Below are 138,369 nucleotides of genomic sequence, written 5' to 3'. Positions count from 1 at the left end.
TGCCTAACAGATACAGAAATGATGTGCGTAACAGATATAGAAATGAAGAAGGCATAAAGCAGAGAACAGAAGATAAGACCTAAAAATAATCATAGTACCCAACTAGAAGCAGTGAGTGACACAAGAAATCAGAGAAATCTGATGGGAAATATAGCTACACATTGGAATCACTCAGAAACATTTTAAAAAACTGATGCTCAAGCTCAAGCCTCAACCATAAATTCTGATTTACTATTCTGGGGACCCAGGCATTGCTAATTTTTAAGTCTCCCCAGATGCTACTATTGTATAGTCAGGATGGAGAACCCCTGTTCTAATAGGAAGGACTGGGGGATAAACCCATGGTTTTTAGCTAGGAGTATTAGAATTGCCTCTGGAGCTTTTTCTTTTCTTTTCTTTTTTTTTTTTTTTTCCCCCATGAGACAGAGTTTCGCTCTTGTTACCCAGGCTGGAGTGCAATGGCGATCTTGGCTCACCGCAACCTCCGCCTCCTGGGTTCAGGCAATTCTCCTGCCTCAGCCTCCTGAGTAGCTGAGATTACAGGCATGCGCCACCATGCCCAGCTCATGTTTTGTATTTTTAGTAGAGACGGGGTTTCACCATGTTGACCAGGCTGGTCTTGAACTCCTGACCTCGTGATCCACCCATCTCGGCCTCCCAAAGTGCTGGGATTACAGGCATGAGCCACGGCACCCGGCCCAGAACTTTTTCAACATGTGTAGTCCTGTATTTTGTTGGCCTTATTCATTAATGGGCTCCACCAAGAACTCAGTAATCTAATTGAGAAACAGAAACTGAATGGAAAAGATCTTGTTTGATATGTTAAATTATATGGAAGCATTGTCAAATGATAAGTGATGCTGAACCTTCTCTAAGTTACATTTATGGGTATGTTATTGATGTCAGTGTTCCAAAAATTATATGAAATTCCCAGAAATCTAACAGGTTATCAACCATAATACCATATGCCACAGAAGTAGCTAAGTATCTATGTGAGTTGCATTCTTGTCATAATGAACTCTACCCAGGTTTGTAACCATACTCATTTTCAATCTCTTTGTCATTCACAGACAATTGGTTTGATTCTTCTTTAAAGCATCTGCAATCAGCCACCATCCAAAACTGCTTCTTCATCGAGGATATTTACAGAAAAGATTCTGACATGTACTCTTGAATACAATTTTCTAATAGCATTAAAATCGTACCATTGGACCACTTAAGAATTTCCAAAATTTTAACAAACTGATAGCTTCATGAAACTGCCAACCAAGAGCAAGCAGAGAAAATAATTAATTTCATGGGACTCAGTGATAACAATGAAAATAATATTTTTAAGATTTTTTTATATGAAATCTTGAGGATTCTTTAAGTGTTTTGTTTCCCAGATTTCAGGAAAAACATTTTTTCTTTTAAGCTATCTAGAGTTTACAGTAATTTAGTAAAGTATACTTTTGTGAACAAAAATTGAAACATTTACATTTTCTCCTTACCTGACTGCTCCAGAATTCGGAAACTATTCATGAATATTTATATCTTTATAATAATATAGTTATTTCCACAATCAATATAGTTGTTAATATTATCATAAAATAATTACTTATATATTTATTTTTGCAGTTTGTGATAAATAATTATAATATAATTCTAATAATATTTAACAATTATTTGTTATTAATATTCTAATTAATTTCATTAATGATTATTAATGGTTATAATTATTAATATAATAAAATAATATAGTTATTTGCTCAATAAAAATCTGCTCCCTTCATAACAAGGATACATTTGAAATATTGGTTATATTACCCAGGCTTTGACTGGGATGTTATATTTGAGAATATGCATAGATGAACCCATAGGCACTGAAGCAAATTCTGAAGTCGGCCTTGGCTCGGCTTTCTCATGTTGAGAGGTTTCTAAAAGTTTAATCTGAGATTCCTTATAAAAAATTCCAGAAAAGCAAACTTAAAAAGACTCTATGTGGTCAACTGCTACTCTCGCTGCACTTAAATAAGAACAAGGCCAAGTTTGGTGAGACCAAACTTATTCAGAAAACAAATATGTCTCACCGGGATTATCTTTGGTAGAAACAGAGATGCCTGTGGAGAGAAAAATTATGCTGAAAATAACTCTAGTGCACCTGTTATGACATCACAGCTCTGCTTGTTGCTTTTTAGTTTTCGTTATTCACCTGTAGACTGGACTGGACCCTGAATTATTCTAGCTCCTCTGTGGGAAATAGAAAAGTTTCTCTTCGGCTGGGCACGGTGGCTCACGCCTATAATCCCAGCACTTTGGGAGGCCGAGGTGGGTGGATCGCGAGGTCAAGAGATCGAGACCATCCTGGTCAACATGGTGAAACCCCGTCTCTGCTGAAAATACAAATAAAATTAGCTGGGCATGGTGGCGCGTGCCTGTAGTCCCAGCTACTCAGGAGGCTGAGGCAGGAGAATTGCCTGAACCCAGGAGGCGGAGGTTGCGGTGAGCCGAGATCGCGCCATTGCACTCCAGCCTGGGTAACAAGAGCGAAACTCTGTCTCAAAAAAAAAAAAAGAAAAGTTTCTCTTCAAAGTTTCCTTCCTTGTTAAAGAACGAATCATAAGTGTTAGAAATAATAGTTTGTTTTAAACACTTTCTTCAAAGCCTTTTTACTTTTTGCTGGTAACTCTTTGTTAAGCCCGTCGTACGCAGCTGTTAGGCATGCTCACAGGCACACAGTACATTCTATGTCCTTGGGCTTTAACCGAGATACCTGCGCTGGACGTGCTCACAGGCATGTCCCAGCTCACAGCCTATGCCCCTTCCTTATTTAGACTTCCTTTCTGTTCTCCATTGCTTTTGCCTGTTTAGAAAAGTTTTAAGTTGTTAGCTAATCGAGTTTGGTTTAGAATGTGAGGTCTGGCTCCCACCAACGGAGATCAGACACAGCAGTAAAGATGACCCCAAATATGTAAAGGGTAAATATGTCTGCCTTTCCTTTGTTCATTGTACTCTCCCGGCAAGATGGCTAATGGGAACACCTTTCCTACAGAAAGTAAAGATTGCCTTGCTCAGAGAACCTTTGTCTCAGTGCTGATTTTTCTCAGCAGCACCAAGCATCTGTTTCCAAAGTCCTCCAATCCCATTCTATCCCATGGAATCACTAAGAACAAGGTCTGCTCTGTTCCTGAAGCTCTGTAAGCTGGAGGTGGGGAAAACCCTCACGCAGGCCGAGTGCAGTGGCTCACGTTTGTAATTCCAGAAGGTAGGCAAAGCAATTTTTTGTTGTGGGTGAAGTTGACAAAAGGTACCTGTATTAGGCACCCACAACAAAAATTTGCTTTGCCTTCCTTCTGTGTCTCACTTTCCTGTCTGAATCACAGACAAGAGCACAAACTTTGAGGTGAAACACATGAGCTCTGCGATGAACTGGCTGGATGACCCTGGACCACTCACTTCACCTCCGACAGGCTTTTCTCATCTGCAGCACAAGGATGACTCTGACTGCATCAGAAAATGACAGTGAAAGAGAAACTTATGATGTGTAAGGCCTTAGAAACAGACTGGCACCGGATGAGCCCTTCATAAACATTCCCTTTTCCTTTCACCCTCACCCATCTGCTCCTTCGACTTCTTTCTCTTCAGCAACTTAGGCAGTCTACTGTAGCAGTTAGCAAAGAAGCCAACTATCCATTCTCTCATGATTCTGCTGGAATGTTCTTGTGATGGAGTCTACTACCCACTCAAGCCCAAATTATTTATAAGAAGAGATCTGTTTAAAACAAGAGGTCCTTTTTATGTTCACATAAAAGGTATACATACAGCCAGGCACAGTGGCTCATGCCTGTAATCCCAGCACTTTGGGAGGTCAAGGTGGGTGGATCACCTGAGGTCAGGAGTTCAAGACCAGCCTGGCCAACATGGTGAAACCCCTTCTCTACTAAAAATACAAAAACTAGCCAGGCATGGTGACAGGCACCTGTAATCCCAGCTACTCAGGAGGCTGAGGCAGGAGAATCACTTGAACCCGGGAAGTGGAAGTTGCAGTGATCCAAGATCACACCACTGAACTCCAGCCTGGGCAACAAAGAGCAAAAGAGCAAAACTCCGTCTCAAAAAAAAAAAAAAAAAGTAGACATATGTCCCCTTAACTTACACATACCCGTCCCAATTCTGTCCTGTTAACTTATCTGTGCAATTCCTCATTCACTCTTCTTTAGTCTTTCTCTTTATAAAGTAGGATAGCACAGAGATGAAAGTAATGTTTTAAGCCACAAGAGGGATTTTCTTTGGCAAAACAAATGCTTTCCATTAGAAAGATCGATGTGTTGTTGTTGTTGTTTTTGGCAAAAGGTATGCTAATTTGCAAGGCACCCCTGAAACCTGTTTTCAGGCTTGGCTTTTAGAAAAATTATTTGAGCCTACAACACAGTCTTAGATGCTCCCCGCTCCCACCAGGAGACAATACTTACCACAGAAGTCACATTCACCCCGTGTATTCCTGCTGTTGGATAAAGGTATTTTCACAGAATGTTGTGCATGAGATACTCCTCCCAGTCCTTCCACTCCTGGAAGTTAAGCTTCCTCCTTAACCATCTTCATATCCAGCTGGCCTGCCAGGACTCTGGCTGGAAAATACCTCCCACCTGGATGGTTAGCGTGGCACCTTTGCCTATTCCCGTAATTATAATAGCTCACACTGATGCAGCACTCACTACCCACCAGGCATTATCCTAAGAGTTTTCTGGGTATCTCCAGTCCTCAAAAAAATCCTGAGTGGGCTGAGCATGGTGGCTCACACCTATAATCCCAGCACTTTGGGAGGCGAGGCAGGCGGATCACAAGGTCGAGAGATCAAGATCATCTTGACCAACATGATGAAACCCCGTTTCCAATTTTAGTATATGTGCTGCCGAAGCGAGCACGAAACCCCGTTTCTACTAAAAATCCAAAAAAAAAATTAGCCAGGCGGGAGGCTGAGGCAGAGAATTGCTAAGGAGGTAGAGGTTGCAGTGAGCCAAGATTGCACCACTGCATTCCAGCCTGGGAGACAGAGCGACACCCTGTCTCAAAAAAAAAAAAAAAAAAAAAAAAACTGAGGCAAAGAAGTGAAGTAGTGTACCCATTGTCACCCAACTCAATCATTTAACCTCATCCCCCACCCATCTGCGCAGAGGGTACCTTAAGATGTCCAATGTCTCCTGAATGACATCCACCTTCCAGAATGATTTTTGTGCTCTCTACTCTCAGGATTTGACAAATAGCCAGCATTTTGTCTCACCCTTCACTTACGCAGCTATTCCCTAACACCACACTCACAACTGCACAGCCCTGAATAAAAGCTGGCGTTTACGAACTTCAGTCTCTTTTGGAAGAAAACAGGGCCAGGTTCCCAGTCACATAAAAAGTCTCTTTTACTCGACTGTCAACTATTTGCACAGCCATTTCCTGGCCACAAATGAGGTACACTAGAGACAGAAAGCATATTGAGACGGAAGCAGGAGGGTGAGTCCCTGGAATAGTCACAAAGGGGAGAAGATTCCAAACCCAGAGGCAGTCATAAAACACACCCAGAGTGTATGGCCTCTGAGCAATGACAGCCCCACCTGCCTCTTTCCATGCCTTCTTGGCCTGTTCCTCCTGGCCTTGCTTTCTTAGGTGAGTACTAATGGCCTGGGAGCTGGGGCCAGACCACAGCACACAGCACTGAGCGGTCGGGTGGAGGAGCTGAAGGCAAGAGGAGTGTTGGACTCATGGGACCTGACTCACCTAGGTACATATCACCTGGGCAGGGAGTGGATTAGTGCAGGGCTCACGGTGGTTACTCATAATGAGGGACTGAGGCAAGGGTCTGAATCAATTGAGATTTATTAAGTCTGAGCTTGAGGGCACGCCCTGGATAAACATGAGTCCTAGAAAACCTCTGTGGCTTTCATTCTCTCTGAAGAGGTTTTCAGGAGGCCAGGTATTTGGGGTTTTTTTGTTTATTTGTTTTGGTTTTTTTTTTTTTTCTTTCTTTTTTTGTTTTTGTTTTGTTTTGTTTTGTTTTTTGAGATTGGGTCTAGCTCTGTCACCCAGGCTGGAGTGCAGTGGCCCAATCTTGGCTCACAGCAAGCTCCAACTCCTGGGTTCAAGCAATTTTCCTGCCTCAGCCTCCCTAGTAGCTGGGATTACAGGCACATGCCACCACACCCAGCTAATTTTTGTATTTTTAGTAGAGACAAGGTTTCACCATGTTTGCCAGGCTGGTCTCAAACTCCTCACCTTAAGTGATCCACCCACCTTGGCCTCCTAAATGCTTACAGGTGTGAGCCACTGCACCCTGCTGAAACCAAGTATTTATACATTTCCTTAAAGCAGGGAAGGCAGATAAGAAGAGGTGATGTAGGAAATAAAAAAATAAATCTTACCTTTGTTCTGAAGATAAGCATTATCAGTCTAAATATAGCAGGCTTTAGTCTTAGGAACTAAGATTGCAAAACTGAAGTTACAATCAACAGGTTCTTGTTTTATGGGAGAATATATATCTTAAAAGGTTTTGAGGTCAACAAAGAACAATTTGTGAGGTCAGTCATCCAGAGATGCCTGAGACCTTTTCACCTTCCCATGGGGGTCTGGCTAAGGTACAATGCTGTGACACCAGGTTGTGTAGTAACAGCTATTCATTTTAGGAAATGATAACGGTGTTGCATGATTCAGTCTCCAGGCTGAACTTCCCTCTGGCATAAAGAGTTTGGGAGTTCTGAAATTTTTTTCCCCTTTACATTTATCCCCCGCTTTCTTTTCTTTTTTTTTTTTTTTTTTTTGAGATGGGGTCTTGCTCTGTCACCCACGCAGCTGGAGTGCAGTGGCATAATATCAGCTCACTGTAAACTCCTCTTTTTATTTTTATTTATTTTTTTTTTTTTAAAGCCGGGGTTTCACCATGTTGGTCAGGCTGGTCTTGAACTCCGGACATCAGGTGATCCTCCCGCCTCGGCCTCCAAAGTGTTTGGATTACAGGTGTGAGCCACTATGCCCGGCCTGTAAACTCTACTTCCAAGGCTCAAGCGATCCTCCCACCTCCACCTCCCAAGTAGTTGGGACTACAGGCACATGCCACCACACCTGGCTAAATTTTGTTTATATTTTTTATGGAGATTGGAGTTCACCATGTTGCCCAGGCTGGTCTTGAACTCCTGAGCTCAAGTAGTCAACCCTTCTTGACATCCCAAAGTTCTAGGATTACAGGTATGAGCCACCACACCTCGTCAAAAGTACTCCCCAAAATCTTTCACAGAAAGCATTGTAGAAGACATGAGTTTTACCAGGCATGGTGGCTCATGCCGGTAATCCCAGCATTTTGGGAGGCTGAGGCGGGTGGATCACAAGGTCTGGAGTTCAAACCAGCCTTGCCAAGATGGTGAAAACCCATCTCTACTAGAAATACAAAAATTAGCCCAGCGTGGTGTCGGGTGCCTATAATCCCAGCTACTCGGCAGGCTGAGGCAGAGAATTGCTTGAACCCGGGAGGTGGGGGTTGCAGTGAGCCAAGATGGCGCCACTACACCCCATCCTGGGTAACAGAGCAAGACTCCATCTCAAAAAAAGAAGATAGAAAACATGAGTTTTTGGCTCATGTTTCATCTGATCCTACATTACTAGGAAGTTTCTTTCTTAGGACATTGTGTCCCATGGAGAAGGGCATGAAGTTCATTAGATCATGCCAGCCTAGGTGACAGAGCGAGACTTCATCTCGAAATATATATATATACACACACAAAGACTTCAGAGTTTTGATTTTAGAACTTCAGCCATGGGACTGGTAAAACTCACTAATTTAAAAAGGGCAATTGGATTAAAATTGCACCTTTGGAAAAGCCCTTACCAAGTTTTAAGAAAAAATGGGTAACAAATTTAAATCTCAAGGCACTGAGGGAGAATTTAAGCTTTCTCAAAAAATGTAGGTGTGTTAGAGGAAGATTAAAAATAGGTGCCACCGGAGAGAGATCCAAGATGGCTGATCACTAGCAGCTCGGGATTGTAGCTCCCAGTGTAAGCGCAAAGAATGAGAGGACGCCACACCTTCACATGAATTCTTGTTGCTCACGCACCAGGAGATTCCCAGCGGAGGAGCCCCACGGGTCGCCAGCGCGACTCTTGTGACCGGCGAGGCGGTTTTGCCGGCGCCTTGGAGCGACGGTTCTTGGTGCAGAGTCAGAAAAGCACCATCAATCTTAACGCCGCTGATTTGGTCGGTGCAGTGGGTTGCTCAGATTTCGGCGCTGAGAATCAGTAAGTTGGACGTCCACTCAGAAACCTAATTACAAAGACGGTGAATACAAAGACCACAGATGGATAAATTTATAACGAAGGGAGGAAAACGGCCAAAAAAGGCTGAGAATGCCCAAGATCGGAACGCCTCTCCCTCAGCGGGGGATCACAGTTCCTCATCAGCAACGGAACAAGGCTTGATGGAGAACGAGTGTGTTCCAATTACAGAAGCAGGCTTCAAAATGTGGATAATGAGAAACTTCTGTGAATTAAAAGAACTTGTTTTAACCCAATCTAAAGTAACTAAGAACTTTGAAAAAAGATTTGATGAAATGTTAACAAGAATACACAATTTAGAGAGGAATATAAGTGAATTGATGGAGCTGAAAAACACAATAGGAGAACTTCGTGAAGTATGCACAAGTTTTAACAGCCGAATTGATCAAGCAGAAGAAAGGATATCAGAGGTCGAAGACCAACTCAATGAAATAAAACAAGAAGACAAGATTAGAGAAAAAATGATAAAAAGGAACGAGCAAAGTCTCCAAGAAATATGGGACTATGTGAAAAGACCTAATCTACGCTTGATAGGTGTACCTGAATGTGACGAAGAGAATGAATCCAAGCTGGAAAATACACTTCAGGACATTATTCAGGAAAATTTTCCCAGCCTAGTAAGGCAGGATAATATTCAACTCCAGGTAATACAGAGAACACCACAAAGATATTCCTCAACAAGAGCAACTCCAAGGCACATAATCGTCAGATTCACCAGGGTTGAAATGAAGGAGAAAATACTAAGGGCAGCCAGAGAGAAAGGTCAGGTTACCCACAAAGGGAAGCCTATCAGACTTACAGCAGATCTCTCAGCAGAAACCCTACAAGCCAGAAGAGAGTGGGGGCCAATATTCAACATCCTTAAAGAAAAGAACTTTCTTTGTTTTTTTTTTTTTTTTGAGACGGGGTTTCACTCTTGTTACCCAGGCTGGAGTGCAATGGCACGATCTCGGCTCACCGCAACCTCCGCCCCCTGGGTTCAAGCAATTCTCCTGCCTCAGCCTCCCTAGTAGCTGGGACTACAGGCGTGCGCCACCATACCCAGCTAATTTTTGTATTTTTAGTAGAGACGGGGTTTCACCATGTTGACCAGGATGGTCTCGATCTCTTGACCTCATGATCCACCCACCTCGGCCTCCCAAAGTGCTGGGATTACAGGCTTGAGCCACCGCGCCCGGCCAAGAAAAGAACTTTGAACCCAGAATTTCACATCCAGCCAAACTAAGCTTCAAAAGTGAAGGAAAAATAAAGTTTTTTGTGAATAAGCAAGCAATCAGAGATTTCATCACCACCAGGCCTGCTTTACAAGAGCTTCTGAAAGAACCACTACACATAGAAAGGAACAAACAGTATCAGCCTTTCTAAAAAAATTATCAAAAAGAGCATCAATATAATGAAGAATTTACATCAACTAATGGACAAAATAGCCAGCTAATGGCAGTATTAAACTCACATATATTATTATTAAGGGATAAATTTGAATTGACTGAATCCCTCAATCCAAAGACAGGCAATTTGAATAAAAAACTAAAACCCATCAGTATGCTGCATCCAGACCCATCTCACATTCAAGGATACACAAAGACTCCAAACAAAGGATGGAGAAAGATTTACCAACCAAACAGAGAGCTAAAATAAATAAATAAAAAGCAGAAGTTACAATTAAGCAACAAAGATCAAAGGAAGCAAAGAAGGACGTTGTATAATGATAAAAGGATCAATGCAACAACAAGAGGAGCTAAAGATCCTGGATATATGCACACCCAATACAGGAATACGCAGACATACAAGACTTATAAAGAGACTTAGACTCCCACATAATAATAGTGGGAGACTTCAACATTAATATTGGACAGATCAACGAGACAGAAAATTAACAACGATATCCAGGACTTGAACTCAGATCTGGAACAAGTAAATGTAATTATCATTTATAGAACTCTCCACTTTAAATAAACAAAATATACACTCTTATCAGTACCACATCATATCAACTTAGAAGTTCAAAAGAAATCTTGGTTGGCTCCTTGTTTGTTATTCTCTTCCCTCATTTTCTTTTTTTTTTTTTTTTTTTTTTTTTTTTTGAGACGGAGTTTCGCTCTTGTTACCCAGGCTGGAGTGCAATGGCACGATCTCGGCTCACCGCAACCTCCGCCTCCTGGGTTCAGGCAATTCTCCTGCCTCAGCCTCCTGAGTAACTGGGATTACAGGCACACGCCACCATGCCCAGCTAATTTTTTGTATTTTTAGTAGAGACGGGGTTTCACCATGTTGACCAGGATGGTCTCGATCTCTCGACCTCGTGATCCACCCGCCTCGGCCTCCCAAAGTGCTGGGATTACAGGCTTGAGCCACCGCGCCCGGCCCCTCATTTTCTTTTATATCTCCATTATTGAGGACAATTATAGGCATACCCATATTTAGATTGCATTCTAGCCCGGGCAATAGAGCAATACCCCCATCCTCTCTCCCTCTCCCTCTTTCTTCCTCTTCTTTATTCTTTTTCTTATAAAAAAAAAAAAAAAAACAATTGTTGGCAAAGATGAAGAGGAACTAGAAACCTTGTTCCCTGTGGGCGGGAATGTCAAATGGTCCAGCCGCTGTGGAAAATGCGATGGCAATTCCTCACAAAATAAACATCAAATTAGCATATTACCCAGCAACCCCACTTCTGGGTGTATATGCAAAAGAATCGAAAGCAGGGTCATGAAGAGATATTTGTACAATCCAGCAGCGTTATTCACAATGGTTAAAATGTGGAAGCAATCCAAGTGTCCATCCACAGATCAGTGGATAAACAACAACAACAAAAAAAAATAGATGCCACCTGTGTTAATTCACAAACAATAGATGCCAAGGTAAGACAAAATGACAGAAATTGACCTTAGGATTTTATAAGGAGACCTATTTTATTTAGGTAGGTCACTTTTAATTTAGTGTGTGTCTTCCAGCTGGACCACTGAGCTCAGGATGTGACCCGTGAAGGAAGAAGGACAACAGAGTATTTGCAGTCTGTGGGGCCTAATCATTTAAATATGGGAAAAGCAGGCATAGCTGGAAAGCAGAGCATTTAGACCTTTAAACATTGAGGATTCCACTGAATCCCAGGTCCCCAAAAATAGGAAGACGCCACAAGGACCATCGTGTGCAACACTTCCACAGTGTATTTTGCTACAAAGGCTTTTTTTTTTTTTTTTTTTTTTTTTTGAGATGGAGACTCATTCTGCAGCCAGTCTGGAATGCAGGGTGCAGTGACATGATCTTGGCTCACTGCAATCTCTGCCTCCTGGGTTCAAGCAATTCCCCTGCCTCAGCCTCCCAAGTAGCTGGGATGACAGGACCGCACCACCGCGCCAGCTAATGTTTTTGTATTTTAGTAGAGATAGAGTTTCACCATGTTGGCCAGGATGTCTCAATCTCCTGACCTCATGATCCGCCCGCCTTGGCCTCCCAAAGTGCTAGGATTACAGGCGTGAGCCACTGCGCCCAGACAAAAAGGCATTTTTCTAATTGTTTACACCACATATTTCTTTTTTTTTTTTTTTAAGACAGGGTTTCACCGTGTTGTGTTGGTCAGTCTGGTCTTGAACTCCCGACCTCAGGTGATTTGCCTGCCTTGGCCTCCAAAGTGCTTGGATTACAGGCGTGAGCCACCACGCCTGGCCTAAACCACATATTTCTTATCTAAATATGCAAAGAAATGAGTAGCTCTCTGAAGTAATAACTGTTCATTGTAACTACTGTCAGTCATCTCCAAAACTGTAGCTCTCATCCCTGACCCAGCAGCCGTCACACACACGGGGTCAAGTATTTTCACAGGTGAAGTAATCTCTGATGCTCCCAGAAGCTGAAGGCAGCAGGTAACACAACAGAAAAGAGCAAAGGTTTAGACCTGAGAGGAATCTGTTCATTTACAATTATTGGGTCTTCATGAAAACCTGTGGTCTCTTTTCTGTTTTTCTGAAGAGCTCTCAGGCTGTTAAAAATTGTTTAGGTCCACTCACATGGCATTGAGGGTAGCAACAGGAAGGAGGGCCACAGAAGTCAAGGGAAGATCAATCCTTAAGAAAAAAAGCAAACAGAGAGACCAAACACATGATTCAAAATATTTCTTACCCCCCCCCACCCCCCACCCCACCCCCCGGTATGGAGTTTCGCTCTTGCTGCCCAGGCTGAAGTACAGTGGCACGATCTGGGCTCACCACAACCTCCGCCTCCCGGGTTCAAGCAATTCTAAGCAATTCTCCTGCCTCAACCTCCCAGGTAGCTGGGATTAAAGGCATCCACCACTATACCCGGCTAATTTTGTATTTTTAGTAGAGAAAGGGTTTCTCTGTGTTGGTCAGGATGGTCTCAAACTCCTGACCTCAGGTGATCTGCTCGCCTCAGCCTCCCAAAGTGCTGGGATTACAGGTGTGAGCCACCGTGCCTGGACAAAATATTTCAGTCAACTGAAAACAGAGTTTTTTTAAAAAAATACAAAAGAAGTGGGAAAGCCTTGAGTATCCGTTTTTAATTAAGCTGACTTTTCACCAGAGAACTTGTTTTGATTCCTTGTTATCAGACTTTAGTTGGGACAAACAATTGATATTTCTAATTTTTGAATTTTTTACCAAAGGTTCTCTTCCAACTAAAACTAGTAAGTCTTAACCAGGGCATCTCCACAGAGATGAATGACTACACCCCAAAAAGCCAAAAATTACACAAATATCAAAATAAAATGAGCCAGTTCCCTGACCCAGAATTCAGCCCAGGCTATAACAGTGGAAGCATGGAATTTTAACTACTAGAAGACAAGCTGGAGTGGCTTTTACTCTTATTCTCTCAGGAGAGCTACAGCAAGCAGTTTGAGATTACAAAGGATTTTTAACTTTGTTTTAGGTCAGTTTTTTGCTCTGTAATTTAGTCAAGAGAATGTTTTAACCTAGCCTATAATGTGTCTTTTTTTTTTTTTTTGAGACGGAGTTTCGCTCTTATTATCCAGGCTGGAGTACAATGGCGCGATCTCGGCTCACCGCAACCTCCGCCTCCTGGGCTCAGGCAATTCTCCTGCCTCAGCCTCCTGTATAGCTGGGATTACAGGCACGCGCTGCCATGCCCAGCTAATTTTTTGTATTTTTTTTAGTAGAGACGGGGTTTCACCATGTTGACCAGGATGGTCTCGATCTCTTGACCTCGTGATCCACCCGCCTCGGCCTCCCGAAGTGCTGGGATTACAGGCTTGAGCCACCGTGCCCGGCATGTGTCTTTTTTTAAATTTTATCTTCCCATCAACTATTATCCCTCTATCCCAAGTCCCAATGAGAGATTTCTAAAATCTTTTTTTAATATAGCAGTCCAAGTTAAAGAATCCATCAATGGCCACTGACAATTAGAATTTCCTATGGTGTATTGATCCCAATAATAACTCAGTCCAAAAGTTTCTTCAGCGAAGTAGAAATTCAAAGATCTGTCCCCCGAACAAAATAAAAGATTCACTCCCAGAGATAAAATACGATAGTAAAAGACTCTTGTTGCCATAGCACTAACCAGGCAGCAAGGGTTGGGACAAGAAAAAACCCTTAAAATGGGACTCTTATGACAGATCCTCCTGGGAGCTTGACACATTTGGAACAAACAAAACAAAAAAATCTTGGGTTCCTACTCATCTTCAGGCTGATCACCTGGTGGGACTCAATCATCACACCTTTTTAGATGGTGGGGACCAAGAGCAAGTCCTCCCACTTGGTCACAGATCAAGCCATCAAGGACATAACACAAAATGAGAAGAAACTTTATCTGGTACTCCCCTTAATGAACAACACAGAAAGAAAGAAAGACATGCAGGATAAACTATTTCTGGATGGAAAGGGACTAAACAATATAAATACTGATACACAAAAATGTACCAAGAAGTCCAGCAGAGTCACTGCATCAAGACTAGTCATACACAAATCTTCTCTCATAAACCAAAATTTTCTAGAGGAAATGTTGATTTTTATTGTCTGCTTGAGCAGACTGCACAGAGAAAGCGAAGCCAAGAGCCTCACTGGAAATAAATTCTTACCCTTTTCCCACCTGATCATCTTCTTGGACTCCTTCATGGCCAAAAACAGGTTATGGTCTTACATCAGGTTTTAGTAGCAAGACAGGTTATGGGAGGGAGAAAGGAGGAGGCTTGCCTAGCAAAGATGGTCTTGTTATGTAAATGAAACCTCACAGATAGCACCCCACAGAGAGAAGAGATGGTAAATATTTCAGATCTTTAAGGTATCAGGCTCTGTTCATTTTTCCCAGATCCAGACAAGAGAAAGCCTGGCCGTATTAATGGGGATTCTCTACAGATGCCAATTTTCTCATGAAAGACAGCTTTGCAGGGCCACCTCTGCTTGCTGGCCCTCTGACAGACATCTCAAAGTATGTTAAAAATATATATTAGGCCGGGCGCGGTGGCTCAAGCCTGTAATCCCAGCACTTTGGGAGGCCGAGGCGGGTGGATCACGAGGTCGAAAGATCGAGACCATCCTGGTCAACATGGTGAAACCCCGTCTCTACTAAAAATACAAAAAAAAAAAAAAAACTAGCTGGGCGTGGTGGCGCATGCCTGTAATCCCAGCTACTTAGGAGGCTGAGGCAGGAGAATTGCCTGAGCCCAGGAGGCGGAGGTTGTGGTGAGCCGAGATCGCGCCACTGCACTCCAGCCTGGGTAACGAGAGCGAAACTCCGTCTCAAAAAAAAAAAAAAAAAAATATATATATATATATATATATACATATATATATATATATATTGGGTTAAATATTCTTATTTCCTTCAACTGACAGATGTTTCTAGAGTTGGAACTTGTGTTTTGCAGTTGCTGGGGTTTTAGCCAGTTTTGAGGATGGTTCACCATAATGCAGAGCTCCTGCTGGATTTGACCAAGCTGGAAGGTGTTCTGGACACTGCGCAGGGCCAAGAGTTGGTCAAACCCAAAGGAAGAATGACAAAAATAAAAAACACAACAAGTGATCGCACAAATTACACACTGTTGAACACTCTAAGTGTAAAGAGAGGTTAGAGCCAATTAGCAATAAACCTTCACCTGCAGCTACCAAATTCTAAAATGAAACCCCAACCCAGCTCCTCGCCTGAGAGGAAACCAAGCTGAAGGCTGCTCTCCACTGGCACAGGAGAAGGAAACTCGCCTTCCTTAAAGGAAGTAAGCAAAACTCCAAGAGTAAAGGAGTTCCATGGCGAAACAAAACTCGGATCTCAATCAACTGGGAGAGCAAGAACCTCAAGAGGGAGTAGGGTCCAGTCTTTAGAAAGTCACACAGTCAGTCAAAGCTCAAGCTCTGTAGTTGGTACTGAGCATGAACAGGAGAATCGCTGCAGGCCTAAGGGGCTGAGCTCCACTCAGAGGGTACCTTCATGGACACCAACATGTTAACCAAAATGAGTAACTGAGGCAAGTGTCTGAGTCCATCGGGGTTTATTAAGCCAGAGCTTGAGGGCACACCCTGGAAAACCGTAAGTCATAGAGATCCTCCACAGCTTGTCTTGTCTTTGAAGAGGTTTTCAGGAGGCCTGGTATGTATACATCTGCTTAAAGTGGAAAAGGGGGCTAGGAAGAGACAAGTAGAGGGAAGAATGATTGGTCTCACCTAGTCTTTCTTCTGTGCTTGGAAATGTAAACATTATCACTGCGAAATCTAACAGGCTTTCGTTTTAGAAGCTAGATTTAGTTTGCACACCTGAAGTTACAATTGCTTTGTCCTTGTTTTACGGGAGGATGTACCTCTTGAAAAGTTTCAAGGCCAGCAAAGAGCAATTTGTGAGCGTCGTCATCCAGAGATGTCTGAGGCCTTTTCGCCTTCCTGTGCGGGTCTGGCTAACGTACACAAGTTGTGGAATAACGCTGGTTCATCTGAAGAAAAGATGGTAGAGTCACATGACTCAGCCTCCAGACTGAACTAGCCCTTTGGTGTAATGAGTTTGACAGTCCTGAGACAAAAAGGAAAGTTTATTTTCCTTTACATGATTTTAAGAGTCGTGGGGCCGAGTGTGGTGGCTCATGCCTGTAATCCCAACACTTTGGGAGGCTGAGGCAGGCGGATCACAAGGTCAGGAGTTTCAGACCAGCCTGGTCAATATGCTGAAACCCCGTGTCTACTAAAAATGCACGTTAGCCCGGCATGATGGCAGGTGCCTGTAGTCCCAGCTACTCAGGAGGCTGAGGCAGGAGAATTGCTTGAACCCGAGAGGTGGAGGTTGCAGTGAGCCAAGATCGTGCCATTGCACTCCAACCTGGATGACAGAGCAAGATGCAATCTAAAAAAAAAAAGCAGAGTCGTACTTCCTCAGTGTTGTTCAGCTGAGGTCAAAGGGATAGGTGTGGACAGCATTACAGCTTTTTCCTATTTAGAAACGCATTGAACCTTCCTTCTCCCTCTATTGGGTTACATTCCTCTGTCCATAGATCATGTATTTACTGAGTTGTTTTTCAGGGGGGAAAAAAAAAATCTCACTTGAAGTCCTTAAAGTCCCAAGCATTCAGTCCAGTTCAAGAATGTCTCTCATTTTAATGATGACCAGGCACAAATATTTTTAAAAGGCTCTCAAGAAAATTTTGATAAGAGCTTCTGCACAACCCACAATACCTTTGGGTGTCACCAAGCTGCAAAAGGAATGAGGAAGGAACCTTTATGTTTCCTTATCTAATTCGCCCAATGACGCTTTAAGTAGGAACTATTATCCCTCTATCCCAAGACGTCAATTAACTTGTCCTTTTTCTCACAATTGGTCAAAGGTGAAGCCAGGATTCAGACTCACGTATTTCTGAATCTAAAGGTCATGTTTCTCTCCATGCCATTGAGCTTATATGAATTCAAAGAAAGGAAGGATGACTGCTCCTAACAGAAATAACCATACAGGCTTCAATAAACAGACAGGGTCTGAAACGGGCCTTAGGACAAAGAACAACTCAGGAGGCTGAGAAGGTATGCGAGGGTATTGTGGGAAGGCGTGAAAGAATTGAATAAGTTCAGACATGAAAACATAAAATGTGGGTCAGGTCTTTCTATGGAGAACCAGGGTGAGACAGGGGCTGTGTGATGGGGGCTTTGAGTGGCAGTCTGAGGAACTGGAACCTCATTCAATGGATGACAGCAGTCACTGGAAAACTTTGAGAAGGTCAGAAACACGGCAAACAGCATTTACAGGAAGATCACTCTGACAGTGTAACCAAAAACCAGTGAAACGAAAACCAGGTTAGTCGCATGCAGCGTGTAGAGTCTCATCAACATGAGTGAGATCCGATACGAAAACAGTGAATTTGTTCTAAAGCTAGGTTGGGGGAAGGGGCACAAAGCATTCTGCTTTTTTTTTTTTTTTTTTTTTTTTTTTGAGATGGAGTCTTGCTTTGTCGCCCAGGCTGGAGTACAGTGGTGAAATCTCTGCTCACTGCAAACTCCGCCTCCCTGGTTCAAGTGATTCTCCTGCCTCAGCCTCCCGAGTAGCGGGATTACAGGTGCCCACCACCATGCCCAGCTAATTTTTGTATGTTTAGTAGAGACAGGGTTCCACCATCTTGGCCAGGCTGGTCTCAAACTCCTGACCTTGTGATCCACCTGCCTCAGCCTGCCAGAGTGCTGAGATTACAGGCATAGCCACCGTGCCCGGTGCATTCTGTTTTTAAATCTGCTGTTTCAACTTTGGAGCAGAAAGCAGGCATTTTTTATAAGGTAAAGGAGAAAATGAGAAAGAACAAGGGTACCCCTGCTCCTGGGCAGTCATCTACCAGGCAGTTGAGATGATGCCTTCCCGGACAGAAGTAAGTTGTAAAAATGGCCAAGTTGGGCGTGCTTCTGACATGTCCTCCTAGTTGGCATAAGTCCTGAGGTGACCCAGGATGGAAGCTCTGAGGCAACTCTCTGGAGGTGAAAGTTCCATGGCAGGTATTATTTGGTCTGCTAATTAACTGTCAACTCTTGAGAGATTAATCATGGAGCACAGAGCTAGAGGAACTTGCCTTGTAGGGAATGCCTGGTGATGGGGGAGGTGGAAGGTTATACACACATTTCTGAAGGGCTAAGTAGAAAATGAGTAGCCAGGAAAATGAGAAAAGAGACAGAGGGAGGAAAAAGGTAATTAAACCACCTCTAGAAAAATGGGTGTACTGGCTGCCTGCAGTGGCTCATGCCCGTAATCCCAGCACTTTGGAAGGCCAAAGCAGGTGCATCATGAGATCAAGAGATCTAGACCATCCTGGCCAACGTGGTGAAACACGGTCTCTACTAAAAATACAAAAACTAGCTGGGTGTGGTGGCGCACACCTGTAGTCCCAGCTACCTGGGAGGCTGGGGCAGGAGAATCGGTTGAACCCAGGAGGTAGAGGTTGCAGTGACCCAAAATCACGCCACTGCACTCCAGTCTGGTGACAGAGCGAGACTCCATCAAGCAAGAAAGCAAGAGAGAGAGAGAGAGAGAGAGAGAGAGAGAGAGGAAGAAAGGAAAGAAGGAAGGAAAGGAGGAAGGAAGGAAAAGAGGGAGGGAGGGAGATGGGGGTAGTCAGTTACAATTTTCCACTACCAAGTTTTATTTTACCTTCATGGCATCTGGGTGCCATATTTTTTCTACCTACTTTTTGCCAAAAGGGGTTGTAGTCATCGGGCATCAGAATGAAACTGATCTACCTGTAGTTGGAAGTATTTATGAGTAGATTATATTGGTTGGAGCATTACGGTGTGAGGTCTAGAAGGTCTCTGGGAAAGCATGCCTTGTGTTTTTATATACAGGTTGTATATAAAAACATCAGGAAGCTCCACGACAGAGGGGTATGCCTATCCCTGCAAGCAGGGCCCATGTTACAAGCAGCCTTTGCCACTAGGATGGTCCTGAACCAAATCAGGATGCTAACATTGGTCAGCAACAAGGTGGGGCTATGAGAAATAAAATAATTATTTCTGTTAAAACAATAAAAAAAAATTAAGCCACCTCTAGAAAAATAGGGGTACTTGGTCACAACAGTATTAAGCAAAATAACTTAGAGAAGTGGTTCTGAACTCTGGCAACTTCACAGAATTATCTGGAAGCTTTCTTCTTTTTTCAAACTTTCATTTTGAAACAATTTCACACTTTCAAAAATGTTCCAAAAATAGTCAGAGTTCCCATATAATTTACCCAAATAGTATTTTAGATAATCACAGTGCAATCATTAAAAAACAATAAATGATCACTGATATTGTACAATGAATGAATCTGCAGACCACATTAAAATCTCCTCCGTCTTCCCACTAATATCCTGTTTCTGGACCAGGATCCAATCTAGGATCACACATTGCATCTCACTGCTCTGTCCTCCCAGTCTCCTTTAATCTGGGACAGTTCCTCAGAATTTATTTTGCCTTCATGAGCTTTACATTTTTGAAGAGTATTAGTGAGTTATTTTGTAGAATGACCCTTGGCTTGGGCTTTTCTAGTTATTTCTCATGATGAAACTCAAGTTATACACATTGGACAAAAATACCAGAGAGGCGATGCTGCGCCTTCTCCACCCATCATATTAGGATGCCCTGAGATGTCAGTATCTCTGATTACTGGAGATGTTAACTTGAGCCCTGGGCTAGAGTTCCTCCACTGTAAAACGGCTATTTTCTTTGGAAGTATTTGTAAGTGACCAATACTTGGGCCACATGATGAACCAATTAGATCAGGCTCTCTTGGGGGAAGACACAGGCATTTGTAGGTTTTAAATGCCCTACAGCTGACTCTAACCAGCATCCAGGAGTGGGAACCCACAGCACACACAGTGAAGGTTGGAATCCTGGAAATCAGCTAGGAAGCCATTCCTTGGGCCTAACATCCAGTTCCAGACACAGTATTTGGCATGGACCCATGGTAGGGGAATGGGAAGACCGAAAATCTCCTAACTGGGAAATGATGGGTGAGTAGACTGCTGTCCAATAAAAAGAGAAGGCAGGGCCGGGTGCAGCGCTCATGCCCATAATCCCAGCACTTTGGGAGGTCAAGGCAGGCAGATAACCTGAGCCCAGGTGTTCAAGACCAGCCTGGGCAACATAGTGAAACCCTATCTCCACCCCTCACCCCCCAAAAAAATGGCCAAGTGTGGTAGTACGTGCTTGTACCCCCAGCTACTTGGGAGGCCAGGATGGGACGATCACCCGAACCCAGGAGGTTGAGGCTGCAGTGAGCCATGACTGTGCCATTATGCTCCAGCCTGGGTGACAGAGAAAGACCATGTCTCAAAAATAAATAAATAAAAAAGAGACAAAGCGGCAGGACACCAAGTAAAGCGTCCAGCGCTCTGGACTACTTTCTCTCCAGACCTCAGAGAAGTCTGTATTGTAGTGAAAGCACACACCATATAATTTGACTACCATAAGCCCGATTGTGAGTTCCTGATTGCCACTGACAGAAACGGAATTATGAATTATGTCATAAAAATATATGACCACATATGCAGAGATGCACATTTCCAGGTATAACTGAATGAAAAATTCACAGAATCCACATCAGAGATACATGACCTCCCCTAAACCACCCTGTCCTCCCCACTTGGTCCTTTGTCCTTAATCTCTTTTGAAGAGAATAGACTGTTGTAAATTTCACAAAATAGGAAGTGTACACATCTCCTGTCACCTGGCTGTTTAAGCAAGAGGACACTGTGCTCAACTTCCTTGGAGTTATTACCTTGAGGTTTTTATAAAGAGGTACCAACAGTCCCCTCCTCAGAGGAACCATCTGATAACATGCAAAAAAAAGGTCCGTGTAACCAAAACCCAGAGGCAGGAAGGACCATGACAAGGGCAGCCCCTAAGGCATCCACATGCCTGCCAGGGTCTGGTTGCTGCTGGTGCAGGAGGAACTGCTGCTGGCAATAGCTGGGAAAAAAAAGAGACGGCAGGGTTGGGCACGGTGGCTCATGCCTATAATCCCAGCACTTTGGGAGGTGCAGGCAGGTGGATCACCTGAGGTCAGGAGTTCAAGACCAACCTGGCCAACGTGGTGAAACCCCATCTCTATGAGAAATATAAAAATTACCCAGGCATTGTGGCAGGCCCCTGTAATCCCAGCTACTCAGGAGGCTGAGGCAGGAGAATTGCTTGAACCCAGGAGGCAGAGGTTGCAGTGAGCCCAGATCACACCACTGCACTCCAGATTGGGCGACAGAGTGACACCTTGTCTCAAAAAAAAAAAAAAAAAAAAAAAAAAAAAAAAAAAAAAGAGGGCGGCTCTAACACTCAGGGAGCTCTAACAAAAGAACTCACTCAACCTTCAGTTTTCACACAGTCAATACCCTTCCAGACTCTCTATGGGGTCTCACTGGGAGGACTGGCACATAATTAAATTCCAGTACATGGGTGAAGTAATTTACAGAAGGATGGGATCAACTGGGACAGGAATGGTTGAAGATTTCACAAAACAGGAAAATTTTGGGTTAGGCCCTGAAAGTCTCAGGCTTAGGAAAGCAGAGACAAGGGGAAACAGAAGCCAAGGGGACCTAAGGAAAACATCCAGCCCTCCTGGCCAATTTTCTCCTCAGACCTGAGAGAGGCCTTTATTGTAGTGTAAACACTTGCCATATAAATTTACTGTCCTAAGCCTGACATGAGCTCCTAATTGCCACTGACTAGAAGGAAATTATGAATCATGTGATGGACACATTCAATGATGCAAGCAAAGATGCACACTTTGTACCACTATAGATGCACAAATATGCACACACGCCCCACCGTAGACGCTGGTTTTGAAGAGGGTCTCAGGAGTACGAGTGGGTTTGCAGATGTTATTACTTACCCTTCTCAAACACCATATGGGGATATTTCACAGGAGGAGCTCATCCTCAGAAAGGTGAAGTAACTTGCCCAGGTTGTTGGTGGATGTGGGATTAGAACCTGAGTCTTCACCAAATCCCGTGCCACCCCCACTGCCACTGAGAGACATCTGAACAGGGTATGGCAGGGAACAGGAAGGAGCAGGGAGTCCTATAGCAGAAAGAAGCCCTTTTAAAACTTGCTAAAGGAGGATCACATGTTGCAGAGTCGTGAGCTCTACACACAGATGTTTGAACTTGATCTTCTGATTACAGCAAAGCCCCTGAAGGTTTTGAGTAAGGGCAGAACCAGTCAAAGTGAAATCTTGAGCCAAGACCAAAGAGGGAGGTGAAAGTGGGGTTCTGGGTTCCTAAGATAAAGAGACACCACCAGCAACAGTGACGCGGCCATGAGATGCTGGAGCGAGAACTGGACGGGGAAGCAGAAGCCCCGAGTTTAAATGCAAAAAGTCACGCAGCAAGGGCATGGCTAGCGGGGGCAAGTTATCGTCTCTCTCTGCAGTTCGGTCTCTCTCCATCTATAAATCACACCGAGTGAGAGTTAATTTCTAAATGACTCTCAAGCCTTGCTACTCAAACTGTGGCACAGCAACGGCATATCCAAAAGCTCCTTAGAAATGCAGAATCTTGGCCAGGCGCAGTGGCTCAAGCCTGTAATCCCAGCACTTTGGGAGGCCGAGGTGGGTGGATCACGAGGTCAAGAGATCGAGACCATCCTGGTCAACAAGGTGAAACCCCGTCTCTACTAAAAATACAAAAATTAGCTGGGCATGGTGATGCGCGTTTGTAGTCCCGGCTACTCGGGAGGCTGAGGCAGGAGAATTGCTTGAACCCAGGAGATGGAGGTTGCAGTGAGCAGAGATCGTGCCATTGCACTCCAGCCTGGGTAACAAGAGTGAAACTCCATCTCAAAAAAAAAAAAAAAGAAAGAAAGAAAGAAAGAAATGCAGAATCTTGGCTGGTCGCAGTGTCTCACGCTTGTAATCCCAGCACTTCAGAAGGCCGAGGCGGGCAGATCATAAGGTCAAGAGATCGAGACCATCCTGGCCAACATGGTGAAACTCCGTCTCTACAAAAAATACAAAAATTATCTGGGCATGGTGGTGGGCACCTGTAATCCCAGCTAGTCAGGAGGCTGAGGCAGGAGACTTGCTTGAACCTGGGAGGCGGAGATTGCAGTGAGCCAAGATCGCAGCACTGCAATCTTGGCTAACAGAGCCAGACTCCGTCTCAGAAAAAAAAGAAAGAAAGAAAGAATTGCAGAATCTCAGACTCCACCAGAATCTTTATTTAAACAAGCTCTTTGGGGGATCTGTGAACACATTAAAGATCATGAAGCACTTCTCTGAAGTGTCTTCCAGTTCTAAAATGCAATGATTTCACATTCATCTGAACTCCGTTATCTCACAGCAGAAAGAAGGAAACATTTACTTTTCGCCTCCTTCGTGACCCTTTCTTAAAATAGCCTCTTAGACGCCCACATTCAGGTAGAGGATTTAGAAAAGACACGAAAGGCCGTGCTGCCACCTTGCGACCATCATCAGTAAATGCACTTAACTCTTACCGGTCTCACCAGTCGTGGAGGGGATTGGGCTGGAGCCGGCAGGGTGTAGGCGGTGAAGTCCAAGTCACAGATGAGATAAGAGAATCGGCCGGGCGCGGTGGCTCATGCCTGTAATCCCAGCACTTTGGAAGGCCGAGGCGGGTGGATCACGAGGTCAAGAGATCGAGGCCATCCTGGTTAACATGGTGAAACCCTGTCTCTACTAAAAACAAAAAAATTAGCTGGCGCGTGCCTGTAATCCCAGCTACTCAGGAGGCTGAGGCAGGAGAATTGCCTGAACCCAGGAGGTGGAGGTTGCCGTGAGCCGAGATTGCGCCATTGCATTCCAGCCTGGGTAACAAGAGCGAAACTCTGTCTCAAAAAAAAAAAAAAAAAGAGAGATAAGAGAATCATAGCCACCCATAAAGACTGGAAGTTGGACCAGGCACGGTGGCTCACGCCTGTAATCCAAGCACTTTGGAGGCCAAGGTGGGCGGATCACCTCAGGTCGGGAGTTCAAGACCAGCCTGACCAACATGGTGAAACCCCATCTTTAAAAAAAAATAAAATAAAATAAGACTGGAAGTAAATGTCAGAGAGAGCACAGCCTGCATCACAGAGCAACAGCCTATTGCAAAAAAAAAACAGTTCTTGTAACAATTATGTGATCAGTTCTTGTAACACTTAATATGTGAGAAACGGTTCTGAGCCAACTGTAATGGGTATTTTCTTTTTGTTTTTTGTTTGTTTGTTTTGAGACGGAGTCTGGCTCTGTCACCCAGGCTGGAGCGCAGTGGTTCCATCTCGGCTCACTGAAACTTTTGCCTCCTGGGTTAAGCGATTCTCCTGCCTCAGCCTCCCGAGTAGCTTGAATTACAGGCGCCTGCCACCACATCCAGCTAATTTTTGTATTTTCAGTCTTTTCACCATGTTGGCCAGGCTGGTCTTGAACTCCTGACCTCAAGTGATCCGCCTGCCTCGGCCTCCCAAAATGCAGGGATTACAGGTGAGAGCCACCGCGCCCAGCCACTGTAATGAGTATTTTCAACATCAGCCTCAGCCTGAACACCAGTAAACTGGTAATTTCCCAAGGAAACATACTCTAATTTGACAGTTCTTTTTCATCCTGAACCAAAATATGTCTGAGTCTTACTCATCAATGCTTGTCCTATTCTCCATAGGCTGAAATAAGTCTAATAACACTTCTTTCTACAGCCCACCTTCAAATATTGGTGCTTTTTGTTTGTTTGTTTGTTTGTTTGTTTGTTTGAGACAGAGTTTCACTCTTGTTACCCAGGCTGGAGTGCAATGGCGCGATCTTGGCTCACCGAAACCTCCGCCTCCTGGGTTCAGGCAATTCTCCTGCCTCAGCCTCCTGAGTAGCTGGGATTACAGGCATGCGCCACCATGCCCAGCTAATGTTTTGTATTTTTAGTAGAGACGGGGTTTCCCCATGTTGACCAGGATGGTCTCGATCTCTTGACCTTGTGATCCACCCGCCTCGGCCTCCCAAAGTGCTGGGATTACAGGCGTGAGCCACTGCGCCCGGCCAAATATTGGTTTTTTAAAAACCCATGTGCCGCCCATCCCAAATACCCTTGGCGGTTCCCCATGTGGGGTCACCTGGAGCCCCACACCCACACACCCCAGTCACTTTCCCATGGGCGAGTGAAGTGCAGCAACCACAGCAGACACTCCAAATCCTAGGGGTGTCCCCAGAGCAGCAGAGCAACAGGACCCCCGTCCCCATCCTGGCACCTCATCCCTATCTAGCAGCTAAACGCCACACCAGCTGACCTGGGGACGCTGACTTTTCCTGCTTGTGTCACTGCTCAGCCATCCCACACCTGTGCAGGTGTCTACTTTTTAACTCAGTTTTATTTTGTAAGAAATATTTATCAGAGTTTGCTGTGCACTGTCACTGGTGAGACAAAGGTGAATCACACCAGGTCCCTGCCTTGCAGAGCTCCAGGCTACAGACGGAACCCACTCAAAGCCAGACCATTATCCAGTGAGAAACGCCGTGACAGACATCAGAAAAGCATTTTCTGACCTATAATAATTTGAAACATGAAGAAAAAAGAACGGTCAAACAAAACTCAAAGGGCTCTGACTCATGCCTTGCCTCTTCCCTCCTGTCAGGGAAACAAAGTCACACCCCCTGCTCTCACTCCTGCCTGGAGGCTTCCAAGGAGGGCTCCCTTGCTAACCTTCCCTTCGGCCCCCACGAAAATCACCCAGCATTCAGGCCCAGCCTCTTCTCTTCCTTTGAGCATATTTCCTAAAGTCTCAAATAAATGTCAAGTTTGGTAAGTCCTGATATTCCATGACCCTTCATGTTTACTTCAAGTATTATTACCTTTCTTCTTTTGCCTGGGGCCATTTCCAAACAAGGGCCGGAGCCAGGCGCCCCAGCAGCTGGGCAAACACACTTCCAGGGCTCCTTCCCTCCTGTGGCTCCTGTTTCTCAAACCTGCAGCTCTGGGGGTCTTCCCCCAACCCAGTTCCCTCTTCTTTACGCTGGAACAATGAAGCTAGGCAATGGGAAGGAATTACGAACAGACCCAGAACAAGGCAACTTTCCAGGCATCGACACTACTGTTGCCAATATTCTGTCAAGGATGGGAACCGGAGCACAGAGGGCAAACAGACCTTGTCAACGTCTCTTCTACCAACACTTAGCACCTGCTTTCCTGCCAAATACTCAGCTAGAGTCGGTCATCGAAAGGTATAAGGTGGGGCCAGGTGCAGTGGCTCATGCCTATAATCCTAGCACTTTGGGAGGCTGAGGTGGGTGGATCACGAGGTCAGGAGTTCAAGACCAGCCTGGCCAACATGGTGAAACCCCGTGTCTACTAAAAATACAAAAATTAGCCGGGGGGGTGGCACGCACCTGTAATCTCAGCTACTCGGGAGGCTGAGGCAGGAGAATTGCTTGAACCCAGAAGGCAGAGGTTACAGCGAGCTGAGATGGTACCACGGCATTCCAGCCTGGGTGACAGAGCAAGACTCTGTCTCTAAAAAAAAAAAAAAAGAAAGAGAAAGAAGGAAAAGAAAGATATAAAGAAATCCAAATGAGAAAAAAGACTTGAAGAAATCATGAGGCATTGGGGTGTGGGAGGCGGGAAGGAGTACGGGAGAGAACGGGCACAGCTGCCAAGTTATCAGTCACCTTCTTATACTCCTAAGAATGCTGCGTTTCTGGCTAGGTGCAGTGGCTCATGCCTGTCATCCCAGCATTTTGGGAGGCCGAGGCGGTTGGATCACCTGAAGTCAGGAGTTCGAGACCAGTCTGACCAACATGGAGAAACCCTGTCTCTACTAAAAATACAAAATTAGCTGGGTGTGGTGGCGCATGCCTGTAATCCCAGCTACTCAGGAGGCTGAGGCAGGAGAATCACATGAACCTGGGAGGTGGAGGCTGCGGTGAGTCGAGATCGTGCCATTGCACTCCAACCTGGGCAACAGGAGTGAAACTGTCTCAAAAAAAAGAAAAAATGCTGCTGCATTTCTTTTGTTTAACAAGTTTCATCTCCCAAATTTTCATAAAGTTCATGGTCTAATCTGTTACCCAACAGCAAGACGGTGTCACTTCACTGCTTTTGCCCTCAGATGAAAAGTGTTGTGGGTCTAAAACACAGACTGTCAGGCCATGTACCCTGGCCCCAGCCATCCCCAGAGATCAGGCACCTCCAACTGGGAACTTTCCATACACACTCCAGGCGATGTACAGCTGCACCAACAGTCACAATGAGAGCTCTAATCTCTGGCCAGGCACGGTGGCTCAAGCCTGTAATCCCAGCACTTTGGAAGGCCTAGGCGGGTGGATCACAAGGTCAAGAGATTGAGACCATCCTGGTAAACATGGTGAAACCCCGTCTCTACTAAAAATACAAAATATTAGCTGAGCATGGTGGTGCATGCCTGTAATCCCAGCTACTCAGGAGGCTGAGGCAGGAGAATTGCCTGAACCCAGGAGGTGGAGGTTGCGGTGAGCCGAGATCGAGCCATTGCACTCCAGCCTGGGTAACAAAAGCGAAACTCCATCTAAAAAAAAAAAAAAAGTTCTAATCTCTCCCCTCCTCCTGTTGCTGCCACTAATGCTGGTGTCCATGGTCTACAGAAGCCTGAATCCAGGTAAATAAGACTGTCTGTGAGGGAGAAACAGGAGGGAGGAGGAGAAAATGTGGCAAAACAGGCCACATGTGCATCAAAATGTAGCCCTTTCAGCCTTTCAGCTACAGAAATCGGGAGCAAGTGAGCCCTTCTCAGTGCCAGTGTCCTCATTTACTAAAAGAAGCAACCTGTACTTACCCAGTGTTGCGAGAGTTAAATGAGATACTGTATATGAAAGTGTCTGAAATTACAGCTGGCAAATATATATATGTACATGCTGGTTCAACAAAGATTTGCTTCCTTGTCTTCTCCCCCAAGCTTTTCCCAGTAGAGTAATGCACTTCCCCAGGGCCAAATTTGGTGGCAGTTGTGGAGGGATGTTAAATGTAACTGTACATTCATAAAGGATAAGGAACTCAGCCAGGTGCAGTGGCTCACGCCTGTAATCCCAGCGCTTCAGGAGACCGAGGTGGGCAGATCACCTGGGGTCAGGAGTTCAAATCCAGCCTGACCAACACTGAGAAACACCGTCTCTACTAAAAATACAAAAAAATTAGCCAGGTGTGGTGGCGCATGCCTGTAACCCCAGCTACTCCGGAGGCTGAGGCAGGAGAATCGCTTGAACCTGAGAGGCAGAGGTTTTGGTGAGCCGTGATTGCACCATTGCATTCCAGCCTGGGCAATAAGAGTGAAACTCCTTCTCAAAAAAAAAAAAAAAAAAAAGATAAGGAACTCTTTGCTTATATTCCCTTTTTGTAAAGACAAGATCTCAGTCCATCGCCCAGGCAGGAATACAATGGTGCCATCACAGCTCACTACAGCCTCGAACTCCTGAACTCAAGCAGTCATCCTGCCTCAGTCTCCCAAGTAAGTATAATTAGAAGTGTACACCACCATGCCTGGCTATTTTTTTTTTTTTCTTCTGTAGAGACAGGTTCTCTCTATGTTGCTCAGGCAGATCTCAAAGTTTGCTTGTATTTTTTTTTTTTTTTTTTTTTTTTGAGACACAGTCTCAATCTGTTACCCAGGCTGGAGTGCAGTGGTGTGATCTTGGCTCACTGCAACCTCTGTCTCCTGGGTTCAAGCAATTCTCCTGCCTCAGCCTCCTGAGTAGCTGGAATTACAGGCGCACGCTACCACAACTGGCTACTTTTTGTATTTTTAGTAGAAATGGGGTTTCACTATGCTGGTCAGGCTGGTCTTGAACTCCTGACCTCATGATCTGCCTGCCTTGGCCTCCCAAACTGCTGGGATCACAGGCGTGAGCCACTGTACCCAGCCCACTTGTATTCTTTAGAGGGTACCAAGTATGCACAGATTTTAATGCTATTTACTGGTAATGTAATAAACTGAAGAAAATCCTATCACCAGGTAATGTCCATATTTGAAATTTTAGCCACACCAAGCCCTGCTGAAACAGCACATCCTTTGGGAAGCAGACCTTTGGTTAAGGGTTTTGAATCTACTCCAGTTTTCGCGACAAACAAAGCGCTCCAACCCTTTGCAGAGAAACCACCTAGAAGAGAGCTCACCTCGCCAGGCACAGTGGTTCACACCTGTAATCCCAGCATTTTGGGAGACCAACACAGGCAGATCATTTGAGGTCAGGAGTTTCAGACCAGCCTGACCAACATGGTGAAACACCATCTCTACTAAAAATACAAAAAAAATTAGCCAGGCATGATGACACATGCTTGTAGTCCCAGCTACTCGGGAGGCTGAGTCAGGGGAATAGCTTGAACCCAGGAGGCAGAGGTTGCACTGAGCCAAGATCGCACACCACTGCATTTCAGCCTGGGCGACAGAGCAAGACTGCATCTCAAAAACAAAAGAGAGAAAGACAGTGCGCACTCACGCACTCCATGCATATTTCCTCTTGGGAGCACCATCTCCCCAAGGGCCACTTTGAGGTGAAACAGCTTTGTTACATACTCAGCATCAACTTGGTCCTAAAATCAGGAGACAGTCTCCCTTCTCCACCCCAATTTCCAACATTCACTCCTGTGTAGAGCGGGCACTCTGGAAGCTGCTGAGCGCCAGAGCCCTAGGGCCTAGCCCACTATTCCGAAAGGGAGGACTTTCCATCACTATGACAGACACCCAGGCTAGAGTCCTCAGCCTGGACTCAAAGCTCTAGCCCCAACCTGCCTTTCCAGTGCAACCCCCTCCACTGACTAAAAATTACTCTCTCGCTCCACCCAAATTAGCCTGTCTGCTCTTCCCTGAACAGGCATTTTTTTCCCCACCGGCTCAACTTTGTTTACACATCCAGCTCAAAACCACCTTCCCACAGCTTCCCTCAGTTCCTCCCATAGTCAGAGGTGCACTCTTCCTCCTGAAAGCCGGCTCAGCCCTACCAGAGGCTCTCTTCTTGCACTGATCATCTGCTGCCTTATCCGGAAGGCCTTCATGTGCCTCTCCTGCCTCCACGCCCTGCCCTTCTAGGCTGCAGCCTCCTTGGTGGCACAGACTGGTGCCCTGTTTCCATATCCCTCACGCTGTCCAGTTCAGCACTCAGCAAACATTAGCTAAGTGCAAGACGCATCCTCAGGTTTCTAAGTCAGACCAGGACTTCATAGCAGCTCTACTGGCATTTGGGCTGAACAGTTCCTTGTGGTGGGAGCTGTTCTGTGCACTGTGAGACGTTCAGCAGCATCCACATGGCCTCTCTTCACTTGATGCCAATACCAACCTTCCCCCTCTCCCATCCCCACCCAGGTATGAAAGCCAAAACTAACTCCAGACATTGCCAAATGTCCCCTGGGGGGGAACCGCCCTCAGTCAACAACCACTGCTCTACACCAATAGTTCTCCACCTGTCCACCCATTTAGACTCGCCTAAACATTTGCCTTCAGCCTGGACATGAGGGGGACCTAGATCAAATTCTGGCTCTGCCACTCCCTTTGCGACCCTGGACAATTCGCTTCACTTTTTTTAGCCTGTTTTATCATCTTAAGATGAGTAAATACCACTTCTCACACACATTTGTTGTGAGGATTAAATGATACACGGTGTGCCCTAGAAAGGGTTTAACAAATGGGCTGAGTGGAATTTCTAAAGTCGCTCCTTAGGCACGAGAGTGAGGAACTGGAGAAAGCTCGCTGCTGCCGCCAGGGGGCGCCAAATAAATCACGTCGGGTGGGTGGCAGCCGCACTCAATCCTTGTTTCCCGGCCAAGCAAAGTTTCCAATGGGGGCCTGAGTCTGAGCTACTTAGTGGCTAGAGGAAATGACCCTCCTCCTCATCCCCCAGAATAATTCTGAAAATAAAATCGAATCTTATTTTATCTCTTCATCACATACATGCTCAATATGCTTTTCACAGGGGCAAGAGAAAAAATAAATGGGTGATACTATATGAGGATATTATGAAATAAATCAAATTTTATATGATTTTTATATATTAAATAAAGTTTATATATATATAATTTTGGGCCAGGCATGGTGGCTCACACCTGTAATCCCAGCACTTTGGGAGGCCCAGGCAGGTGGATCACCTGAGGTCAGGAGTTCGAGACCAGCCTGGCCAACATGGTGAAACCCCAACTCTACTAAAAATACAAAAATTAGCCAGGCGTGGTGGCACACACCTGTAATCCCAGCTACTTGGGAGGCTGAGGCAGCAGAATCTCTTGAACCCAGGAGGCGGAGGTTACAGTGAGCTCTGCATGACAGAGCAAGACTCCATCTCAAAAAAAAAAAAAAAAGAAAGAAAGAAATATCAAAATTTCAAAATATCAAAAGAAAGAAATTTCAAAATATCAAAATTTTGCTAATCGTTCCAGTCATATCCTTCTGCTCCAGAATCCAACCCAGGATCCCACACTAAATAACATTATCACATCTCCTAGGTCACATCCAACCTGGGGGAGTTTCTCACTCTTTCCTCTCTCAGGACCTTGACACTGTTGAGGAGGTCTGGTCAGATGTTTTGTAGAGTGCCCCTCAATTTGGGTTTATCTCACATGTTTCCTTGGGGTGTTTCCGGTTATGCATTTTGGGCAAGATCAGCACAGAAGTAAGGTATCCTTCTCAGGACATTCCAGCCAGAGACCCAGGATGTTCATATCTCTCATCACTGATGAGGTTCATTTTAAGCACCTGGTTCAGGTGGTGTCCGCAGGTTTCTCTACTGTGACTTTACTATTTGTCTCATTGTAATGAGTAAGTATCTTGTGGAGAGATACTTTGGAAATATGCAAATAGTCTGTTTGTTCTCAGCATACTTTTACCAATTAATTTCTAGAATCCAGGGATGGTTCTAGCCTATAAATAGTTCTTACTGTGGTGTTATCCAGTGATTTTCTATCTCCATCATTACTTCTAAATTAATTAACTGGAATGCTGCTATAAGAAAGAGCTATTTCTTCTTCCTCATTTATTTATGTATTTGCTTATTTATAAATATCAGCACAGACTCATGGGTATTTATTGGTTGGAATACATTACTATCATTATTGATTATGTTTCTGATTTGTCCCCAGATTGGCCATTGGGAGCTTCTTCTGATTGGCATTTGTGATATTTTCCACACATCCTCATCATTTTTCTATTTTATTTTATTGGTTTTTTTAGATGGAGTCTTGCTTTGTCTCCCAGGCTGGAGTGCAGTGGCATGATCTTGGCTCACTGCAACCTCTCCCTCCCGGGTTCAAGCGATTCTCCTGCCTCAGCTTCCTGAATAGTTGGGATTACAGGCACACGCCACCACACCTGACTAATTTTTTGGTATTTTTGGTAGAAATGGTGTTTCACCATGTTGGCCAGGCTGGACTCAAACTCCTGACCTCAAGTGATCTGCTCGCCTCAGCATCCCAGAGTGCTGGGATTACAGGCATGAGCCACCACTCCCGGCCAAAATTCTGTATTTTTTAGTCTCAACTTCATTTATTTCTGTTCTGATCTTTATTATTCATTTCCTTCTACTAATTTTGGGTTTGGTTTGTTCTGCTTTTCTAATTCTTTGAGGTACATCATAGGCTGTCTATTTAAAGTCTTTCTACCCTTTTGATATAGGTGTTCATTGCTATAAACTTCCGCCTTAGTACTGCTTTTACTGTATCCTATACATTTGGGCATGTTGTATTTCCATTCCCATTTGTTTCAAGAAATGTTTTTATTTCCTTATTAATTTCTTCATTTACCCATTGGTGGCTCAGTAGTATGTTGTTTAATTTCCATGTGCTGGTGTGTTTTCTGGGATTTCTTTAATTATTAATTTCTAGTTTTATGCCCTCGTGGTCAAATATACTTACACCAGACATGGTTGCTCACGCCTGTTAAAATACTTTGGGGCCGGGCGCGGTGGCTCAAGCCTGTAATCCCAGCACTTTGGGAGGCCGAGGTGGGTGGATCACAAGGTTGAGAGATCGAGACCAACCTGGTCAACATGGTGAAACCCCGTCTCTACTAAAAATACAAAAAATTAGCTGGGCATGGTGGCACGTGCCTGTAGTCCCAGCTACTCAGGAGGCTGAGGCAGAATTGCCTGAACCCAGGAGGCGGAGGTTGCGGTGAGCCAAGATCACGCCATTGCACTCCAGCCTGGGTAACAAGAGCGAAACTCCGTCTCAAAAAAAAAAAAAAAAAAATTACTTTGGGAAGCCAAGATGGGAACATCACTTGAGGCCAGGAGTTCAAGACCAGCCTGTATAACATAGTGAGATCCCATCTCCACAAAAGTAAAAAAAAAAAAAAAGTAGCTAGGCCTGGTGGGGCATGCCTATAATCCCAGCTATCTAGGAGGCTGGTGGGGGAGGATCATTTCAGTCCAGGAGCTGGAGGCTGCAGTGAACTATGATCTCACCACTGCACTCCAGCCTGAGCAACGGAATAAGAACATATCTCTTAAAAAACAAACAAACAAAAAACAGACTTAATATGATTTCTACTTTTTTTAATTTATTGAGACTTGGTTTGTGGTCTAAGTTTAGTCTACTCTGGAGAATGTTCCATGTGCTGATGGAAAGAATATGTATTCTGCAGCAGCTGGGTGAAATGTTCTGTAAATATCAGTTAGGCCTATTTGGTCTAATATGTAGTTTAACTCCGATGTTTCTTTGTTGATTTTCTGTCTGGATGATCTGTCCATTATTGAGAGGGTAATGTTAAAGTCCCAACTATTATTGTATTGTATTGCAGTCTATCTCTCTTTAGAGCTATTAAAGTTTGCTTTATATACTTTGGTGCTCCAGTGTTGACTGCATAAATGTTTATAATTTTTATATCCTCTCACTACATTGACCCCCTTTATCATTATATAGTGACCTTCTTTCTCTCTTTTGATAGTCTTTGGCTTGTAGTCTATTTTATCTGATATAAGTACAGTTTCTTATCATCTAGTAATCCCAGTACTGGGCATTTATCCAAAAGAAAGGAAATTATACTGAGGAGACATCTACACCGTCATGTTTATTGCAGCACTATTCACAATAGCTAAGATATAAAATCAGGCCAGGTGTGGTGGCTCACGCCTGTAATCCAAGCACTTTGGGAGACAGCCCAGACAGGCCAATCACCTGAGGTCGGGAGTTTGACTAACCAACATGGAGAAACCCTGTCTCTACTAAAAATACAAAATTAACTGGGCGTGGTGGTGCATGTCTATAATCCCAGCTACTCGGGAGACTGAGGCAGGAGAATCAATTGAATCCAGGAGGCAGAGGTTGCAGTGAGCCAAGATCGTGCCATTGCACTTCAGCCTGGGCAACAAGAGTGAAACTCCATCTCAAAAAAATATATTTATATAAAATCAACCTAGGTATCCAACAACAGATAAATGGATAAAGAAAATGTGGTATGTGGCCAGGCACGGTGGCTCATGCCTGTAGTCCTAGCACTTTGGGAGGCAAAGGCAGGCGGATCACAAGGTCAGGAGTTCAAGACCAGACTGGCCAACATGGTGAAACCTCGTCTCTACTAAAAAATACAAAAATTAGCTGGGCATGGTGGCTCGTGCCTGTATCCTGATTGCCCCGATCTGATCACTGTAAACTGTATGTATCAAAACAACACTATAAAATAAAATGGGCCAGGTGTGGTGGCTCATGCCTATTATCCTAGCACTTTGGGAGGCCAAGGTGGGCGGATCATGAGGTCAGGAGAGTGAGACCATCCTGGCTAACACGGTGAAACCCCATCCGCACTAAGAATCAAACAATTAGCTGGGTGTGGTGGCATGCATCTGTAGTCCCAGCTACTCGGGAGGCTGAGGCAGGAGAATCACTTGAACCTGGGAGGCGGAGGTTGCAGTGGGCCAAGATTGTGCTATTGCACACCAGCCTGGGTGACACAGCAAGACTCCATCTCAAAAATAAATAAATAAATAAATATTAGGGGGTGGGGGCTAGGGGAGGGATAGCAGGAGGTGGGGAGACTGGGGAGGGATAACTTTAGGAAAAATACCTAATGTAGGTGACGGGGGTTGGGGGTGGGTGGCGGCAGCAAACCACCATGGCATGTAACAATCCTGCAAGATCTGCACATGTACCCCAGAATTTAAATAAATAAAATGTTTAAAAATTAAAAATAAATATAGCTACTCCTGCTTCTTTTTCGTTTCCACTTGCATGGAATTTTTTTTCCATCCCTTCACTTTTAGTCTATGTGTGTCTTTATAAGTGAAGTGGGCGTGTTGCAGACAGTATGTAGTTGGGTCTCGTTTCTTTATCCCTTTGGCCACTCTGTGTCTTTTAAATGGAGAATTATATCCATTAACATTCATATGATTACTGACTACCACTGCAGTTTTGTTGCTTGTTTTCTGGTCGTTTTGTAACTCCTCTCTTCTTTTTCTTTCCTATTGTCTTCCTTTGTAGTAAAGTGATTTTCTCTCTTAGCATGTTTTAATTCATTTATTTTTAAGTGAATATATTATAGGTTTTGGCATTATGATTACCTTGAGCTTTACAAAAAACATCTTATGGAGATTATAACAAGCTGGCTTAAGGAGATGACAGTTTATCTTAGATCATAAAGAATAGAAACAAAGAAACTTGGAAAAAACTCTGCACCTTAACTCCTTCCCCCACCTACTGCATTTTGACTTTATGTTGTCTCAATTTACATTTTTTTTTTTTTTTTTGAGGATGGAGTTTCACTTGTTCAAGCAATTCTCCTGCCTCAGCCTCCTGAGTAGCTAGGATTACAGGCACGCGCCACCATGCCCAGCTAATGTTTTGTACTTTTAGTAGAGATGGGGTTTCACCATGCTGACCAGGATGGTCTCGATCTCTTGATCTTGTGATTCACCCGCCTCGGCCTCCCAAAGTGCTGGGATTACAGGCTTGAGCCACCGCGCCCGGGCCCAATTTACATATTTTTATATTGCCTATCTCTTAACAGGTTGCTGTAGCTATTACTGTTCTTGATATTTTTGTCTTTTGGGCTTCATACTGGAGTTATTAGTGGACTTTACACCACAGTTATAGCTTAGAGTACACATTCATGTACTGAATTTTATCAGTGATTTTTAAACCTTGGTTTTCTTCTTACCTGTTAAGTGTTTTTTCTTTCCAGCTGAAGAACCTCCTCAGCATTTCTTGTAAGACGAGTCTGCTGGTGGTGAATTTTCTCAGTGTTGTTTGTCTGGAAGAAACTTTCTCTCTCCTTCATATTTAAAGGATGGCTTTGCTGGATACAGCATTCTTGAAGAGCAGAGATTTTTTTCCTTCAGCATTTTGAAAACACCATCCCACTCCCACCTGGCCTGGATAATTTCCATTAAGAAGTCTGTTGCTTGGCTGGGCCCAGTGGCTCACATCTATAATTCCAGCACTTTGGGAGGCCAAGACGGGTGGATTGCCTGAGGTCAGGAGTTTGAGACAATCCTGACTAACGTGGTGAAACCAAGTTTCTACTAAAAATACAAAAAATTAGCTGGGCATGGTGGTGTGCACCTGTAATCCCAGCTACTCAGGAGGCTGAGGCAGAAAAATTGCTTGAACCCGGGAGGCGGAGGTTGCAGTGAGCTGAGATGGTGCCATTGCACTCCACCCTAGGCAACAAGAGTGAAACTCCATGACAAAAAAAAAAAAAAGAAGTCTGTTACCAAACAAATTGGAACTCCTTTATATATTATTTGCTTATTTTCTCTTCCTGCTTTTAGGATCCTCTTTGTCCTTGAACTCTGCAAGTTTATTAAATGCCTTAGGGTAGTCAGATTTGTGTCAAATCTGTTTGGTGTTCTCTGACCTTCTTGTATCTGGATATTTATCTTTTTCTAGTTTTGAAAGTTTTTTTTATCTCTTTGAATAAGCTTTCTACCCCTTGCTCTTCCCCAACTCCCTCTTAGACACCAATAATTTTTAAATTGGGGTTTTTTTGTTTTCTGAGACAGAGTCTCACTCTGTCACCCAGGCTGCAGTGCAGTGGCGTGATCTCTGCTCACTGCAACTAATTTTTTTTGTATTTTTAGTAGAGACAGGGTTTCATCATTTTGGCCAGGCTAGTCTCGAAGTCCTTATCTCAAATGATCTATAGCATGGTGCTGCTGAAAAGCCACTCATATTTGGTGTCTCCTTTAGCCATATTGTAGGGCAGAGTTTCCAGAACTGGAGATGGTACTGCAGACTCCAGACCCCTGTCTCTGCCTATCCACAGGGATATTTCTCCCTCCAAGCACTCTCTATGCTTCCTGTGGGTTGAGATTTTTCTGCATCTATTGAGACAGTCATGAGTTTTCCCTTTATTCTCTTAATATGGCAGTAATATACAATTTAAAATACTTTAAAAATTGATACATTACTTGCATATAGAAAAGTGCATGAATTATAAATGTATTGTTTTGATGCCTTTTCAAAAATTGAACACACGCCGGGCGCGGTGGCTCAAGCCTGTAATCCCAGCACTTTGGGAGGCTGAGGCGGGTGGATCACGAGGTCGAGAGATCGAGACCATCCTGGTCAACACGGTGAAACCCCGTCTCTACTAAAGATACAAAAAATTAGCTGGGCATGGTGGCACGTGCCTGTAATCCCAGCTACTCAGGAGGCTGAGGCAGGAGAATTGCCTGAGCCCAGGAGGCGGAGGTTGCGGTGAGCCGAGATCGCGCCATTGCACTCCAGCCTGGGTAGCAAGAGCGAAACTCCGTCTCAAAAAAAAAAAAAAAAAAAAAAAATTGAACACACTCATGTAAATAGTAGCTAGATCACTAAACAAAACCTTCCTAGCACCCTAGAAGCTCCCTCATGCCCCCTTACACTTACAAATTTCTAGTGTAAATCACCTTTGCTTTTCCTGGAACAAACAAAACCTAGTCCTAGTGTTTCATTTTTTTAATATACTGTTGATTTGGTTTGCTAATGCCGTGTTTACAGTTTTTATGCACCTCTGTTCACGAATGTGATTGGCCTGATAATTTCCTCCTTTGTATCCTTTTTTTATTCTCATCTCAACGTCAAATTTATACTAACCTAACAGAATGAGGTGGGGAAATATTCCTTCTTTTTCTTCCCTATGGAAGAGTTTGTATAAGATTGAGATGATCAATCACGAAAGTTCTGCAGAAATCACTGATAAAACTTCTGGGCTGTACTAGGGAAGTCAAAAGGCTACAGTGAGACGTGATCGTGCCACTGCACTTGAACCCGGACAAAAGAGTGAGACCCTGTCTCAAAAACACAAAACCAAAACCATGGGCTCTTTCCTCTGTCTTCCTTATTTGCCAGCTTACCAAAAAAAAAAAACTACTGAGCAGATAAAATAAGCTCAGGTCTCCAAATTTCTCAGTGAAATTCCCTCAACAGGCCGGGCGCGGTGGCTCAAGCTTGTAATCTCAGCACTTTGGGAGGCCGAGGCGGGCGGATCACGAGGTCAAGAGATCTAGACCATCCTGGTCAACATGGTGAAACCCCGTCTCTACTAAAAATACAAAAAATTAGCTGGGCATGGTGGTGCGTGCCTGTAATCCCAGCTACTCAGGAGGCTGAGGCAGGAGAATTGCCTGAACCCAGGAGGCGGAGGTTGCGGTGAGCCGAGATCGCGCCATTGCACTCCAGCCTGGGTAACAAGAGCAAAAACTCCGTCTCAAAAAAAAAAAAGAAAAAAAGAAAAGAAATTCCCTCAACTGGGACAGAAATCTGCAGAAGAGGTAAGGAAGATGCTAGTTTGAGCAGGTTTCACTTCCTAGAGCCAGTTTCTTCTTTGCAAAATTGAGACAAAAGTTGCCTCACTGAGGTCTTGTGAGGATTAAATGATACCGTGTGTGTAAAACACTAGCACAGATGCTAGCACAGTATCTGACATACATAGTAGATACTCAGTAAGTAATCCCAGATAATAATCACCCTGGTGGCCAAACGCAGTAGCTCCCATGTGAAATCCCAGCTACTAGGGAGGCTGAGGCAGGAGGATCACTTGAGGCCAAGGTTTGATACCAAACTGGGTAACATAGTGAGACCCCCCCCCATCTCAAAAAAAGGAAAAAAAAGAATTGCCCTGAGGAGACTATGCTCTAACTCATAAGACCCTTCCTTTTAGAGAGGAGGAAACTAAGGCCCAGAAAAAGGAAGAGATTTCGCCAGGGTCTCAGAAGTCAGACCCTGATCAGTAGCTGAACCCAGGCTAGAGCTGAAGCCTCCAGAGGAAGGGGAAGGAGAAAAGGAGTATCTCAGCTCCCCCAGCTGCTGGGCAGGACACTATCACTTTGCCAGGATCCTCTTCCCCTGGGTCCCCACTTCCCTGGACATGCTTGGCCCTCCTCACACCTTCCTCACCTCTGCACTCTCATGGACCACAGGACAAAGCCAAAAGAGAACTCTGCTATTTTATTTGTTATGTGAAAGGGTCTGGGTGTTTGTCTGGGGCAGCTAGATGGTCAGTCCCTGAAGACAAACAGGAGGCCTAAGAGGACACCCCAAGCAGGACCTTGCCTGGAGGATCCTGCACCAACAATCTGAGACTTCTCTAAGATGTTGAGGACCTCAGTCACTTTGATGCTCCCAATATGATGAAAATCTGCTAAGAGCTGGTTATATTCACGAGCACAGCCCATGAGGAGGAAGGTGGTATTGAGAAACCCTATAAGGAAGAGAGCGAGAAGTCAGAAACACTTTCAAGGCTCAAGAGCCCTGCCTTCAGCCAGGCGCAGTGGCTCACATCTGTAATCCCAGCACTTTGGGAGGCTGAGGTAGGTGGATCACTTGAGGGCTTTAGGCCAGGAGTTCAAGACCAGCCTGGCCAACATGGTAAAATCCCATCTCCATTAAAAATACAAAAATTAAGACAGGCATAATGATACATGCCTATAATCCCAGCTACTTGGGAGGCTGAGGTATGAGAATCACTTCAACCCAGGAGGAAAGGTTGCAGTGAGCTGAGATTGCATCACTGTACTCCAGCCTGGGCAATAGAGCAAGACTCTGTCTCAAAAGAAGAAAAAAAAAAAGCCCTCCCCTCTTCCCAGATGTCCCTCACAAAGCAGAACACCTGCTTTCCTGTCAGAGACTTAGCCACCAGGCATCTTCCCCATCCTCTTTGGAATTCATGGTGCCCAGTCCCTTGCAGCAACCCCAATCCTATCTCCAGATCCCACCAGCCTCTCTGAGATGTGAAGGCGCTGGACAGTGCCTGGCATAGAGCAGGCATTTGATAAACAAAATTCGTCTCCTCTCACCTGCCTGAAGTTTTAAGGTGGAACTGTAACACGTAGAGGCAGCCAAGGGGCAAGAACTGGTGGTGACAAAATTAGGGAGGCAATCCTTCAAGTGCTCGCCCACACAAGTTGGGCAACTATGTGATGCAGATGTGACAGACTTAGGAGCGCTGGCCTTGAGTTTCACAAAAGGCTCCAAATTGGTGAGGTTGTTGCAGAGATAAGACCGGCAGACGCGACTGTAGGAGGCAATGGACACTCCGGGTGGGGAGACAAGGTAGGAGACTTGTGCAGGATAAGACGGAGATGGGCTGCAGCCTTTAAAACCCACGACTCCCCTTGAGGTCCCTAAGGAGCAGAGGAGGAGAGAGCTCTGATCAGTGTCACTGGCCTCACCCAGAGTCCCCCTTCCCCCAGCTCTTTTGGCACCCACCCTGCCTCTCACCATCTTTGCCTCCCTCCCCAACCCGTGTCCACTCAGTGCAGCTGCACAGGACTCAGATCCTGAGGTCTCCATTCAAATCTCCTCATTCTTCCCCTGTAGGACCCCCCACAGAGCTCCTCTTTCTTTTATGCCCCTCCTCCAGGGATCTGCCCACCTCCATTCTACCCACTTATCCAGCCCACACCACTCTCCTGCTAGTGTCCTGACATTCAAAACATGTAATGATGGCCAGGTACGGTGTCTCACGCCTGTAGTCCGAGTACTTTGGGAGGCCAAGGCGGGCAGTTCACTTGAGCTCGGGAGTTCAAGACCAGCCTGGGCAACATAGTGAGACCCCCCCATCTCAAAAAATTTTTTAATATATGTGTGTATGTATGTATGTGTGTGTGTGTGTATATATATGTGCATACACACACACACACACACACACACACACACACACACAAAGGTAACTATCTGGAATTCCAATCTAGAGTCCCTGGGTGCTGGGAGTGGAGCTGGGGGTCAGAAGAGCAAGCAAAAGAAAATGGATCAAACCCAGCCTGCTTCACCTGTCTCAATGAACACTAGCGTCTCCTCGCAGCCCTCTTTCAGCTTACACACCATGTTCCTCATCAGAAGCCACTTCCAGTTATAGAAAGCAATAGCTCTGAACCTTGACGATGTTGCTTCATAGCACAAAAGAGCTCCAGCCCCTAAAAAGAAAATGCTCTCCCAGTCATTGGCCCCTCACATCACCTTCTGAGCCTTTGAACTGCCAACCAAGAGTTCAGCCCCCACAGATCCTGTCCCCTACGAAACCTACATACCCAGCCCTCCTTCTACTAGTGACATGAATTCAGCCTCCCACCTTTCTGGGTCTTATAGCATCCAGCCCCACAGGACATACGAGGCAGAGTAGAGATGGCCCCTAGGAGCCAGAACAGCTGCATGGGTCTCAAATGCTGGGGTCCCATGGTCCTGGGTCTGGGTCCTGAGTGCTAGAGGTTAGTCTGGAACCAGTTTCAGTCTGTATCCCAAGCCCAGTTTCTGTCAGTCCCCGAATTCTTTGTCCACCTGTCTCTGGGTCACTGTTTCTGGAACAGAAAGTTGATTGTGTCAGTTTCTGGGACATAGGCTCCCTCAGACCTTCTGGGTCACAGGTCTTCCCATCTCTACTATCTGCCCTCCAGTTTAACCTCCACCACCCACCATGTTAGCTTCTCAAAGCAGGACTCTCACTCTCTCACTTAGGTCTTCCCATTAGACAAGGTGCTGAGCAGAGAATCCTGGCTTATCCAGAGGTTCATTGATATGCAGGCTGTTCTCCAGCCAGAGGCAATGAGATCAGAGCAGCAAACGGATGCTTAAAAAACCAGTGTGTGTGTGTGTGTGTGTGTGTGTGTGTGTGTGTGTAAAAAACTAGTGTGTGTGTGTGTGTGTGTGTGTAAGTTAACATATCACTAAATAACCGTTGGTTTGATAAGGAAATTTAAAAGTATTTAAAGACTGGGAGTGGTGGCTCATGCCTGTAATCCCATCACTTTGGGAGGCTAAGGTAGGTGGATCACCTGAGGTCAGGAGTCCAAGATCAGCCTGACCAACATGATAAAACCCATCTCTACTAAAAATATAAATTAGCCAGAGATGGTGGCATGAGCCTGCAGTCCCAGCTACTTGGGAGGCTGAGGCACGAATCACTTGAACCCAGGAGGTAGAGGTTGCAGTGAACCGAGATCACACCACTGCACTCCAGCCTAGGCAGCAGAGAGAGATTCCATCTCAAGAAAAAAAAAAAAGTATTTAGAACTGAAAAATAATAAACATAACTACATAACACACACATTCACACACAGACACAGACATACACACATAAGTGCATGTAAAATCTACTGAAAACTGAATAAGGGCTGAAGTCTAGGTAATAGTATTATATACCAGCCCAGGCATCATGACAAAAAATAGAAAAATTGGCCAGGCATGGTGGCATGCACCATGGAGGACCGCTTGAGTCCCAGAGATAGAGGTTACAGTGAGCCATGACTGTACAAAGAGTATTGTACAAATGTCAACTTCTTGCTCATATACTATGGTGATATAAGATGCCCCCATGGGGAAGCTGGAGGAAGGATTCAAAGGACTCTATATACCACTTTTGCAACTTCCTGTGAGCAAATAATCATTTCAAAATTAGAGTTCTTTAAATCAAATCAAAATTTGAGACACAGCTAAAGCACTATGTAGAAGTAAATTTATACTTTTAAATCCGTGTATCAGGAAATATGAAGCATTAAAAAATAAGTATGTTCAAGATTTAGTTCAAGAAGTTGTATAAGGAACAACAAAGCAAATCTCTCCTATCCCAAAAAAAGAATGGAAATAAGGATAACAGAAATCAATGAAACAGTAAACAACAACAAACATTATTACACAAAAAAGATCCATTCTTTGAAAAGACTGAGTTCGTTCTCTAGCAAATCTGATCAAGGGAGTAAAGGGAGTAGAGGCAGGCTGGCACAGTGGCTCATGCCTGTAATCCCAGTGCTTTGGAAGGCTGAGCCAAGAGGATCGCTCAAGGTCAGCAGTTTGAGAACAGCCTGGGCAACACCCTGTCTATACCAAAAAAAAAAAAAAAAAAAAAAAATAATAATAATAATAATAATAATAATAAAAGGTTTAAAAATAAGCCAAGTGTGCGGGTGCCTGTAATTCCAGCTACTCAGGAGGCTAATATCAGAGGATCACTTGAGCCTAGGAGTTCAAGGTTACAATAAGCCATGACCACACCACTGTACTTCAACCTGAGTAACACAGTAAGACTTTGTCTCTAAAAAAGAGAAGGTGCAATAAAATACAGAATGAAAAACAGGAAGTAACAGACATCAGATGGGTTTTTTGTTCATTTGTTTTGTTTTTGGTTTTGCTGGGGGCATGATCACAGCTGATGGCAGCCTCAAACTCCAGGGCTCAAGTGATCCCCTGCCTGAGCCTCCCGAGTGACTGGGACCACAGGCATAAATCACCATACCCAGCTAAGTTTTTGTATTTTTTTTGTAAAGATGGGTTTTGAAATACTGGCCAGGCTGGTCTCGAACTCCTTAGCACAAGTGATCTGCCTGCCTTGGCCTCTCAAAGTACTGGGATTACAGGCATGAGCTGCTTTGTCCAGCAAATGCAGCATTACTGTGGTGACGGTTAAGTTGAGACAATGGGAGCTTCCCCCTCTGAGACCAACTGAATGCAAAACATGCTGGGGATGTTCACTACAGAATATTACACAGGAGTAGGAAGTAGCTGATTAGATATACACAGGATGGGCCGGGCGCGGTGGCTCAAGCCTGTAATCCCAGCACTTTGGGAGGCCGAGGCGGGTGGATCACGAAGTCAAGAGATCGAGACCATCCTGGTCAACATGGTGAAACCCCGTCTCTACCAAAAATACAAAAAATTAGCTGGGCATGGTGGCGCGTGCCTGTAATCCCAGCTACTCAGGAGGCTGAGGCAGGAGAATTGCCTGAACCCAGGAGGCGGAGGTTGCGGTGAGCCGAGATGGCGCCATTGCACTCCAGCCTGGGTAACAAGAGCAAAAAACGCCCTCTCATAAAAAAATAAAAATAAAAATAAAAATAAAAATAAAAAATAAAAAATAAAAAGATGTACACAGGATGTGAGGCAGGGTGCAGTGGCTCATGCCCCTGTAATCCCAGCACTTCGAGAGGCCAAGGAGGGCAGAACACCTGAGGTCAGGAGTTCGAGACAAGCCTGGTAAACATGGAAAAACCTCATCTCTACTAAAAATACAAAAATTAGCCAAGTGTGGTGGTGGGCGCCTGTAATCCCAGCTACTCAGGAGTCTGAGACAGAAGAAGAATTGTTTGAACCCGGGAGGCAGATGTTGCAGTAAGCCGAGATCGCATCATTGCACTCCAGCCTGGACAGTAAGGGTGAAACTCCGTCTCCCAAAAAAAAAAAAAAAAAAAGATATACACGCAATGACAGGATGTGTACATGGATAGATCATAAAAGCACAGGGCCAATTATTTTAAATAGTAAATAGCATAATATCACTTGCATAAATTAAAAACTCAAACACAGGTCACGCATGGTGGTTCATGCCTGTAATCCCAGCACTTTGGAACTTTGGAGGGCTGAGGCAGGCAGATCATTTGAGGCCAGGAGTTCCAGACCAGACCAGCCTGATCAACATGGCAAAACCCCATCGCTAAAAAAAAAAAAAAAAAAACACGTATTCTGTGAGAATACACACACACAAACCAAAAGATGCATATTAACCACTTTAGAATGAGAACTGCCTATGAGAAGGTTAGGGAATGAAAGTGGGTAATTGGTGGAAACAACAGTGTGGGAGGGGCTATAAAGATCACAGACTTTGGCCTCAGACACCCAGGTTGGAATATTTACGCCTTCGCTTACCAGCTGTCCAACTTGTTGAACTCTGAGCCCACTACCTCATTTATAAAATGGAGTATAGCCGGGCGCGGTGGCTCAAGCCTGTAATCCCAGCACTTTGGGAGGCCGAGGCGGGTGGATCACGAGGTCGAGAGATCAAGACCAACCTGGTCAACATGGTGAAACCCCGTCTCTACCAAAAATACAAAAAATTAGCTGGGCATGGTGGCGCGTGCCTATAATCCCAGCTACTCAGGAGGCTGTGGCAGGAGAATTGCCTGAACCCAGGAGGCGGAGGTTGCGGTGAGCCGAGATCGCGCCATTGCACTCCAGCCTGGGTAACAAGAGTGAAACTCCGTCTCAAAAAAATAAATAAATAAATAAATAAATAAATAAATAAAATGGAGTATAATACATCTCATAAGGTCATTGTGAAGATCAATAAAATTATTACCGTGTTAGACAAAGGCTAAGCTCTTTATAAATGTTAGTTACCCTGTTCCTCCACCACCATCCCTCCCTTCAACTCACACTTCCTCTCACTCTCTCTCTACTACCTAAAGGATCAAATTCAACCTCTTTAACTAGCCTTCAAGCCTCCCCCGACCTGACCTCACCCCACATCAACGCCACCTTTCCAATTTTATCTAGGACAGCTCCCCTGCCCAGCAGTCCAGCTAGAGGTCACGTTGGCCACCCTTTTCTGTCTGCAATGCCCAGACACACATGCTCTGTAACCCAGAAATCTGTGGCCAGCAAAGGTGCTAAGACCCGCAGAAAAGTGGGGACACAGGAAAGAGAAATGAAGTTTGACAAAGGATCTCACGGTGGGGGCGAGGGGGGATTAGGCCAATCAGAGAAGATGGCACACGTCAGCCTGAGATGCAGAACGACAGGACCCAACAAGCTGAGTGTAAGTGGAGACTCAACCAGAAAAGACTGAAATGAAATCCTCAATCCTCAAAGCGGGGGGGTGGTGGGGGGGGAAGCATGGAGCAGTTAGAGGGAAGCCACCCCTCTGGGTGGAATGGAACCTTGCAGGGAGACAGTGGACCAGCAGAGAGAGGGAGGCACAGGAAGATGAGGAGTGGGGCACAAAGGCGGGGCTCTCAGGGAGGAGGAGTCAATCTCAGAGCGGGGAAGAGAAAAGGACACGGAGCGGGGCGACAGAGAAAAAGGGCCACGGCAGAGAAGATGGAGGGGATGGCGCGAGACGAAGGTCACGGAGACACCCAGAGAAGGCGACGATTGCACACAGCCGCCCCTAAAGGGGTGAAATCTTGGGGGATATTAAAGAGAAAGGCGGAGCCAGCCAGAAATTCAGAGAAACTGGAGGTGTCCCGGGTAGCGAAGGAAGGGCGGAAGGGGCCGAGCTATCAGGGAATGAAGAAGCACGGGGAGAAAGTGGGTCCGAAGAGAGAGAGGGTCCGAGAGAAAACGAAAAATCAGAGACTGGGAAAATCACAGCCCGTAGGATGACAGGAAGAGACACAGGGAAACGGGCGCAATCTGAGGAGGAAGGGCCCGGTAAGCAAAAAAGGGAAATCACAGGGCTTAGGGAGAACGCATAAAAGAAGGGGAGCTCGGGAGCTGAGGCACCGGGAGAGAAACAATAGAAAACGCGGGCGTCCACACAGCAACGGCGAAGTCGAAGTAGAAGGCAAAGGCAGGCCGGAAGCGAGGCTGCGCGTGCGCAGACCGTGCTTGGTCAACGCCCCGGGGGCGGAGCCAGGCGGACCGTTCCTGGGGGGCGGGCCCAGCCTCGGTCCAGGAGGCAGTACTCGACGCCCCATTGGCCACTCGCGTCCAAAGGGGAAAGGCAGTCTGGGCAGGCAGGACGCGCGGAGGGAGGGGCAGGGGTGGCACGAGACTCATCTCGAAGCGCGGTTGGCTGGACTGATAGTCTCGCGCACCTAGACGCTAGCAGAAAGGAAGGGGGCAGGACATCAGTGCAGGGCCTCAAACCCCATTGGTCGCCCGCCTCGGCCGAGAGAGACGGTGCTTGAAGCTCATTGGTCCTCGTGACACAGCGCGGGAAAAGCAGCGCGAGCTTGGCCGTTCCTCGGGCCACTTTTCCGCGGTGTCCTTAGGCGTCTTCCTGACTGAATCTGACTTCACTGGAGGCGGTGGTAACCGTGAACTGGCTGCGCGAACACGGCCCCTCCTCCCTGTCCGTCCTCCTTCCCTAAACTCCCTACCCCAGAGCATCCCCTCACCTCCCCCTCGCGCCCCTCGCCTCCCTCGCGCCCCCATCCCCTTCCCTGCCTCGCGGGCCCCTTGGCGTGTTCCCCATGCCCCACTCGCTCCCTGGGGCGCAGGAAGGAAGGAGGGAGGAGAGAATGCATGAAATTAATCGTGGGGAGTGGGCACAGGAGCAGGAAGCACTGGGCACAGCGACTGCTCGGGTTTACACAAAATCCTGAACAACATGTGGGTGCAAGAGAGACATTAGTGCCCCGAGGAGAGGGCTTTTTTTTTTTTTTTTTTTTTTTGCCCAGATCAGGGCTTAGCACATGGCAGGGGCTCAGTAACCACTGTGGAATGAATGAAGGAGTGAAGGAAAATAACTTGAAAGCAGGGCAGGTGGCGGGCACAGTGGCTCACACTTGTGATCCCAGCGCTTTGGGAGGCCGAGGCGGGCAGGTCCCTTGAGGTCAGGAGTTTGAGACCAGCCTGGCTGGCCAACATGGTGAAACCCTGTCTTCTACTAAAAATACAAAAATTAGCTGGGCTTGGTGGCAGGCACCTGTAATCCCAGCTACCCGAAAGGCTGAGGCAGGAGAATCACTTGAACCCAGGAGGCGGAGGTTGCAGTGAGCCAGGATCACGCCACTGCACTCCCGCCTGGGCTGAAGAGCAAGACTCCATGCCAAAAAAGGAAAGAAAGGGCAGGAAGGAAAGAAGAAGGAAGGGAGGGAGGGAGGAAGGGACAAAAGAAAAAGAAAAAAAGTGGGACAGGGAAGCTGAGCGCAGTGGCTGCAGCCTGTGGTCCCAGTTACTCGGAAGGCTGCTGTGGGAAGATTGCTTGAGCTCAGGAGGTGGAGGCTGCAATGAGTCATGATCATGCCACTGCACTCCAGCCTGGGCGACAGAGCGAGACTCTGTCAACAAAAAGAAAGTAGAGCAGGGAATCCATGAGAATAATGTAATTATTGGGGGTACAAGAGAGGATTCTGATTTCAAGGGGTACAAGAACAAAATAATACTGAAGGAATGGAAGGAGACAGTTGCCTTGCAGGGCATAGATGAGACTAAGAATTGAAAGGGGGATAAAAGTATCAGTAGGCATTGGATAAATGCATGAGGGTGGGGTGAGCATTGTTGAACAGGATGCCAGGAAACACTGTTGGGATGGAACAGGGTGCTTGTGAAGGGCCAAGATCACGCCACTGCACTCCAGCCTGGGAGACAGAGCAAGACTCCAACTCCAAAAAAAAGAAAGAAAGAACACAGAAGAGTAAAAGGAGAGGAGTTTCTTAGGAAGGAAGATACCTGAGAAAGCTCATGGGGTAAAGAGGGAAGGAAGCCAGGGAAGAAGGCAGGATTGGGGAAGGGAAGTCTAAAGAGGGGCAAGATGGAATCCTGCAGATGTGGTCCTCAGGGCAGGATGGTTGTTAGGGGCAGGCCCACCTGGTCATGCTGACCCTCCACTCCTGCCCCTAGATCCATGGAACCCAGTGACATGCCTGCTGGCCACCATTGCCCCTCAGACTCTGCCCTTCAGGATGAAACCAGAGACCCCCAGGGCACAGAGCTGATCCCCAGGAAAGCCATCAGTCGCTCTCCAACCTGCGCCCGCTGCCGCAACCACGGCGTCACCGCCCACCTCAAGGGCCACAAGCGCCTCTGCCTCTTCCAGGCTTGCGAGTGTCACAAATGTGTCCTCATCCTGTGAGTATGAGGTCTGGGAGGGGAGGAGGTTGGGCCTCATCCAAAGAATCGCTGACCTTTGACTCACAACTCCCCACTTTTAGGGAGCGCCGCAGGGTCATGGCTGCCCAAGTGGCCTTGCGTAGGCAGCAGGAGGCCCAGCTGAAGAAGCGCCTGATAAGGAGACGGGAAGCCTCTTCCAAAACTCCCAGCCGCATCAGAAAGGTCCCCTGTGAGTGTCTTTGACCAGCGATGGGGCAGGGGTTTTAGTATAGCAAGCAGATGTGGGAAAAAGAGGCCAAGCCCTGCCGCTGAATTGGTGTGCGACCTTGACTAAGGGTTTCTACTCCCTCTGCCTCGGATGTCTCAGTGTTGGGAGAATGCAGCAAATTCTGTGGGTCAAAAGTGAGCTGGAGGGGGAGATGAGAACTGTCTGGGGTTGGGGTAGGATAAGGGTCAGGAGAAAGGGCTGACTAGAGCTATCCCTGGTCCTTCACAGCTGGAAAAGAGAACATAGCACCCCAGCCTCAGATACCCCGTGGGGCAGTCCCGCTGGCACTGACACCCCCTGGGAAGGTAAGGAGAGGCTGGGGCCTGAGAAAGTGCCCCCCACCCTAGTTCCTACCCAGACCCTTTCTTCTGTGCCCTCACCTGGGTTCTAGTCCCAGCCCTGGCTTGCTATATAATCTGGTCAAATTACTGCTCTTCTCTAGGCAAAATGAGGGATGGGACTTTAAGGCCCTCCCAGCTCTAAAGTTTTGGGGTTCTGCCCACATGCCAGAATAAGCTCACTCCTTCTCCAGCCTTGTACCCAACTCCAGTCCTGTGCCCTCTGCCCCTGCAGGAGAACTCCTGTGGGCCTCTGCTACTCAGCCGTCCCTTGGAAGCCTTGCCCTTTTCCTGGACTCCAGTGCCTCCTGGCCCCTGGGTCCCTGGACACTGGCTGCCTCCAGGCCTCTCCATGCCATCACCAGTGGTATGCCGCTTGCTGTACCAAGATCCGGCTGTCTCTCTGCCTGTCTTTCCTGGTACGATGATAATTCAACAGATACATTCGTGTCAATCTGCCACATATTGGGAGAGGAGGAAGAGGGCACAGGTGGGGAGAGGGAGGAAAGAGACTGACCTTGACCCCTATACACTCTGCATTCTCTTATTCTCATTAGGCTTTGACCCTGGCACCTCCCTCCCGCTGCCCACTCATGGGCCCTTCACCACCTGCCCAGGATCTCACCCAGTACTGACAGCTCCTCTTTCTGGAGAGCCCCAAGGGCCCCCTAGCCAGCCCCTCACGTGAGTAGGGAGAGAAGGATGTGTATCATGAGCCTAAGCCTGTGCTGGACACCACAGTGGATAATGAAGAAGAAAAGGTCTCAGACTAATAGGCAAGGCAGAGCTCTCCTAGTACTGCCATTTCCTAGCTGTGATGCTTTGGGAAATTAGCTTTACCTCTCTGAGCCTGTTTTTCTATCAGTAAATTGGAGACACTATTATATTACTTACCTCCCTGGTTGTTGTAGGAATTATCAATAACGTATGGACTAGACGTAGCACAGACTCTTTAACAGTAGCAATTTTATCTGCTTAAACAGATTTAATGGGGTAATCTGATATGGGGGTCAGTGATGGTGAGAGCCTCAGAGACCCCGGAAAGGGGCCAGAGGCCATTAGGGAAAGCTCCCCAAAGCTGAGCCAAGCTCTCCTTCAAGTTCTATGGGAATTGGGGAACTGGAAAGGGAGACCCAGACTCTGGTAGGGCAGGGACAGTAATCCCAGCTAGGTGTTTTTTAAAAACTGACATCAGGCAGGGCCCAGTGTCACCTGTAATCCCAATGCTTTGGGAGGCTGAGGTGGGAGGATCACTTGAGGCCAAGAGTTTGAGACCACTTGAGCAACAGAGTGAGACCCTGTCTCTACAGAAAAGTTAAAACTTAGCCCAGAATGGTGGTGCACACCTGTTTTCCTGGCTACCTAGGAGGCTGAGGTGGGAAGATGGCATAGGCTGAGGAGTTCGAGCTTATGATGAGCTATGATCACACCGCCACTGCACTCCAGCCTGGGTGACAGAGCAAGACCCTGTGTCAAAAAAAAAACAAAAACAAAAACAAAAAACACAGGTGATTTCCTATAATCCTCACAGTAGCCCTGGGAGGAAAGAGTTGGCAGGGATTTTTACTTTACTGAAAATAAAATAAGTCAACACAGGGGATGGGGACTTAGCTGCACAGCTTAATGGGCCAGCAGGCTCTCAGATTCCCACATCAAAATATGGCAAAATCCTGCCCCTCTTTCAATGTGTACATGTCTGTTCATGTGTTTAACCACCCTGGCATCTTCTCTCCTTGTTTCTAGACACTCAACTCTGATACTCCAGCCCTGTGGCACCCCAGACCCTCTTCTGCTACAGCCACAGGTCCTGGGAAAGAAGTGGGATCTAGGACGCTGGGAGGAGGTTGAGCCTGGGGAAGGGAAAAGCAGGAGACTGTGAAGGAACCAGGGGCTGAGGAACACTTAGAGGGTGGGCAGAAGTGGGGGTTCCCAGTCTGCTTCTCTTCCTTTCCCTTGCAGGCCTCTGGAGCCTCTCGCCTGGCTCGGATATCTGCCTCCTCAGAGCGGCAGCTGCAGCAAGAGGCAGCTGAAGCCCTTGTGGGGCTGAAAGATTCATCCCATGCTCCTCGTGTGACCCCTTTTGTGCCCCCGAACCCTGCCTGGATCTCCCTGCTTCACCCCTGTGTCCCACCAGGTAATGTGTTCCATGAAAGAGAGGATGGGATAGGGATGGTTGGGAAATGGAGGTCACTGAAGTACACAGGGACAACCAAGGAGATGAGGGGGTCGGCAGGTTGAACGTCCTCAGGCCCAGGCCCCCAAGCTCCTCAGACTGGCCCGTGGGATTGCAGCTGCGAGTTGTTCAGTGAATCCATTTTATCAGTTTTGTACTCGACAGCAAATTTCTTGATGTCAAGGAAAGTGGGGCCCTGAGAAAGGCAGAGACTTGCCCAAAGGCATATAGTGAGACAGTGACAGAGAACCCGACACTGTGTCTCTGGACCCAGGCTGCCTGCTGAAGTCTGGAGTGGGGTCTGGCCCAGGAGGAGGTCTGATAAGTGCCTTCAAGGAGTTTCTGTTCTAGTTGGGGAACTTGGATGCCTTCACAAGACTTAGTGACAAACCTGGAAAAGACTGGAGGATTGAAGAGTGAGAACAACCTATGGGGACAGACAGGGAAAGCTGCGAAGTCTCCTCTCCAAATAGTGGATTGGACAAACTGGCCTGGAGGAAGTGCTAGAGCAGAGGGAAAGGAGGCTAGAGAGGCTTCTGATGCTGGAGACCCTGCCAGGCTTAGGTGTCTAGACAAGCAACTGTACATGAAGGGGAGCCAGGGAACGTTTCTGAACTAAGCAAGGACAAATTCAGAGACCATGAGCTTTAGAAGGACAAGTAGATGGCTTTGATGGAGGGTTTGGAGGAGGCAAGACTGGAGGTAGGAAAATCAGCAAGGAGGTCTGTGAAACAATCCAGGAGAACAAAGATGAGGCCTGAATTGGATGCGGTAAAAAGAGGGGATTGCTAGGAGGAAAAAAGGATGTGGTCTGATCCTGCCCCTTCCTTCCTGCCTATAGCTCCTGCTGGAGGAAGAGGATTCCAGCCTGTTGGCCCTGCTCTTCGACCCAGCCCAGCCCCTTCTGTTGCTCTACATATTGGCCGTCTGGGGTCCATCTCCCTCCTGAGCTAGAAACCAGAGATGGAGGCTGCCTTGCTGTAGCAGGGAGGTGACAGCCTGCTGGCACTGTGTATTTAGTCTTTTACTTCGGGATTTATGCATGGAATTTAATGTAGTACAAGCTTCGGGCCTTTTTATCTTAAGCTTTCAGGAGCTTCATTAGCTTTCAGTTCCTTTTGTATTGTGGGCATTTCCTTGGCTAAAGGTGGATATTCTTGATATTCTTGTACCCTTCTTGGGTCTTGGGACCTATTGAAATCCCCAATAAAGGGATAATTGTGCTCTTTAAGCTGACCAATATCTATAAATGTGTTTGCATGAGTTTATATCCTGGGATCCCATGATTCCATACATACCTATGCACTCATGTCTGTCTCCATGCCTGTGAAAACAGGAGAGTGCTTTCATTTTGTGTCTAGGTTTGTGTGAGTAAACAAGAAATAAACCTTTGTTGTTGTAAGCCACGGAGATTTGGGGATTGTTTGTTACCACAGCCTAACCCAGTCTATCCTGACTGACAGAAAGGACTTGTTCAGTTCACTTCTCAAAGTGAAAATCAGTTTTCTAGTACCTACCATAGATAAACACAAACTTGGATTTTTTTTTTCCTTTGGCCAAATAAAAATATTATATGGGGAAATACAAGGGGATTCACTGATTAATTGCCCACTCTGTGCCAGGCATAGACGGTTTCCTGCTGTCTAGAGGGGCTACAAATGGAAATGCATACAGGACTGAGCAGATCAAATAAATGAGCAAAGAAGGCCAGGTGGACCCTGGCAAACGTGCCTAAGGAGCAACCTCCTTGTGGCCCTAGCAGATTACTGCCAGGCAGGAACGTGGACTCAGTGTTGATGCATCTTCTAATTTTTTCAAGAAAATCTGGAAAACTAGATTTCCATGCAAAACTTCTTAATTTTCTTTTTCTTTTCCTTTTTTTTTTTTTTTTTTTTTTGAGACAAAGTCTTGCTCTGTCCCAGGCTGGAATGCAGTGGTGCAGTCTCGGCTCACTGCAACCTCCACCTCCCAGGTTCAAGCGATTCTCCTGCCTCAGCCTCCCAAGTAGCTGGGATCACAGGCACATGCCACCATGCCCAGCTAATTTTTATATTTTTAGTAGAAACGTGGTTTCACCATGTTGGCCAGGATGGTCTCGATCTCTTGACTTTGTGATCTGCCTGCCTCAGCCTCCCAAAATGCTGGGATTACAGGGGTGAGCATGTCGTCCAGCCCAAACATCTTAATTTTCAAATGTTCGCTCCGTTTTCTTCTTTACATTCTATATGTGCCAAATAAAACATATCTTCAGGCTAGCTTTGGCCAATTGAATACCAATTTGATACTAATCTAACATGACATTTTCCACATGGGGAAATTGAGGCTAACCAGAATAGGAAGAATCAAGTTAGTCTTCACCACTAAGAGGTGTTTCCTCAACTAGGGAGGTTCGTGTGTCTAAGTTTTTTGTTTGTTTGTTTTTGGGGTTTGAGACAGAGTTTCGCTCTATCACCCAGGCTAAAGTGCAATGGCATGATCTCAGCTCACTGCAACCTCTGCCCCCTGGGCTCAAGTGATTCTCTCACCTCAGCCTCCTAGAAGCTGGAATTACAGGTGCGTGCCACCACACCCAGCTAATTTGTGTATTTTTAGTAGAGACAGGGTTTCACCATGTTGACCAGGCTAGTCTTGAACTCCTGACCTCAAGTGATCCACCCACCTTGGCCTCCCAAAGTGCTGGGATTACAGGTGTTAGCCACCCCGCACTCGGCCTAAGTTTCGAAGGATCCATAAAAGGCTAAGAAACACTCATAGGCCGGGCGCGGTGGCTCAAGCCTGTAATCCCAGCACTTCGGGAGGCCGAGGCGGGTGGATCACGAGGTCGAGAGATCGAGACCATCCTGGTCAACATGGTGAAACCCCGTCTCTACTAAAAATACCAAAAAAATTAGCTGGGCATGGTGGTGCGTGCCTGTAATCCCAGCTACTCAGGAGGCTGAGGCAGGAGAATTGCTTGAACCCAGGAGGCGGAGGTTGCAGTGAGCCGAGATCACGCCATTGCACTCCAGCCTGGGTAACAAGAGCGAAACTTTGTCTCAAAAAAAAAAAAAGAAACACTCATTACCATTTACTGAGTGCCCACTGATTTGACTCCCATATCCTCACAGCAACCCTGTAAGCTATACATGATGGTTCTCATTTTACAAGTGAAGAAACAAGCTTCAGGAGGCAACATGACTGCTCAAGAGTTTCAGGGAAAATTTCTAGACAAAGGTCAGAGAAGGGTTCCTTCTCTTTGCCAGGTTCCAAATTAGTTAATAATGTTTATAAAACATTGTACCGGGTGTGGTGGCTCACGCCTGTAATTCCAGCACTTTGGGAGGCCAAGGCAGGAAGATCATTTGAGCCCAGGAATTTGAGATCAGCCTAAGCAACATGGTGAGACCCTGTCTCTATAAAAAAAATAAAAGCAGAGAGTGAAAGATGTACCAATCCTTTCCCTAATCAGGACTTCAAAAGACAGATACAAGTCAAGAACTTTTCAAAAAAGTTTTTTTTTTTTTCTTTTCTGCTTTACCAGGAACATCAGAGAATTTTTTTTTTTTAGACAGTTTCACTCTTGTTGCCCGTACTGGAGTGCAATGGCATGATCTCAGTTCACTGCAACCTCCGCCTTCTGGGTTTAAGCCATTCTTCTGCCTCAGCCTCCCAAGTAGCTGGGATTACAGGCATGCACCACCAAGCCCAGCTAATTTTGTATTTTTAGTAGAGACAGGGTTTCTCCATGTTGGTCAGGCTGGTCTCAAACCCCTGACCTCAGGTGATCTGCCCGCCTCAGCCTCCCAAAGTGCTGGGATTACAGGCATTAGCCACTGCGCCCAGCCTTTTTATTTTATTTTATTTATTTATTTTTTTTTTTGAGATAGAGTTTTGCTCTTGTTGCTCAGGCTGGAGTGCAATGGCATGATCTTGGCTCACCAAGATCATGGGTTCAAGCGATTCTCCTGTCTCAGTCTCTTGCGGAGCTGGAATTACAGGCATGTGCCACCATGCCCAGCTAATTTTGTATTGTTAGTAGAGATGAGATTTCTCCATGTTGATCAGGCTGGTCTTGAACTTCCGACCTCAGGTGATTTGCCTGCCTCGGCCTCCCAAAGTGCTGCAATTACAGGTGTGAGCCATCATGCCCAGCGAAAGTCTTTTATTTTTGTACTTATGATACCATTAACAATAAGATCTTACTTGCATTTGTTTCTTAGTCCTCTGGTGTCAAGTCCTTGTCCTTGAACCATTCCATACATATGAAAACTTGCTGAGCTCTTCCAAAGATGTGAACACTGGAGACCCCTCTTCCCATTCCCACCTTTAGAAGGGCTCAAAGGATGTGCTTGATCTTAGTCTCCCAAGTAGCTGGAATTACAGGCATGGGCCCATAAAAATTACTGATTCCTTTTCCTGATGTTACCTACACCCCTTGTTTTACTCAAGATGATTGATGGTGATGACATTCAATTACAACTTGTTCTTTCTTGTTTGGAATTTTCAGAAGGTGGGTTTCTTCTCCTCCCTAACAGATTACAGAGTAGTAAAACCTGCAGCACTTCTCAGCAGGTACTGTGAGACATCAAGAGACTAAAGTCGGCTCCATACCCTTCTTTCCTCCCCTTAGCTATTACTTAGATATATGATTGCTCCTTAATAGACCTGCCGAAGACTTGGTGTGCCATGCTTTCCTAGAGACAGATGACCAAGGGCACAAAATCACAGAGAAAGGAAGCACTGCAGCGTGCACCCTGGCTGAGACTCTGCTACTCGGCGCTGACCAAGGGTCCCCTGTACACCAAGGTCACACAGCTGAGAAGGGTAAAAGAGAAAGCATAATTTGGGATTAAAGGACGGTATGAAAAGGGGAGGAAAAGAGGGAGTGATGGAGATTAGGGGAAGGAGTGGAGAGCAGGCCCCTCTTCACAGGCCCTTCTCATTTCTCTGCAGCCCACCTCTCCTTCAGTGCCTGGCCTAGCAAGGCTTTTCACTCCACTGGCCAGGCCAACTTTGTCTTTCAAATCATTAGGGTGCCTCATTAGTGCCTGAGAGAGAGGGCCAGAGCTTCTGCAGATGTATGTCTTAAGGAAAAGAGCAGATTTAAGAATTGCTCATGCTCCTAAGTTGTTGCCTGTTCAAGAGCAGCAGTCTTCCCCTGTGGTTGAGGGGAGCCACAGGCGTGTGCCACCACACTCGGCTGATTTTTGTATTTTGAGGAGAGACAGGGTTTCTCCATGTTGGTCAGGCTGGTCTCTAACTCCTGACCTCAAGTAATCCACCCGCCTTGGCCTCCCAAATCCACCATCTTTTCATGGCTTGATAGCTCATTGAATAATATCCCACTGTTTGTAGGTACTGCAGCCCCAAACCATTTTTAAAACTGTGTTTAAAGAGGTTATTGAAAGAGCTTGAGCATCTTCAGTTGTGGCTTCAAATCCCAGCTCAGGCTTTAGCCTTATGTGACCTTGGACAAATGACTTGACTCTAAGCCTCAGTTGACTGGTCTATAACCACCTCACAGAGTTTTCAATTATGAACCTGTAAAAACTAACATGTACAAAAGTTAACACCAGGCATACAATGCTGAGAAACTGTGTTCTCTAAAATCACAGACTGTCAGAATTTTGCTCTTTAAAATCAATAATATAGTGAGAATGGACATCTCATTCTTACCTGGAAAGTCAAAGTCACTTTGACACAGAGAAGCAGTCATAATCTCCAACTCAGGTGAGAGCTTCAGAGAAGTGGGTTTTAGAGACAACACAAAACATTTATCTAAACTTTCTAATGTCCCAGGAAATAGAATCCTGGGTCTGTTCCTAGCCCAGGCATTCATTACATAAATGCGCACCTGCTTTGCCTTATGTCCATCAAAACTCTGCTTTATATAAATTTTACCTAAGCTTCACTCTTCCCAATATCCTATATTCACCCTGTCTCTTCCTTTGGCCAGGCACTCCAGAGTTTCTCTGGAGAGCTTTAAAAAAAATTAAATTTAGGGCCGGGTGCGGTGACTCAAGCCTGTAATCCCAGCACTTTGGGAGGCCGAGGCGGGTGGATCACGAGGTCAAGAGATCGAGACCATCCTGGTCAACATGGAGAAACCCCGTCTCTACTAAAAATACAAAAAATTAGCTGGGCATGGTGGTGAGTGCCTGTAATCCCAGCTACTCAGGAGGCTGAGGCAGGAGAATTGCCTGAACCCAGGAGGTGGAGGTTGCGGTGAGCCGAGATCGTGCCATTGCACTCCAGCCTGGGTAACAAGAGCGAAACTCCGTCTCAAAAAAAAAAAAATTAAATTTAGTAAATTGACTCAAATGAATTATGTGTAGATGATTCAGAACTGACACTAGAAATTATTAAAAGTGGGGGCCAGGCACAGTGGTTCATGCCTGTAATCCCAGCACTTTGGGAGGTCGATGCAAGTGGATCACCTGAGTTCAGGAGTTCAAGACCAGCCTGGCCAATATGGTGAAACCTCATCTCTACTATAAATACAAAAATTAGCCAGGTGTGGCCGGGCGCGGTGGCTCACGCCTGTAATCCCAGCACTTTGGGAGGCCGAGGCGGGTGGATCACAAGGTCAAGAGATCGAGACCACCCTGGTCAACATGGTGAAACCCCGTCTCTACTAAAAATACAAAAAATTAGCTGGGCATGGTGGCGCATGCCTGTAATCCCAGCTACTCAGGAGGCTGAGGCAGGAGAATTGCCTGAACCCAGGAGGCGGAGGTTGCGGTGAGCCGAGATCGCGCCATTGCACTCCAGGCTGGGTAACAAGAGCGAAACTCCGTCTCAAAAAAAAAAAAAAAAAAAAAAAAAAAAAAAATTAGCCAGGTGTGGTGGCAGGCACCGGTAATCCCAGCTACTCAGAAGCCTGAGGCAGGAGAATCACTTGAACCCAGGAGGTGGAGGTTGCAGTGAACCAAGATCACATCATTGCATTCCAGCCTGGGCAACAGAACGAGACTCTGTCTCAAATAATAATAATAAAGGCCGGGTGCGGTGGCTCAAGCCTGTAATCCCAGCACTTTGGGAGGCCGAGGCGGGTGGATCACGAGGTCAAGAGATCCAGACCATCCTGGTCAACATGGTGAAACCCCGTCTCTACTAAAAATACAAAAAATTAGCTGGGCATGGTGGTGCATGTCTGCAATCCCAGCTACTCAAGAGGCTGAGGCAGGAGAATCGCCTGAACCCAGGGGGCGGAGGTTGCGGTGAGCCAAGATCACACCATTGCACTCCAGCCTGGGTAACAAGAGTGAAACTCCGTCTCAAAAAAAATAAAATAAAAAATAAAAAATAATAATAATAACAATAATTAATTAAATTATAAAAAGTGAACATAAATTACCCAAGTACATGGAAATTTCCAGTTACACATGCATATATTACCTACTTTGAATTAAATGCATATGCAAATACATGTGTTGGTTCTATAAAAATAATTGAGATAATGAAAATATTTTCTCAAGTTTTAGAAACAGTCTAAGTTTCAACAACATTCTACATGAATGTAAAACCCTGATTTAAATATATGATCTTATCCTAGAAGCATGGTTTTAATTTTTCTAACAGATATGGGTATTGGCTTATTAATAATTAACACATTTTGTAGCCACGGTATCAGTGTGAGGAAAAAATAGATTATTATTTGCTCTGATGTTTTAAATTCTCAAAGTCGTTCCAACATAAGAAAATAGCTACACGCTGGCCGGGCGCGGTGGCTCAGGCCTGTAATCCCAGCACTTTGGGAGGCCGAGGCGGGTGGATCACGAGGTCAAGAGATCGAGACCATCCTGGTCAACATGGTGAAACCCCGTCTCTACTAAAAATACAAAAATTAGCTGGGCGTGGTGGCGCCTGCCTGTAGTCCCAGCTACTCGGGAGGCTGAGGCAGGAGACTTCCTGAACCCAGGAGGCGTAGGTTGCGGGGAGCCGAGATCGCACCATTGCACTCCAGCCTGGGTAACAAAAGCGAAACTCCGCCTCAAAAAAAAAGAAAAGAAAAAAAGAAAAAGAAAAAGAAAAGAAAATAGCTACATGCATTTCAGTGTTTCCTTTTTGAAACAAGTTAACATAATTTTATTGGACCACATGTTCTTTCGTTGCTGAGCCTTGTAAGGATTAAATGAGATCATGCATATAACACTACGGGATCAGCCACATGATAAATGTCCAAATAATATTTACCTGGGCCTGGCATTGAGCAGGCACTCAAAAAATATTTGTTGTTAGAGCATGTGACGCGCCATGAACCAGAGCAGCCACTTTAAATGGGCAAATGGGGATCTCAGTTTTGTTTTGTTTTGTTTTTTTCAATTGTGAGACAAGCCCTGAGAGGGCAAATGGACTGCCTAAAGCTACACAGGTCCGCAGGGCAGGTAAATCTAAATGGGCAAAGCCTAACAGCTGAACCAACAGACTCCGACACTAGAGGGCAGAACTGAACTAACTCCTCCGAAGGTCCCGCCTCTGCCGCTTTGTCCCACCCTTAACTCCTCCCTCAGTGCCTCACTCCCCTTTCGCTCGCCCGGGAGGTGCTGAAGCAACTTCCGCCCTGAGAAGAGTGGTACTTCCGTCTCCCGCTCTCGCGACTCCTTGCGGTGAAGGACGGAAGATGGTAGCCACATTTCTTCCTCGCCCTTCCCCTAGCAGTTCCGCCCTTACTACTCCCACTTCCTGCCAAGCAACAGCTACTTCCACCCGGAAAAGGGGTTGTTCCGCTGAGGGCGCCGGCTGCCCACCCAACCTGCCCTGTTATTTTCGCCATCATAGCCTTCTCCACCACTGTTCCTTCCAGCCACGAACGACGCAAACAAAACCAAGTTCCCCCATCTCGGGACAGGAACTCTTATCCTCTGTTACACTCCGGGAGAAGGAAAAGCGGGAGGAAAACCCAGCCTCCATGCCCGACCCCCTCGGCCCTCCCCTTTAGTTCTCCACCCCTCAATACATAACTTCCCCTCTAGGCGGGGACGAAGCCGCATTCGCCCTGAGAGAGGCGGAGCCTCCGCATTTACCCTCGCTCTCGCGAGCTTTCAGAACTCTCGCGAGACCCGAAGCCCGACTTGTGCGCCCGGGAAACCCCGTCGCTCCCTTTCCCCTGGCTGGCAGCGCGGAGGCCGCACGGTAAGTGGGTGCTCCGAATCGGACCTTGCGTGGGGCGTCAGGGCCGGACGCTGCAGCCTCAGAGCGCGTGCCTTAGGGCCCCGAGGCGCCCGGCGCGGGCCCGTCCCGCCCCCTGGAGCCGCGGCCACGTGCGAGCGGCAGGCCCGAACATGCCCGGTCAGCGCCGGCTGGGATCTGAGCGTGGGCCCGGGGGAGCAGCGGCGGGTGTGCGTGGGGCGTCCGGAGTCCCGGGGCTGAGCAGTGGGGTTGCGCAGGATCTTCACACGCGGGAGCTGGGCTGTGTTTGTGCGACCCAGAGAGTCCGTGGGCGTCAGTGAGCTCCTTCGGACCCGCAGGAGCCGGGGCCAGTCGTTGAAGGGGCCTTGGGAAGTAACGGGGTACCCTGGTTTAGGATACCTTGGAGCGAAAGGAGTGGGGTGGGGTCCGGGCCCTTGGCGGTCGTCTCCGCCAGGCCTGTGTTCACATGCGTGACCTTCTCCCGCAGATGCCTGGAGTTACTGTAAAAGACGTGAACCAGCAGGAGTTCGTCAGAGCTCTGGCAGCCTTTCTCAAAAAGTGAGTTTGGGGACTGAGGTTCAAAGCGGGTGGAAGCTGTCGCGTTTGTCTACCCATCTGGGCCCAGTGTTTGCCGGTGCTGGCAGGGGAGACTTGTTTGGGGCTTCTGTGGCTCCTTTCGGCATTAGGCCTGGCTTGGTTGCGGTTCCAGCTTCTCTTTGTGCTCCGGGAACATCAGGCACCTTGTAACCCATGGTTGTGTTGAAGAGAGAGCGTATTTGGGGTGTGGGGTAGTTTGTAGAGATTACTGAGTCGTGGTTTTCTCATTGTTTTGGTCTTAGGTCTGGGAAGCTGAAAGTCCCTGAATGGGTGGACACCGTCAAGCTGGCCAAGCACAAAGAGCTTGCTCCCTACGATGAGAACTGGTTCTACACGCGAGCTGGTGAGGAACTTGGGTCTTTGGCTGGAGAGTGGGAAGCTGGGTGACCCCTGGCACAAACCATACTTACCTGTCTTTGAGCTCTTTCCTGGCCCCTGCCCAAGAGGGGGAGAAACGTTGGGTTGTGTCACCACATGTGTGATAGGACATTCAATAACTTGATAACCAAGTTTTTATGCATTTCTAAGAGCCATGTGAGAGGAGGACTTGTGGTTTGAGCTTCAGGGGAAACCAGACACAGATGAATGTTCATATTTTGTTTATAGGTGGTTTAATCCTTCCTACATACGTGGAGTCATACTCCCTGGGTTTGAATCCATCTTTTACATCTGCTTGTGTCAACTCCGGCAAATTACTTAACCTGCCTGTGCCTCCATTTTCTCGTCCCAAAAATGGGGCTAATTACTGTGCCAGTACTGAGAGAATTGTAAGGATTGAATGAATTTAAATCGGAGTGTTTAGAACATGTCTGTTGCAAAGTAGTTAAGAAAAAGTTAGCTGCCTTTTATAATTGCTCAGGTCAAGTTAGCCTTCTCCATGTCTCTAACAGGTTGTTTCTGACCAAATGGTTGGAGGTGTGGCCAGGTTAGTCCTTGCTTTAAATCTTTACTTCCTGACCTTATGGGCACCCCGTGACCTTCTGCCAGCCCCGTCTCTTTTTTGATCTTACAGTAATAAGTGTATGTACCGCCCCTAACTAGTGTTAGTTCTCATGTGTCTTGGCATTTCAGTACTCAATAAATCTTCACCCTCAGGAAGACCTAACATGGTGGGCAGTAACAGTGCTGTATTGTGTCCAGGCGACAGCCTCAGAGTGGACCTTTGCCAAGGGGCCTTGGCCTCTCTAATCTTAAACCTTATGTTTCATGAAGTTCGGATTCCATCCCCACTACAGCTTGTCTCCAGATAGGAAGTAGTTGGGAAGTGGGGTTTGGAAATCAGCAAAACTTCAGAATGACCCTGAAAAGAGTTGACCTTGGTACAGGTTGCTTGACCCTTTGGAATAAGAAGCATTTTGTAGATTTGTGGTACACTTGTGCCGCAGATGGCCATGGGGCCCACTCTCGGGCCATGGAGTGGACGCACAGGACCAGTGTAACTCAGCTGCGGCCTCTGAGGACTGAGAGATGAACTTGCTAAGGTGGGTGGGTTTGATGGCATATCACCCACTCACCATTCTTTTTAGACAATGTGGGGCTAATGAAGAGAAGCTGACTTCCCTGGGTGCACAGCAGTGACAAGGTCTGGAAGAGACATGTCCCCTCCACACTTCCCCCATCTTGCTTTGGCAGTGCCTCAAGGGTCAGTAGGTCAGGGCAGCTTTGGATCTAGGATTAGGAAAAATAATCTAATAGCTTTTCTCATCTGGGGTGAAGACGCATGCCATGCTATCAGATCCCCAAAATAGGACTGTATATGTCTTTTGTTCATGTGTGTTTTTATTTGTTTCAACATAGGGAGGGATTAACAAGAGATGGGATTAAGCCCTTGGATAATAAACCTAGTGGCACCTGATGGTCATGGTAGACTTGCTGCGGCCCCTTTCAGCCCGCCATGTCCCTTCCTGGAAACCTCAGGCAGAAGGTCCCTCTTCTCTCTGCCTGTTGGCCTTCATCACAGGAAGTACCACAAAGGTCCCTTTTCCACCTCACTTGTCCAGCTGCCCTAGTAGCACAGGATGGTTGTGTGTAGACTAGAGGCCTGTTGTGTATATTTTTGTTGGGGTACAGCCACACTCATATCTACATACACAGGTGCAGAGTTGTAGTTGTGGCAGAAGGTCTAGCTCTGTCACCCAGGTTGGAGTACAGTGGCACAATTACAGCTCACTGCAGCCTGGAACTCCTGGGCTTAAGTGATCCTCCCGTCCCACCCTCCTAAGTGACTACAGGTGCCCACCAGTCACCATGCCTAGCTAACTTTTTTTATTTGTAGAGATGGCGTCTCAGTGTGTTGAACTCCCAAGCTCAAGCAATCCTCCCACCTCAGCCTCCCAAAGCACTGGGATTATAGGCAGTTTACCAGTCTCTGTTTTAGAGTTTTAATATGTTCCACCCAGTTTGGCAGTCCACTTATACTAGTCATGGGAGTGATCTGTTTTACCAAAGAGGAAGCTGATGCGCAGACAGGTGAAGTGACAGCTGAAAGTCTCATAGAGTGGCCTGTATTTGAAGCTCATATTTGAAGCTAAAGTGTGCTGAGGCTGTGGCCCTGCTGAGCAGGGCCAAAATGTGGAGGCATGTAGGAGCCAGTGTGTGGTGGACAGGTCTTAATCTTGGGGTTTGGGAATAAGGAGGTCCATGGCAGAAGATGGGGCCGTCCTAGGGGGTGATTTGGGAATGGAGTGGAGCTGTAGGAGTAAGAAGTCCCAAGGCAGTGGTGTAAGGGACAAGGTAGAGGAAGAACTCAAAGACTTGCTCTCATTGGACATTCAAGGGATGGTCACCATGGTTCTTTATGAAGGGGGTGGTCTCAGCTTACTGCAACCTCTGTCTCTCGGGTTCAAGTGACTCTTATACCTCAGCCTCTCAAGTAGCTGGTATTACAGGCATGCGCTACCACGCCTGGCTAATTTTGTATGGTTAATAGAAAGGGTGTTTTTCCATGTTGGTCAGGCCGATCTTGAACCCCCTCAGCCTCAGGTGATCCGCCTACCCCAGCCTCCCAAGGTGCTGGGATGACAGGCGTGAGCTACTGAACCCGGCTAGGCCTCTATTTTTTTTGAAATGGAGTTTCACTCTTGTCAACGCGGCCAGAGTACCATGGCGTGATCTTGGGTCACTGCAACCTCCCATTTTCCAGGTTCAAGCAATTCTCTTGCCTCAGCCTCCTGAGTAGCTGGGATTATAGGCACGCACCACCATGCCCGGCAAATTTTTACATTTTTAGTAGAGACAGGATTTCAACACATTGGTCAGCCTGGTCTCCAACTCCTGACCTCAGGTGACCTGCCTCAGCCTCCCAAAGTGCTGGGATTACAGGTGTGAGCCACTGTGCTTGGCTGGACAAGCCTCTTGCTGTCTTGATTCTCTGAAAGACCTGCTGAAGATAGCGATGTGGGAGTCCAGTTTGGTGTTTTGGTGGGTGTCTGCAAGCAGCTGCTGAATTGGGGTGTCCAAAAACATTTCTTGTAGGTTGAAGGCCAGTCCATCTTTGGCTCCTGCGTACAGCTGGGCACCCACTTGTGCTGTGATAGTAGAAAGAATTCTTGAGTTAATTTTTGTATAAGGTTAAAAATTTTTTTAAAAAATAGGAGAGCCGGGCGCGGTGGCTCAAGCCTGTAATCCCAGCACTTTGGGAGGCTGAGGCGGGTGGATCACGAGGTCAAGAGATCGAGACCATCCTGGTAAACATGGTGAAACCCCGTCTCTACTAAAAATACAAAAAATTAGCTGGGCATGGTGGCGCGTGCCTGTAATCCCAGCTGCTCAGGAGGCTGAGACAGGAGAATTGCCTGAACCCAGGAGGCAGAGGTTATGGTGAGCAGAGATTGCGCCATTGCACTCCAGCCTGGGTAACAAGAGCAAAATTCCATCTCAAAAAATATATATATATGTATAGTAGAAAGAATGAGATCCTAGGAGGCGTCACAGAAGTGAGTTAAGGGATTAATCAAGGTCAAAAAAGTGGTTTCTTCTTATAAGTTTGGCAGAGAAGGGTCAGCCAGAGTGTACTGGCGGGGAGTTCTTCCCTGTCTTTGACTCAGTAGGTCCGGATGCAACCACCAGTCTAAACTTAGCTGAGCTGTGATGACTCCTGAGAATCTATGCTTGGCTGGCCTGCCCTGTGCTCAAGTGCAGAGGGAACCCCCTCTCGGTCTAACAGGAACACACAGCAGCTCTCCATTGACCATGAACTCAACAGTAGAGTGAAGAGGGGTGGCCTCCTTTGCAGTTCCAGGTAGAGGGTAATTCCTGGACAAGGGGTTCCTGAGAGGAGTGGGTTGCCATCCCAAGAATTCACACAGCAGAAGAGCAAAAGGCTTCTAGTCTGGAGGAACTGCAGAAGAAACCATTTGTGACAGCACCTTGCTTGCAGTTGGCTCTCATAAGTACCAGCTAGGGTGGCCTGGATTTGTGCAACTCCCAATTCAAGAGGTGGGGCTGGAACCTGGGTCTCTAGGGGATGAGGAAAACGGTCAGTGTTTTAATAGAATGTTTCAGCTCTTGCATTTCCAATTTGCAAAGTTAATAACCCTTCCTCTCCCTTCTAGTGGGTCAGAAAAAATAATTAGCATGAACTGGGATGGCAGGGGAGGAGCTTATAATATCTGACCAAGGTTGTTCTTCTAGCCAAAAGGTTTTTATACAGCCATAAGAAACATTTTAAGCCTCCGTTAAAGAACCTAATAGGCTTTATTGAGAGCTTGTTCTTTGCCCGTCACTGTTTGTCTCCTTTGGTACCATAGCATGAACCACCTGAAGGATAGATAGGTGTGTCCTGTGTCCCTCTTGAGGAGGAACAGTGTTGGAATTCAAGCCCCTGTCAATCTGACAGCTCAGAGCTTGGCTGTGTCCACACCAAGACTGGCCTGAGCTCTGGGTGCTGGTCGCAACCCAACAAGACTGAGGATGAGTGCCCATTTCTGGTACACAGCCTCTCTGGGTGTCTCTGCTTAGGAGTGTGAACCTTACTCTTAAAAAGCAAGATAACTACTGCTTCACTCCTTCAAAATAAAAAGAGAGAGAAGCAAGATAACAGGAAAAGCTACCCTGCTTTCCCCAGTCCTGAGTACTGTAGTTCAAGTGGGAGAGCAGGTCTCCACCCAGAGCCAGAGCATAGCCAGATACAGAGCCCAGAGGGACGGCAGCAGCTGCCGGTCTGAAAGGTTGGAGGTTTCCAGTGATGTCACTCTCCTGGCAGAAAAATTGGGGTGGGTGGCTTATACCAAGTGGTCCTGGTTGTGGGTACTTATAAGCCAGCAGTGGGGTAGGGGGTAGGGCGTGGGGTGAGGTGGGGATAGAAGTGAGCAGATGGCACAGATGACAACAGCAGGGCTATGCTCTTAGCCCTCACAGACCATGGTTATACAGTATCAGCCAGGGATTGGTTCCAGGATGAACCCCAATACCTACGTCCACAGAAGCTCCTCTTTTTTTTTTTTTTTTTTTTTTTGAGACGGAGTTTCACTCTTGTTACCCAGGCTGGAGTGCAATGGCGTGATCTCGGCTCACCGCAACCTCCGCCTCCTGGGCTCAGGCAATTCTCCTGCCTCAGCCTCCTGAGTAGCTGGGATTACAGGCAGGCGCCACTATGCCCAGCTAATTTTTTGTATTTTTAGTAGAGACGGGGTTTCACCATGTTGACCAGGATGGTCTCGATCTCTCGACCTCGTGATCCACCCGCCTCAGCCTCCCAAAGTGCTGGGATTACAGGCTTGAGCCACCGCGCCCGGCTAGAAGCTCCTCTTAATATAAAATGCTATAGCATTGGGGCTGGCACAGTGGCACACACCTGTAGTTCCAGCACTTTGGGAGGCCAAGATGGGTGAATCACTTGAGCCCAGAATTTCAAGACCATCCGGGCAACATGGCAAAATGGGTCTCTTCAAAAATTAGCTGGGTGTGGTAGTGTGCGCCTGTAATCCCAGCTATTCAGAAAGTCAAAACTGCCGTGAGTTGTTACCATGCCACTGCACTCCAGCCTGGGTGACAGACTGAGGCCCTGTCTTAAAAAAAAAAGAGTAATATTTGCATGTAGCCTATGCAGATCGTCCCATGTAGTAGTAGTTTTTTTTTAAGACGGTATCACCCTGTCGCCCAGGCTGGAGTGCAGTGGCATGATCTTGGCTAACTGAACCTCCCAGGTTCAAGCGATTCTTCTGCCTCATACTCCCAAGTAGCTGGGATTACAGGTGTGCGCCACCATGCCTGGCTAATTTTTTTGTATTTTTAGTAGAGATGGGGTTTTGCCATGTTGGTCAGGCTGGTCTCAAACTCCTGACCTTAGGTGATTCACCCACCCACCTCAGCCTCCCAAAGTGGTGGGATTACAAGCATGAACCACCATGCCTGGCCGGATCCCATATATAGTAAGTCATCTCCAGATTACTTTTAGATTAATACAGGTCAGACATAGCAGTCCCAGCTACTTGGGAGGCTGAGGCAAGAAAATTGCTTAAGTCTAGGAGTTTGAGGCTGCAGTGAACTGTGATCACACCACTGCCCTCCAGCCTGGGTGACAGAATGAAGCCCTGTCTTGGGGGGTTGGGGGGGGGCGAACTAATACAGTAATTGTCACGCTGCTTTTAATTGTGTGGGTTTTTTTCCTGTGAATATTTTTGATCCACTGTTGGTTGGCTATGGAGGGCTGGCTGTATCTGGACCTGATCTCAGGGCAGGAGGGGGCTGGGAACAAGTGGTGTGCATTTCTGAGCAGGGAGCAGGAGGCCAGGAGCAGCCTACCACCCCACACAAAACACTGCTACCTGGCACTTGGCAACTATGGAAGAATCCCCGAATTCCCTCACTTGATCTTTAGAACTAGAGGAAAGAAGTCACTTGAGCAGACTCTGACCAGTTTGCGGGTCTCTGGGTCCCAGAGACAAATCAGACTGCTCCAGAGCCAGGCAGAACCATGTGATGGCTGAACTCTGGGTACTTCCTGCATCATGGATCACAGTGGCAGGACAGGGCAGTGCCTCCAGAGCTGTGTGACATGGAGCCATTGAGTACCCTCTGGCATCTCAGTTTCACTCTCTGTAAAAGAGAATAGCACTTGACACACTCATGGAGTCCTCACAGTAACCTCCTGATCCTAAGGTGAGGTGCAGGGGAGAGACAGAAAAGCCCTTGGCATGGGGCCTGGCTGATGTGTGCTCCAGTTAGTGGAACCGTGCAAGTGTTTCTGGGGAGGTGGGAGCTTTCCTTGCAGGCAAGGAGGCTGGCTGGGTTGGACCAGTGACTTGCCCAAGCCAGTCTAACAAGAACCCCCGTGTCCACAGAGGGGCTAGTACAGATTCCAAGATGGGGGCATCCACTGCACAGTGTCTGCTCTGCCCTTGTTATCCTGAGCTCTGTCTCCAGACTGGTTGCCCAGAGAGTGGCAATAGATCCTTTGACTCCTGCTTCTCTGGGGCCCATGGAGATGGTCACAGGTAGGCCCCACCTGTACATACCTCAGGTTAAATTCAACAGCAGTGCTGCTGGGACAGTAACCACTAGAGAAGTTGGCCCTGCAGAGCTGGGAGTGCCCACCCAGGGTGCAGGGCTGTTTGGTGAGGAAGAGCTAACTGGGGTTGGGGGCAAAGAGAGGGAGCTGTCAGTTTCCGGGTGTTAGTGTGTGTTTTCAGTTTCCCTTCTTACAAAACGGTGAGAATTGGCTGTTTACACGCGGAATTGTTTACATGAGACCTTGATCAAGACCCTAAATTGCCCTCTCACACTATCCCCAGCTTCCACAGCGCGGCACCTATACCTCCGGGGTGGCGCTGGGGTTGGCTCCATGACCAAGATCTATGGGGGACGTCAGAGAAATGGCGTCATGCCCAGCCACTTCAGCCGAGGCTCCAAGAGCGTGGCCCGCCGGGTCCTCCAAGCCCTGGAGGGGCTGAAAATGGTGGAAAAGGACCAAGATGGGTAAGCAGGGTAGGCAGGGCTGGAATGATGGAGCAGCCTTAGGGCCGGGCCATCAGTGCCTACAACTCATTTCCCCAACAAATGGTCCTGCATAGTCTGCCCAGCCCCTCCAGCCTCTCCTCAGAGGCAGGTAAGAGGGGATTCTGCAGAAAAGTGAACAGCAAGGGGCCTCACCCTGACCTCTCTGGCTGACTAGCCCAGGCTCCAGGAAGGTAATTTAGCGACTGTCCACTTTCATTAGCCTGCTCGTTAACTTTTTCCAATTGATTTTTCGGGGCTTTTGATCTAATGCTTGCACAAACGACACCCCATCAGCTCCCAGGCAGGCTCCCACTACTGCCCCCAGCTCTGTAGAAGGCACCTGACTAGGGCCCTCACTGAGACTTGGCTAGCGGCAGGTGGTCCCACAGCCAGGTGCCTTCTTGAGAAGCCTAGCTCAAAACGAGAAGGGAAGGGGCTGAGAACATGACCTGTGCTCACTGGGGCCTGCATGACCATTCCCTCCCCACAGGGGCCGCAAACTGACACCTCAGGGACAGAGAGATCTGGACAGAATCGCCGGACAGGTGAGGCCTGCATTGGGGCAGGGCCAGAATTATTTCCTCCTGGAGGGCACAGCCCAGGGTGGAGAAAGCTCTTTCAGGCAGAGGGGCTTGGCAGGCACATCATTGCTGGTAGTTGGATGTTGCTTTCTCACATGGCAGTGGGACTCCACCACTCCCTTCTCCCTTCCACGTCTGTGAAATGGGGAAATACCCACAGCAACAATGAGATGAGATGGATGCATTTCATTTAAGACCACACATCAGGCGCCCACCTCTAGTGGATAGGGGGTAGCTGTTACGAAGTGCCCCAGCAGAGGCCCCCCTGACTGACCTTACTCTTCCATCTTTTCCCACAGGTGGCAGCTGCCAACAAGAAGCATTAGAACAAATCATGCTGGGTTAATAAATTGCCTCATTCGTAATCCTGGTCTGGGTCTCTTTAGAGTCTGCTCTGTCACCCAGGCTGGAGTGCAGTGGTACCATCTCAGCCCACTGCAACCTCTGCTTTCCGGGTTCAAGTGATTTTCCTGCCTCAGCCTTCCAAAGTGCTGGGATTACAGGTGTGAGCCACTGCGCCTGGTCTGGTCTGGGTCTCTTGATGGTTGCTCTTTGGGGGCTTGAGGAAGAAGCATTTCCTCCCTTCCCTTGAGTGAGGGTGCCTAGGTGGCTGTGTACCTGGCAGCCAGTAGGGCCTCCCCAGTCAAACAGTTCCTATCTGGGTTTGGAGGAAGGACCTAGGGGCCCTCGTGGCTCACTCTCCCACATCCTGTCTTTGCAATTCTCAGAAAGTAAGAAAGGACGGCTGTGTGAGCTGTAGAGGGCAGTAAGCTGTGCGCTCAGCTGGACATGGGCGGCAGAGGTGGCTTCTGCTGGAGGAAAGCAAGAGGGTCCATGGCTCATGCTTCTCCCTGGAGGGTGGAGCACAGACAGGCCACCAGGAAGCCTCCATCGCAAAGTGGCCTGTGCTGCCTGCACACTAACACTCCTGGACCTGCACATTCTGGATGGTCCTTGAGCCTTCACTCTGCATCTGAGTGGCGGTGGGCCTGCTGAGTGTGGCATTGGCAGGAAGTCGGTGGAAGCAGAGCCTGCTAGGCGCCTGTGCAGAAGTGCAGCTCCCAGGGTGGCCACACGGGGGCTGCATGACCTCAGCAGTCCTCCACAGTGACTGGCTTAAACAGCAAAGTGCGATGGGGTCTTCGCCCATGATTGGGCACCTGATCAGGGCAGGAGATTCCAACACCACCCAGTGGGCAAGACAGGAAAGAAGCTCTTGGGACCTCCTGTGACATGATGTTGTTCCCAGTTGGGAAGATGAAACTGGTTTGGCCAATATCTCCCAGGATTCCCCTGTCCCAAGTTATTCCTGGGATCTGACCCATTTCCTGGAAAGGGCCAAGCCTGGGTTTTGAAGTTTACTTGAGTTTAAATCCCAACTCTTCCTAATCCCATGTGACCATGTGCAGCTTCCTCCCCGAGCCTTCACCTCGTGTGTGACCCTGCTAACTCCTGATTGGGCAACATGCCATGGAGAGCCTTGGCTCTGAGTAGCTCTGCTGGTGGACAGCCAGTTGGCAGTCCCCAAATCTAAGGCATAAGTGTTGAAAATAGGAAGTATCAAAGCCATCAGGTCCTACACCAGGGGAGAATGCAGCTGCCGCCCTTCTCAGCTTGTCAGTGCTGAAGGGTTTGTATTTAAAACACGCTTAGAACCTACTGTGGGCCAGCACTGCACTGTGCCAGGCACTTTCCAAATGCATCATTGTGGCCAGCACGGTGGCCCACACCTATAATCCCAGCACTTTGGGGTAGGGTACTAAGGTGAATCACCTGAGGTAGGGAGTTCCAAGAACAGCCTGGCCAACATGGTGAAACCCCATTCCTACTAAAAATATGAAAAATTAGCTGGGTGTGGTGGTGGGTGCCTGTAATCCCAGCTACTCAGGAGGTTGCAGTGAGCCAAGATTGCACCATTACACTCCAGCCTGGGCAACAAGAGTGAAACTCCATATCAAAAATTAAAATTAAAAATTAGCAAAGCATGGTGGCACATGCCTATAATCCCAGCTACTCGAGAGGCTGAGGCAGGAGAACAGCTTGAATCCAGGAGGTGGAAGTTTCAGTGAGCTGAGATCACGCCACTGCACTGTAGCCTGAGCAGAGCCAGTCCATTTCAAAAAAAAAAATTTTAAAAGCAGCATTGTTTACACTCAGCAACCCTGTGAAGTAGGTGCCAAAAATTGGAAGTAGGGAAAGTAAGCCATAGGTGGGGTAACTTGCCCGATGTCCCCCAGCTACAGCCAATATTTGAACCCAAGCCACCTGGCTGCAGCCCTGGGCCTAGCCACTGGAAGGCTCTATACTTCAGAAGAGAGACCCAAGGTGTTGCACTCTGGCTGCAGGCCAGTCACTCACCGTTCTGGGCCCTAGTTTCCTCTTTTGACCATTAAGGATAAAACATTTCCCAGAGCTGATGACATGAGAAAATGCCAGCCGTCTGTTTTGCCACAGCAGCAGGTAGGTGGGAAGGTGGAAGTGTCTGGAGTGGGTCTGCAGTCCCGCAGTCGTGCCGCTCCAGCCACTGGGGGGCAGTAGAGGGCCTAGAAACAGGTTCCTCCACTGAAGATGAAGTCAGGGCTTCCAGGTCTGGAGCCAAGCTTATTCCTGGGAGGGGGTCTTAAGGAGGAATTGAAGCACAGAGGGTCTACTAACACCTGGGACCCTGGGCCCCAGAGCTAGAGAACTGTGTTCCAGATACTGTGCCAAGTGCACTGCAGAATTTTTTTTTTTTTTAAGACAGGGTTTCACCATGTTGGCCAGGCTGGTCTTGAACCCCTGACCTCAGGTGATCCACCTGCCTCGGCCTCCCAGAGTGCTGAGATTACAGGTGTGAGCCACCACACCTGGCCAGAATATTCTTACAGTCTTACAAATTGGGGGTTTGTGCCCATGTTATATGAGAAGAAACAGGTTCCGGTGACCAGTCAGTTGACAAAACTGAGATGTAAAAGAATCCTGGACTCTTGAGGCCCAGGCTCTTCTGCATGGGTGGCAAATGCACTTTTTAAAAATTTTGCACTGTGGGAGGTGGAGGACCACTTGAGGTCAAGAGTTTGAGACCTTGACTGGGTGCGGTGGCTTCTGCTTGTAATCCCAGCAGTTTGGGAGGCCAAGGTGGGTGGATCGCCTGAGGTCAGGAGTTTGAGACCAGCCTGGTCAACATGGTGAAACCCCATCTCTATTAAAAATACGAAGATTAGCCAGGTGTGGTGGCGTACACCTGTAATCCCAGCTACTTGGGAGGCTGAAGCAGAAGAAACGCTTAAATGCAGGCGGCGGAGGTCGTGGTGAGCAGAGATTGCACCACTGCAATCCAGCCTGGGCAACAAGAGTGAAACTCTCAAAAAAAAAAATTTCAAGACCAGCCTGGCCAACATGTGGAAACCCTGTCTATTAAGAATAAAACAAGCCGGGCGCGGTGGCTCAAGCCTGTAATCCCAGCACTTTGGGAGGCTGAGGCGGGTGGATCACGAGGTCGAGAGATCGAGACCATCCTGGTCAACATGGTGTCTCTACTAAAAATATAAAAAACTAGCTGGGTGTGGTGGCGCATGCCTGTAATCCCAGCTACTCAGGAGGCTGAGACAGGAGAATTGCCTGAACCCAGGAGGCGGAGGTTGCGGTGAGCCGAGTTCGCGCCATTGCACTCCAGCCTGGGTAACAAGAGCGAAACTCCGTCTCAAAAAAAAAAGAATAAAACAAAGGCCAGGCGTTGTGGCTCACACCTGTAATCCCAGTACTTTAGGAGGCCAAGGTGGGCAGATCACCTGAGGTCGGGAGTTTGAGACCAGCTTGACCAACATGTAGAAATCCCATCTCTACCAAAAATACAAAATTAGCCAGGCGTGGTGTAATCCCAGCTATTCGGGTGGCTAAAGCAGAAGAATCTCGAAGCTGGGAGGCAGAGGTTGTGGTGAGCCAAGATTGTGCCACTGCACTCCAGCCTGTATAACGAGTAAAACTCCATCTCAAAAAAAAATACCAAAAAAAATGGCAGGGCATTGTGGTGCACACCTATAATTCCAGTACTTAAAAGGCTGAGATAGGGTAACGTCTTGAACCCAGGAGGCAGAGGTTGCAGTGAGCAGAAACCACACCACTGCACTCCAGCCTAGATAACAGAGCAAAAAAAAAAAAGCTGAAATACATGAGGCATGCAAAACATAATTCGTAATGTTAACAGAAACCTGTGAAGCACCACCCAGCTTAACACAGGCAGGGCAGGGTGCAGTGCCCGTAATCCCAGCACTTTGGGAGGCCGACCTGGGAGGATCACAAGGCCAGGAGTTCCAGGCCAGCCTGGGCAACATAGTGAGACCCCACTTCCACAAAAATTTTAAAAATAGCCAGGTAGGGCGCTGAGCGCGGTGACTCAAGCCTGTAATCCCAGCACTTCGGGAGGCCGAGGCGGGTGGATCACGAGGTCGAGAGATCGAGACCATCCTGGTCAACATGGTGAAACCCCGTCTCTACTAAAAATACCAAAAAAATTAGCTGGGCATGGTGGTGCGTGCCTGTAATCCCAGCTACTCAGGAGGCTGAGGCAGGAGAATTGCCTGAACCCAGGAGGCGGAGGTTGCGATGAGCCAAGATCGCACCATTGCACTCCAGCCCGGGTAACAAGAGCGAAACTCCGCCTTAAAAAAAAAAAAAAATAGCCAGGTAGGGTGGTCTACACCTGTAATCCCGGCTACTTGGGAGGCTGAGGTAAGAGAGTCACTTGAGCCCAGTAGTTTGAGGTTATGATTGTGTCACTGCACTCTAGCCTGGGCTACAGAGAGAGGCTCTATCTCTCAAAAAAAAAAAAAAAACAGGCCAGGCACGGTGGCTCAAGCCTGTAATCCTAGCACTTTGGGAGGCCAAGGCGGGTGGATCACAAGGTCAAGAGATTGAGACCATCCTGGTCAACACCGTGAAACCCCGTCTCTACTAAAAATACAAAACATTAGCTGGGCATAGTGGCACGTGCCTGTAATCCCAGCTACTCAGGAGGCTGAAGCAGCAGAATTGCCTGAACCCAGGAGGCGGAGGTTGCGGTGAGCCGAGATCGCTCCATTGCACTCCAGCCTGGGTAACGAGCAAAACTCCGTCTAAAAAAAAACAACAACAAAACAAAAAGTGGCTGGGTGCAGTGGCTCACGCCTGTAATCCCAGCACTTTAGAAGGCTGAGGCAGGGGGATTACCTGAGGTCAGGAGTTTGAGACAAGCCTGGCCAACATGGTGAAACCCCATCTCTACTAAAAATATAAAAATTAGCTGGGCATGGTGGCAGGTGCCTGTAGTCCCAGCTACTTAGGAGGCTGAGGCAGAAGAATCGCTTGAACCCAAGAGGCAGTGGTTGCAGTGAACCGAGATCACACCACTGCACTGCAGCCTGGGCGACAGAGCAAGGCTTTGTCTCAAAAACAAAAAGTAACACAGGAAATAAAACCAAGGCAAGACAAGCTCTGTGTGTGTCTGTGTGCCCCTCCCCAGACCCAGCCTTGGCTTCCCCAAGAGGTGACCCCTCCCAGGAACTGGGCGTTTGTCACTTTCTGCACAAGTCTGCTGCTCTACTACAAATTTGTTTGTCTAAGCAGTACACGGGCTTGTTCTGCCTTATGAAAACAAGTCAACTCTATCATGCTACGGTATTTTTTCTGACGTTTGTGCTGTTTCTGCGACAGCCTCGACACCTTCCCCTATTCTATAGCATTCTGTTGGCTGACTTTGCCATAGTGTATGCGCCCATTCTCCCATGGATGGACTTTTCATTTGCTTCTCAATGTCTGCTACCAAAAATCTGCCTGTAATGAATTTATTTTATGTATCCCCTTGTATGTGTGTAGGAGGGTCACCTAACTGCTCGAAGATATCTCAGCAACTCTGCCCTCCCCACTCAGACCTCATTTCCCTCCTCCAGACATGCTCAAAGGAGCAACACAGAATCAACCTTGAATCTCTGTCCACACCACCTGCAGTCTGTATGACACCAGCAAGTGACAACATCCCCTATCTGGGCCGCGGTTTCCACTCTGTAAAACAGGAATGACCTACCTTGCCCAGTCATGGCAGATCAATATAAAACAACTTCCGGCTGAGTGGTGGATCATGCCTATAATCCTAGCACTTTGGGAAGCCAAGGCAGGAGGATTCCCTGGGGCCAGGAGTTCAAGACCAGCCTGGGCAATGTAGCAAGATCCCATCTCTCTAAAGAAGAAGAAGAAATTATATATATATATATATATATATATATATATATATATATATATATATAAATTATTAGTGAGATGGACTTTCACTCTTGTAACCCAGGCTGGAGTGCAATGGTGTAATCTCAGCTCACCACAACCTCTACCTCCTGGGTTCAAGCGCTTCTCTTGCCTCAGCCTCCTGAGTAGCTAGGACTACAGACATGCACCACTACACCCAGCTAATTTTTATATTTTTAGTAAAGATGGGGTTTCACCATGTTGGCCAGGCTGGTCTCTAACTCCTGATCTCAGGTGATTCTCCTGCCTTGACCTCCCAAAGTGCTGGGATTACAGGCATGAGCCACAGCTCCCAGCCTGGTTTTCTAAAAAAAGAATTCTGCCAGGCCCAGTGGCTCACACCTGTAATCCCAGCACTTTGGGAGGCCGAGGTGGGCAGATCACAAGGTCAAAAGATCAAGACCATCCTGGCCAACATGGTGAAACCCCATCTCTACTAAAACAAAAAATAGCTGGGTGTGGTGGCGTGCACCTGTGGTCCCAGCTACTCAGGAGGCTGAGGCAGGAGAATTGCTTGAACCCAGGAGGTGGAGGTTTCCATGAGCGGAGATTGCACCACTGCTCTCCAGCCTGGCAACAGAGCGAGATTCCGTCTCAAAAAAAAGAATTCGAATGAAGAGCTGATCATGGTTCTAAATCCTTGAATACCAGGAACATCATGTCATATCACATAATGAGACAGGGAGACATTCTGATCCTCATCTCAAGAGACCAAAAATGCCAAGGCTCGAAAGATCAAACTGCCCACCACATCACATGGGTCGTCAGCCACCAGGGCAGCCTGCCTTACTGATTCTTCATGGGCATTTATAGTGACTAGCATTTACTGAGCACCTATTATGTGCCATTTCTTTGCACCCAACAACCCCTTTAAGTCTTTTTCTTCTTTTCTTTTTTTCTTTTTCTTTTTGAGATGGAGTCTCGCTCTGTTACCCAGGCTGGAGTGCAATGGCACGATCTCAGCTCACTGCAACCTCAGCCTCCCAAGTTCAAGTGATTCTCCTGCCTCAGCCTCCTGAGTAGCTGGGATTACGGGCACCCACCATGCCTGGCTAATTTTTGTGGTTTTTTTGGTGGAGACGGGGGTTTCACCATATTTCTCAGGCTGGTCTTGAACTCCTGAGCTTGTGATCTGCCTGCCTCGGCCACCCAAAGTGTTGGGATTACAGGCGTGAGCCACCGCGCCCAGGCTTAAGTCATTGTTTCTAATCCCAAGAAGCAAGGAAATGGCGTCAGGGAAGGGACAAGGTTTGCCTAAGGTCAAGCAGGGGCAGAGGTCAAGCTCAGAACCCTCACCTACCCACAGCACGTGCCCAGGACTGAAGCTCCCTAGGCTTCCTTCCAAAGGCTGAGCAGTGATGACCCAGCCCTTGAACCAGCCTCTTCCCCCACCCAGGCAGCCACCTCTCAGGGGAATTGTGGCTACCACAGGTGCAGGGAGCAGTTCCTCTCTACTCACGGCCTGAAGCATACCCAGCAGGGGCTGTCCCCAGGCCCAACAAGCAAGGACCCAGCAGCAAGGACCACTGGAGCCCATCTCCGGGGGGCTGGGCAGGAAATAGGGTGGGGTTTGGGGTACGGAGCTGGTACCCCGGGACTGCTGCAGCTCAAACTAACCCACCCACCGGGAGAAGATGCCTGGGGGTCTCGGAGTCCTCCAAGCTCTGCCTGCCTCCATCTTCCTCCTCTTCCTGCTGTCTGCTGCCTACCTGGGTATGTGGCCAACGGGCGGGCCTGGGGGGAGGTGGGGGAAGTCGTGGAGGCTGCAGAGAGGGCACAGGCAGAGGGAAGGGGGCTCAGGAGAGGGGAAGAGGAGACAGAGAGTACGGAGCCAGGGAAGACGCCGGGTCTGTTCCAAGCGGGGCAAAGATGCGGCTGGAGGGAGCCCAGCGACGGAAAAGGGGCGTCCAGAGCCCTACGGAGGGAGGCAGGAGCAAGCGTCACCTCCCCCACCTCCTGTAAAAGAAGGAACTAAAGCTGCTCTTGACTGAGCACCAGGGCTAGGGGCAGGAAGGGGACTTGGGGCTAGCAGCGTTCAGTGTCTGAGAAGGGGAGAAAAAGCTTTCTCTGCCTTAAATCTCAGGCGCCTCCTGTGTTGGGAGCCCCTTCTCAGCACTGGGGGAACCGATGCCTCATGGACCCCCCCTTGCCCACCCAAAGCCAGCAGGTGGGCGCTGTGGCCATGCTACCCCAGGAGCTCAGAGGTTTCTCGGTTTCTCAGGAAAAGTGGAGCTCCCACCTGAGTCTTAAGCCCAGGCCGACGAGGGTGCTTGGCCCCTCTCCCACCTCTTCTTCCTTCTCTTTTCCCTACCTCCCTCCTCCGACTGCTTCCAGAAGAAGAGGCCGGCCATGTGGGCGGCCTGGCTGAGATCTGGGGCTTCCCAGAGGAGCCCAGATTGGACGCTGCAGCCAGCCTGAGCCACCCCGACTCAGACACCCGCAGCCTCCACCCCGCCAAGGGCCTTCGCTCACCACCAGCCCACCCCAAGGACTGAACTCACCCCTGACCCCGAAGTTGGCACATACAAGTTACAGAGAAAGAGGGACGGGCACAGGGTCACAGGCCAGGGCAGGCCACAGACAGGCTCCTCAGCCCCGGCAGGAAGAGGCCAGGGAGCCAGGATTTTGAACCCAGCGCTGCTCCTGATTGCCTGGTGACGCTGGCAACCCGCCTGCCCTCCCCGGGCCTCAGTCATCCCTCCTGTAAAATGGGGTTAAGGAAAGAACGTACTGCTAGGGTTCTGTGAGGATTACACAAGAAAAAGCGCTAGGGGCAGAGCCCGGCTGAGGCTGGGGTGGGAAAATGGACTGGGAAGGCTGTGGGAGGAGGGGATGCCTGCACTGCTTCTGGAAAGAGCTGTCTGGACAGCGGTCCTCCAGTTTCTAGAACAGACATCCAAAAGCCAGTGAGTTCTCAGGCCAGAGCACAAAGTGAGTATGCAGGAGGTGGGCAGGAGATGGCGCTGCAGAGGTGACAAGGGCCTCCCAGGGGTCTCACCATCCCAGAGAGTCTCATTCTCCTCCCTCAGGATGTCCTCACCCACCCCAACCAGCTGTGTCCTCTCTCCTTTCCCAGGGGCACCTGCACTCTCCTGCATCCGCCTCTCCCTAAGATGCATCAGCCCCTGTCAGGGGCTCTCCCTCTCCCTCCCCACCCAGGAGAGTCCTCACCCTCCTCCCCTCCCCCCAGAAGTGTCGTCATCCTCCTCCCCTCCCCACCCAGGAGTGCTGGAGCTGTAAGGGCCAGGGCTGGGGGCCTGTGTCGCCATGCCCAGTCCTTGACCCCCCCACCCTGCCTCTCCGCAGGCCCTGGGTGCCAGGCCCTGTGGGTGCACGAGGGCCCCACATCGTTGATGGCGAGCCTGGGGGACGATGCCCACTTGCAGTGCCTTCACAACGGCAGTAACACCAATGTCACCTGGTGGCGTGTCCTCCAGGGCAACTACACGTGGCCCCCGGCGTTCGTGGGCCTGGGCCAGGGTGTCAATGGTACGCTGACCATCCAGAAGGTGAACAAGAGCCATGGAGGCATATACATGTGCCGTGTCCAGGAGGGCAACAAGCCATATCAGCAGTCCTGCGGCACCTACCTCCGCGTGCGCCGTGAGTGGCCTGGCCCCGGCCCCAACCCCCACTCTCCCGCTGGGGACACTTGGTTTACCTTTGAAGTGTCGGGGGATACGCCCAGTACCTTCATCGTGGGTTTTCAAACTGGCTCAGACGAGGGACTGACGATCTCCTCTGCAGAGTGGGGATTCCGGGGGGCCTGGGGCCTTGCAGAGGTTGGGCAGGTGTGCCAGGGCTCTGAGCTGTACCACCTCCTTGCAGACCCACCCCCCAGACCCTTCCTGGACATGGGGGAGGGCACCAAGAACCGCATTATCACAGCCGAGGGGATTATCCTCCTGTTCTGCGCAGTGGTGCCCGGAACGCTGCTGCTGTTCAGGGTGAGTCTGCCAGAACCCCTGAGTTGGCGGGTAAAGGCCTGGGCTGAGGGACTCCCAAGGCCCAGGTAGCCCTCTAGAGCCTAAAGTTCTCCATCCAAAACTTGGGAGAAGAAAGCACCCATCGCACAGGGGCTGTGGAAGTTAAATGAATGAATATAAAGAAGGGACTTGGGCCAGGCATGGTGGCTCACACCTGTAATCCCAACACACTGGGAGGCCGAAGTGGAAGGATCACTTGTGGTCAGGGGTTCAAGACTAGCCTGACCAATACGGTGAAACCCCATCTCTACTAAAAAAACAGTCTAAAAATTAGCCAGGTGTGGTGGCGGGTGCCTGTAATCCCAGCTACTCCAGAGGCTAAGGCAGGAGAATTGCTTGAACACAGGAGGCAGAGGTTGCAGTGAGCCGAGATTGCGCTATTGCACTCCAGCCTGGACTACAAGAACAATACTTCATCTCAAAAAAAAAAAAAAAAAGAAGGGACTCCAACTGGCACTGGGCCCAGGGGGTGTCTTCGATTTAGTTTCCCCTTCAGGGCTGTCCTCACGTCCCGCTGATGAGAGTCTCATTCGTCCCCCTAAGAGTGTCCTCACTCTCCTCCTGCCCTCACCCAGGAGTGCAGTTATCCTCCAGGTGTAGCCAAGACCAGGGAAGGTGGGGCCTAGGGGTCCTCCCAGAATCTCTGATCTGTACCAGCCTCTCTGTAGACCCCTCAGCAACTGCAACTGTTATTGGTGTTATTCATGGAGAACGGTAAGGGAGTGCAGGGTCTAGAGAACAGAGGCAAGAGGATCACTTGAGGCCGCAAGTTTGAGACCAGCCTGGGCAACATAGTAAGACCCTATCTCTACAAAAAGTCTTTAAAAAATTAGCCAGGTGTGGTGGCGTGCACCTATGGTCCCGGCTACTCAGGAGGCTGAGGTGGGAGGATTGCTTGAACCCAGGAGTTCAAGGCTGCAGTGAAATATGATAGTGCCACAGCACTCCAGCCTGGGCAACAGAGGGAGACTGTTTTTTTAAAAAAAAAAAAAAAGAAGAAGAAGAAAGAGAAAGAAAACGAAAAAGAAAGGCAAAGAAAGAAAAACAGTTGTAGACTCAGCGATAACTGCTACGTAACCAGTATGCGGCCTTGGGTACATCTCTTACCCTTTCTGAAAAGGCACCTCCTGGCATCCAGGAGGGTCTAAAAGATAGTCACCTCCCCGTGCTCACTGAGGCACCCACTCCACCCACCCCTACAGAAACGATGGCACAATGAGAAACTCGGCTTGGATGCTGGGGATGAATACGAAGATGAAAACCTTTATGAAGTGAGTGAAGGGTGGGGACAGGGTAGGGGCAGGTATGTTAGCGGTTGGAGGGGGAGGGTCCCAGAAAGAACAGCATGGGGTTCCCTCTAGGAGTGGTTGGGGACAGGGACCCCAGGTGCCAGGGTGCTGATGTTTACTGCCTCGTTTCCACCCCAGGGCCTCAACCTCGACGACTGCTCCATGTATGAGGACATCTCCCGGGGCCTCCAGGGCACCTACCAGGATGTGGGCAGCCTCCACGTAGGAGATGTCCAGCTGGAGAAGCCGTAACACCCCCTCCCCTGCCAGGCTGCCGCCGCCGCCTGCAGTGCGTCCAGCTCCAGGGTTTCTCTTCACTTCCCTGGGACATTCTCCCTTCAGCCCTCCTGGGGGATTCCTTAGTCATCTTCCTCTGGTTGGGGGCGGGGAGGTAACCTCACTCTTCTCCAGGCCAGGCCCCCTTGGACTCCCCCTGGGGGTGTCCCACTCTTCTTCCCTCTAGACTGCCCCACCCCCCACCCCGTAACCCAATCCTCCCCCTGCTGCCTTTCCCAGGCTCCCACCACCCCAGCGGGTAATGAGCCCTTAATCGCTGCCTCTAGGGGAGCTGATTGTAGCAGCCTCGTTAGTGTCACCCCCTCCTCCCAGATCTGTCAGGGCCACTTAGTGATAATAAATTCTTCCCAATAGCAGACCTTGGCAGGAGTCGTGGATCTTATGGGAACCGCCTCTCCCACACTTCCCTTAGACCCAGGAGTCCCAGCCCAAGCCACCCCCTGCCCACTCCCCACACCTGGGACCAGGTAGCCAGTCTGGGCTGCCCCCCTGGGAGAAATAGGACATCTCTTTGGGAGGTCCCCAACCCAACTGAAGGACTGGTTTGGCCCTATCTGCAGGGTCTCACCCTAGGGTCACGTCTTTAAGCAAGGAGATAAGATCAATATAGGTGTGCCTACCAAATTATTTATGCCTTTTTTTTTTTTTTTTTTTTGAGACAGAGTCTCACTCTGCCGCCCAGGCTGGAGTGCAGTGGCACAATCTCAGCCCACTTCAACCTCCACCTCTCAGGTTCAAAGAATTCTCATGCATCAGCCTCCTGAGTAGCTGAGATGACAGGCACGCGCCACACCTGCCCCACCTGTGGCTAATTTTTGCAGTTTTCGTAGGGATGGGGTTTCACCATGTTGGCCAGGCTGGTCTAAAACTCCTGACCTCAGGTGATCCACCTGCTTCGGCCGCCCAAAGTGCTGGGATTACGGGCATGAGCCACTTCATGCATATTTAAGCCTTGGAAACACAGGGACTGTTTTGTGGGGCTGGCACAAAATTCAGACTGTAGCCTTTTCCCGATGGGTTGAGTTATAGAAGGGGCATTTTGGAGGGTCGGTGGCCCTAACCTGGGGAGAGTAGGGAGATCCAGGGGCAATGACAGAGAGGCACGGAGCCACGCATTTCCTGAGAAAGGGAGAGGAGAAAGGCTGAGACCCAGGGATAGTGACGGAGATGAGCAAGTACAGGAAGAGATCATGAGCCCCTGGGAGTCAGAGAGGCAGGAAGGTGGAGAGAAAGAGGGCCAGAGACAGAGCGAGAAGGCAAAGAAGAGTCAGGAGGAGGAGGGGCAACCGAAAATGGGCACGAAGAGGCCCAGGCGCAGCAACAGCTGGGGAAATGACGGAGACTGAGCCGGAGATGCAGAAAGATACAGAGAGACCCGGAGAGGGCAGAGAAGGGCTCTCGGGGAGAAAGTGATGGAGGGACAGAGAGGAGAGGTGGAGGCCGAGGAGGGAAGGATCCCAATAGAGAAAGAAAGAGTGACAGAGAAGGGGACGCAGTCGCAGACGGGAGCACCCCCACGGAGGCGAAGGAAGGGCGTAAGACCAAGAGAACCGCAGACGCGGAAAGCCCGGGAGGCCGTGGCTCGCGCCGGGGCGCACGGGGAGCAGGGGTCGCCCCCCAGGCCCTGCGGGGAGGTGACCCCAGCAGGGAGATGCGAGCCCCACGGAGCCCGCGCCCGGAGGACGGACGGATGGACAAAGCCGGGGAGAGGCCGGGCGCGGCCAGGGCGGGGCCGGTGCCCGCGAGGACCCGGGCGCAGCGGGGAAAGGAGGGGCGGGCCGGCGGCGAGAAGGGGAAGGAAGCGGAGGTGCCGGGCGGGCGCGGGGCGCTGGCAGGAAGCGGGGAGGGGCGGCGGGGCGGGGGCCTCCGGAAAAACGCCCCGACTTCCTGCCCCGCCAGAGCCAGGAAGCGGGAGCCGGGACCCAGGGCCCGGGATCGCCGAGCCCGACCTCGGGCGCCCCGCCGGCCACCTCTGCGCGGACACCAGGTACTCGGTCCCCGGCCCCGCCCGGCCTCCTCCCCTCGGCTGCTGGGGGAAGTGGGGAGGAGGAGGAAGGGGCTGGGGCGCTGCCGGCCGCGGAGGGGCCGCACGGAGCCAGCGGCCACTCCTCCTCGGGCCTCAGTTTTCCCTCTGTCAAAGGGAGCAGAGCGGGGAGAGCTCTCACTTGCGGGGTGCCCAGTAGGTGGGGACGAACGGTGCGAGGCCGGGGCCAAGGCCTCCCACCTGCTTAGTGGAGGACTGACGATCACTCCCATTGTACGGGTGGGGAAACCGAGGCCCGGGGAGCCAAACCGACTCGTCCCAGGGGACGCACATCGTGAGACAGTGCGCAGTTGGGGTTTGAACTCTCACCTGCTTTCCGCAAAGTGCCATCCTCCAACCGCCGCATGCTTTAGGGCCACCCAAAAAAGAAAACCAGCAATACAACAGCGACGAGGGCCGCTGTGGAGCTGAAAGTTCCAGAGGGCATTTGAAAGAGTTTTCAGAAAGCTCTGTCCTAGGTCTTTAATTATACCGTGGAGACGGGAGTAGCGGAGAGAGCTGGAGACCTTCTCCCATTATACAGATGGGAAAACTGAGCCCTGCAGAGAAGTCATGATTTTTTGCAGATGACGACACTGCATGTCAGAGGGAAGGGTGTGCTGGAACGCAAGACTTTTGCTTTTACAGTTCCAAAGGAAGGGAGATGGGGGGACGGAGGGAATTGATGATGTACGAGCGTTGGAAATTCAGCGGGTCCCCGAAGTGGGGAGACTAAATAGGACAGGGAGCCCCACTTCGCGGTCTGAGTGCTCAGCGCCAGAGTGACTCAGAGAGCACGGATCGAACTCGGGCGGGGTTGGACTCATCTGTACCTCCGGGCGCGGGGCGGGACCCGGGGAGTGACGGGGGCAGTCGAGATATGGAAACGCCGGCCCTCCAATACAGGCCAGAGCGGCCCTATCTGGCCTGCGTGGCGCAGTGCAGCGCTAGAGCGGCCGGCGGGAGGAGTAGAGTCGCCGGGGCCAGTGCAGGGCAGGAACCCGGCTAGAGCGGCTGGTAGGAGGAGTGGAGCTGGGCGCAGAGGTGGACTCGGGGCGGCTAGAGCGACTCGGCGTCGGGGGTGGGGAGAGCGCGGAGCCGGCGCGCAGAGGCTTCGGTTCCGGCGGCGGTGGCGTCTCCTTCCACCTGGAGCAGGTGAGGGGCGCGGTCCTCAGCGGGCGTCAGACCCTAACTCTACACGTCCTTCCTGGCATCTCTGGCCGTGCACCTCGCCACGTCCCCCGTAAGGATTTAGGGCCCGCGTTAAGACCTGCCACATCCACGTAAGATTTGGGGCTCCTGTAAACCCGCTACTTTGTGTATAGATTACAAAGTCTTACAGACCCTCCAGGTTGCTGCTAGCTCTCCATGGAGACCCGGCTTCTCATAGACGTGGGGTCCTCATTAAGTAGCATCCCCTAGAATCCGGGGCTCTGTAGACCATGGGTCTCGGGACCCACCACGCACCCCTATGGGATTTTGAGCCCCTTTTAAGTCTCCAGAGGTTCCACAGGATGGCAGCTGACCCTGTAGAATCATGACCCTGTATGAGCCCTGGATCCTTCTAGGCATCCCCAAACTACGGCCCGCGGGCCGCATGCGGCCCCCTGAGGCCATTTATCCGGCCCCCCGCCGCACTTCAGGAAGGGGCACCTCTTTCATTGGTGGTCAGTGAGAGGAGCACAGTATGTGGCGGCCCTCCAACGGTCTGAGGGACAGTGAACTGGCCCCCTGTGTAAAAAGTTTGGGGACGCCTGCTTTAGACCCACTGTGTGTCAAATAGAATCTGGGGAGTACACACTCCAAGGACTCCCTTTAGGTTCTTTAAGGCGCCCAGAAGTTCTTGAAGATCCTGAGTCACCTGCTCAGTACCTTATAGACCATGAGCCCTCCACAGAAATCAGGTACGCATGTAGCCCCCAAACCCATGGACCTTCCAAACCAGCCCTAACCCTCCAGCTCCCCATGCACGTGGTGCTCCCTCTGCTGGATACCCCAGGCCTTGTCAGTTGCCTATGGATCCATCTATTCTCTGACAGTTTCGCCTATACTTCTCCAGCCTTTGTGGGAACCGCCCCCCCCCCCCCCCCCCCCGCAACCCTCTCTCCTAAACAGCCAACACTCCTCACCTCCATCATCTCCGAGCCCCAGGCCTCTGTGGAGCAGCCGTATCCAGCTTGCACTCCTGCCTAGGCCATAGTGACCACATACCCTTGACTTTTCCAGGTATCAAAAGAAGATGTGATTGTCTCAGAGCTTTGGTTCAGATTTTAGTTTCTGAAGGGTAGGATAGGGGCTCCCCATGCTCTGAAGCAATGCTCTCTATTTTGTTTTGTTTTATTTTATTATTAATTTACTTGAGATGGAGTCTTGCTTCTGTCACCAGGCTGGAGTGCAGTGGTGCTAGCTCGGCTCATTGTAACCTCTGCCTCCCGGTTTCAAGCAATTCTTCTGCCTCAGCCACCCAAGTAGCTGGGATTACAGGCACGCGCCACCATACCCAGCTAATTTTTGTATTTTTAGTAGAGACGGGGTTTCACTGTGTCGGCCAGCATGGTCTCAATCTCTTGACCTCGTGATCCACCTGCCTCAGCCTCCCAAAGTGCTGGGATTATAGGCGTGAGCCACCCCACCTGGCCTATTTTATTTTAAGACAAGGTTACACTCTGTTGCCCAGGCTGGAGGGCAGTGATGCAATCTTGGCTCATTGCAACCTCTGCTTCCTGGGCTTAAGTGATCCTCAAATTTTATTAGCCTCCCAATTAGCTGGGACTACAGGCATGAGCCACCACACCTGGCTATTTTTTTTTTGCAGCGATGGGGTTTCACCATGTTGGCCAGGCTAATCTCAAACTCCTGAGCTCAAGTGATCCACCTGCCTCCATCTCCCAAAGTGCTGGGAGCCACTGCACCCACCCAAATGCAGTTTGTTTTAAATGCATGAACTCTGTAGCCCTACTGCCTAGGTCTGGGTCCTGGTTCTGTCTCTCATGGGCTGTGCATCAGTTTCCTTTTTTGTTAAATGGAGATAGGAATAATAATGATCTCTTGGAGTCATTGAGAGGATTAAATGAGTTATTACCTATAAAGCAGTGATGATGTGTCTGGTGCATACTGTCTCTTGTGTGTTAGCTGTCATTTCATTATCATTGTGATGAGGAATAAGATAATAACTTGTCAAGTGCACATTCCAGACCTGGCACCAAGCATTTGCAGAGATAATGAGTATCCCTTCCTTTGCCCTTTTTGCACCTCTCTGCCTCAGTTGAACCTTTCTGCTTCTGAGTGGGATGAACATGCACCCTCCACGTCTGCGGTATTGTTTCATAGTGAGACAGGGTCTCACTATGTTGCCCAAACTGGTCTCAAACTCCTGAGCACGAGCAGTTCTCCCTCCGCGGCCACCCAAAGTGCTGGGGTTACAGGCATGAACCACCTCTCCTGGCCAGTTTGCAAACGTAGTAAAGTGAACTACAAATTTAACAGTGCTTGAATCTTGAATTGCCCAAGTTTAGATATTGGACAGATATACTTTGTGGGAAAGAATAAAAATGATGCTTGCTTGGGTGGACCCACAGAGTGGCATTTGGACACTCCAGAAAGCAACATTGTTTAATCATCAAAATCCTAGCCACCATTTACTGGGGAGCTAGGGAGGAGGCCCAGTAAATGGGAGAAGGGCGGGTCTTTGGCAGCTAAGGTTATAAATAGCTTTGGGCTGCGGGGAGCCCCCCCTCACTGGTCCACCCCACCCCTCTTTCCACAGCTCCTTCCCGCCTGACACGGGCTCCGTGGCATTAGTCAGACTAATTAAGGACATAGAAGATGTCGGTGGAAAGACTCAGAGAGAAGTGGAAACTCAAGGAGAGACAAAGATGGGAAGGACAGCGAGACATGGGGGGAGAAAAAGGGATGGAGAGATGAGAGACAGCCCATGAGACGGTGACTCAGAGAGGTGTGAGGATGGTGGCTGCAGAAAACAGAGGTGGGAGGACAGAGGCACAGACAGGAACAGGAGAGACGAAGCTACAGAAGCAGAAGGGGGTATGCTGCTGAGGGAGAGATGGAGGGAGGGGAGGCAAGGGATGGTGGGAAAAGGAGGCAGTTCTGGCGGAAGGGAAAGAAAAATCAGGAAGCAGGGTGAAGAGAGCAAGAGATGAGACAGATTCAAGGGACAGACGCCAGGGAGAGCCGGCTGGGGACAGACTAAGGCGCATGCAGGGTGGAGGAGACAGACACACCTCGGAGATGGGCTGGCTGAGGCCCCTTCACTTGTTTTCTGGGACTGGAAGCTGGGAAGAGATGAGGTCCCTGGGGGAAAGAACTTCTGGGTTTGGGGACTCCTAGTCCCTGAGGGAGAAGGGTTTTAGTTTTGTTTTCTTATTTGGAGAGTTGGGGGTTACGGGTTTGCCATTGTGACTTCCTGTCACAGGAAGTGGGGCTGGTGGGTTCCACAGCAACATCCTGCTCCAGGCCTGTCACAGACCGGAGGAGACCCTCATACCCCACTTCTTCCCACTTCTCCTCACTTCTCCTCTCGCCCTCCCACCCCCGCTTGCCTCTAGCCCTGCCCTCAGGAATTAGCCCCCAGGCTCCTGGTCCCTCTGACCTGGGAGTCCAGGTCCCCGGCCCCTCTTCCGTTAGGGACCCTAAATCGCAGGCTTTCAGACTCAGTCTTCCCATGGACCCAGGCTCCTGAGCCTCCAATACCCGCCCCCCAGGCGTCCTTGGGCTCCCGCCCCCTGGCCGGCCTCTGAAGGGCTCTTTGTGGCCACACAGAGGCTCCATTGAGCTGTGGAGGCTGGGATGGGGGAGGCTGTTTACTCACCTTCACACCTGGGCCAGGAATCTGTGAGTAACCGCCCTGGGCCGCCACCTCCCACCCTCATAACCGCAGCCCCTCCTCTTCCCCCAGCCCTGCAGAGCCCAGGGAGATGGAAGACGTCGCCCGAGGGGCGGTGAGTGGACAGAGCAAGGGGTGAGGGGACGAGGGCTGTTGGTGGGGAGTCCTGTGGACTGAAGCCGCCCTCTCCTTCCACAGGCCCCAGGCCCCCTGCGGCCTGGGGTGCCCGTCAGCATCATTGGGGCTGAGGATGAGGATTTTGAGAACGAGCTGGAGGCGGTGAGTGGGATAGGGTGGAAAAGCTCGGTCCCAGGCTCCGTGCTTCCCGCTGGGTCCCCCCCACCTGCAGATGCTGTCCCCTTGGCCTCTTCCCACGGTCCGTCTCTCATCCTTTCATCTCGCTGGTAACTCCTTCCTCACCTCCCCAACCCCATACTCGGAGCCCACATGGCAACATAGATGCCCACCCTTCTTACTCTTAACCCCAGTTCTTATTGCGCCCTCCTCCCCCAGCATGGACTCCAATTTCTTCTAATTTCCGTCCTCATCATCCACCAATATCATATTAAATCTCATCCATTCTCCCTGACCACCTGCCCTTGCTGTCACCATTATTTTGTGGACATCGTCACCACTCCCCACTTCCCAGGAGCTAACCCTGGCTTAGATCCCTTGTGAAGTACCAGGAACGGGTAGGGTCAAACCCAGGGCCCCTACTCTTCTCCTTATTGTACTCCCCCCCCCCACCTCTATCACCAGAACTCAGAAGAGCAAAACAGCCAGTTCCAGAGCCTTGAGCAAGTGAAGCGGCGCCCGGCCCACCTCATGGCCCTCCTGCAGCACGTGGCCCTGCAGTTTGAGCCAGGACCCCTGGTGAGGGCAGGGCTGGGTGGGCATAGGGAGGGCTGGGCCTGGGACAGGCACAGCTTTTGGCAATATAAACCAGCGAGCTAGTGCCGGGAGTTGGGGTGGGGCGGTCTGGAAAAGCAGATCTAGAAATCAGAGTGCCAGATCTAGAGGGTGCCTCAGACAAGAGCCAGAAAGCACGCCACGTGACGTCAACCCCAGGGTTGTAGGTGCCCAGGATAGCTCTCAGTGTGCAGTGAGCAGGGTACACATGGCAGGATCCCCCCAGAGCCACAGAGAGGCCAGCAGCCTGGCAGAGACCACATCCTGTCCCCCTCCGTGCCTCTGGTAGTGCTCCCTATCAGCCTGTTGCAGCGCCCTTCCATGAACTCTGGGGGACCGAGTCCTTCTCTCCAAAGCCTTCTTGGCAGATGCCAGCACACAGTCATTTAGAATTGGTGCTTGGGAGAAAGCTGTTAGCCATCCCATATCTGGGGGGCACAACAGGCCCTGTTCTGGAAACAAGAAAACCACCACACACACCTCACAAGGGAGACCACAGGATTGTGGATCCAGAAGCCTCCGGATGAGGCAGAAGATACCTGGGAGATGAGGGTGGACAACTGTGCCATCCAGAAACACCCGCAGAGTCTAGGAAACCCAGCAGGTGATGTAGAAAGGGAGAAGCCACAGTGCTGGCTGGCAGGGGATTTGTAAACAAGGGTCTCGTCCCAATAAGGCCCAGTGCAGCCCAGCACAGCACAGCACAGGAGCTGGGGACAGGCCAAGGCACTGTGCCATGTGGACATGCTTAGTGGGCCCCTCCAGAAAGGAAACTGATAGAGTGAGGAGAAGTGCCTGAGGCACACAGAAAGAACGTCAGCTGCAAGACCAGAGGCTGGTCCTCCTGACGCCAAAGCGTCAGAAATTGCAGTCTTTCCCCCATCTGCATTCTCTTCCAGAAGAGTGGCTCCCCAACAGCCATGTGCTTGGAGACTCTGACCCTCCGAGCAAGGGGGTACCCCATTCAAGCCTTGGGGTTTCTATAACACCAGATCCTGGACGTCAGCCCAGGGATTGTGTTGACTGCCATGTTCTGTTACAGCTATAGAAACTGAGGCCTAGGGAGGGTCAGGGACTTGTTGGAGGTGACCCTGGCAGCCTCTGGGCATTTTTTTTTTTTTTTTTTTTTTTTTTTTTTTGAGACAGAGTCTCACTCTGTCACCCAGGCTAGAATGCAGTGGTGCAATCTTGAGTCACTGCAACCTCTGCCTCCTGGGTTCAAGTGATTCTCCTGCCTCTGGCTCCCGAGTAGCTGGGACTGCAGGCACACACCACCAGACCCTGTAATTTTTATTTTTAGTAGAGACAGGGTTTCACCATGTTGGCCAGGCCAGTCTTGAACTCCTGATCTCAAGTGATCTGCCCACCTCGGCCTCCCAAAGTGCTGGGATTACAGGTGTGAGTCACTGCACCTGGCCTAGCCCTGGGCATTTTGAGGTTTTTCCTCACACAGCTCCCTCACCTTATCATCTTGTGGGGAGCCAACTGGAGATAGCTGTGGTCCCCTGGGCTGCTTCCTGTTGGCCTCTCTTAGAATTTTGCTATCTCTAAGGGCTGTGGAGAGTAGGTATAGATGTGTTAAAACTGTTTAAAGTGGTGAAAGAAGACTGGTGGCTCATGACTAGTCCAAACTCTTTGGGAGGCTGAGGAAGGAGGATGGCTTGAGCCAGGGAGGTCTAGGCTGCAGTGGTTGCACCACTGCACTTCAGCCTGGGTGACAGAGTGAGGCCCTGTCATGAAAAAAAAAAAAAAAAAAAAGCCAGGTCTACTGGCTCACGCCTATAATCCCAACACTTTGGGAGGCCAAGGCGGGCAGATCACTTGAGATCAGGAGTTCAAGACCAGCCTGGCCAACATGGCGAAATCGTCTCTACTAAAAATACAAAAAATTAGCTGGGCATAGTGGTGCACAGCTGTAATCCCAGCTACTCGGGAAGCTGAGGCAGGAGAATCACTTGAACTTAGGAGGCAGAGGTTGCAATGAGCCAAGATCACACCACTGCACTCTGGCCTAGGCGGAAAAAAAAGAAAGAGAAAATTAGCCAGACATGGTGGTATGCAGCTGTAATCCCAGCTACTCCAGAGGCTGATGCAGAAGAATTGCTTAAACCCATGCGGAGGTTGCAGTGAGCCGAGATCACACCACTGCCTGTACTCCAGCCTGGGTGACAGCAAGACTCCATCTCAAAAACAAAGGAGAAAAAGTTCCACTCCCATTGGAGTGAGTTCACTTCCCAGATCAGAGCCTCCAGGAACCAGGACAGGTTGGAGCCCCCACTGTCACCCAGCACAGGGCTGGCACTCAGGAGATGTTTAACCAATGACGAAGTGAGCCACTTGTCTACCTGTTCTTTACCAAGCCCTCAGTATGCACTGGGCACCGTCCGGGACACGGATCAACCTGCAGCTCCCGCCCCCAACACACACAGATCCTTAAGCTGCTCACAGTCTTTCTCGGCAGTGGAGTATGGTGGAGACAGGTTGCCTGGATTCGAATCCTGACTTTGCCACTTACTAGCTGTGTGACTTTGGGGATTTGTTGTTGGTTGGTTGTTTTTGAGGCAGAATCTCACTCTGTTGCCCAGGCTGTAGTGCAGTGGTGCAGTCTTGACTCACTGTAGCCTCCACCTCCTGGGTTCAAGCAGTTCTTCCTGCCTCAGCCTCCCAAGTAGCTAGGATTACAGATGCCCGCTCTCATGCCTGGCTAATTTTGTGTGTGTGTGTGTGTGGTTTTAATAACTGTCACCCCCCTGTGTGTCCCTGCAGACCGCACTCGGCCCAACCTCATCTCTGAGGATGTCCAGCGGCGGTTCGTGCAGGAGGTGGTGCAAAGCCAGCAAGCAGCTGTGAGCCGGCAGCTGGAGGTTTAAACTACATGGGGTTTCTCCATGTTGGCCAGGCTGGTCACGAACTCCTGACCTCATGTGATCTGCCCACCTTGTCCTCCCAAAGTGCTAGGATTACAGGTGTGAGCCACCACACCCAGTCTAGCTGTGTGACTTTGAATAAGCTTCTTGAGCTCTCTTTCCTCATCTGTAAAATGAGGATAATGATGGTCTCTATGATTGAACAAGTTAATGCATGTAGAGGGTTTAGAGCAGCATCTGGTATACACTGACCCCTCAGTAGAGACAGTAGCAGTACTAGTAGCAGTTGTCATTATTGCCAGGAGGTGACAGTGACGAAGAACCAGAAAGGACCGTAGCACAGGACCGAAAATTAGAAAATGCTCATGGTGGCCCAAAGGAGCCTGCAAGGGAACCCAGGGCCTGGTGGTATGGGTGGAGGTCAGGGAGTGCTTCCCAGAGGAGGTGGCAGTTGAGTCCCACACCCATGGGGTAGCCAGGAGGCTGGGAAGGCCCTTTTCAAAGGGAGAGTGTGGTTTGAGGCGGGGTTGGAGGGCGTAGAGTCATGCTGTGTGTCTCCCCCAGCTCTGCTGTCTGCATGCCGACATGCTGGGCTCACTGGGCCCCAAGGAGGCCAAGAAGGCCTTCCTGGACTTCTACCACAGCTTCCTGGAGAAGACAGCGGTGAGAGACCTTCCAGCAGCCCTAATCCCGCAATCCCTGTTTGGGCCTGCAGTCACCATGCCGGCCCCCAACCTCTGCCCTGAGGGCAGCTGCTGACCCCAGCCTTCCCCAGCACCCTGTCTCAGACCGGGGTTCCTGGCAGTCCTCCTGGGCTGCCTCTCAGCACACCAAGTCCTCCTCTTAACTCCAGTCTCTCTCTGGAGCAGGTTCTGCGGGTGCCAGTCCCTCCCAACGTCGCCTTTGAACTTGGTAAGGAGAAGGATGGGATGAGGGAGAGGTGTCCAGCAGGGACCACACCTCCCAGGAGGCCAGGGGGAGAGAGGCCACACTCCCATGCTCTGCTTGGACAGCCAAGATTCGTTCATTCCTTCTTGGCAGCAGGCTCAGGAAGCATGGCTGTGGGAGTACAAAGGTGGGTGGGGACTGTGGTCCAAGCCACCAGGGAGCTGGACTGTTGTCCCCGTGTGTCCCTGCAGACCGCACTCGGCCCGACCTCATCTCTGAGGATGTCCAGCGGCGGTTCGTGCAGGAGGTGGTGCAAAGCCAGCAAGCAGCTGTGAGCCGGCAGCTGGAGGACTTCCGCTCCAAGCGGCTCATGGGCATGACGCCCTGGGAACAGGAGCTGACCCAGCTGGAGGCCTGGGTTGGGCGGGACCGAGCCAGCTACGAGGCCCGGGAGCGGCATGTGGCGGAGCGGCTGCTCATGCACCTGGAGGAGATGCAGTGAGTGGCCAGGCCTGGTGGGAGCATCACCCCTCCCCAGCTCCAGGGCACCCCTGCTGCCTGGCATGTTCTATCCCGTTTGAGGGTTCCTTCTTCTGCTTCAGGGTTCATTTCCTGGCATTGGGGCTCTTCCTCTGCCCTGTCATTTTAACTCATCTTGGATCCAAGTCTTCTTCCCTTTCCAGCTTTGGGGTTCCCTTGCCATTTCCGGGTCTTGTCCATGATCTGGCACTTGAATCCCGTCTTCCTGGATGAGAGGCCTTCCTCCCTCCTGTGACAGTTCTTCCCGATCCCTTCTGTCGTGTCCCCTGTCTGTCTCTCCTCTGCCTGCCTATCCCAGGACAGCAACCCTGAGATGTGTCCTGGGTGGATGGGGACCCTAGGCCTAGCAAATGTGTCATAAACATCTCTCTTCCTCCTGCAGACCTACCATCTCTACCGATGAAGAAAAGAGGTGAGGGAGGCAGAGAGGGTGGCAGGGAGAGGTGTGCCGCCTCCTGGATTTGAGGGAGAAGGGGCTGGGGGCCCGGACCTCTGGGTCTGAGGGAGGAGGGGCTGGGGGCCCGGACTCCTGAGTCTGAGGGAGGAGGGGCTGGGGGGCCAGACTCGTGGGTCTGAGGGAGGAGGGGTTGGGGCCCAGACTCCTGGGTCTGACGGAGGAGGAGGCTGGTGGCCCGGACTCCTGGGTCTGAGGGAGGAGGGGCTGGGGGGCCTGGATTCCTGGGTCTGAGGGAGGAGGGGCTGGGGGGGCCTGGATTCCTGGGTCTGACAGAGGAGGAGGCTGGTGGCCTGGACTCCTGGGTCTGAGGGAGGAGGGGCTGGATTCCTGGGTCTGAGGGAGGAGGGGCTGGGGCCTAGACTCCTGGGTCTGAGGGAGGAGGGGCTGGGGGCCTGGACCCCTGGGTCTGAGGGAGGAGGGGCTGGGGCCCGGACCCCTGGGTCTGAGGGAGGAGGAGGCTGGGGGCCCGGACGCCTGGGTCTGAGGGAGGAGGAGGCTGGGGGCCCAGATGCCTGGGTCTGAGGGAGGAGAGGCTGGGGGCCTGGATGCCTGGGTCCTGGGCATTGGGTCACAGCCCTGGCCCCTGTCCTTTTGAACCCTCTCATCTCTCCTCAGAGTCTCACAGGAAGTAGTTGTGAGGTCAGGATGGGAAGGGCCGGCCTCTGCCTCTAGGAGCTGTGTGGTGTGTGTGTGTGGGTTTGTGGGTGTGTGTGGGGTGTGTGTGTATGTGGTATGTGTGTATGTGGTATGTGTGGTGTGTGTGCATGGTGTGTGTGTGTGTGTGTGGTGTGTCTGGTGTGTGTGTGTGTGTATGGTGTGTGTCATGTGGTGTCTGGTGTCTGGTGTGTGTGTGTCTGTGGTGTCGGTGTGTGTGGTGTCTGTGTGGTGTGTGTGTGTGTGTGTCTGTGGTGCATGGTGTGTGTGTGTATATGTGGTGTGTGGTGTCTGTGTGGTGTCTGTGGGCCTGTGTGTGTGTGTGTGTGTTTGTGTGTTGAGCCCTCGCTGTCTCCTCCTACAGTGCTGCCGTGGTCAATGCCATTGGCCTGTACATGCGTTACCTTGGGGTGCGGACCAAGAGTGGGGACAAGAAGTCGGGGAGAAACTTCTTCCGGAAAAAGGTGCTTCCTTCAGTGTCCCATCCTGACCTTTGCACTCCCGAGAGGCCCTGGGAGCCTCATGACTCTGGATACCTTGAGTCAAAGCCTGCTTTACTGTCATCTCAGAGATGCTCAGCCTTCCTCCCTGCCCTCTCAGGTGATGGGGAACCGGCGGTCGGACGAGCCTGCCAAGACCAAGAAGGGGCTGAGCAGCATCCTGGATGCTGCCCGATGGAACCGGGGAGAGCCCCAGGGTAAGGCAGCCCGGGCCTCTGCCCTCCCCTGGCTTCCCCAGCTGCTCTCACTCACTGTCTCACTCTCTCTCTCTCTCTCTCTCTCTCGTTTCATTTCCAGATTTTCGACACCTTAAAGTAGAGGTTGATGGTAATGGACCTGTAGCCAGAGCATCTATCTGGGAGCCTGCAGGGGAGGGGCTGGGGACCTGGACTCCTGGGTCTGAGGGAGAAAAGGCTGGGCCTGGACCCCTGGGTCTCAGGGAGGAAGGGCTGGGCTTGGACCCCTGGGTCTGAGGGAGGAAGGGCTGGGCCTAGACCCCTGGGTCTGAGGGAGGAGGGTCTGGGGGAGTTCCTGAGTCTGAGGGAGGAGGGTCTGGGGGAGTTCCTGAGTCTGAGGGAAGAGGGTCAGGGGGTTCAGACTACAGGGTCTGAGGGAGGAGGGACTGGGCCTGGACCCCTGGGTCTGAGGGAGGAGGGGCTGGGGGAGTCCCTGGGTCTGAGGGAGGAAGGCCTGGGGCCTGGACCCCTGGGTCTGAGGGAGGAGAGGCTGGGGGCCTGGATTCCTAGGTGCTTCCTGGGTCCGAAGGAGGAGGGGATGGGGGCTCCTAGTCAAGGGTGGAAGGGCATGAGCACAGCGTCTTGCATCCCTGGTGGGTGGATTTGAGTTGTTCTCTCATCTCCCTCTTTCTCCTTCACTGACTCCCCAGCTGAGAAGCCAGGTGCTACAGACCGGAAGGGAGGCCCGGGGGTATACTCTCGAGACCGGAATGTTGGGGCTCCTGGGCAGGACACCCCTGGACTCTCTCTGCACCTTCTGTCCCTGGACAGCCCAGATCGGGAACCAGGTGAGAGTTTCCTGGGCCAGGGCTCCCTGAGGCCCGGGGATCCTGGTGGGAGTGCTCCTGCCCCCTTGGCACCCCCAGATAGAAGCCATTCCCCAGCGACACCTCCCCTTTCCTCAGTGTCTGCCCCTCCCTGCTCCTGGTTACTGCCGGCATTCATAACCTTCCCTTCCCTCAGTTTGCCCTTTCTCCAGCTTTGCTCCCAGGCTCTGACCGCTCCTGGTGCTGTGTCTCCCACCTCCCCTTGGACTATGTTTTCCATCAGCTCTTCATTTTCCAGAACCTTCCCTGAGTACATGAGTAGTCCACCCTCTGAGCTGTATTTCTGGCGCCCTAGGTGGGGAGCCTGGCAACCCCATTAACTTCCTCCCTCACTGTCCTTAGACCTCTGTGGCCTCAGACCCTTGGGTCTCTGCCTGGCCAGGTTCAGGCTCACACCCCGGCTCTACTGCTTCCTTGTATTTATGTCTTGGAAATGACTTGCATTTCTTAGTCTCCACTTGCTGGTCTCTAAAGGGGTATGAGAGGGTGGGGAGGATGCGAGCCAGCCCTGCTCCCTCTACCCCACAGGTGCTGAGGCCCCCCTGGAGCTGGGGGACTCATCCCCACAGGGCCCAATGAGCCTGGAACCCCCGGCGCCCCTGGAGAGTACCGACGAGGGGGCTGAAACAGAGAGGTGCCCAGGCTGGGGTGCAGGGGTGGCGGGGGGGAGGTTACTGAGCGCTGGGGGGTAGGTGTGGGTCGCTGCTGCCATCTGCGCCTGCTGTGCCAGCCTCTTGCTCTCCCTGCTCCTCCCCTGCTCTCTGGCTCTTGCCATTCCTCTCCCTTCTTTCTCTTTCCTTTCCTCATCTCCCTCCTGCTTCCTTATTGCCCCCTTTCCTTCTTCCTTCCTTTTCCCCTCCCGCTTCCTTTCCTTTCTTTTTTCACTAATCTTTCTCCTCCTCCCTTCCTCTCCTCCTCTCCTTCCATCTCCTTTATTCCCTCCTCCTCTCTCACCTGGGTTTTCTTTTCCAACTTTCCATCCCCCTCCAGTCTCTCTGACACTTTTCAATTTTTTAGCCCGTCTTCCTCTTCTCTTTCTTTTATTTATTTATTTATTTTTTGTTTGTTTGTTTGTTTTTTTGTTTGTTTTTTGTTTTTTTTTTTGAGACGGAGTTTCGCTCTTGTTGCCCAGGCTGGAGTGCAATGGCGCGATCTCGGCTCACCGCAACCTCCGCCTCCTGGGTTCAGGCAATTCTCCTGCCTCAGCCTCCTGAGTAGCTGGGATTACAGGCACATGCCACCATGCCCAGCTAATTTTTAGTATTTTTAGTAGAGACGGGGTTTTACCATGTTGACCAGGATGGTCTCGATCTCTTGACCTCGTGATCCACCCACCTCGGCCTCCCAAAGTGCTGGGATTACAGGTTTGAGCCACCGCGCCCGGCCTATTTATTTATTTTTGAGACGGAGTCTTGCTCTGCTGCCCAGGTTGGAGTGCAATGGGGCAATCTTGGCTCACTGCAACCTCTGCTTCCCAGGTTCAAGCAATTCTCCTGCCTCAGCCTCCCAAGTAGCTGGGATTACAGGCACATGCCACCACGCCCAGCTAATTTTTTTATTTTTAGTAGAGGTGGGGTTTTATGTTGGCTAGGCTGGTCTTGAGCTCCTGACCTCAGGTGATCTGCCCACCTCAGCCTCCCAAAGTGCTGGGATTACAGGCAGAGCCACTGGGCCCGGCGGTTCCCTTCTCTTTCAAGCCCCCACCCTGCCCGCCTCGCTCCAGCCTCCTGGTGCCCGTCCCTCAAACCCCCCACCCCCCCCACCCCTCTGTGCTCTGTGCCCCGGGGGCCCTGTCCCCCTTACAGCTGGGGGGCAGGCTCTGCCCCCTGCCCGTCCTTGTGCCGCTGCTTTGGGGACCCTCTGGTAGATGTGGGGAGGTGGGTCGGGTTCCATGTCGGTCCACCTCTTACCCTATGCCCCTCTCTCCCCAGAAGGTGGAAGAGGTGGGTGCCTGGGCCCTGGGTGGGGGAAGGGCTAGCCCCTCCCCCATTTCTCCCAGCCCCTCCCTTCTCCCCATGGCCAATCCCTCCCCTTCACCCCCTGTGAGGGGTGGGTGGGGACATCATCCTCCCAGTTGAAGAGTTAAGTATGGAAATCCTCCCCACCCCATAAACACCCCTCTTTCCATCCCCCTGCCTCAGGGAAGGGAGGGGTCAGTCCTATGCTCTACCCTGGGTTCCCCATCCTTCCCCATCAAATTTCAATATCCCTCCCCCAGCCACCCCCCACCACCCCAGCGCCCCTAAAATCCCAGCACTCCTCTGATTCTCTTTCCTTTCTCTTCTGTTGCATGTTTGACCCCTGTCCTGGTCTTCCCTGTCCCTGTCCTGGTCTCTCCCGTCTCTGTCCCTGTCCTCTCCCGTCTCTGTCCCTGTCCTGGTCTCTCCCGTCTCTGCCCGTCCTGGTCTCTCCCCATCTCTGTCCCTGTCCTGGTCTCTCCTGTTTCTGCCCCTGTCCTGGTCTCTCCCCGTCTCTGTCCCTGTCCTGGTTCCTCCTCGTCTCTGTCCTTGTCTTGGTCTCTCCTTGTCTCTACCCCCGGTCTCTGCCTGACTCTATCTTTGGCCTTGGGGTCCAGGCTATCAGGGCGTCTAGGGCGCTCAGAGAGCCTGCGGGTGAGTGACCGCCGCCGGCCTTCCCGGGGCAGCCTCGGGGCTAAGGGCCGGGGTGGGGGCCGCTCCCGGAGCGACGTGGACATGGACCCCAGTTCTGCAACGGCAGTGCTTGGCCCTGCCCGACGAGCCACGTATGTCAACCCTCTCCCTTCCCCCATCCACTAAGGCAGCCTAGAGAATCAGGGAGGGACTGTTGTCAGAGTCACAGAGGAATAGGCACTGGAGGCTGAGGTCATTGAGGCCAACTATGGTCACAGACCTTGGAGGAGGAGGGGGTAGAATGTTTCTAGAGATCTGGGAACTCTAGTCTGGTCAGATCTAGAGATCTGGTCTGTCACACGGGCTACCCTGGGGGCATCAAATGCCAAGGCCACTGACCGGGGTTGAACATTCTTAAGAAGTTGAAGGCTGCTTCCTGGGATGGCCCAAGCTGGGGCCCCAGCAAGACCTCTGTCCACAGCCCTGAGCCTGGAGATGACGGGGAGCCGGGACGGTCAGGACTGGAGCTTGAACCAGAAGAGCCTCCCGGCTGGCGGGAACTCATCCCCCCAGACACCCTGCACAGGCTGCCCAAGAGCCAGGTGAAGCGGCAGGAGGTCATCAGCGGTGAGTGCCATCCCATCTGCCTCACTGTGGCCAAGGACATAGTCCGGCTCTGGCAAAGGCTGAGACAGGTGCAGAGAGAAGTGCATCTTGGTGGTGTTTACTACAGGGAGAGCTTGAAGACAGCTTCAAATTCCCTCTTGTTCCAAGTTCAGATTGTTCCAGCAGAGAGCATTTCAATGAAATGTGAGTGCCACTGTGGAATGGACATTTCCAAAGAATTTCTAGTAGTGCAAGACGGTGCTGACGTTAAGAACATTGCATTGCCGGGCGTGGTGGCTCACGCCTGTAATCCCAGCACTCTGGGAGGCCGAGGTGGGTGGATCATGAGATCGAGACCATCCTGGCCAACATGGTGAAACTTCTGGTGCAAGCCTTTGTTTCTTTTTTTTTTTTTTTTTTTTTTTTGAGACGGAGTTTCGCTCTTGTTACCCAGGCTGGAGTGCAATGGCATGATCTCGGCTCACCGCAACCTCCGCCTCCTGGGTTCAGGCAATTCTCCTGCCTCAGCCTCCTGAGTAGCTGGGATTACAGGCACACGCCACCATGCCCAGCTAATTTTTAGTATTTTTAGTAGAGACGGGGTTTCACCATGTTGACCAGGATGGTCTCGATCTCTTGACCTCGTGATCCACCCGCCTCGGCCTCCCAAAGTGCTGGGATTACAGGCTTGAGCCACCGCGCCCGGCCTGCCTTTGTTTCTTTACTTGTGAAATGTGGGCACTAATAGTTCCTACCAGAAATATTGTCATGAAGATGCCATGATTTGTGTAATGTGTTTAGCAGGGTGTTGGGCACAGAGGAGGAGCATTTTATTTTATTTCATATTTTTATTTTTATTCGAGGCAGGGTCTCAGTTTGTCTCCCAGGCTGGAGTGCAGTGGCCTACTCATGGCTCCCTGTAGCCTTACCCTCCCAGGCTCAAGTGATCCTCCCACCTCAGCCTCCCGAGTAGCTGAGAACACTGGCATGCACCACCATGCCTGGCTAATATTTTGCATTCTTTGCAGAGATGGGGTTTCACCATGTTGGCCAGGCTGGTCTCAAACTCTTGGGCTCAAGTGAATCTCCTACCTCAGCCTCCCAAAGTCCTGGGATTACAGGTGTGAGCTACCAGGCCTAGTCAAAGAAAAGCATTTTAATAAGATTGTTACTAGTGTGATCTTAATTGCTTAGGGAAGAAAAGATCCCCATAGGGGAAAGATTGGGGGAATCATCAGTGTATTAGCAGTGCTTGCTTTTGGGTGGAGAGATGATGAGTGTATCATTTTTGTCTTTGTTTTTTTTTTTTTGTTTGTTTGTTTTTTTGGTTTTTTTGAGACAGAGTCTCACCCTGTCACCCAGGCTGGAGTGCAATGGCGTGATCTAGGCTCACTGCAACCTCCGCCTCCCAGGTTTGAGTGATTCTTCTGCCTCAGCCTCCTGAGTAGCTAGGATTACAGGCGTACACTACCACTCCTGACTAATTTTTTGTATCTTTAGTAGAGATGAGGTTTCCCCCTGTTGGCTAGGATGGTCTCAAACTCCTGACCTCGTGATCCATCCACCTTGGCCTCTCAAAGTGTTGGGATTACAGTGCATTTCAAGTGCTCACCAACCCTAGGTGGCTGGTAGTCCCCATGGTGAGCAGTACAAATAAAGCACATTTCCATTCCAGAAAGTCCTACTGGATAGGATATGGCTCACGTTTTTTTTGTTTTTTGTGTTTTTGTTGTTGTTGTTGTTGTTGTTGTTGTTTTTAAATATCTCCTTAGAAGAATCTGTGACCCAAAAAGTACTCATCTACTCCCCTAAAATTTGAGGGATCCCTGGATCTGAATCTGTCAATCACTGTGTAATGTGGTCTGATGGTTAGACACTAAACACAGCTGCAAGCTTGCTGGCGAGTGGGATGACCAACTTGTCCCTGTTTGCTTGGACCAGTCCCAGTTTTATCACTGAAAACCCAGGCTGGCAAACAGAGAGCCTTGGTCACTCTGGCTGGTTGCCACAGCAAAAAGGGAGAGGCATAGGGTTGAGGAATCCTCAGTGGCTTTTTTATTTTTTTATTTTTTGGAGATGGAGTTTCGCTCTTGTTACCCAGGCTGGAGTGCAATGGCGCGATCTCGGCTCACCGCAACCTCCACCTCCTGGGTTCAGGCAATTCTCCTGCCTCAGCCTCCTGAGTAGCTGGGATTACAGGCACTCGCCACCACACCCAGCTAATTTTTTGTATTTTTAGTAGAGACGGGGTTTCACCATGTTGACCAGGATGGTCTCGATCTCTTGACCTCATGATCCATCCGCCTTGGCCTCCCAAAGTGCTGGGATTACAGGCTTGAGCCACCGCGCCTGGCTTTTTTTTTTTTTTTTTTTTTTTTTTTGAGATGGAGTCTTGCTGTCGTCAGGCTGCAGTGCAGTGGCACCGTCTCAGCTCACTGCAACCTCTGCCTCCCGGATTCAAGCACTTCTCCTGCCTCAGCCTCCCAAGTAGCTGGGACTATAGGCGCCTGCCACCGCACCTAGCTACTATTTGTATTTTTAGTAGAGACAGGTTTTACCATGTTGGCCAGGATGGTCTTGATCTCTTTTTTTTTTTTTTTTTTCCTTGTTTGAGACGGAGTTTCACTGTTGTTACCCAGGCTGGAATGCAATGGCACGATCTTGGCTCACCGCAACCTCCACTTCCTGGGTTCAGGCAATTCTCCTGCCTCAGCCTCCTGAGTAGCTGGGATTACTGGCACACGCCACCAAGCCCAGCTAATTTTTTGTATTTTTAGTAGAGACAGGGTTTCACCATGTTGACCAGGATGGTCTCGATCTCTTAACCTCGTGATCCACCTGCCTCGGCCTCCCAAAGTGCTGGGATTACAGGCGTGAGCCACCGCGCCAGGCCGGTCTTGATCTCTCGACCTCGTGATCCGCCTACCTTGGCCTCCCAAAGTGCTCGGATTACAGACATGAGCCACTGTGCCGGCCCCTCAGTGGCTATTTAAGAAGGCAGATGTTTAAGAAGTTTTTTTTAATTGTTCATTTGCTTTGTTTTGGAGACGTAGTTTTGCTCTGTCACCCAGGCTGGAGTGGAGTGGCATGATCTTGGCTTACTGCAGCCTCCGCCTCCTGGGTTCAAGAAATTCTCCTGCCTCAGCCTCCCGAGTAGTTGGGACTATAGGCGCACGCTACCACGCCCAGCTAATTTTTGTATTTTTTAGTAGAGATGGGGTTTCACCATATTGGCCAGGCTAGTCTCGAACTCCTGACTTTCTGATCCACCCGCCTCAGCCTCCCAAAGTGCTGGGATTATAGGCGTGAGCCACCTGGCCAGGACCTTTTATTTATTTTGAGACAAGGTCTCACTCTGTTGCCTAGGCTGGGGTGCAGTAATGCAATTATAGCACACTGCAGCCTCAACGTCCTGGGCCCAAGGGATCTTCCCACTTCAGCCTTCCGAGTAGCTGGGACTACAGGCACACACCACCATGCCCAGGCTTATTTTTTTTTTCTTTTGAGACGGAGTTTTGCTCTTGTTGCCCAAGCTGGAATGCAATGGAGCAATCTTGGCTCATTGCAACCTCCGCCTCCCAGGTTCAAACAATTCTCCTGCCTCAGCGTCCTGAGTAGCTGGGATTACAAGCGTGAGCCACCGTGCCTGACGATTGATTTTTTTTTTTTTTTTTTTTTTTTTTTTTGGTAGAGACAGGGTTTCACAATGTTGTCCAGGCTGATCTTGGACTCCTGGGTTCAGGTGATTCTCCTGTCTCGACTTCCCAAAGTGCTGGGATTACAAGTGTGAACCACCGTGGCTAGCTGGAGAAAGTTTTTCCCCACCAACTTCTAGGAGGCTTTCCTCCCCGCTCCACCTCACTCCTCCAGCCTGCCCCTGAGGTCATGCCCCCCAGTCTGCACTCTCCCCAATGCGTTCCCTGCTTTGGTGGCCCCACAGAGCTGCTGGTGACAGAGGCGGCCCACGTGCGCATGCTGCGGGTGCTGCATGACCTCTTCTACCAGCCCATGGCAGAGGGCGGCTTCTTCCCCCTGGAGGAGCTACAGAACATCTTCCCCAGCCTGGACGAGCTCATCGAGGTGCATTGTGAGTGCAGGGCTGGGGTCCCTCTGTGCACCCCACTGCCCGACAGGCAGCTCCGTTCTGGCCCTGAGTTCAGCCTGCCTGGGAACCCCAGAACTCACATGGGGTGGGGGCAGATGCACCACCCGGCCCCGAGGATCAGATACAGACACAACTGCAGCCCTACCCGCAGCACGCTACAGCAGGTCCCACAAAGCACCTTCCAGGCCCTGACGGAGCGCCCCTTTCCTCCTGCCCCACAGCCCTGTTCCTAGATCGCCTGATGAAGCGGAGGCAGGAGAGTGGCTACCTCATCGAGGAGATCGGAGATGTGCTGCTGGCCCGGGTGAGATGCCCAGGCCTCCTTTGCCTCCTAGCCAGACACCTGGAATCCAGGTCTGGGGCGGGTCCTGACCCTACCTTACTCCAGTCCCAGGGTCTGGGCTTCACGCCTGTCGTACTTCAGGCCCTGTTATTGCCCATCCCCACTGAGACGCCTGCCTGGCCTGAATCTCACTGTAGTTTGATGGTGCTGAGGGCTCCTGGTTCCAGAAAATCTCCTCCCGCTTCTGCAGCCGCCAGTCATTTGCCTTAGAGCAGCTCAAAGCCAAGCAACGCAAGGAGCCTCGGTTCTGTGCCTTCGTGCAGGTGAGGTGGGGGCTGGCCTCCAGTTTCCCAGGGAGGAGGGTCCTGGAGACTCTTCCTCAGTGCCTGCGCCCTGGGGTGCACCGGAAGCCTAGGCCATCGCAGTGCCAGCAGCCATTTCCTGCAGGAAGCTGAGAGCCGCCCGAGGTGCCGCCGCCTGCAGCTGAAGGACATGATCCCCACGGAGATGCAGCGGCTGACCAAGTACCCCCTGCTTCTGCAGAGCATCGGGCAGAACACAGGTACTGCAGACCCGGCTCTCTGGGCCTTGGCTCCCTTTTTAAAAAATTTTTTTTCTCATCTTCATCAGTGATAATGTCACAGCTTCTTGCAGCCTCAATCACCCAGGCTCTAGCTGTCCTCCCTCCTCAGCTTTCTGAGTAGCTGGGACCCCAGGGGCACACCACCATGCCCAGCTAATTTTTTAAATATTTTTTTATAGAGATGGGGTCTCGCCATGTTATCCAGGCTGGTCTTGAACTCCTGGTCTCAAGTGATCCTCCTGCCTCAGCCTCCGAAAGTGCTGGGATTATAGGCGTGAGCAGCCACTATGCCCCGCCAGCTCTCCTTTCTCTTGGCTGCGGAACCGGGAGCCTCTACGGCAGGGGTTCACCAGACCTGCTCTCTTTCTTGCCTGCAGAAGAGTCCACGGAACGGGAGAAAGTGGAGCTGGCCGCCGAGTGCTGCCGGGAAATTCTACACCACGTCAACCAAGCCGTGCGTGACATGGAGGACCTGCTGGTGAGCCTGGGCTGGCCCCGTGCCCGGGACAGTGGGCAGTGTGGGAGTGGGAGCACAAGCCGGCCCCGTCCTCAGCCTGTCCGGAAGCCATATCCCACCCCTTGGCCTGTCTCCCATGAGGGTCGCCATGTGTCTGGGGCTTAGCTTGGCCCTCAGTACCTCCCTCTCAGGGTCATTGGAGGTTGGCCGCTGCCCTCAGCTTGCCCCCATTGGAAGTTGCTCTTGGCTTTCGCCTTACCAGTGTGGGTCACTACAGGTCAGCCCCAGCACATAACTTGTCCCCATAACATGCCTATCTCTGCCCCAGAGGCTCAAGGACTATCAGCGGCGCCTGGACTTGTCCCACCTTCGGCAGAGCAGCGACCCCATGCTGAGCGAGTTCAAGGTGTGACCTGACCCTCCTGCCTCCCCGCCGCCCTCCTCTCCTTGGCCCAGGGGATTCTGTGATGCAGCCCACAGCCTGTCCTGCCCATCTCATAATACACCCAGGGAACGAGACCTCTGGTCCCCACCTCATGCCAATCCCATGGTCCCCAGCCTGTGGTCATCCCCGGCCACTGCCCTGCCCTTCCGCTCTCCACCAACCCCAGTTACCTCCTGCCAACCTGTATGAACCATCACTCCCTCCTGCCCCAGAACCTGGACATCACCAAGAAGAAATTGGTCCACGAGGGCCCACTGACGTGGCGGGTGACAAAGGACAAGGCTGTGGGTGAGTGCCAGGGCAGCTGCCTGGTGTGGGGCGTGGGTACAGTGAGCTGGGGTGGGGAGGGTGTCTCGTGTGGGCGCCGTGTGAGCACTGCCCACCCCATAGAGGTGCATGTGCTGCTGCTGGACGATCTGCTGCTGCTGCTCCAGCGTCAGGACGAGCGGCTGCTGCTCAAGTCCCACAGCCGGACGCTGACACCCACGCCCGATGGCAAGACCATGCTGCGGCCTGTGCTGCGGCTCACCTCTGCCATGACCCGCGAGGTGGCCACCGGTGAGCACAGCCACTGCGTGGCCCAGGACAGATGGTGTCTCTTTCGGGCAGAGCTGCCTGTGCAGTGGGGAGCAGGACCCTCTAGAGAGCCAGGGAGCTGGCATTCTGGCAGAGAGGTTGAGAAGTGGGTGGAGGTGGGCAGAGCGGCGCCAGGCCTAGCTGGTTTTATAAGTGAGGCGGTTAAGTGCTCCAGGTGTTTGCACAGAGGCGTGTCTTGTGCAAACGAGAAGAAATGCCAGGAGCCCAGGGAGGAGGTATTTGTAAACCCAGTGCTGGGGGAGCGTATCAGGCCAGAAACACTGGAAGCGGCTGGAGAGTAGAAGCGGCTGGAGGGTAAGAGTGGCTGGTGGGGTTTCATAGGTAGACCAGGGAACTTGGCTGATTCCATAAGGAGGTGTGAGTAGGGAGGTTCAGGAGGAGGACTCACAGGGCCCTGGATATTAGTGGACAGTGAGGGGTGAATTGAGCCATGGGAGCCGTGAGGACACAGCCTTTGTGGGTGACTTCTCCAGCCTGTGCTCAGGGAGGGGCATGCATTGGGGGGACCTGGGCTCCGAGCCCCATCTCCCCCTCTCCCTGCAGATCACAAAGCCTTCTACGTCATTTTTACCTGGGACCAGGAGGCCCAGATCTACGAGCTGGTGGCACAGACTGTGTCAGAGCGAAAGAAGTGAGTGGGGTCTTAGTTCCGAGTGTGGGTTGAGGAGGCTCAGGCCTCTGTGTTCCTGGGAACAGGAGGGCTGTGGGGAGGCCCCGGGATAGGGTCTGGGGGCTCTGACTGCCTAGGGGTTTGGCCTCTCTCCCTAGCTGGTGTGCCCTCATCACCGAGACCGCCGGATCCCTGAAAGTCCCTGCCCCTGCCTCTCGCCCTAAGCCCCGGCCCAGCCCGAACAGGTGAGTAGGGCCATGGAGTGAGCTGGAGGTTCAGGGAGGGGGCTGGAAGGTAGGGCTGGCTTCCCTACATAACTCCAGAATGCAAGCCCCAGCCATCTCCGTGTGCGTGTGCATGTGTGTGAGCGTGCTCGTGTGTGTGCACGTGTGCCTGTGCGAGCATATGACTGTGCATGTATGGTGTGTATGTATCTGCGCGCGTGCGTATGTGTACAGTGTGTGTGTGCCGACCCCACCACTGCCCCGTCTGTCTCCTGCCTCCAGGCCTCTGTGTCTTCTGTTGCCTGGGCCTCTCTGTCTCCCTGTCTCCCAGCCTCAACTTCCGTCTCTGTCTCCGGACCTCCCTGCCTCCCCACCTCCAGCTCTCTGTCTCCCTGCCCCTGCAGCCCCCTGGGGCCAGGGGTGTGGGGTCACCCAGCACTTCCTCCCCTCAGCACCCGAGAACCCCTCCTCAGCAGCTCTGAGAACGGCAATGGTGGCCGAGAGACGTCTCAGGCTGATGGTGAGACCAGAGGGATGCTGCGGGAGGGGCTGGGTTGGGGCTCCCCGGTGGAGAAAGGCATCCACACGAGGCCCGGCGGGATCTGAGCTCCCTCCCTGTTCCCCAACCCAGCCCGGACAGAGAGAATCCTCAGTGACCTCCTGCCCTTCTGCAGACCAGGCCCCGAGGGCCAGCTCGCTGCCACGGCCCTTCGGAAAGGTAGTTCAGCCCTGCCCCTCCAGGTGGCCACCAGCCCAGACAGTGCCCCTGTTCCAACTAGAACAAGGCTCTCCCTGTCAAAAATTTCCTTAAGCCCAACTGCCAGAAAACAAATGCTCCCAACCCACCCAGCCTGTACTGCTGTCCTGGGTGCCCAAGCCCCTTTTCTGCAGCCGCCATCCCTTCCTTGCCTCTGTATTCAGCCTCTCCCTGAACACATACCTTTCTGCCCTGTCCCAACCCTAAACCCATCCTTCTTCACCACCCTAACCGCATCTGCTCAGGCTTGCCTGGCCCCCACCCTCACCTCCAGCCCCTACACAACCCCTTTGGCATCCCCCCCAACCCCTGCCACCCCCACCCACTCCCCCTCCTAACTCTGCCCCCTTGCCCCTGGCCAGTGCTGTCCCTGAAGCAGCTTCTGTTTCCCGTGGAGGAAGACAGCGGGGTGGGGCCTCCTCCAGATGGGCATGGGGTTCCAGGGGGCGGCCCCCTCAACCCAGCACGGACCCAGGAAATCCAGGAGAACCTGCTCAGCTTGGAGGAGACCGTGAAGCAGCTGGAGGTAGGGCGGGGCCAGCCAGGGGTGCTCTGAGTGGGCTGGGGAAGGAGGGGGGCCCCCCTCATCCATGACCCCTACGGTCCAACAGGAGCTGGAGGAGGAATTTTGCCGCCTGCGACCCCTCCTGTCTCAGCTTGGGGGGAACTCTGTCCCCCAGCCTGGTGGCTGTACTTGAGGTCCCTGCCCAGAAAGGTGAGTGGGGACCTGGGGGCCGGGGCACTGTCCTGGAAGGAGGCCCCCTCCAGAGCTCACATCCTTACAGCCCCTTCTGTCCATCTTTCTCTTTGTCTTTCCTGAGTCTCCCCACTCTAACTCATGTCTCTCATCTGTGTCTGTCTGTGCCCGCCTGCCTCTCCCCACCTCCCTTTCTCTCTCCACTCTCCCTGTTTCTCTCTCCATCTCTCCCTGTCTCCCCTCTTCTCCTACATCCCCCAGGCCTTTTTCAAGAAGGAAAGGAATTGGGGAGAGGACATGAGGGACCACCCCCACCCATACAGCTGCGGCAGCATCTCACACCCCGAGGGCCTGAGGAGAGGGAGCTTCAGGCCACGCCTGGGAGGGGCCCAGCTGGGGTTACTGGCCCGGCATGGGCCTTGGTCATCTCTCCCTCCTGCCCTCTGCTTGGGGGACTCAGGGCTTCATTCCAGGGGGCACCGCGGTGACCCGGGCCATCTCAGTATTGCCTGTGGAGGCCACCCTCCACCCCTCACCCCCCACCCCCAAGTGCCTTTGCTCTGTTTTTATATGCTGAATTGGAGGTTTATTTTTTAATATATATTATCTAAGAAGAGATCTGTGTGTGTGAGGGCGGGATGGGGACTAGCATGACGTTTGGAACTCTCCGTGACTGTCTGGCGTCGACTTCCTGGGTCTGTGCCTGTGCGCCTCCCGCCAGTTGTTCATTCATTTCTTTGAACAGTTACTCCCCAGGTACTCCGCACACACACTGGGTATGAGGCATCTCCCTGACACCGCCCTCCAGCTCCCACCCTGACCCCTCATGCTCAGCACTGAGCACCCCAAGTCTCTCTCTCTGTTCTTTTATTTCTGTAGTAAACTCTCTGGAGGGGACTGTCGGGATCGTGGGGAGCTGGTGGGGAGGGGGCCCCTCCTGGGTGGGGGCTGGGGGCGGGGTTATTGCTCTGAGCTCCCTCTCCCCAGGGGGGCCTAGGCAAGGGTTGGGGGGTTGTCAGGACTAGGGCCAGCACAGGGGGTTGGAGACACAGCCACACAAACACGAGGGGTACAGCACAGGGGTGGGTGGGCAGGGCAGGCTGGGCGCCATATTGCACTTTAGAAGTGGGGCCAGGTGGGGACCACCCTCAAACTGGAGCCTGGGGAGGAGGCTGGAGGCCATGTGGAGGGGAAGTGAGACCCCTATGCTGGGGTCGGGCATCAAGGGCAGACAGTCAGCCGCCCTGGTCCCTGCCTCAGCGGAATCCATCGCCCCCTACCAGCTCAGCTGCCGGTCCCCGCTTTGCCCGCCTTTGCCTTGGGGGGCACTGGGAGGCCCTCATCGCCCTCACTGTCAGAGCTGCAGCCGCTGACGTCGGTGATCTCCAGCTCCGAGTCGCTGTCCTCCTTCCCACCAAGGGCAGCCTCTGGACCCCCAGCCCCTGGCAGTGCCAAGCGGGGGGCCGCTGCCAGGCCTGAGGGGCGCTCAGGGCCCAGGCCCTCCCCTGTCGAGGCCAGCAGGGGCGTGGCTGTGGGGCCTCCCCCTGCCCCTGGTGAGGGCAGGTGGCCCAGGGAACTGGCCAGAGGGTTGGGATAGAAGTGCGGGGGGTAAAGAGAGGGAGGCAGCTTGGGGAAGGGGCCCGTGAGGTACGGGTTAAAGTTCCAGGGGTACTCAGGGAAGGCGCGGCCATAAGGACCCAGCAGGCCAGGGGGCTTGGAATAGCCGGTGGCACCTGAGGGGCACAGGGGTAGGTCAGGCTGGGGGGTCTGCCTGCCTGGGGACCAGTAAACAGGGCCGCCTCCCTGCCATATCCCACCCCATCTCCCCAAATCCCTCCCACATGGCATCTCACCCCCTCACAGCTTCCCCCAACTCCATCTCCTCCCAGTCCCCGCCACCTTGTCTTCCCGTTCCTTAGGCACCTCTGAAAGCCCTTCTTCTCCCCCCCCCATTTCCCCTCCCTCACCTCACATCCTTTTCTGGCTTTTACACACACACACACATGCATGCACACGTGCGCGCGCGCACACACACGCATCCTACAGCCTAGCCCTGGGCCCCCTTCCCCATTTCTTCTCTCATCTTTTCTTATCCTTTTCCCTTAAGCCTGCAGCTTCTCCCACCATGCCCCGAGCACCCTAGAACCTCCAGGCTCTTACCAGAGCCCAGGAATGGGAAAGGGCTGTCCAAACGCAGTTTATCTGTCTCAGAGGTGAACAGGGGTGTCCGGGTCCCTGGCTCTCCCAGGCGTGGGGCAGAGAACAGGGTCTGCAGGGTCTAGAGAGAGAGTGGGAGAAGCGGCCCTGCTCAGATGGTGCCCTCCCCAGAGTGGGCACCAAGTGCTTTGGTTCCAGGACCCCAGTACCCAGACTCACCTCAGGGGTGAGGGGAGGAGCATCTGGCCCTGGGGCCCCCCCAAAGGGACTGGGGGTCAGCAAGAGTGGGGAGCCGGTGGCAGCTGCCGCCACGTCCAGCAGCGGGTAATTGACAAGCACGACTTTGCTAAAGTTGAACTTGTAGGTGAACCTCTTCCCTTTGGTCTTGTGAAGAATCCGCTTGTTATAGTAGTAACTGTGGGGAGAGCAGGTGGTGCTGGGAGGCCCAGGGGGAGCTGTAGGGCGGGGTCTGGGTTTCTTAATGCGTGCAGTCCCAGGCATGGTGCACAGAGCACTAGAACTTGGGGAAACAGGCTCACAGAAGTCCCTTAACCTTCTCACAGGACAAGGAAGGGATGAGGCAGGAGTGGGGACCCTGCCCTTCGAGACTCCAAAGCCCAGGTTTAGGGATTCTTCCTCCCACCTCCCTTCCACTCACAAGCCCAGGTTTAGGGGTCCTTCCTTTCACCTCCCTCCCACTCACAAGTAGCTATGGTGGTTACTCATGCACAGCTCGGAGCCTTGGTGGGATCCAGCAGGAAACCCCCAGGATGCAGAGGGGGCACCAGAAGGGCAGTAGGGGGAAGGGGGTAAGGTGGCATCCAGACCCCAGCCCGTCCTTACCGCAGGGCCCGGCTCAGCTTGTCATAATTCATGTGGGGCTTGCATTTGCGAATGCCCCACAGCCGGGCCACCTCGTCGGGGTCCTTGATGACGAATTCCCCGTAGTCCCCCTGCCAGGCAATGACGCCCTGGTACTCCTCCTTCTGCAGCAGCTCCAGGATAAAGTGCCACAGCTGAATCTGCCTCGAGCCAGGGGACGACTCTGGCTTGTAGGCCCAATCCGGGAAGGCAAACCCTGGGGATGGGAGGCAGGGAGTGGCCTGGGGTCCTGGGCTCTGAGTCCTGCTGGACTCAGTCACCTGGGAGGCATCTGGTTCTCCTCCAGCCTCAGGCATCTTTGGGGACCTGGTTTCCACTCTCCAAACCTCCTCCCCTGGTGTCTGGTCCCCAAATCATCCAAATAGGGGCTAGAACCCAGTCATCCAGGGGCCCTAGGTTGGTACCAGTCTGGTCCCCTACCTTGGCACAGCTCCCCCAGGCTCAGCATCGGGGAGTGGAGTTGGGAGGGACCGGCTTCCTGCTTTCATGACAGTGGGGAGGAATGGAAGGGGTGCTCCTCCACAGCATTAGTCCTCCGACTGCCCCCAGCCAGCCCCGGAAGGTCTCTGGTCTCTCCTGCACCCTATAATGCCCCCAGCTCCTGCTGTCTCTGTTCCCCATTCCCTATCCCCTGCTCCCCTTTTTGGCATTCCCCAGAGCCCCCCACTGACACACCCTGGCATATCCAGGCTGGGGCTGTGTGCATGTGTGCACCTGCCGATGTTTTTGTACCTTTCCTGTCCCTGTGTCCCCCCCATCCCATATCCATGCCCATGTCCATCCAAAAGCAGTCCAGAACAGGGTGTGTGTACATGCACACATACTCACCGATGCCCACGGAATACATGTCACACACACATCAGTTCACACAACACACAGCCACACTGGGTAACAGGCACAGCAGAGTGCCATATGCACTGGGGGCTGCCAAGGCTGGCATGACAGACACAGACTGCCCAAGACTCAAGGTCACATCATCTCAACAACCCCAAGGGTGCACACCCGTCACAGCACACAGTTACACATCTCAGGACTGGGACCTAATAACAACTGCGTGACACACACAGGACCACAAAGGCCCAAAGAACATACTGTTGGGCCGGGCGCGGTGGCTCAAGCCTGTAATCCCAGCACTTTGGGAGGCCGAGGCGGGTGGATCACGAGGTCAAGAGATCGAGACCATCCTGGTCAACATGGTGAAACCCCGTCTCTACTAAAAATACAAAAAATTAGCTGGGCATGGTGGCGCGTGCCTGTAATCCCAGCTACTCAGGAGGCTGAGGCAGGAGAATTGCCTGAACCCAGGAGGCGGAGGTTGCGGTGAGCCGAGATCGTGCCATTGCACTCCAGCCTGGGTAACGAGCAAAAATCCATCTAAACCACACACACACTGCACAATGGAAGCAGTGAACACACCACAAGATGCCCATGTCCCCAGACAGCCCAACAGTCACACACAGGGTGACAGCGTGTCAGCAGAGCAACTTCCCAAACCCACACACAGCGGTGCCCACGCATCAGCCCTGACACCCACGGCTCACTCAGCATGACGTCTTGCATACAGAGCGGGGTACTCCACTGTCCACATACCCTCAGGAACTGGGCACACTGAAATCTCACCCCCCGCCGCCATGCAGAAGGCCCCAGGTCATGGGTCCAAGTTCTGTACTCCTGTGCTACCTCTTCTGCTCCCTACCCACGCCTGAGACCCCAGACCCAGGCATGAAAACAGAAGGCAGATTGAGTCCATAAAAAGCGGCAGTGCAGGAAGGGAGGGTGGCGTGGGCCAGGGCAGGGGAGACCACCAGCATCGCTGTGTCTACTTGCTGTGTGATTACTGGCAGGTCCTTGCCCTCTCTGGCTTAGAACTTCAGAGGTGGGAGGCAAGGGGGTGCAGGGTCCTGCCCAGGCTGCCACATATGTAAAAGTGGGTGCTCATGCCTCCCGGCCTGAAAGCTAAGGAGCTCCAGGCAGTTTCCTCCTTGAGGGAGAATTTTTATCTTAATTCCTTTTTGGGTCTTTCTCACCTCCAGTGACGGGGCTGGATCCAGACTCCAGCTCTGACCCATTCCACACCCAGAACACGTCCTGCTGGGGAGGCAGCTGTATCACAGACACACCCACAGGACCCCAAGGTGACAACAGGACACCCCACCCGAATACACCACCTGTCCTCCGATGCACACTCTCAATGTGTCATACCTACGAGGCACAGGCACAGCTAGAGAGAGGACCCCCAGACTCAGTAGGCAGACACACATATGTGACAAACGCCCAGAATTCACTGATGCACACACAGACCCTGCGCTGAAAACCAGACACAGCCCCCAACACAGAAGCCCAGGGACGCATCCCCCACACAACCCCAAATGCACCAAGACATCACTGGGAATGCCACACACCATGAGACTGACTTCGAGAAACAGGCAAAGGCTCCTCACCCAACTCCGGCAGAGGCAGGGTCCATGAGCTGACAGACACCCCCATCCCAAAATGCAGGCACGCCCAGCCCAGAGACACTCAGCCTCAGATGTGCAGGTACAAGCAAATACACAAGCTCACACAAAGGCTTTGCAGACATATTTTCCCAGTGTGACCCCTTCTAGAAACACAAGTGTGACACAGGGACACACTAAAATGAGACCCCAAATAACCAAGCACAGAGTTTCTCTCTCACACACACACACACACACATGCACACGCGCACACACATCCCTGCTGCTGCACACCGGCACACTGGCGTGGTGTCTTACTTGAGCTCGAATGCATATCCAAGCCAGCCTCACTGTCCAGCCCCAAACTGCAACCCTCCACTCTGAGCAAGCTGCCCTCTCTCCCAGGGCTCTGGCTGGCCAGGTCACGCCTGCACGTCCCTCTGATCGGGCACTGCCGTCTGTCCATCTGTCCATCCATGCCTGGCCTAGTGCCCCTCCAGCCCAGTCCCTGCTTACTCCCCCCGCAGGTCCTGAGTGGGAGCAGGCTGAGATATGCGTGTAAGGGATGTCCCTCAGTCACCTCTGCACCTCGTCCACCCTCCAGAAGACCCGCATGTCCCAGCAGGCAGGTGGCAGGGGAATCTGGCTGCGAAGTTTTTAGCCAAGTTTCTCAGGAAGGGGTTTGATTTGGGAGACTGACCAAGACCAAGAGAGGAGGACTCACAGACTAGAGTGAGACGTGGAGACACAGAGAGAAGCGGGGTATGGCTCACTGGGGAGGCCTGAGGGCTGGGGGAAGGGTCGGGAGGTCTGGGCCAGTTACCGGGGGTCCAGAGAGCCGGCAGGGCGGGCGGGGCGAAGAGAAGGTCGGAGACGCAGCTACAGTCCATGGCGGAGCCGGCCCTGCAGAGGCCGGAAGGGACACACGGGGACGAGGTGGGCAGGAGAGACAGACACAGGTCAGCCAGCAGGGTGCTGCCCGGAGCCTCCCCTCTCCCAGGTCCCCACCCCAGCCCTCCGCCCTCCCCGGCAATCCCTCCTGCCCGCTCCCTTCCGCAGGCTCTGCTGTGTCCCCGGCCAGCCGCTCCCGGCGGCCCCTTCCTTCCCTCCCAGCCTCTCCTCCCGCAGCCTCCTCCTCACTCGATGCCTCCATCACTAACCACGCCGCTCCCAGCCTCCCTCCCCGCTCCCCGCCACTCGCTCCCGCTCTCACACTCGCGGGCTCTCTCGCCTGCCCGCGCCCCGCACCGTCTCTGCTGCCGTCTCCCATCCCGGTCTCCTGCCTGACCTCCCGGGCCGGTCGGTCCCTGCGTTTCTGGGTCTCCCTCTGTCTTTCTCTATCTGCCCAGATTTACCTTGCTCCGAAACTTGCCCCCACGCCCGCCCTGCCCAGAGGACCCCAGACAGGCTCTTCCAGCCTAGGCGCAGCCCCAACCTGCTGCGGCCCCTGACGGGCTGGAGGGGGCAGGCCTGGCACCCCCTCCTCCAGTCTCCTACCCCACAGGGCGGCCCCCAGTGCCCTGCAGGAGGCCTCCACAGACCCCAGACCTGCTGCTCACCCTGAAGAACCCTTCCCCTGGCATCTGCCTCCCCTGTCAGGCCCTCTCCCTCAGACACTCCCTCTCCCTAGATACCTTACGCCCCTAAGATACTCCATCCCCTCCTCATTCCAGCTGCCCCTCCACACCCACACCCACGGAATCCGCTCCCTCTCACACCCCGCTGCAGACACACGCTGCCCTCGCGCTCCCAAGACCCCTCCCGTCAGGCACTTCAGCCCCTCACTGCCACCCTCAGACCCCACCTCTGGAGCACCTTCTTCCTGGAGACGCCCCAGATGCTCTCAACCCACTCCTCTGATACCCTGATACTCCCCATGGCTCCCATGCCCCCCCAGACATCTCTCAGACCCCAGCAGCCTGCACTGTTCCCGTCAGCCCCGCCTACCCACTGGACCAGACTTTTCAGATACCCCAAGTTGCTTCAGACTCGCCAGGTCCCCCCACAGAGGCCCAAGCCCCAGATGCCCCCCACCTCCCATCTGCCTCCTGGAGCCTCCCCAGTCCCAAGCCCCCTCTGTTCCCACACCTGTCTCCCCTTCTTTCTCCATCTGCCCCCTGTCTCTCGATATCTCTCCCTCTCCATCTCTGTCTCTCCCCTTCACTTAGTCTCTTCTCCCTTCCCTGCCTCCCCCCACCATCTCGCTTCCATTTCTGTCTCTCTCCTCCACCTAAGGGTTCTCTCTCCCCACCTCACTGCCCTCTCCCCCTCTCTCCATCTCTCCCTCCACCACTCAGTCTCTTCTGTGTTTCTCCGTCTCCCACCCCCGCCTCTTTTCTGTCTCTCCCTTTCCAGTGTGTCCATCTCTGTCTCCCTACGACTTTCTCCCCATCTCTGCGATCCGTCTCTCCCTCCCTTTCCACCGTCCGTCTCTCCCTCCCTTTGTACCATCTCTGTCTCTCCCTCCTCCACCACCATCTCTGTCTGTCTGTCCCTCCTCTTGTACCATCTCTGTCTCTCCCTCCCTTTCTCCCGTCCCTGCCCCCACCCTGTCCTGTCCCGTCCCGCGTTTCTCCGGCAGCCCCGCTCCTCCACACCTCTCCCCCACCCATCGCTCTCCCACCTCCCGCACTCTCTGCCTCTCAGGGTCCCCCTCCTTCCTCCCCCCACCCCCACCCCCTATTGGCCCCTCTCATTTCCGTGTTGGTTTTGATTTCTCTTCCCTATGCTTTCAACTCCCCGCCGCCTCCTCCGGACACGTTATAACGAGGAGCCGTGGGATCGGCGCTCCGGGCCCTGCTCCCACGCTCCCCCCGCCGTGTCTCACTCGCGTCTCTGCCATCTCGTGGTCTCTGTGGCCACTTCTCCCCATCTCTGTGCCCAGCCTTGGTCCTGTGTCAGGCCCCACAGGGACCTGGACCCCCCGACCCATGCCCACCACCTCTGCTGCCCTGTCCCTCCCATCCGAGTACCCCCGTCTCTGTGTCCCCACATCTCTGGGTCTCTGCATGGCTCTGTTTTGATGTCTAGAGTCTTCACACCCCTGTCTCTGTCTCCACCTCCTCCTCACATCCCTGCCCTGTCCCCATGTCCCCATCTGTCCCCTCATCTGTCTCTGTCTCCATGTCTCCCTGTCTCTGTGTCTCTGTCTCCATGTCTCTCGGTCTCCGTGTCTCTGTCTCCATGTCTCCGGGTCTCTGTCTCCATGTCTCCATCTCTTTGTCTCTGTCTCTGTTTCCATCCGGTGTCCGTCTCTTGGGGTCCCTTTGATCTCGCCCTGCCCCTGGCGCCCCCCTGGCCCCATTGATCGCTGATCGACCGATGGAGGGAGCGCGGCCTGCGGGGCCTGGGGCTGCAGGGCCAAGCAGGACCTGGCAGGACAGCCGGACAGATGGACAAACGGCCCCAGCCCCAGTGGCTGTGGAGGGGGAGCAGCCACAACCCCCGCCCCTCCCCGCCGGCCGGCACGGTGCGGATGGGGACTCCAGGCAAGCTTTAATTTTTAATTTTATTTTGCTTCCTCCACCCCCCCTTCGCCCCCCATCCCTACCGCCCGCAGCCATGGCACCGAATGTGTGTGCGCATGTGAGCGAAGCAGTGTGCAGAGGCGCTGGGCAGGCGAGGGCCCTCCTCCCTTCTCTCCCTGCCAAGCACAACCACCCAGACCCACACACCAGCCCAGGCACGCACACCACCACATCCCACACAGCACACATCGCACAGACGTACACCAGCACCCCCCACACACCACTGTCCCACACAACACATCACATAGACACACACCTACAAAGAGACACACACCACCGCTGCCATACACAACCCACTTCACACAGATGCATGTTGGTAAAGTCCCACACAACACATCATAGACATACACGAACAGTGACACCACTACTGCCACAAACAACCCACATCACACAGATGCATGTGTCAGCACAGTCCCACCAACACTGTCACAGTCACACACACATCAGAAAAGTCACAGACACACAGAAACACACACAATTTTACAGATAGATACACACCAATTCAATCTCACACAGAAACAAAGACATGTAATCACAAATCCTAGACATGCTATGCAGACACATAATCAGACACCGAGCCTCGCAATCAAATACAGAAACCCAGATCCCTGAGCACACAGTGACAGACAGCAGCACACAGAAAGACACACAGTCACACAGACAAGCACCACCAACCCTTGAGTGCATACATGTGCACTTGGTCAGGCATGGAGCCATAGAGGTACACACACCAGCGCCAACCCAGACAGCCAATGCACACGGCCACACACACCCATTCACAGACAGTCAAAATCACACACACACACACCAAGATCATGGTCCCAAACATACGACAGACGCACAGCGGCCCCTGCAGAGGTACACCCAGACACACTCAAAACCCAGTTGGGGTAGGGGTGGGCACTCAGAGGTGACCCCAACCCAAGCCCCTGCCACTCCTGCTGGCTGCCACATGTCCCCATCTGCCTGCCTGTCCCTCATCTGTGGACTTCCCGAGCGTGTGTCTGTATGGGTGCCTGTGTGTGGGTATGTGACACGTGCCCTTATCTCAGACCTGCTTCTGTGGCTGTCTCTCAAGACACAGGTCTCCCGGTCTCTCTCAGCTCCTTTGGGTGTCGGTGTCTCTTTCTCTCTTTCTGTCTCTATCACTGAGGGTCTTTGCTGCTCATCTCGGCCTGCCTCTCGCTCTATCTCCATCTATGAGTGTCTCTGTTTCCCCCGTCTCTGTCTCTGGCCGTCTCTCTCTATCTCTGTGCCTCTCCATCTCTGGGCTCTCTGTCATCTCTCTCTGCCTCTGTCTCCTAACCCCCGATCACCCCGGCCCCCTGGGCTGGGGTTTAACCAGTTGTTTTGATTTCTCTAAGCTGCACCGGCTGCCTCCGGAGCCGCCTCGGGCCTCGCACCCCCCCACCAGCCCCTTCATCCCTCACCCAGGCCCCCCCATCCCCACCTCCCCTTAACACAATCTGCACAAGTGGAATGAAAATTGATTTTTTTTTTAAATTTCATATCTTCTCCGGGGCTCTGTCTAAAGAGGAGAGAGACGCGGCCCAAGACCCTTCTCCCACTGCCACCCCCGCGTGCACACACCATGCCCAATGCGCGCGTACACACACACACACACACACCCCAACTGCACCTACCCATGGCCACACATTCAGGTACAATCTGGGGACATATCCCTCCTTATGTCACACGCCCACATAGGACACATCTGTGCACACAGGAGAGATCCACAGTGACACCCACCAGTAGGCACATACACACCACGCACATCCCCAGCCAGGGGCCTGCTGCCCAGCCCACCCATCTGTCGCCATACAAATGAGCCCCCGACACCCTGTCCCATCTGGGTGCACAAAGCTGGCTCCCTGCGGTCACACACTGTGCGTGCTCACACACCTGTCCATCCAGATTAGGCATCCATGGGTACACAGAGCAGGCTCAGGGGCTGGCCCTTGACAGAAGACCCTGTGCATAGGCAAGGTTCAGGGGTGATGTGGGGTTTCCTGCATGGATGTGCCCCCCTCATCCTGGATGCCACCCCTATTCCCACCCTGCCCACATAAACCAAATGCTCTGGCCTGACCCTGGTTAGGGATGCCTTTGTGCCTGGGGTATACACACACCCTACACGTATACACCATATATACACCACACATACCACATATGCACACCACATACACACCATATATACACCCCTCCACAAACACACCACACACACACCTAATCACATATACCAGATACACAGTATACACTACACACACCATACACACACACGACACATACCACATACACACATCACACACGCACCCCACACACATCACACCCCACAAATACCACATGCATCACACACCACACACACCACACACACACCACACATTGCATATACACTCATACACACATCACTGCCCCACACCACACACACTACATACAATACCCATCAGACATACCACACACACCACATACACACATACCACACACACCACGCACACACCACACAATGCATACACAGCACACATACATCACTATCCTTGACACCACACACTACATACAATACTGATCAGACATACCACACACACCACACACACCACGCACACACTGCATACACAGCACACATACATCACTATCCCTCACACCACACACACTACATAGAATACCCATCAGACATACCACACACACCACATACACACCACACACACACCACATACACACCACACACACACCATACATACACCACACCACACATTGCATACACAGCACACAATCACTATCCCTCACACTACACACACCTACGTACACTACCCATCACAGATATACACACACTGCATATCCACACCACACACACACCCCACATACACTACCCGTTACACACATACACAACACCCACTACACACATTAAACACACCCCATACACTACTCACCATACACATGCACACCACACACCCTACACATACACACATATCACACTACACACATCACATACCATACCAGATGCCATACATCACACCACATACACAACACATACTGCATACACACACATCACACCACATGCCACACATGTAACACATATACCACACTCAGACACCACACGACACACACCACACACATCACACCACATGCCACACACGTAACACATATACCACACTCAGACACCACACGACACACACCACACACATCACCCACATGCTACACACCACACTCACACAACCACTCACAGCTTACTACTTCTCTCAGTACCACACAGTGTAATCCCCCATGGACACACACAAAACCAGTCACCCCTAACACACAGACCCACAGAAAACACACAGAAGCACACACAGTGACACCATACACAATTTGGTGTTCACACAGCATCACAGAACCACAACCTTACACACAGACCTGGGCACAAGTTCACACAAGTTGCAGACACATGCACTATCCAACAGCCACACAGAAACATGCAACCACACAAACATACACAATCAAACATACACAATCAGTCATCAGGGCTCTTTAGGGCTGGACACACAGTACCACTTGCTCAGGTGTTATGAACCAACACTCAAGCTGGTGCATTCAGCCCGGCAAATCACGTGTGCACACATGTGCACACACACACACCCATATCTGAGCCCAGACCACACACGTGCACATACACACCCCCACATCTGAACCCAGGCCGCACACGTGCCCACACACACACCCATATCTGAGCCCAGACTGCACATGTGCACACACATACACCCATATCTGAACCCAGACCGAACACATGGACACAAACACCCCCCCATACCTGAGCCCCGACTCAGACACAAGCCCATAGGCTCAGAGACACCACCGTAACCCCTTAACACCAACACAGCACCACACAAAACACACAGCTGGTCTCTGACACAGATTTTGGGGGCTCTTCCTCAGCTTCATCCCTCACACCCACACTCACAGCCCAGCCGCTGGGGGTCCTCTCGGGGTTGCACACGCTCGGTCCTTCTACCCTGTTTCTCTGGCACTGAGCCTCCTCTTCTTGCCCCTCAGAGCTGTCCCAGGTTGTGGGGGCCCTCCATGCACAGCCACACCATGAGAGAACCCCAGACACAGCACAACTCTAGAGCTTTGGACAGTCACACCAGACACAGCTGAGCAACACACACACGTCACACAGACATGACATGCTCACAGACATGACACATGTGGCTCACTCAGCTCCCACACTTAGCCACCTGTGCCCAGGAGCCAGGAGCACACACGTCTACACAGGTCACATTCACATATGCTGTGACGCAAGCCACACAGTCACACTTGTGCGCGCACGTGCACACACACATGCACACACACATGCACACACACATGCACACACACTGTCTTCGGCCTCGATTGCGCAGGATGCACAGAGGGACAGAATGGCAGACAGACAGGGCACGGGCTCCCCAGGCTGGGGACGGTATGTCTGTGTCTGTGACCCCCTCTTGCTTGAGAAGTGGAGAGGCTCCAGGCCAGAGATGGAGAGGACTGTGGGGGCAGGCAGGGTTGGAGACCCGCACCCTCCTCCCTCTGTCTCTCCTTCTCTGTCTCCTCTGTGTGTCTCTCTGCATCTGTGTCTCTCTCCCTCAGTCTCAGTTTCTGCACAACGTCCCTGGGGCTGCGGACAGCACTCCAAACGGTATCAGTTGGGGGGTGGTGAGGGAGCGTCCCTGGGGAGGTGGGAGCCGCAGTGCCACGCACCCCGCCTACCAAACAGCTCTGTGGGAGGGGAGAGGGAGGGCGGAGGCGCTACCGCGCAGGCAGAGGGAGCTCGGGCTGCTCCCGGACCCTGCCAGCGGATCCCCCCTCCCCTCGGAGACCCTCAGAGAGATGGAGGAGCTGGAGACTGGGGTGGTGGGCACAGAACTGGGGAGACATGTGGGGAGGGAGAGAGACCTTGGGGGTGGAGAGTGATACCAGGGAGAACAGAGAGGAAGGGGGAGCAAGACAAGGAGAGAGATGGAGGGGGATAGGTGGGAACCCTAGAGGCAGGAGGCCCAGAGACGGAAAGAGACGCGCAAAGTCCAGGGACAGTCCCGTAGGAAGCGAGCCTGGGAGCCACATGCACACGCAGAGAGAAGAGACACAGAGACAGAGACGGGCTGGGGGAGATCTGAGGTGGGGAAACGCGGCAGAAGGAGCAAACCAGAGAGGCCGAGACAAAGTAGATTAGAAAGCTGGAGGTCACGGGAGAGCGAGGGAGGGCCGCACCAGAGGAAGGAGAGGAGGGGGCAGAGATGCGGAAAATTGAGGGATTAGGGCGGAGGCAGGAGAGGGATGCAGGGAGCGCGGCCCTGGAGGTGGGAGCGGAAGGCTCAGGTGTGGGCCGAGCAGTGGGCACATCTAACGTGTGGATTTCTCATCCTCTGCCCCAGTTTGCCCTTCTTCAGTAATAAGGGGTCGGTGTCCCTTGGCCACCCTACCCCTCCTCCTCCTCACCTCTGCCAGGCCCCGCCTCACCCACACCCCAACTCCATCCTGCTCCCTATCTACCTCCTCCTGGCCCCAGCCCCAATTCCTGCCTCTTCAATTCCACAGCCGTCCCTAGCCTCACTCCACACCAGGCCCCACTTCCTAGGCTAGACCTTTGGCCCCACCCCTCTGTCAGAGTGACACACAGTAGGGAAATAAATGACTGTTACTTGGTGATACTGGAAGGGTGGGGGCAGAGAGCTGAAGTGGGGTGTGGTGCATACCAGCACCGGCTACTCAGGGAGCTGAGAGACCCAGAGAGAGCCCTTATAGATGGCAGCCACCAACAGCCAGGGCTGGGGCGTCCCCACGGAGCGTGGGGCTAGGCACTAAGAGTGTACTGAGGAAATGATGCTGAAGTGGAATCCAGATTCACTGCACTCGGCAGGAATCAGAGAGACCGAGGTAGCAGATCAAAGGGGCAGAAAGCAGACCAAGGGACAGAGATGTGGAGGGCAAAGAGACAGAGTCAGAGGGCAGGGGAGACAGGGATGGAGCAGAGAGCTGGAGGGGCAGGAGACTCCGGAGCACGCGGGGACAGGGAGTCAGATGACAAGTGGGGATGGAAATGGGGAGAAGTGGGTGACCCAGGGTCAGAGAAAAGGAGGAACAGACAAATGGGGTCAAAGACCCAGGATAGCAGAGAACTGTGGACTGGAGGCTTGGGGCCGGCCTGAGGGCTGGGGTGAGGGGCAGGGCCTGGGCGGGCTGAGGCTGGAGCTGGGTGCCGGGCCGCTGGGGATCCCACTAGGGCCGGGGTCCAGCAGGGCTGGGTGGGGGTGCTTAGGGCTCCAGGGGCATCAGGCGCGGTGCTAATTCAGCGCCATCGATCAGACGGGATGAGAGCAATAAATTATTGTGACAAGATGCAATCCTGGCCCGTGCACTGCCGCCGAGGCGGATCGATCCCTGTCCCCAGCCCCACACCGGGTCCCATGCCCAGGCCTGGGCTGGCGGGGATGCCTCTGCCCTCCTCTCCCTCTGTTCTTCCCCTGCACGCACTCACTCCCACTGACAGCCAGGTGAAGAGAGGGTGAAGGGCAGCCTAGGGAAGAGGCAGGAGGAGGCTGGGGGGACACGCCCTCTGACCCAGGCCTTTTGCTTCCCTCAGCACCCTATCCTCACCACCATCTGTGAGGTAGGAACTGCCATGATGGATGCCCATTTCACAGATGTGGAAACTGAGGCTCTGACAGGAAAACTAACTTGGCCAAAGTCCCACAGTGGTGAGGTGAGCCTGGATTGAATGCAGGTCAGTATGACTTGAAGCCCCCCAATATTTGTACTGTCAAGAGGACAGAGCAAGGGCCGGAGACAGAAAAGGAGAGAAGAGACAAAGACGAGACAGACACAGAGTCCAGGATGTGAAGAAATTGAGAGAGTCAGAGAGCTGTAAAGACTCTGTATGGAGAGAGACGCAGACAAAGACAACCAGAGAAACACAGAGAACAAAGAGAGACTGGGAGACAGGCGAAGACAAAAAGGCAGGGTGGGACAGAGGGGTGGAGAGGCCCGAAGCGAAGAGAGACAGATGCAGAGACAGAGGCTCAGAATCAGACAGGCAGAGATGGACAGGGGCAAGGAGATACGGGCAGGTGGTGGCAAAAGTGGAAACGGAGAAAGGAAATGAGGGTGGGCAGAAAGGAAAGGCCAGCATGCAGGGAGGGGGGTTTGGGAGGCAGGGCTGTGCTGGGAGGGGCTGTGCTGGGGGTGTGTCTGGGGAGGCAGGAGTGTGCTGGGAGGGGTCTGTGCTGGCCCTACACAGCTTGTAGGGGAGGTGGGGGCTGAGCATGTGGGATGACAGCCTTGGCCCCAGGAGTCAATGGAGGGTGAGAAAATGAGGCTGGAGTGCAGGGGAGACGGAGTTGGGAGGTAATGGAGAAGCCAGTGTCATCAAAGTCACTAGGTAGACAGATGTATCTGAAGAGAGGAGGTCACCTGAGGGGCAGATGTGGGAGGCAAGGACCCCTGGTTGGCTAGGAGGGTTCTCTGAAGTCAGACAGCCTTGATTTGACTCAAATCTCTTAACATCTACTCATTTATGGGACCTCCAAGAAGCTCAGTTTCCTTCTCTGTAAAATGGGGACAAGAGGCAAGTACCTGCCTCATGAGGGTCCTATGAGGACAAATAGACAATGGGTGTGAAGAAGTTACTGTCTGTCACAGAGACAGATGGTCGACTTGGTAATCAGGAGCTGCCACCTCCGTCATCCTCATCCTCATCTTTGCCACCAGTGTATATGGGGAGGGCAGGTGTTTGTGGTGGAACAGGTGGGGCACGTGTTACAAGCAGCTGCTACTCAGAAAGCAGTGCCTGGACCAGGTGTTTCTGATGCTCACTCAAGTCAGAGAACCTCGGACTTGCAAGGGGCTGTGCGGTGCAGGGAGCAGGTGTGGGGTAGCTGCGAACAGGCGCCACGTGTGTCTAACACTTGCTACAGGTGTTATCATGCACACGGAGGAAGGTGCTTACCCAGGGGAGAGCTCATCAAAGACACGTGCTAGGAAAGGGGACCAGAGTTTCTGGAGAGAAGCAGGCTGGGGACAGGTGTGAGAGATCTGAAGGTGTGGTGGTGACAGGCTGCAGGGACAGGTAGCCAAGGTGAATGAGGCAGTGAGAGGTGTACCGTGCATTCACGATGCTTGCAGAAGGTGCAAAGGAACTCTGGTCACATGGATGTCTGGGGGGAGTAAAAGGAGAGAGGCGGCTGGAGTGTGAGGAGCCGGGTGCATGTCTGTGGGACAGGGCCATGTCCAGGCGAAGGTCCCCCTAGACCCAGTTGAAGAGATGTGAAGCAAAGAGAGATGAAGTGGGGGTAGGCGTGGGGGTGTGGAAGCCTCGGGACCTGTTTGCTGAAGAAATGACTGAATGTGTTTACAGGACAGAGGCTTCCCAGGGTAAGCAGGTGAGGAATGGCAGGTGTATGGGGGCACTGGTGTCACCTTGTGTAGCAAAAATCACAGAGGGAAGCATGGGGAATTAGGTATGTGGGGAAAGAAGAGAAATGGACAGCCAGTACTGGCGGGGCAGGTGTGGGAAAACAGGTGTGCAGGTGAGGTGCATACCTGTGGCCAAGGACAAATTCCCTGTCCCAAACGTGTGTATATGTAAAGTGGTGTTGTGTAAAGTGAGAGGGAGAGAGAGAGTCCAACAGGGAAGCTCGGGGACAAGGGCTTGGAGGAAGGTGTGATGGCAGGGAAGGCTCTGAGGAGGGTACCAGTGTGTGGCCTGGTGATCAGGTGGTGCTTGGGGTTAGGACGCAGGTGGGGAAGGTGCTTCTGTTGAGTAACCCAAAATGACAAGTAAAAAAGACAGATATGGGGGAACTGCTGGAAGTCAGGGAGGGAATCAGGTATAGGAAGAGAGGGGTGTGGGCAGCAGGCGTGCTCTTAGGTGACCCGTGTGTGGCCAGCTCTTCTGGAAGGGCAGGTGTGGGGTGGATGAGGAGGTGCAGCACTGTCACAGAGAAGGATGGGGGAAGGCCAGGAGGCTGGGGACTGGAGGGGAAGGGTCTTACCTGAAGACACAGGTCAGCAGGTTGCAGGTGTGAGTGCTGTGTGCAAAGGAAGCAGTGTGAGTGTGAGCACGTGCCGTGAATCAGTACTGCCTGAGAGGAGGGAGAGGCGAAGCAATGTGAATTATGAAAAACAGGTGAGTTTAGAGCTTTAGGGGATAGGTGGGATGGTTCATATACAGGTAGGAAGAGGCCAGTGTAGCATGAAATGAGATCAGTGACAGGCATTCCAGTGGGAAGGGCAGATTTTAGAGAATGGTGTTACCTGGAGGGGCAGGTAAGAGGGGACATATGTCCCCCAAGAGATCAGACATCTTAAGGGCAAGTTTGAGGGGGACAAGTGTTACCTGGAGGGGCAGGTAAGAGGAAATAGGTGTTACCTCCAGGGCAATAGAAGGGAACAGGTAGGGAAGACAGGTGGTGCATGCAGGCAGGTATAAGGAGAGAGATGGTACTTGGAAGTCCAGATGTGGTGAGCTGAAGGGGGAACGTGGATGTGACAGGTGTGTTGATAGACAGGTGTGGGTGAAAGGTTAGTTACCTGAGGCCACAGGTGCGTGCAGTGTGACTCTGCCAAATGGTCTGCCGCCTCGGGGATTTCTCTCGCTCCCCTCCCTGGGGAACCGGTTCTGGCTCTTGGGTCCCTCCCATGGCTCTGGCCCTCCCTGGGGCACACAGTTAGCTCTGGGCTGGGCAAGGCCCGGCCTGGGCCTGCCGGGCAGCCAGGGCTCCTGAGGCTGCTTGGCGATGCGGAGCGCGTCTGGGCCTCGGCGGGCCAGCCGGGCGGGGGGAGCGGGCGGGGGGGCCGTTTAGCCGTGATAGATCCGCGCGCCGCTTGTCTCTTAATCTCCGGAGCGACCGATCGATTCGCTATTTCCCTTTGTTGCCAGAAAATTCGATCCTGGGCCTGGAATTAGGTCCCCGGCTTAATCTGAGCGGAAACCAGCGAGGGGGAGACAGAGACAGAGATGCTGGGAGAGACAGCGATGGAGAGATAGTAAGAGACAGAAAGAGGCAAAGAGAGAGAGAGACACACACGGAGATAAGCACAGAGATCTGGAGAGAGATAGTCTAAGAGTTGGACCCAAAGAGGAAGAGAAAGACGCTTCGAGAGACAGAGATAGACAGATCCTGGAAGAGTTGGAGGTGGACACAGAGATGCTGTGAGAGACAGAGACAGAGAGACAGCGAGAAGAGACCCAGCCAGGGGAGACATAGCAGAAGTGGCCCAGCAGGGCCCTGCCACAGTGGTTGAATGACAGACAGAAAGGGGGTCCCAGAGGGCTCCTGGCTCCACAAAGGTCAGGGCCAGGCCTGTACTCCCTGCCCCAAAGTGTGCAGACCCCAGAATTGGCTCAAATGTCCTTCCCACAGACCCCGTGACCCCTCTCAATCCAAACATACAGACTCCAGATATCCAGATCCAAATTAGCAGACCCTCAGCCTTGAACTCCAACTCCAAATCCAGGTTTCTGCCTCCCCGCCCCAAGTCCGAACTCCTGTGTGACTCCGGTCCCAGACAGCCACATCTCCAGTCCTGACTCCCAGCCCCAGTCAGCTCTCAACCTCAGATACCTAGATCTTCCGCCCCAAGTATCCAGTTTCTTGGCTCTGAGCCCCTAGGTCCCAAATATTCAAGCCCTCAGCCCTGACCTCTAAACCCCACTCAGAATCTAGCCCCAATATCCAGACTCCTCAGTCCCAAACATTCAAACCCATCTCCAGGTCGGCCACTAACCCCCGTTCCCAAATTTTCAGTCCAGTCTCTCGCAGACCCGGTCTCCGAGGCTCTCGCTCGCTCTCCCTCCCCGCCCCCAAATCTCGCACCTCTGTCCCGAGGCCGCACCCCCAGCGCTACCCGCCTCCCACCTTCCCAGAGTTGGGCGCAGCTCCACCCACCCTCCACTGCGGGAATGGGGGCGGAAGACCCCATTCACCAGCACCTCCTCGGGCTCGGAAGGCCCCGCTCCGCAGGCCTCCCGGGACCACCACCGCGCCCGCTCCCGCCCCCGCCACGGGCGGGAATCCCCGCCCCCTCCCCCTCCTCCTCCCCGCCCGTGCGCCGGCCCGCGGCGCTCACTCACTTTCTGGGCTTTGCGCATCCGCTCCAGTCCGGGGAGAAGTGTTTAAAGTTCGGATGCCGCAGCCATGGCCCCCGCGGAGTCCTGGGGAGGGGGTCTGGGGCAAGGGGCGGGGTGGGGGGATGCCCGGAGCCCCGGGGAGGCAGAGACCCAGAGGGCGCGGAGAGGGAGTCTCCGAGACGCCGGGACGCGAGAGACTAAGAGACGGAGAGACAGCCAAGGAGAGAGAGACGGGGGGACAAGAAGAGACAGGGAGGTGCAGAGAGGGAGAGAGACAGCGAGACAGACGCGCAGAGAGGGAGAGAGACAGCGAGACAGACGCGCAGAGAGCGGAGACGCGGAGAGCTGGGGCCGGAGCTCCGGGCGGGAGCGGAGCGCGGCGAGCGCGGCCGGGCGGGCGCCGGGGGCCGCTGGGCCGGTTGGGGGCGTGGAGCGGCCCTGCCTTCTGCGCCTCCTCCTCTTCCTCCTCTTCCTCCTCCTCCCTCCGCTCCTCCTCTGCGCGCCGCGCGCCTCCCGCCCTCACGGCCGCCCGGCCGGGCTCCGCGCGCAGATATATGGAGGCGGCGGCGGCGGCGCGGGGGAGGGGGTGGGGGCGCGATCGATGGAATATAATTTTCCTCAAACTCGGAAAATAAAGTTCAGAGCTGATCAAATTTGAAAACAGATGTCGAATCGCGACTCTAAATAAGGTTCGATCCCGGGACTGAGGGAGTGGGGGTGGGGCGGGGGTGGATGGAGACACCCCCTCCTCTCCTCATCCCTTCCCCTCCGTCCCGCTCCTCCCCAGGAGGACTCGCGGACAAACGGACAGGCGCGAGGTGGAGGTGGGGACGACGCGGCCAGGACCCTTGCTGGACACGCAAACCTGGACCCGGACTGGAACACGGACCTGCACACACGCAGCCTGGCTAGGAGACACACGGACAGAGGGACACAGGGATACATTAAGGCAGACACTGCACTCAGGGACACGCAGCCCTACAGAGAGACAGACTCGGACACGCATACGCAGACCTGCCATCTGTACACGCAGCACACACATTCGTACCTTAATTCAGGAAGTGGAAACACATAACCCGTACACGGACACATTCAGGCACACCCAGAGAAACATATACACAAACAGCCTGCACACCACACCTTCCCCAACCCACAGCCACTCCCGATCCACTGACCCACAGACTGGACACACAGACACACAAGGATATACAGGGACACACACAGCCACACTCCACCCTCAACACCCAGCCTGGACACACAAGCCCTCACTGACACGTGGATAGTCAGAGACAGAACCCAGGGCTGGCACACTGACACTCCCCTTCACACGCCCACAAGGTCACAGGCGCACACTCGCACACCTGCAGTGACAGGGAAGGGCCCCACCCAGCCAGATCTGCTGCCATTGAAATAACTAGTCAATATCGACCAGCCTCAAGGCGGGTCAGATCCACAGTTCAGCCCCTCATGGGATCTCCTGGCCCAACCTGACCCTTACCCTCACTGTCCACCCTCCTGTCCCCTCCCTTGCCCCTTGCCCCTCACCCTACCCTCTCTCCGCTTCCACTTTCCTCCCCCACTTTTCTCTTCCATTCCCAGGTCAGGCTGCACTCTGCCAAGCCCCACACCACCTTCTCTGGGGAAAGGCAGCTCTCACCCAGGCGCCCCTGGAGGCTCCTGCCCCCGGAGGGGAAAGTAGGTCTCAGGGCAAGACCACAGTCCCCAGGTGGATATACAGTGGCCAGCAGAGGGGTTGGTGTGGGATCTCACCAACCCCACCAGTGCCCAGCACTGAGACTGAAGTGCTGAGAGGCTAGACGAGAACTTCAGCCCTGCCTGACGGAGTTCAGCCTCACTACCTCTCACCACTCAGGCAAGTCGCTAAACAGCCTCAGTTTCTCCATCTGCAAAATGGGACAATAATGGCCTCCCTCCCAGAGTGTCTGGGAGGGTTAAACCGCAGGGCGCACGGAGCACAGCTGGTACCACACCAGGTACCAAATATACACGCGTTTGCTGTGAGCTTGCTGCTTCCAAGTAATCCCGTTAAAAATATTAAGAATTTTGCCAGAAAACAAGAATTCCTTCACTTGTCTGGACCTTTTCTGCAGTTGGACTGTAGGGAACATTCTTTCAAGGAGCCCGCAGGCTTCACTGGGTGACGTTTATGACCCTGTCCCCCAGAGCCGTGGTCCGCTGGGTGTCCATAGCAGCCCAGAACTGTCCACCACCTACTTGGTCCACTCATCAGCTAGACGGTGTTTGTGCCTAGGTTTCCGTGGGTGCCTGAAGGTCTCCGTGTGCAGGCTGTGTGCTCCCACTTCCTGTGCCCCGTGTGTAGATGGCAGGTCTGTGTCTGTGTGTGTCTGTCTCTGAATCTGTAACACCCAGCATGCTACAGAAAACCCCTCTACCTGCCCAGTACCTGGCTCTGAATGCCACGGAGAAGGTTCCAGAATACCCTCTGTGGGGCAGGACTCCTCCCACACAGGACACTCTTTGGGAAAAAAGATGACACCCTCTGGATAGATGTGACTTGTTGGCTGCGCCCTTCAAGAGAGCTAGGACACCATCAAGGCTTTGAGTACACCCACTGGAATGCATCTCATGACCATTAAACCCCAGAGAAGAGGGACAGAACACCTTCTAAGCAGAAAGAGCTCAATTGACTGTAGATAACACCCTTCAGTAAGATAGAACACTCTCCAGAGAGATACAGTTTATTATACCATCCACGACACCCTATTGGAAAATAGAACCTCTCTGGAATGTGAGTGACACCCTAAAGATAGCAAAGACCATCAGGCAAGAGGACTTTAAGACTTTACCTCTCAGCCACGCCTCTCCGGGAGACTGGAAAATGTCCCCAGGGGTCTGAAACACCCAGACTGTAATGTAACACCTTTGAGGGGCTTGCAGTGGCCAATCAGAGGGTGGGGAGGACTTCCAAGGAGAGCTCTCTGATGCTCTGGGGGTGGGCGGCCAGGACCCGTTGCCCTGGGCATCACACCCATGGGAACCGGAACTGCACCCATCTGACTGTTCAGAACACCCTTAGCGCCCCTGGCCCCCAGAAGACACCGTCTTGATTTCTGGAACACTTTTGGGGCTGTGCATTTTGGAGTGATTTATGCTGCCTCTCTGAGCCCTAGGGTTCAGGATGATTCCTGAGGAAACATCAGTGTGCGCAGCGCCGTGTAAGGCACTTAGTAGGTGCACAGTGAAAGAGCCCTCGCTGTGCAGCATTCCCGCAGCCGGCAGGGGCACACGCTGCCTCGTTAGCAGTGTTGCCAACGCTGCCTACTTGGCTGAAGGAAGCGTCTCACAGGAGGGGGATCATTAAGCTGTACTTAACATCCCCAGGGAGGCTGCAGCAGCAGAAGACTGTAGTTAATACCCCACTGAGAGAGGACGCCCTCAGGGTGTTTAATGCCCCCTAGGAGAGGGGGAGACAGAGAGAGGGAGAAGGAGAATACCCTCACCAGCCTGTAACACCCAGTGGACTGAATTTATTACCCATGAAGGAGAGAGCAGACCTCTGGGGTCTGTAATATCCGCTAGACTCTTGAAACCCCCAAGAGCAAGAGGACCCCTCCATGAGGGCTGTCGGCTCTCTCGAGATTGCTTTTAGCAAAGATGCCTCCTGGTGCAGCTGAAAGCAGTAAAGGTGACAGAGGGTGAAACCAGGAGCCCCCCATCCCAAGATTCCATCTCCCTAACACCCTCCCCACAATTGCAGCCCTCCCGGAACCACAAGAGAAAAGGGGAGGTGGGAGAGACGGGTGGGGGAGGTTGAATGGGGCCCAGTCCCAGCATAACTGGGACGATGGTACGACAATGACTATTTAATGGTATTTGCCTGGTGCCGGTCACTGGCCTAAACTCTATGTACAGATTAACTCAAGCAATTCTCACGGCAAAACTCTAAGAGGTAAGTGCTGTTCTAAGCGTCACCCCCACTTTACGGATGAGGAAACTGAGGCACAGAAACACTTGCTGACTGTCACGGCTAGTTATGGTTGGAAGGGGACCTGGAGTCAGGTAGCCTGGCCACCAGGTGTGTGTTCTTAACCACCAGGCTGCCCTGCCCGCGCCCCCTCCCACCCCCTGCCCACCCAGATTAGACTAGGAGCTTGCACAGACAAGCGCCCTGCCTACCCGGCTCTGCGTCCTCCCAGACCAGGGCCCACACTACCACTGTGTCCTCTGCTCAGTATGACCACCCGCCGCCCCCGATCCCCACGGCTCGAGGCTCCCTGTGGGCAGGGCCAGTGCCTGATTCCTCTCTGGGCTCCCAGGAAGGAGGGAGGGAGGGAGGGAGAGAGGAGGAGGGAGGCTAGAGGACATTAAAGAGAGCAGGGAGGGAGGCAGGGGGAAGGGCGGGGAGTCCCAGGAGAGCTGGGGCTGGAACTGGGCCAAGCCACACCGCTGTGGATGTTGGGGAGAGCAGAAGGAATGAATGGGGGAGTCCAGTCAGCTGGGAGAGGGGTGCAAACAGACAGCATAACCACTGCTCCCCCACCCCACCCCCTATACTGGGTGGGAGAGGATGGACTGAGAGGGGCCTGGGAGGTGGAAGGATGAAGGCCTGGGCGAACAAGGTGCAGGGAGGGCAGACGGACAGACACAGGACAGATGGGAGCCCGGAGAGCAGGGGGAGGCAGCCAGCCAGGGCCTGTGCCTGGGGGCGGGCATTCAGACAGACGGACAAGGGTGAGGGAAAGGATGAGTGAGGGCATTGGAAGACTGGGGACAGATGTGGAGGCTGGAAAAGGACAGACAGACAGACTTAGGGCTTCGGGCTGGGGCAGGAGGGACAGACAGCCAGCAGGGGAGAGTGGCTAGGAGGGAGGGGAGGACGGACAGAGGGCGTCTGCAGAATTGGTGGGCAGATGGACGGAGGGACGGCTGTGCAGCGCGGCCGGCGGGGCCAGGGCCAGGCCGAGGGCGCACGGTGGCAGCCGGCTCGGGGAGGCGGAGGCTGAGCGAGCGGTGGTGTTTGTGGAGCTGTCGGCTGCGGTGGAATTATGAAAAATAGCAGGCATCGGAGCCGGCCTTCAGCTTCGATTAGGGGAGATGGGACATGACAGGTGCGATCAATACGCAGCCGTTCTATAAAGTGTCAAGTAATGAATCAATTTCGACTAAATTTTCCATTTTTCAGAGGCCGTTCTCCGAGAGAAGAATATCCTCTTTTGTAAAGATATTATTATCGATTTCGGCGGCAATTTGACATCAGGGGTAGTTAATTCCACTCAGAATAAAATTGAAAACACTTGAGAGAGAAAAGAGAGAGGCGAAGAGTGAGACAGAGAGGGAGAGAGGGGGAGGGAGGGAGGGGCTGGGAGAGAGAGATGGATGGACAGAGAGACAGAGACAGAGAGGAACAGACAGAGACAGGAGAGAGAAGAGAGATAGACACAGAGACACAGAGAAACTTGGAGACTGCAAAGCCTTGAGTTGCAGAGAGAGACAGGGACTGACAGAGATAATTCAGAGAGACTCAGAACAGACAGAGACACCCTGAGAAAGGGTGCCGGAGAGACAAACTGAGACTAGCTCAGAGAGAAAACCCCAGATGTCACTAACTGGCTACGGAGGACCAAGGAAATGGACAAAGACAATTCCGAGAAAAAGACAGATGGAGGAGGGGGCAGAACTGACAACAGACAACAGGCAGACTCACAGAAGTGAGAGGCCAAGAAACAGGAACACAGGGAATTGGGGAGAGAGGATTGAGGGGTATGGGGAGCATAAGAACAGAGAAAAGTGAACCTGGGAGAGGAGAGGCAGGAGGGGCAGAGAGGAGGCATGGGGCAGAGGGTAGGAGAGGGACGAGAGGCTGAGAGGCTTCCGGAAGTAGAGAGGAAGGGGCAGGGGTGCCAGGAGAAGGGCAGAGGCTGAGGGGTTGAGCTCAGGGCAGATCTGGAGATGGGAGTCTGGGGAGACCCTCCTGCCCTACCTATGCCGTCCCCAAAGTCAGTTGCCCTGAATGGGCAGATGCTCGGCGTGTGTGTGTGCGTGTGTCCCTGAGTTCAGGCATGTGTGTGTGTGTGTGTGTGTGTTGGTGTCTGTGTGTGTCCTTGCGTGTTGACTGAATCCCATATCCCATTACGTTTGTATTTCCTGGAGACACACATGCGCGTGCACACACACACACACACACAATCTGTGTGTGTCCCTGTTTGTGTGCCTGCACATGCTGTCGGTCCCTGGTCTCCCAGCCCCGTGGGTCTCAGTGGCAGGTGACAGTAACAACATTTCTGGTTAGTGCTTGTCAGTCCCCAGCTGAAATCTCCATTTATCCCGGAGCAGGTCACAGGCTGCCTGGGCGGGAGAGAGAGAAGGCAGGTAGAGGATAGGACCCCTGGGTCTGAGAGAGAAGATGGCCCCGGACCTGGACTCCTGGGTCTGAGGGAGGAGGGGCTGGGGGCCTGTGCTCCTGGGTCTGAGGGAGGAGGGGCTTGGGCCTGGACAGGCAGTGGGCAGGATGGTCCTCAGGCAAGTAACAGGGCTGACTGGGAAGTCTCTGCGCCATGGCCAGCCTCCCCTCCAGAAAAGCCTGTACCTGGTGCCCCCTAGTGGACATGGATATTAGGCCAGAACAGGGACCCGGAACTGACAGGTCAAGAAGGGAAGCCAGAGGCACTGACCCAAAGGAGAGCAGAGACAGGGGAAAGAGGGAGAGAGAGGAGGGAAGAGAGAAGGATGGAGATGGACTGACAGACAGACAGACAGACAAGACAGGGACAGAAATGAATAGAGAAGTGGGCCAGTGTCTGGCCGACAGAGGATTGAAGACTCAAACCTTGGTGGAGAAGAAAGAGACCGGGGCGTGAGTTTAGGGCTAGAACTGCAGGGGGACAGGGAAAGACTGAGGACAGAGGGGGGTTCTGCAGCAGGCGGCAGGCAGGGGGTGAGGGCAACAGAGAGACTCTTGGACAGGCAGAGGCTGGGCTGGCAAGACCTGGGTAGAGACAGTACAAGTGACAGGACGGGAGCCATGTGGACAGGTGGACAGGAACTGAGGGATGGGGGCCAGGTCTAAAGGAGGGAGAGAACCCAGAGAACAGGCAGCAGGCAGACACGCGGACAGGGACAAAGGCAGGCACTCATGGAGAGACAGACAGGCAGAGAAGGGAACGGCGGACACATCCAGAAGAAAGAGGTGGACAGAGACAGGCGGACACACAGAGAGAGAGAGGGATGGGGAGAAATCAGGGCCCCCCAAGGCAAGTGGACATCCTGAGATGAAGGAGATGAAGCAGACAGTGGTATGTGGGGGGAGCCAGGTGCCAGGCGGGGGTTCCAGCCTGAGGGGCTCCCAGTGGCAACGCTTAGGAGGGTTGCTGGGGAATGGGCTCCCTTAGCCTGGGTCTCTGCCTGCCACCCCCTCCTGGCCCTCCCCCGCACCCGGCGGGCTGCCCGGCGGAGGCGACAGATTGAGCGATGAGACGCATTACGCACTTAATCCGCCTGATTGAATGTTTTGCTTTCGCCCAAATTGAAACATTAAACAACACGGGACGAGAAGAGGCGGCCGCAAATCACTCATGAAAGATTCATCTTCTCCCAGGCAGCCGCCACCGCCTGCCTTGGATGCTGCCCGCCCCAGCTGGGAAGCCTCAGGGTGGGGGTGGGGGTGGGGCAGCACCCCTGCCCACTCTGGGGGGGCCACCACCCTAGTGGTCTGGGAAGTTCTTCCCACTCTCTGGCCTCAATCCTACAGGTGGTCTCAGAGACGAGAACCCTGCATCCCTGGGCCTTCCCCAGACACCATGACCTTCGCCTTGTCCCTGCCCCTCTCTGGACAGGGAGCCCTCCATGCGCTACGTGGGGTCCATCTCTCCAGCTACCTTCCTGGACCAGCCCTGACCTTTGGGACATGGAAGGAGCTGCTCAGAATTGGGGGATGAGGTCTGGGAGCCCCCTCCCTGGGCAGTAAGCCTTTCTGGGTTCTGGATCCAAGAGGGAGTGGTGGCCGCTGTCAGGATGAGAGCAAACGGGCAGACCGGGAGTGTGTTCCCTGCCACTCAGGAGCTCAGTGTGTCTGTGTGTCTGCCTGCATACATGACTGTGTCTCTTGTCTCACTCTGCCCACGTCGGAGTAACTTGCTTTGTGATTGTCCCTGTGTCGCTACGCTCAGGCCTCGGTGACCCTGCGTGTGATGGTAACTCTGTGAGCCTGTGGGTGTGGTGTGTCTGTCTGCCCATCTGTGTCTGGCACTTTCTCTATGTGCGTCCTGCGGGCAGCATTTTTGTGTGGTGTCTGTGGCAGGGTGACTCTTGGGGTGTGGCTGTGCGTTAACTCCGGTGTGTTAAGTCTGTGGGTGACAGGAGCCGTGTCTGTCTGTGTTGCCTGCTCTGGGTCTGTCTGCAGGTCTGTATGGAATTATCTCTGTGTCTGAGCCTGTCTAGTACATCTGATGTCTCTGTGCCTCTTTCAGCCTCCATCTCTGTCTCTGGCTGAGAGGGCACCTGCTGGGGCCACTAGAGGACAGCCAGGTTGCAGAGAAGCTGGGGAGAGAGGAGGAGAGAAAGACTGAGAGACAGGACAGCGGTGACGCCTGAGAGCCAGGGAGCAGGGAGCAGGCGCGAGGGAGCTGGGGGGGCCATCGTGGGCGCCACGGCCGGAGCGGGTGATCAATATTCGATTTAGGTTTTAATTCCGGGGCTTTCGGAGCCTGTCAGCCCTGATGTATGAGCTCACGCCGGGGCCGCCCAGCCAGCCACCCCACCAGTGCCCATGGCCTGGTGGCCTGTCCTGGCCCTGTCTCCCTGGCCCTGCTGGCGGTGGGCTGTGGGAGAGGGGGAAGGGGAAAGGGGCCCAGTGAACTTGAGCTTGGTCCCTGCCCACCCAGTGCACCTGCAGCCCCCCGCTCCTGCCTGCCCTGCCCAGCAAGGGGCCCCCAGAGGTTCTCAAACACTGCCTCAGGGACACCTGGTCAGGTCCCACGGCCTGCCCGTCCACATGGACCACGCGTTCAGACACACATAGCTCTGGGCACATACATGCCTGTGCCCATGCAAACCCTCACACATTCTGCGTTCCAACACACGTGCACAAACTGCCATGCACCTCCTGACACACGTGTGTCCACACAACTAACCCCAACGCACACAGACACATAAAGGCACCACATGAATGGGAGGTGGGAACCCTGGGGACACAGCGTTCTGGCCAGAAGTCAAGAGGCAGAGACACAAACCCAGAGACAGGCTGACAGTGAGAGATGGGAGAGACAGAGCAGTGAAGAGCTCAGAGAAGAGCTTGAGAGTGGGGACAGACATGGAGAGCCCTGGAGGGGAGGCTGGAGGCCACAGGGCGGAGCAGTGGACAGGGCTCAGCAGTGAGGGGGATGGGAGCCCCCCCAAACCCTGTCTCTCTCTCAGGAAGATGGATCCACCGCCCTCCCTGATGACAATGCTGTCTGCGCAAACTTTAATTAACACTTTGAGTTAATTAGTTCGAGATCATTTAGGAGTAAAATGTTTTTATTAGGGAGGCTGCGAGCCTGTTGATGGATGGGGCGCGATTCGCTCTTCCGCCTTCGGGGACAGCCAGTAAACAGAAATCAATCAGGGCCTCCCAACCCAGCCCCCCTGAGCCAAGCTCCCAGCCTGTGGCCCATGAGCGGAGGTTCCCAGCCTCCTCTTTCCACAGGCCCTAGGTTGCAGGTCCTGGCCCCTCCTCCC

At 51.8% G+C, this 138,369-nt stretch overlaps 7 protein-coding genes and 1 long non-coding RNA gene across 22 annotated transcripts in view; 5 read left to right on the top strand and 3 right to left on the bottom strand.

Annotated features, from left to right (window-relative positions):
- LOC104650116 (CEA cell adhesion molecule 6) overlaps positions 1 to 1,590 on the top strand; it is a 14,884-nt gene extending 13,294 nt beyond the window's left edge. Inside the window, exon 6 of the mRNA XM_010331107.3 lies at positions 1,071 to 1,590. The gene's annotated coding sequence lies outside the window, so the exon portion shown is untranslated. The remainder of the gene's footprint in view (positions 1 to 1,070) is intronic.
- LOC141581136 (uncharacterized) overlaps positions 1 to 5,494 on the bottom strand; it is a 17,481-nt gene extending 11,987 nt beyond the window's left edge. Inside the window, exons 1-2 of one of the 3 annotated variants that reach the window (XR_012513677.1) lie at positions 5,161 to 5,494; positions 4,452 to 4,483 (exon numbers count right to left, since the gene is read on the bottom strand). This is a non-coding gene — a long non-coding RNA (uncharacterized LOC141581136). Of the gene's footprint in view, positions 1 to 4,451; positions 5,136 to 5,160 lie in introns of those variants that run through there. The other 2 variants (XR_012513678.1, XR_012513676.1) reach the window with 2 other exon arrangements.
- Positions 5,495 to 39,511: 34,017 nt separating this feature from the next.
- LYPD4 (LY6/PLAUR domain containing 4) lies at positions 39,512 to 46,900 on the bottom strand. 2 transcript variants are annotated; one of them, XM_003943223.3, is made up of 5 exons: positions 45,824 to 46,900; positions 41,691 to 41,877; positions 41,353 to 41,496; positions 40,378 to 40,704; positions 39,512 to 39,782 (listed from the first exon to the last, which is right to left on the bottom strand). In XM_003943223.3, the coding sequence occupies exons 2-5, from the start codon at positions 41,755 to 41,757 to the stop codon at positions 39,580 to 39,582; spliced, it is 741 nt and encodes a 246-aa protein (XP_003943272.1). In that variant the 5' UTR covers positions 41,758 to 41,877; positions 45,824 to 46,900; the 3' UTR covers positions 39,512 to 39,579. The 2 variants fall into 2 exon arrangements, with proteins under 2 accessions (XP_003943272.1, XP_010329366.1); XM_010331064.2 differs by lacking the exon at positions 41,353 to 41,496 and adding an exon at positions 41,980 to 42,055 and having other exon boundaries at positions 41,652 to 41,877; positions 45,824 to 46,147.
- A 359-nt stretch (positions 46,901 to 47,259) lies between these two features.
- On the top strand, positions 47,260 to 53,426 carry DMRTC2 (DMRT like family C2). The gene is made up of 9 exons (XM_003943212.4): positions 47,260 to 47,319; positions 48,854 to 49,081; positions 49,165 to 49,292; positions 49,560 to 49,636; positions 49,908 to 50,088; positions 50,227 to 50,353; positions 51,413 to 51,473; positions 51,629 to 51,803; positions 52,684 to 53,426. Exons 2-9 carry the CDS (start codon positions 48,858 to 48,860, stop codon positions 52,794 to 52,796), a joined length of 1,086 nt encoding a protein of 361 aa, XP_003943261.1. The 5' UTR covers positions 47,260 to 47,319; positions 48,854 to 48,857; the 3' UTR covers positions 52,797 to 53,426.
- Positions 53,427 to 60,849: 7,423 nt separating this feature from the next.
- On the top strand, positions 60,850 to 70,441 carry RPS19 (ribosomal protein S19). Its single transcript, XM_003943215.4, has 6 exons — positions 60,850 to 60,956; positions 61,441 to 61,511; positions 61,793 to 61,893; positions 69,284 to 69,467; positions 69,979 to 70,033; positions 70,369 to 70,441. The coding sequence occupies exons 2-6, from the start codon at positions 61,441 to 61,443 to the stop codon at positions 70,393 to 70,395; spliced, it is 438 nt and encodes a 145-aa protein (XP_003943264.1). The 5' UTR covers positions 60,850 to 60,956; the 3' UTR covers positions 70,396 to 70,441.
- Positions 70,442 to 76,786: 6,345 nt separating this feature from the next.
- CD79A (CD79a molecule) lies at positions 76,787 to 82,523 on the top strand. Its single transcript, XM_003943213.3, has 5 exons — positions 76,787 to 78,037; positions 79,631 to 79,927; positions 80,153 to 80,271; positions 81,513 to 81,581; positions 81,738 to 82,523. The coding sequence occupies exons 1-5, from the start codon at positions 77,959 to 77,961 to the stop codon at positions 81,849 to 81,851; spliced, it is 678 nt and encodes a 225-aa protein (XP_003943262.1). The 5' UTR covers positions 76,787 to 77,958; the 3' UTR covers positions 81,852 to 82,523.
- A 1,185-nt stretch (positions 82,524 to 83,708) lies between these two features.
- On the top strand, positions 83,709 to 124,255 carry ARHGEF1 (Rho guanine nucleotide exchange factor 1). 9 transcript variants are annotated; one of them, XM_074385594.1, is made up of 30 exons: positions 83,709 to 83,883; positions 88,835 to 88,877; positions 88,961 to 89,041; positions 89,522 to 89,635; positions 93,103 to 93,201; positions 93,408 to 93,450; positions 93,678 to 93,924; positions 94,349 to 94,378; positions 95,442 to 95,541; positions 95,678 to 95,774; positions 95,875 to 95,904; positions 96,464 to 96,601; positions 97,169 to 97,274; positions 99,216 to 99,383; positions 99,713 to 99,858; positions 103,778 to 103,924; positions 104,164 to 104,246; positions 104,423 to 104,548; positions 104,673 to 104,787; positions 105,186 to 105,286; positions 105,594 to 105,671; positions 105,923 to 105,998; positions 106,101 to 106,268; positions 106,851 to 106,938; positions 107,076 to 107,162; positions 107,546 to 107,661; positions 107,773 to 107,859; positions 108,261 to 108,424; positions 108,510 to 108,613; positions 124,189 to 124,255. In XM_074385594.1, exons 2-29 carry the CDS (start codon positions 88,854 to 88,856, stop codon positions 108,594 to 108,596), a joined length of 2,946 nt encoding a protein of 981 aa, XP_074241695.1. In that variant the 5' UTR covers positions 83,709 to 83,883; positions 88,835 to 88,853; the 3' UTR covers positions 108,597 to 108,613; positions 124,189 to 124,255. The 9 variants fall into 9 exon arrangements, with proteins under 9 accessions (XP_074241695.1, XP_074241694.1, XP_074241696.1 ...); XM_074385593.1 differs by lacking the exon at positions 124,189 to 124,255 and adding an exon at positions 108,857 to 108,944 and having other exon boundaries at positions 83,710 to 83,883; XM_039466127.2 differs by lacking the exon at positions 124,189 to 124,255 and adding an exon at positions 108,857 to 108,944 and having other exon boundaries at positions 83,713 to 83,883; positions 107,594 to 107,661.
- ERFL (ETS repressor factor like) lies at positions 109,141 to 128,734 on the bottom strand. Of its 4 annotated transcripts, XM_039466139.2 has the most exons (6): positions 128,677 to 128,734; positions 114,893 to 114,972; positions 111,596 to 111,830; positions 110,972 to 111,167; positions 110,756 to 110,873; positions 109,141 to 110,328 (listed from the first exon to the last, which is right to left on the bottom strand). In XM_039466139.2, the coding sequence occupies exons 2-6, from the start codon at positions 114,957 to 114,959 to the stop codon at positions 109,880 to 109,882; spliced, it is 1,065 nt and encodes a 354-aa protein (XP_039322073.1). In that variant the 5' UTR covers positions 114,960 to 114,972; positions 128,677 to 128,734; the 3' UTR covers positions 109,141 to 109,879. The 4 variants fall into 4 exon arrangements, with proteins under 4 accessions (XP_039322073.1, XP_074241722.1, XP_039322072.1 ...); XM_074385621.1 differs by having other exon boundaries at positions 110,756 to 111,167; XM_039466138.2 differs by lacking the exons at positions 114,893 to 114,972; positions 128,677 to 128,734 and having other exon boundaries at positions 111,596 to 112,230.
- Positions 128,735 to 138,369: the final 9,635 nt, after the last annotated feature.

Source organism: Saimiri boliviensis, chromosome 14, assembly GCF_048565385.1.
Source record: "Saimiri boliviensis isolate mSaiBol1 chromosome 14, mSaiBol1.pri, whole genome shotgun sequence".
NCBI classification, from domain to species: domain Eukaryota; kingdom Metazoa; phylum Chordata; class Mammalia; order Primates; family Cebidae; genus Saimiri; species Saimiri boliviensis.
The sequence above is the reverse complement of the archived record's forward strand: the minus strand, read 5'-3'. Positions and strand labels throughout refer to the sequence as shown.

Coding starts and splice junctions, on each gene's coding strand:
- LYPD4 (XM_003943223.3), bottom strand. CDS start 41,757: ATGGGACCCCAGCATTTGAGACCCATGCAGCTGTTCTGGCTCCTAGGG. Junction 41,497..41,690: donor GGCCATCTCTACTCTGCCTC/GTATGTCCTGTG, acceptor TTTTCTTTTTAG/GGGCTGGAGCTCTTTTGTGC. Junction 39,783..40,377: donor CACCTTAAAACTTCAGGCAG/GTGAGAGGAGAC, acceptor TCTTCCTTATAG/GGTTTCTCAATACCACCTTC.
- DMRTC2 (XM_003943212.4), top strand. CDS start 48,858: ATGGAACCCAGTGACATGCCTGCTGGCCACCATTGCCCCTCAGACTCT. Junction 50,089..50,226: donor CTCTCTGCCTGTCTTTCCTG/GTACGATGATAA, acceptor TATTCTCATTAG/GCTTTGACCCTGGCACCTCC. Junction 50,354..51,412: donor CCCCCTAGCCAGCCCCTCAC/GTGAGTAGGGAG, acceptor CCTTGTTTCTAG/ACACTCAACTCTGATACTCC.
- RPS19 (XM_003943215.4), top strand. CDS start 61,441: ATGCCTGGAGTTACTGTAAAAGACGTGAACCAGCAGGAGTTCGTCAGA. Junction 69,468..69,978: donor GTGGAAAAGGACCAAGATGG/GTAAGCAGGGTA, acceptor CCCTCCCCACAG/GGGCCGCAAACTGACACCTC. Junction 70,034..70,368: donor TGGACAGAATCGCCGGACAG/GTGAGGCCTGCA, acceptor CTTTTCCCACAG/GTGGCAGCTGCCAACAAGAA.
- CD79A (XM_003943213.3), top strand. CDS start 77,959: ATGCCTGGGGGTCTCGGAGTCCTCCAAGCTCTGCCTGCCTCCATCTTC. Junction 78,038..79,630: donor GCTGTCTGCTGCCTACCTGG/GTATGTGGCCAA, acceptor GCCTCTCCGCAG/GCCCTGGGTGCCAGGCCCTG. Junction 80,272..81,512: donor GAACGCTGCTGCTGTTCAGG/GTGAGTCTGCCA, acceptor CCACCCCTACAG/AAACGATGGCACAATGAGAA.
- ARHGEF1 (XM_074385594.1), top strand. CDS start 88,854: ATGGAAGACGTCGCCCGAGGGGCG. Junction 88,878..88,960: donor AAGACGTCGCCCGAGGGGCG/GTGAGTGGACAG, acceptor CTCCTTCCACAG/GCCCCAGGCCCCCTGCGGCC. Junction 103,925..104,163: donor CGAGCTCATCGAGGTGCATT/GTGAGTGCAGGG, acceptor CCTGCCCCACAG/CCCTGTTCCTAGATCGCCTG.
- ERFL (XM_074385620.1), bottom strand. CDS start 111,930: ATGCCTGAGGCTGGAGGAGAACCAGATGCCTCCCAGGTGACTGAGTCC. Junction 111,168..111,595: donor AAGCTGAGCCGGGCCCTGCG/GTAAGGACGGGC, acceptor CTCTCCCCACAG/TTACTACTATAACAAGCGGA. Junction 110,329..110,755: donor TTTCCCATTCCTGGGCTCTG/GTAAGAGCCTGG, acceptor TGTGCCCCTCAG/GTGCCACCGGCTATTCCAAG.